Source organism: Musca autumnalis, unplaced genomic scaffold, assembly GCF_047663935.1.
Source record: "Musca autumnalis isolate F117 unplaced genomic scaffold, ASM4766393v1 scaffold_3, whole genome shotgun sequence".
Taxonomy (NCBI): domain Eukaryota; kingdom Metazoa; phylum Arthropoda; class Insecta; order Diptera; family Muscidae; genus Musca; species Musca autumnalis.
In genome coordinates, this window is record NW_027411866.1 from 244,963,371 (window position 1) to 245,107,549 (window position 144,179).

A 144,179-nucleotide genomic window follows, 5' to 3' on the forward strand; every position below is an offset into this window, starting at 1 on the left:
TCAATATACCTAGGACACACAAATGAGACATGCTCGGGATCCTCTAAATCTTCTGCTCAGTTCGGACAGAAGGGCGAGTTATCGAATCCAAAGCGGAATAGATACGACCTAAAACATACGTGTCCATTTAAGAATTGGATTAAATAGAAATTTAAATAGCCGTGTTGTCTGTTACACCAAGTTTCTGTCCACCTTCCTTGCCACTCTACCATGGTTTGCTTGTGTTCAAAGACAGTTGGCCGAGGCACCCCAATTCGTTCATGCGAGTTTCTGGATGATGTTGTTTCTAGATTTGATTTTTTGGGTTGTTTTATTAAGGTGTTGTTTAAACGAAAGGGTTCTGTCAAGGGTTATTCCCAGGTATTTGGGATTGAAGTTGTGGGAGAGAACAGACCCATTGAGGCGAACTGTAAGTTTTTTCCCTGCATCAATACGCGTGAGGTGGAAGCAACATACTTCGGTTTTCGATAGACTGGCCTTTAGTCTCCATCTTCGGCAATAGAATGAGATTATTGATAAATCATCCTCTAAAGCCTTTTCCAAAATATGAAACTTAGAGTTTTGTACTGCGAACGCCATATCGTCCGCGTAGATTATCTTGCGGGAAACAGGAAGGTCGTGGGTGTACAGATTGAAGAGTGTTGAGTTTTCTCGTTCTTATATGATTGTTGTTTAGATAAACAGTGAAGGGGCGATCACTGAGGAAAGCTGATATAATGTTACAAATTCTACTGCACGGTATGATCTTATTTAGTTTCAGCAGGAGTCCTTTTTTTCATACTGTGTCATAGGCAGCCGACAGATCGACGAATGAGACCGCTGTTTTTTGCATTTGGTCGAAACCATTTTCTATGGAATTCGTGAGTGCTAGTACTTGGTCGTTGCAGTTCCTACCTTTTCTAAATCCAGCTTGATCAGGTGGGATAAACTTCTCTATTTCTTCATCAATACGGCTCAATTAAAGCCTTTCAAATAACTTTAGGCACACTGAGATGAGGGCAATCAGACGGTAGCTCGAAGCTTCAGCTGGGGTTTTGCCTGGTTTGAGAAGGGCAATGACTTTTGACTTCTTAAAGAGACCCGGGATACGGCCTGAGTGAAGGATATCGGTGTAGAATCTGGCAAGCCATTTCCTAGTACGGGGACCACTATGTTTTATGAACTCTGGGTAGATCCACCCTTGTGGCTATTCCATTTTTCATCTTTGACAGTGCTTGGTCAATTTCTGATACGGAGAAAGGGTGGGAGAAGGAGTCATTTGGGGTGGTGTGACTACGTAGGTCTTTTAATTCCGAGTTAATCTTTCGCGTGAACGGTTTGTCAGCCTCTGGCTTGGATAAATTGACTATATGGGCAGCAATGATGTTTGGATCCATCTTAGGATGAAGTTGCCACGCTTTACGACTGGAGTGTTTGAAGCTCATGTTGGACATGGATTTTTCCCACTCAGATTTTCTCCCATCGTCCAGACTTTTTATGAGTTCATCTGTTACCTCTGGGTTTTGGTTTGTACGGAATTCTTCGAGAAGTCTTTCACTGTCGTCATTCCAGCATGGGATATAGTCTTTACGGAAGCCTCTTGGGATGCACTTTTTGGCTGTGGCAATAACAAGTCCAGAGAACCTTTCGAAATTTTTGGACTTAGGGGGTATAAATCTAACGTCACCGTCGAGTTTAGCGGTGAAATTGGGCCAGTCAGTTTAGGGGTAGATCTTATAATCGGAACGGTTATGCCAATGAATACAATTGCCGGACGGTGTTGGCTTTGAGAAAAGTGAGGCAGTATGCGTCTTGAGGCTGTGAGGGGGTTGTCGTTGGAACCAGAAACAAAGCATAGATCGGGGTTGTAATCACGGTGCCATCTGGCAGAGCGAAAGCTGCCGGGGTCCTTGGCATCAAACCAGGGGTGCCAAGTTGGTGGTTTTCCCGCTACTTGTGGTGATTTTTGACGTACAAAAACCACTGTTTAAGCAGGAATATCAACTGTTTTAAGGTAAAAATCGCTACAGACCTATGGTGCGTATGTGGCTGTAGCGATTTTTACCTCGGAACAGTTGGCATCCCTGCATCAAACAGTAGGTGGAAACCATGATTTTCCGACCATTGGTAGAGCCGCTCGCCGTTTTCTTCTTCGTTGGCATATCTCCAGAGGCTGTGGTGGCTGTCAGGAGACTGTTGGAGGTTTATAGATGTTTACGATGTGCAGGCCTAGCATTAGAGTTCTGATTATCTGAACTTAAGATCACCTCAGCAGAACATATATCATTGTGTACATACGTAGCGATGGCGTATTTGCTGTGATTAATAGCTGCTAGAAGTTTATAGCCAGATATATTGCCTCTGTTGTGTAATGTTTGGTGTGAACCTGTACGAGTTTCCTGGATGAGGACGACGTCAACTTTTTCATCCGTCAATAATCTGGACAGATAGTCAGACTTCGATTTGTCATACACGAATCTTTTTTTTTTTGATATTGCCATTTTAATTTATTTATGGCTTGGTCAGGATTATTTCAGTTTTTGTTGAAGTCAACATAAATTCTTTGGCCTCCTGTCAACATAAATTCTTTGGCTGTAGTGCATTAAGCGTTACCCAGGATGCACCCCGAGGAGGCGAACTACGGTTGCATCCCTATTATATAGTTGCTTATTTGGAGTACAAGGTACTCCACATTTTTGCGGCTTGTTATAAGGACGACTTCCATTTTATGTTCTGCTAATTGCAATCCCCCTGAGTTAAGCCAAGATTTGACGCTTCTGACACTGTTTTCGTCTCTTCTATATCGTCCGCAAAACCGATATTATTTGATATTTCTGGCAGGTTTAATCTTAGAACCCCATCATACATAATGTTTTACTATTGCTGTCCCAGAACAGACCCCTGTGGAACTCCTCCAGCGATTTTATGTTCGTTGACTCCTTCGTCTGTTTTATATATTAATATTCTTTGTCGAAAGTAGTCTTTAATTATAGGTACTAGGTAAGGTGAGATGTTGAGGTGAATGAGGGTGTTCACGATGTTTTCCCAGTTTGCTTTAGCTTTGTTCCTTTACGTTAAAGTTTTACCAGTTTTATCATTTTTAACTCGGAAAGCGTTCCTTAACACCAAAAAGTAGCAAAGCTTGAAGTAAAATTTAAGAGAGAGCATGCCAAAATAGCTTTCTCTTTCACTATTTTCTGTTCAACAAATTTCGTGGTGCAAAAAGTGGAAAATCTGCCATACTGCTGATTTGACATTTAGTGCAATAGAAAAAAAGAAAGCAAGGCACACTGTCAAAGCAAAATATAAGGAAATAAAATAATATAAATATAAAAAATAAAAATGTAAACCAGTGAAATAAAAAAACAGTGGAATTTATTTTTTTGTTGTTATTTTTTAAGCCGACATGTGTGTTTTTTTGACATTGCTGCCAGATGTACTATTTTTCCGTTCCTTTACTTTTGTGCAACAAAACTCGTTTCGTGAGAACAAGTTTCACAGTTCTCTCTTTTGCTAATTTTACTATTAAACAAGTAAAGGAACAAAGCTTGTATTAAAAGCATTTTATGATCACATAGTATTCTTTTGTACCCTTCTTCCAATTTGTGCGGCTCTTGCAATGTCAACGACCGTTTTTTGTAGCTTCCTCCATTGACGTATTCTTCCTGAAGCCGAATTGCCTTTCTGATAAGAAGAGATGGTCTGTTTGACGATTTTTTGGGTTTTCTACGGTCGTAAAGTTGTAAACGTCGGAAACTTCACATACCTGTATGAAACGTATAAAAAGTCGTTTACATCATAAACATAAAAATGTCTATATTCTCTATATAATTTCTAATTTAACATTTATACATTTATTACCTCTACTATATGGGTTATTTGGTGTTATATTTGCACATTTGAATTATATTTTACACTTTTTATACCCTCAGCATTTATGCTAACGAGGGTATACAATTTCATACGGGAAAAATGTGCCTCATTGAAATAATGGTTTTAGACCCCAAGTATGTTTAGACGAAATCCGTTTCAGACAATTTGTACTTGATCGGTCACTCTGCCTGTCTGGCTGAAGCGTACGATAACTCTTGAACGGATAAACCGATTCGATGTCCATAATATTTAGTTTAAGTTCGAAGATGGGTTATATCGGTCCACTTCTTCCGGTACCTCCCCCACAAAAGTTTGAAAATGTTCGGAAAATTTGTGCGCACGATAACTCTTGATGGGAGTAACCGATTTGGGCCATACATTGCACATCGTAAAATTTCTAACAGACTTTGATGGGATTCTAATATGGACTCAATCGGTCCACGCCTTCAGGTACCTCCCATACAAAATTTCGCAAAAGTTAAGTTTAGGGCCTTCTCTCGAATCGCTTTGATTTTTGGTGTAACAGCTTGTATTCACTGTTCCCTATACGACGGTACATGTTTCAGCAGGGGCAAGTCTATATTTCCTGAGAAAATCGGTCCAATCCTTCTGGTACCTCCCTCAGAAAAGTTCTAAGCTTTTCGCTAAAATGGTGTAAACGGTAACTCTCGAAGCCAGTAACCGATTTGGGCCATACCTTGGACATCGTAATATTTCTACGAGACATAGATTAGGTTCGAATATGGACTATATATGTCAACTCCTTCGGGTATCTCCCACACAAAATTTCCGAAAAGTGCAGTTTAAGAGCTGCTCTCGAATCCCTTTGATTTATGTTGTAGCAGTTTGTATTCGTTGTCCCCATTACGACGGAACAAGTTTTCTTAGGGGCTATTCTATAGTACCTGAGGAAATGACCCGAAAGCTGTAAAAACCCCTAAGACATCAGTAGCTGGAGCGCACGGTAAGTTTCGAACGGATCAGCCGATTCGGTCCAAAGTTTGTCCAAACTTGGTTTACCTTAAAAATGTGGCACGGTGTAATTATACCAATTCGATGACACGTTTCTCGAGTAACGGAAACTTGTTTACAATGTGGATATTCGATCGATCCCAAAACTATACTGTACCTCATAATAGCTAGCAATAATGAAACAATAATAGAAAAAGGCTTTAATAATACAAAAATCAATTCAAAACAAAAGAAAAGTGATGCGTGGTAAAAAGAACCTCAAACTAGCAATTTGTGCAGCCGAAAATGAGGAACCGTTTTCGTTGGTTGGAAATGAATAATGACGTTCGGTTTGATTGACTGCTGGTGAGACACTCCTAGTTTTTTCCAACAGCTCATCAAAGTTACTCCATTTCTGCAATCTGAATTATGCGCTAGTTTTTGTTTTACCCTCAGCATTTGGGCTAGCGAGGGTATATACACTTTGATATGATCAAAAATGTGCCTTATCGAAATAATTGTTTTGACGAATGACTTATGGCACAACCTTATATCATTCATTAGAGTTATAAACAACTATTGCCTTTAAATCAACGATTAACACGAAGAGAACATTTGTATGGTGAATAGTACGACAACGCAAAGGCAAGTGCTCATCTTGTTAATAATCGATGCTTTAAATGTCTCCTTGCGGTTTCTTATAAATTCATCCTGTGTATATGCTACGGCCTTTTTTATATTTTGTCATTTGGCCCTTGCTCCTTTATTTTCATAGAACAAAAAATGAGCCCCTGGCGACATTGGCCGAAATTACTACTTAAACATCTAAGACATCAACCATGTTCTAAAAAGTGTTTGGGAATTTGATACGTTTGAAATGTCTACAATTCAAACCTCCACTTTTTTTACCAAGCAACATATTTAATAATCTGAAAATTATGTTGCTAGCAACATTCCCTCTAAAATGTAACATTCCAGTTCCAGTGTGTTCATGATATACGGTGACTGTCACTGAAAATGATGCAACCTGAAAAAAAAATTGGCCTGTTCCCGTACTTTATAAAGTGGTAAAAGTCGTAAAAGTTGTAAAAGTCGTAAACGATTTTCATATAAATTTTGTGTACGGGAACGCAAAATGTGTAAAAGTGGTAAAAATTGTAAAAACTTTTTAGTTCTGGAACAGAGCTAATGTAAACGTTGATAACTTGGAAACAAGTTGAGATTTTTTAACAATTCAAAAAAACAATTTTCTAGACTGAAAAATTGTCTTTAAGATGGCATACAAAAATATTCCGTTTACAGTACCGTTATATAAAAATGTTGCCCCAAACAAAAAATGGGCATTTTTAAATTGAGCATTGAAAATGATGCACCACAATAATCGATTAATAATTTCCAAGTTTTTTGATTTTTATGCCAATTTAGTAATCAGAATTTTGGAATAATTGGTTCTCTGTCGTTTTTACCAGTTTTGCCATTGATACCGACAGAAAAAATGATGTTCCTGACGTAATTTTGGCATGATTGTAATTAATTTCCCCTTGTAGGCAATTTTGCTAGAAATTTGTAGTTTTTGAAGTTTTTTTTCCAAAAATGAATATTAAGATTCATTATGGGTTATGTCTAGAGTGCGTACAAACAATTTATTGATATTTGGAAAGTCCTGTATCAGCCAGGCTTGCCCAATATTAGACTAACCTTTAACGGCATTGACCTGATAGTGGAAAAAATCTGGGCATGAACAAAAGTTTTCTCACTTTTCTTTGAAAACAGCTTTTAGAAACATTCTTAATAATGTGGTTATCTTGTTTGCATTTATAACAACAACAATTTTAACGCCCATTGTTGCCATTCAAGCTAAACAATACTACTCCCTTCGACGAGTGTCATAGTATAACTCCAATTCTTTTTGCAGCGGGTTTTTCAAATTATGTCGTTATTTTGCAGGCATTGGTATAAAATTCATAGTTCGGATGAAAATCAGCATATCTTGTGTAAAATCGATATTTTACTTGTGGAAGAAGGCGTGTGCTGGCTTCTGAGTTTAAATAAATAAACTGTTGCCATCTAAACGCTTCGTCAGAAGTATTATTGTTTGGCTTGTATGGCAACAATGGGCGTTGAAATGTTTATTTTAATAAAATCAAACATGGTCAAGACATTAGGTCTGTACGATAACCCAAAAGTTTGTACAAATTTGCACAAACTTTTACAAAATGTTGTTCGATAACAAAGTTGTAAAGTAAAAGAGTGCAAATTTGGAGGGTTTTTGAAGACTTTTGTTACTGAGAACTTACAAGTTTTTAGTAAGAATTTGCAAGTTTTATCAGCTGATTTAAATTCGAATGTTTTGTGGCGGACTTTGCATTTATTGGCAAAAAATAAACAACATTTGGTTATTAAAATAATGTAACGGATAGGTGGTGAACAAAGCGGTGGCACTCTAGGCTTTTTGCTGCGGCTTGAGCTCGCCGGTTATGGGGGGATTCTTTCCGCTTCCTTCCTGTTACATTGAAATTTTCAGTGCCTGGTGGTAAATACATTTTTTGTTTAATTTTCACACATATAAAAAGACGTTACAGAATTGATGTTGTGATTCAGATTTGAATTAAAAAAAAACGGACAGACAGTACCAAATCAAAAGGAGCATATATTTTTTTGGATATCATGTTGATGTTGTGAAAAGGAACCTGACGTTTTTGGTTCTGAGCTACCCACCCTCTACATGATCCTTGATGATCATCCTGCGAGATTCTAAAGCTCTATGTAAATGTAATTTTGTAGAATCTCCCTTAAAATGTCAATTGCTTCTTCTTTTACAGCGCTACTTACTCACCCATTCATTTTAATATACCAAAAACATAGTGTTCGACGTTCAATCAATATCGTATACAATTATATTAGCATTCATTTTTGCTTAAAATATATAAGGGTAAATAAACTTACATTTAATAAATGTTTTTATCTTAATTTATATGAATATAATACAAAACAATAATAAAATATATTTATCATAAGTAAATAATAAATAAATACAAAAATTATCCTTTTATTATTTGAAATATTTCATAGGCAACATGCGGTTAATGGAAAATATTTCAGTACTTTAAAGTCCTCTTGAAAAGCTTAAATATGAATGAATTGGAATAATTGTTGTCTGTTTATTTATTATTTCCTTTTTACATTTAGTTGGTTTAATTTTTTTATTTATATATTTTTTTAGCTGTATAGTTTTTTTAGTTAATTGTACTTAGACAATTTGGCACTAGCCACTTATTGTAGACTTTTACTTTTAAAATTCATTAGCATATAATGCCTTAAAATATGTGATACATTTTGGTACAGTTTAATTCTTCATTTTACAATTTATATATTCAACGTGCTTTAAATAAGTTCTAATTAGTTTCTGAATTTGAGATATGTCTTTCTGAGAAACGATCTTTACATAACACGTGATTGTATTACGTAAAAAGAGGTTTTCAAAGTTTTTTTAATGGTCTCAATTGACTTAGTAAAGAGTAAAGTGTGCAGACTGTTATACAGGTTATGTTGACTTGTATGCCTTAAAATAGGCTTAGCTATTTTTTTGACAAGAGAAATTTTGCATGAAATTAATTTTGAGTTTTGATCAAAGCGCGGGAAAGAGAAAGTTGCTTCGATTTTTAGACATGTACTGATTTTACGGATCAATCGTATGTCGCCAATTGTGGATTTTTTAAAAGGATTCGTATAATAGTTGTACAGTATTTTTCTGATTTGTTCATCGTTCATGTACTCACTGCTTGTTTAAAACCTTGTCCGTCAATGTTTAAGATTAAACCATTATGAGGGTTAATTACTTCTCGGGATATTGATCACATTTGAGTCCTGGTATAAGCCCAATTTCCAGGTGTAGCCACAATATCCTATTTAAACAATATTGTTAAAAACTATAGCTTCACATTCGCATAATAAATATGCAATTATGGACAGATATGTCATATCACACACATATTGCTAAAACTCTTACCCGAGATTATCTATTGAGTTACTAATAATTTGTTGAGTTGGATATCCATCCTTTGATGTGAACAATAATTTCAATAATTTCAATTTTCCTGATGAATAAAATTCCGTCGGGCAGTCTAAATTATTTAAATTTAATTTCGGAATAATTCGGAAATTTTTTTTGGTATTACCGTAATTTTAAATTATTTGTCACAATTTCGTTTATAACCTCGTCACAATTTCGTGTATAACCTCGCTTCTTGCTTACTTGATACTTTGCAGACTTATAATTAAGGTTATCAAAATGTGCAGAAATGGCAAGATTTTGAAGGTGACATTGAGGAACTTCATGAAGGGTTCTAAAAAATGAAGTCTAATTTTGTCCCAAAAATCTTTGCAACTCTGTGATCATATGATAGTATTTTTTTAGACTAGCAGAGTTTCCAATAGATGGCGCTATATGTCATAAGCGAGTTTTTTAATCAGATAAATCTAATGTTTTGATCAAATGGGGCCGTCACAAAGCCAAATTTTATCTTCAAAAGCCATGTCGAAATAAAATTTGGGAATCACGAAGTCGGCCTCGCTCATTATGCCTATAGTGACACGCTTTTGAATTAGGTAGGTTCTTTGTTCGATATATGGTGATATTAGTCTACCGTGAATGAAAAAGTGTCAAATCTTACAAAGAAGAAGATTATCATTATTTGTTTTGTTTTCTTTTTTCTAAACGTGCAAGCGCGAAGAAATTAGAATCTAAAATTTGTTAAAAAAAAATAGAGGATACTCATTATCCTAATATTAATATTTAGAATTCAGGTAAATATAGATTCATTAGCTCTCACTAAAGAAATATTAACATGTTTCTTTCCTCTTCCAGAGATCGTGTGGTAAAAATGGAAATAGACGAATTTTGCATGCAAATGTGCAAATGTAAACAAGTGGGATGGGGGTCATTGACCTTCTGAAAGTGAAAGTGTTAGAGAAATGCTCTTATTTACAAAACAAAATCCTTGTAACCTGACAAAATATAATGGTTTAAGAAAGGCACATACATTATTATAGTTCCTAGTGGTCATGATTATCAATTAAAATATCATTTTGAGCATTTTAGAAATATAAAATAGTGGAACGTTTAAGAAAAACGAAAAGAAAGTTGCAAGAAAATTTTAAACAAATGAAGTTAAATATGTTATATATGATGTTGTTGTGAAGATTTTTAATTTTGCCGAAAGAAGATCAAAATATTTAAACGGAGTTAATGAATGTCGGTGTAAATAGAAATCTTATTCAGAACAAAATGTGAACTTGTGGTCTGTTCCTTTACTTTAAAAAATGGTAACAGTGGCAAAAAATGGTAAAAGTGGTGAACTGGTCTCATATAAATTGTATGCTTGTTAAAGTAAAGGAACGCTTTGCAGGTTAAAAATGGTAAGAAATGGTAACCTCAGGCAGGTAAAGGAACAAAGCTTTGATAAACATACAAGTGACATCATCACATCAAATTTTATACAAAGATGTAAACAATCCGTATAAAATATCATTAATATTTTGTGTAAATGAATACATCATGATAGATAGTTGCAGTTGCTGAATAAGCAGATATTTAAGTGATGATTTTGGGTGAGTATTTTTGTATAGTGAGATATATTTGTAAACATTAAAATAAGACATTTCTTAGTGTTCATTGTGGTTCTGAAGCATACGCATAAACAAAGTGTAATATGTGGTGTTGTTAATCTTCTTCAATACGTGTTATTAGATGTTGAAGGATTTGAGAGTTGTTTGTCATGCTTTGAAGTACTGATCAATGATTTTATAATCCGCATACAAAAAGTGAAATTGAAATGTTGGTTTAAGAAATAATTTGTGGATTTTTTCAATCACATAGGGACACATGGTATATAGATATTAGAAAGTGTTCATTATGGCATAGAGTGTGGTACCATATCATAATATCACAAAGTGTTGACCGTTTACACAGTTTTCCTTGATATGTTAATGGATAAACTCGATATAACTTATTGATTCATATTGTTAGACTAATTGCGATGGAAAGAATACAATTAAAACTTGAGGTGCTGAGCGTGTATGACACCAATAAATTTACCTATTAGGTTCTCAACCTCATACATATTTTTACCAATGGCCTTCCTGATGCGACATTTTAGCCAAGGTTTACACAATTTGGAATTTATACCTTTTTGAAAATTACTTTGTATAAAATTCTTTCTATACACTTCTTGGCCTTCTCTAAATTGTATTTCTTTGGCTCTTTTATTATACGTTTTTGCATTTTTCACATATGCATCATGTAGTTTTTCGGAAATCCTTGCTTGTATAAGCTGCATTTTTGTAGCTTTTGGTAGAATGTGGATGTCTCCTTCAGAGATAGCACCTAGCTTCTTAAGGATCTGATAGGCTTGAGCATGAGTGATCATGTTATAACCAAAGAGTGCATAATAGGGAGTTAAACCAGTAGCAGCGTGAACGGTAGATCGAAGTGAACATTCGATTTGGGATAAATTTTCATCCCATCTATTTTGATCTTTTTGTAGAAATGATCTAATGCTACTCAATATCGATTGATTCACTCGTTCACTGGCATTGGATTGTGGAGAGTGTATTGCTGTCCGCATATGTCGGATTCCATACAGGTCCATGAGTTCTTTGAAAACCTCACTGGTAAACTGCTTACCATTATCTGAGTGTAGAATCTCTGGGACTCCAAACTTATGAAATACTTCAGATGTGAGAAATTTTATGACAGCTTTTGAACTTGCTTTACACATTGCCTTCAATAGGACAAATTTCGTTCTATGGTCCAAAACGATGAAGATGTGGGTATTTCCACTTCGAGTCCTTGGGTATGGACCTAGGAAGTCCACATAGATTTTCTGGAAAGGGCGATGTGTAACTACCTCCTCACCCATAGTTGGTCGCAAAATTTGTTTAGGATGTTTGTTCTCTTTGCAGTTTTGACATGCTTTGATGAAATTTCTGACATCTGATGACAATGTGGGCCAATAGAAGAACTCTTTGATGTTAAATATTGTTTTTGCAATACCTCCATGACATGTATTGTTTTCATGTGAGGTTTTAATAATTGATTCCGTCAATTTTTCTGGCAACCAAATTTTCCAGCAATCGTCATCGTCGTCTATATCGCCTCTATTGAATGTGGTACGCTTATAAACAATTCCATCGACGATCTTTAAGTCGGGAAGCCTTTCTTTATTTTGACTGACGGTTTCCTTGAGGGTTAAATAAGACGGATCTTTAAAAGCTTCGCTGTCAAAATCGATTATAGACAATTCGTCAATGTTACTATCTTCCATATCTAATCTTGAGAGCATGTCTGGAACTATATTTTTGGAACCTTTTCTATGTTCGATATTGAATACGAATCCTTGCAACTTTAAACTCCATCGAGCTAATCTGCCATTCAAGTCTTGTTGTTTCATCAACCATTTTAAACTCGAATGGTCGGTAATGACTGTGAAGTCCATTAGCTCGATGTATTGCCTAAACTTTTCGATGGCTAGGACGACCGCAAGGCATTCTTTTTCGGTTGTGGAGTAGTTCTTTTGAGCAGGATTAAGTTTTTTTGAAAAATATTCGATAGGATGCTCATTTCCTTCGAGATCTTTTTGAAAAAGAACCGCTCCCACGCCTAGGTTTGATGCATCGCATTGAACATAGAAGGGTTTTTCAAAATCTGGACTGCATAATACAGGGCTGGATACTAATTTTTGCTTGAGGACCTCAAAGGCTTCTGTGGCTTCGGGTGTAAAATTGAATTTTGGTGCCTTTTTAAGTGTGTCGGTTATTGGTGATGTCAAGGTGGAATAATCAGGTATGAAGCGTCTATACCAGCCTACTGTTCCGAGAAATTTACGGACATCTTTTGCTGTTTTAGGTGGTTTTATCTTCGTTATTGCTTCAACCTTGCTAGGATCTGTCTTCAATTTTCCATCTCCAACTATATAGCCGAGGTACTTGAGTTCCTTATAGCAGAATTTTGATTTCTGCATGTTGATAGTCAAACCAGCTGCAGTTAAACGTTTTCCAACAATTCTTAAGGCCTCAATATGTGATGGAAAGTCTGAAGACACCACAAGTAAATCGTCAAGGTAGACAAAAACTCTATCCTTGAGATCAGATGGTATTACCTTATCCATTAATCTACACATACGTTGTGCAGCATTACACAGTCCGAAGGGCATGACCTTGAACTGGTAATGAGGTCTCCCTTGGACTGTGAAAGCTGTTTTTGGCCTGCTGGATTCCTCTAGGGGAATTTGCCAAAACGCATCTTTTAAATCAATGGCAGATATAAAATATGTCTCCCCAAGTCTGCTTAAAAGACCGTCAATGTTGGGTAATGGATAGGCGTCTTTCGTAGTTACCTTGTTCAGCTCTCTGGCATCTAGACATAGTCTATTTTTCCCTGGTTTTATAACCAATGTCACCCTGTTATTCCAGGCTGCTTCTGTTGTTGGCTCGATGACGTCAAGGGCTAACATTCGGTCAATTTCGGCATAGGTAAGCTTTTGTATTGCTGGAGATACAGGAAAGTATCGCATCTTTCGTGGCTCAGCATTACCTGTGTTTATGACATGGGTTTCCAAAGTCGTCTTTCCAAGTCCATATTTGCTAAAGCATTTAAATTCTAATTTGGCATTTTCAAGGATTATTTGTTGTTCGTAAGTCAGGTTATGGATGTTGGGATCATTATCAGGGGCTGCAGAAACTTCTTCGATGGACATTTTATTGAAGGATATGGATATGCCGAACTGGGTCCAAAAATCATATCCAAGGATCAACTCCTGTGACAGTGTTGGTACTAAATAAAATGTCATTTCTTTGGATTGATTGTTACAGCTGACTATGGTTCTGATCTTTCCAACAATATTTTGGCCTTTGCCATCTGCTGTTTTAATGATTGAATGGAAATTGTAGATGTCGCAGTTCATCTTCTCGACATTCTCAAAACAGTTTCTTCCCAAACAGGATACAGAGGCTCCACTGTCCATTAGTCCTTTCAAAGGAATATCATTTAAAGTCACATCTAGGTATGGTCGTATGTCATTTCCAGTGTTTAGGCTTGAAATGGAGATTGAAGTCCTTTCTTTCTTCCGATTTTTATATCTACATCTAGCTTTCCTTATCTTTACTGAAGGTCCTTCAAAATCCTTAAAGATTTCAGCTCTGATCTTCTCATAATTGGCAAGCCTGGTTTCATATGGTACTAAAACTTTGTTTTTAGGTACACATTTCTCTGAATTATAATCAGTTTCTTTATAAATTTGTTTTATTTGTGTGTAGTTTTGATTATTTGTATCTTCGTCAAGAAGCTTTTTATGGTCAACATTGGGTATGGGGACATGCAACTTATTGCTACTGTCGGTAGTATTTATTGGGGCTGATTGGGGTCCGAACATGATGGCCCCGTCCTCATCACGCTCCTGGGATTGTTTCCCGTACACCTCGGACATTTTGGAGTTATGGTGTTCTCCAAACCACATCGATAGCAAAATATTGCTCTTTCGTTGGATTCACACTCTATAAATGTATGTCCTGGTCGCTTACAGTTCCAACAAATCAATTGTTTTGATGGTTGGACATTCATTCTAAGGGCTTCAAGCTGATATTCTGGAGCTATTTGTTGTTGTGTTGGCTCTGGATATAAATCTGTTTGGTACTCCAATTCGTTAAGTCGGCGGGGTTGAAGTTGTTGTTGCTGTTGTCTATGCATACTTCGTTTAGACAAATTTCTTTCAGCACGTCTGCATTCCTCTAGAAGATGGTCCATATTGAATACGTGCATTGGGAAAATCAATTGGTACAATCCATCCTTCAGATTATCCTTTGCCATTTTGACCAACTCATTTTCAGGGATGGGACTTCTCATTTGGTAATTTAAATTCTTGATTTCATAAATGAAAGTATCGGCAGTTTCATTATAAGCTTGTCTCCTTTCCATGATACGCCTCTGGATTTCATAATCGCTTTCAAATCGCTGAAATTTCCTCTTCAAATTGTATTTGAGGTATTCCCACTCACAGGTTGGATTTTGCCTACGGAAGTTCCAAAACCATTCGTATGCAGATCCTGCTAAAAGATGATGGAATCCTTTTAATAATACAGGCCAGGGACAGTTTGTGTCCTCCCTAATGGTCTCTACCCTGAAGATAAAATCTTCGACAGATGTCGATTTGTTTCCTCCATCAAACTGAATACCCCATTTTTCCAAATCGAACGTAATGGGTGGTCTTGGCATGTAGTTTAATGTTGATGCAGATGCAAAGTTTTGTTGTGGCATGGAATGTTGTGGACAATGTGGTCTGGCGGATTGATAATTGTGGTCATATCTGGGTATATTTATGTTATTTGGTGGAAATTGATATGGTTGTTGGCCTCTAGCATATGTTGGTTGCTGGGATCCAACGAATTGTTGTTGTTGACCATATTGTTGTTGTAACAATTGTTGTTGGGATGCAAACTGTGGTTGTTGCAACAATCTTTGTTGTTGTAGCAAACGTTGCTGTTGCAACAATCGTTGTTGCTGTTGTAAAAGACGCTGTTGTTGTGGAAATAGTTGTTGTTGTTGCACATTTCTTCCCGAATGTGAAGGATAACTTTCTTGGAAGTTTGGTTGTTGTTGTCTTTGTTGGTTGCTTAGTGATTGGGTCTCTGATAATACTTCTCTGACTATCCCAGGTATTGTTCTCTCTAGACTTTCATGAACCTCCCTCATAGCTCTAGCCTGTGCAGCTCCTACAGATGCGTTGACGTATTCCCTAAGAGACAGTCCGCTATTGTTTACTACGGGGTTAGAATTCCTAACTCTAGCTGTTCCCTGTTGTTGTTCCCTATTGGTTTGAAAATCTTTCCTAATACCTATCGCTGTGATGCTACTATATTCTGGAGAAGGTATACTTTCATCTAATTCAGGGGATGAATGATTTTGTGAACCTAATGTAACATCCGCGTTGGACATAATAGGTTCTGAGGCAGAAGTTGTAGTAGTCATTGTTGTTGTTGTAGTCATCGTAGAAGTTGTTGCCGTGTCTATAGTTGTAGTTGTATTTGTTGTTGACATATTTGTGTTGGAGGTTGTTGTAGCAGAAGGTGTAGAATTAGAAGTCGAAGCCATGGAATCGTCTCTACTAGACATCGATCTTAATTTCATTTTATTTAAATATTCCATTTATGTAAAATTATATTAAGAGAAAAAGAAACAAGGCAGAAAGGAACTTAGAAGATCCGTTGAAATTGAAAATTGTTTGAAAATGTGTTATATATGAAAATTCCTAAATTTGGATATCGACTTTGTAGATATAAATGTATCAAATAATTTTTTTATATAGCAATATTAATTTTTTCAATTTTCTCTTTCTTTTCTTTTCAGATTCAATTGAGGATGAGTTTCGTAGCACTGTGTTGGAAGCAAAGGAGAAAAAACACACAACATCTAATAGCTTTTCTACCAACATAAAGTTTTGTAATTCAACTAAATTTAATTAGTTAAGAAAAAATAAATATTGGAAGCTATTTTCTGTATTAATTATTTTATATTTTTTTTTTATAAAAATATATAAAATTATTGTATCCAAAAAAAAAAAAAAAATAATAAATGATTGGTTGTGATGTTATTATTGACTTTTTCTTTGGCTCTATTTTGAAAGGGATACTCGGACTTGACAAAACACAAACAAATAGTGAACATTATGAGACTGTTCTTGCTAACGGACGGTAGAGCAGCATATGATCTCAGACTCATAGTTCTGTAGATCACGACTTACTCTAACCACCAGTAACAATTACAGTTCCATACTGCTCTCCAATGTTTTTAAAACCTATCATGAGTTGTAGCAACTCAGATATAGCACTACAGAATAGCTTTCTGGGACTTACATAAACAATCAAGGGATTTAAAACAAAGGTAATCGGCATTTAAAATGCTCGAACGATGGGCGCCAAATGTAACGGATTGGTGGTGAACAAAGCGGTGGCACTCTAGGCTTTTTGCTGCGGCTTGAGCTCGCCGGTTATGGGGGGATTCTTTCCGCTTCCTTCCTGTTACATTGAAATTTTCAGTGCCTGGTGGTAAATACATTTTTTGTTTAATTTTCACACATATAAAAAGACGTTACAGAATTGATGTTGTGATTCAGATTTGAATTAAAAAAAAACGGACAGACAGTACCAAATCAAAAGGAGCATATATTTTTTTGGATATCATGTTGATGTTGTGAAAAGGAACCTGACGTTTTTGGTTCTGAGCTACCCACCCTCTACATGATCCTTGATGATCATCCTGCGAGATTCTAAAGCTCTATGTAAATGTAATTTTGTAGAATCTCCCTTAAAATGTCAATTGCTTCTTCTTTTACAGCGCTACTTACTCACCCATTCATTTTAATATACCAAAAACATAGTGTTCGACGTTCAATCAATATCGTATACAATTATATTAGCATTCATTTTTGCTTAAAATATATAAGGGTAAATAAACTTACATTTAATAAATGTTTTTATCTTAATTTATATGAATATAATACAAAACAATAATAAAATATATTTATCATAAGTAAATAATAAATAAATACAAAAATTATCCTTTTATTATTTGAAATATTTCATAGGCAACATGCGGTTAATGGAAAATATTTCAGTACTTTAAAGTCCTCTTGAAAAGCTTAAATATGAATGAATTGGAATAATTGTTGTCTGTTTATTTATTATTTCCTTTTTACATTTAGTTGGTTTAATTTTTTTATTTATATATTTTTTTAGCTGTATAGTTTTTTTAGTTAATTGTACTTAGACAATTTGGCACTAGCCACTTATTGTAGACTTTTACTTTTAAAATTCATTAGCATATAATGCCTTAAAATATGTGATACATTTTGGTACAGTTTAATTCTTCATTTTACAATTTATATATTCAACGTGCTTTAAATAAGTTCTAATTAGTTTCTGAATTTGAGATATGTCTTTCTGAGAAACGATCTTTACATAACACGTGATTGTATTACGTAAAAAGAGGTTTTCAAAGTTTTTTTAATGGTCTCAATTGACTTAGTAAAGAGTAAAGTGTGCAGACTGTTATACAGGTTATGTTGACTTGTATGCCTTAAAATAGGCTTAGCTATTTTTTTGACAAGAGAAATTTTGCATGAAATTAATTTTGAGTTTTGATCAAAGCGCGGGAAAGAGAAAGTTGCTTCGATTTTTAGACATGTACTGATTTTACGGATCAATCGTATGTCGCCAATTGTGGATTTTTTAAAAGGATTCGTATAATAGTTGTACAGTATTTTTCTGATTTGTTCATCGTTCATGTACTCACTGCTTGTTTAAAACCTTGTCCGTCAATGTTTAAGATTAAACCATTATGAGGGTTAATTACTTCTCGGGATATTGATCACATTTGAGTCCTGGTATAAGCCCAATTTCCAGGTGTAGCCACAATATCCTATTTAAACAATATTGTTAAAAACTATAGCTTCACATTCGCATAATAAATATGCAATTATGGACAGATATGTCATATCACACACATATTGCTAAAACTCTTACCCGAGATTATCTATTGAGTTACTAATAATTTGTTGAGTTGGATATCCATCCTTTGATGTGAACAATAATTTCAATAATTTCAATTTTCCTGATGAATAAAATTCCGTCGGGCAGTCTAAATTATTTAAATTTAATTTCGGAATAATTCGGAAATTTTTTTTGGTATTACCGTAATTTTAAATTATTTGTCACAATTTCGTTTATAACCTCGTCACAATTTCGTGTATAACCTCGCTTCTTGCTTACTTGATACTTTGCAGACTTATAATTAAGGTTATCAAAATGTGCAGAAATGGCAAGATTTTGAAGGTGACATTGAGGAACTTCATGAAGGGTTCTAAAAAATGAAGTCTAATTTTGTCCCAAAAATCTTTGCAACTCTGTGATCATATGATAGTATTTTTTTAGACTAGCAGAGTTTCCAATAGATGGCGCTATATGTCATAAGCGAGTTTTTTAATCAGATAAATCTAATGTTTTGATCAAATGGGGCCGTCACAATAACTACAATATAAAAAAGAGAAGAGATAACTAAATAAATTATGGAAAACGACTTATTTTGTAAAATAACTTATTTTGTAGTTCGTGATGATTGTTTTATTTCTAAGGTATCAAATCCCAGCAAAAAGCGGTGCATCCATGTAGTAGGGGGACGGACATCCCTTAATTTATGATATGGAAAGAGAATTATTTTTGTAGCAATGGATAATCAATAATATTCGTAAACAACCTTCGATTGTTAAATTAAATCATATCCGCCAAACTTCTTGTTTGTCAAATCAGCTGACTTCTTGCAAGTTTTTGCAAATTGTTGTTCGATAACATTCTGCAAATTTTTAGCTTCGAGGGAGTAAAATTAGTGGAGAGAAGTTACTGAGAACTTGCTGAGTACTTGCAAGTACTTTTTACTTGCGAAGTTATCGTACAGACCTATTGTTAACAATATTTCTAAAAACTATTTTCAAATAGAAGGCAACAAAAATTTTGTTCTATGTCCTGATTTTTTCCTCTATCAGGGCAATGCCTTTAAAGGCTAGTCTAATATGGGCAAGCCAGGCTGATAAAGTACTTTCCAAATGTCATTAAATTGTTTGTACATACTCTGAACATAACCCTTAATGATTTTTCATTGTCATTTTTTGAACCACAACAATTTACAATGGATGATGTTGTCAATGCCATCAGAAACGCTAAATCATTCAAAGCATTGGGCCCTGATGAAATCTCCATGGTAATGCTGAAGCTGCTGGATGAGCCGGGATTGGAGAATCTCACTAAAGTTCTCAACTTGTAGCTAGCCACCCTCGTTGTTCCCGAAGTCTGGAAAATGGGCAGGGTGGTCCCACTACGGAAGCCAGGCAAGGATGCCAGCAAAAGTGAATCGTACAGGCCGTACAAGGCCTCAAGGGTATTCGCCCGTAGCAAAGACCCTTGAGGCCTTAGTCCTCCCCAGTATCAGAAATAGCTATCAAGTTGCAGACCATCAGCATGAATTCCGTAAGCAGCACAGCACGACAACTGCGCTGTACGCCATTACCATTCATATTTGTCAAGGACTCAACCAGAGACGGCCGTGCGATAGAACAGTGATGGTGGCGCTTGACTTATCAAAAACCTTTGATACAGCCAGCCACTCCACGCTGTTTGAGGACATTGAGGAGACAACCCTCCGGCAAAGCTTGAAACGTTGGATAGTCAAATCGAAAAGTTCTACCGGTAGGAAAAGTGATGTCAACTTTTATTTGAACTTTTCGTTCATGATTTTGTGTTGTAATTTTACCGATTTTTGTCGGTAACTCTAAAAATGTGTTAGAGAATCGCACTACAGAAATAAACTAATTGGTCTGTCTGTTCCAGTACTGCAAGAATCTACTAGTTTTTACTATTTTTTTCGATAATATAAATGGAAAATGTTATCGTAGTAAAAAATAGTAGCTTCTTGCAGGTTCTGGAACAGCAATAGCTCTGTTACTTTACGTTCAAGAATCTTCAAGTTTTACCACTTTTTACTCGAAAAGCGTTCCTTTACTTCAGACACAATACAATTCATATTGGAGCAGTTTTTAATTGACATTTTTTTGAAAAAGAAGTGAGATGATAATTCAAATGTGCTGTAAACAAAAGAATATGTACAAAACAAAATATGTGAACGGAAAACAAAAAGAAATCAGAGATTTTCATTCATAATTTTACAACTGTTTTCGCAGTTGTCTGGACGCCTACGTCACACAGGCAAGTTGTGGGATTCTGACAATCAATACATGAAGTCAACTGTCTTGTCATTTGTAAACGCAGGGTTAGGAGAGAGCGGAGGTGAAGGTGCTCCCTTTCGCCCTTCTTACCCATAAGCTCAAAACATTTTCATGAAAATTTTCATAGTCTGACACAAGACTAAACTTGCCTAATGTAAATTGGGACTCAGTGGCTGAAAATTTTTACAGAATTGAGTCGCCACCCCATTATTTACTATATGATGAGCCGCCGTCACTGAGAAACTGTTCGTTGTCTGTTCGGAACAGTTAAAAAAGGGATACGTAGTCGTAATAAAATTCGTTTTCGACTTTTAGACTTGTCAAATCAAATAGTCGACTTGGTTGTCCCTTGATTTTAGTTTTTTTTCGCAAAAATACAAATTCTGCTGGGCTGCTGAAAACAAATAAAAAATCCATAGAAAGAAAATATTTTGGAAAAATACAACAACACTAATTATGTAATTACAACAATAAAAATAAATAACATATTGGCAAAAAGAGGCATGAACTTCATGAAGGAATTCAGCCAAAGGAAAAAGAATTGAACAATACGCAGTTTGAGAGAACGAAGACAGCTATTCGCAAATAAACTTGGAGCAGAGGTGTGAAGGGGTCATCTGACAAGAAATATTAATTTGAGGTGTACTGGAAGCTACCACATTCCATTGTGGTTCCAACAAAACAAAGGAAAATGACTGATGAATTGCCGGCACCTGCACCTGCAACAACAACAAGTAACACACCCACAACAACGACAGGATCAACATCAACGGAAGGTGCTGCAAGTTTAGCCCCCCAACAACCTACCACGGGAATCTTAAGCAGTGGTGGTCTTAGCATTCTGTGTCCCGGTGTGGATTTTTCAGAGATTTCCTTTAAAGAGGTTTGCCCATGTCTCATTATGATGCCCTTATCATAATTTGTTATATAATTTAGTAGATACTCATGACCTTTCCTCTTTTACAGAAAGTTGGCCATGGTTCATACGGTGTTGTTTACAAAGCATGTTGGCGTGATCGTTTTGTTGCCGTCAAAGAATTTGGCCCTAAGGCCGAGCAGAAAGCCATCGAAACAGAAGTCAAGCAGTTGTCACGAGTTCAACATACCAACATCATAGCCCTGTATGGAATAGCATTGAATCAAATGTCCACATATCTAATAATGGAATATGCAGAAGGTGGTTCGTTGTATGATTTTTTGCATGGCAAAGTGAAACCATACTATTCGAAAGCACATGCCATGAGCTGGGCGCGCCAATGTGCGGAGGTAAGTGAGGAGGGTGAAACCGCTGCGTAGCGTATGAACATCACAGATAAGAGGCAAGAAAAAGATTGTTGTGTTTTCGGTTTTTAAAGGGTTTTACGGTTTTTGTTTTGGTTTAGTGGAGGGCGGAAAGGAGGGAACTTATCAGAAGGCTATGGTAACGAAAGAATAATGTTGTATAGTTATTTGTTTATTATATTTATTGATAGCTATTTCAGTTATTAGTTGTGTTATCAGTTGTTTTTGTATCTTCCCATGGTAGTTGTCTTGTATAGTTCTTAATTTAATGCCATTCATACGGTATTTAATCCGATTCAGCGATTCTCTGAACTGATAATGATGTCTCAAATTTTTCAATAATATTTATTGAATATGTATCAGCACAAAGAATAGCAGTATCATCAGCAAATATAGAGATTGTGCAGCAACTAAATGTTGGAATATCAGAAGTAAAGATGTTGTATAATATTGGAGATAAACATGATCCTTGAGGGCATCCGACGTTAATACTCATTTCGTTTGATGAAGTTGATCCAATAAAAACTTTAAAGGATCTTCCTTTCAAAAAGCTTGAATCATTTTGATGAGAGATAATGGAAAATTTAGTTTGCTCAATTTATAAATAAGGCCATCATGCCAAACGGAATCAAATGCAGCTTTAATATCCAACAGGACCATTCCGGTAGATTTTCCGGAATTAAAATTTTTCGTTACCATATTTTTAATTTTGTAAACTGGGTGTGCTGTATTAAGTTCTTTTCTAAACCCAAATTGTTGGGGAGGGAGAACATTATATACTTCAATGAAATGCAATATTTTATCCTTAATGATTGTTTCCAAAACTTTACTTAAGGATGATGACAAACTTATTGGCCTTTAAGACGCTGGATGGTCAGGTGGTTTGTTAGGCTTTAGCAATGGAATGGTTTTGGAACATTTCCAAGCAAGAGGAAAGTATGAAAACTTGAGACATGAGTTTATAATGAATTTAAGGTATTGTTTCCCCTTCTCAGGTAAGTTTTTTTAAACATTGATTGTTTATATTATCAATGCCAGGAGATTTTTTTGGTTTTAAATTGTTTTAATATGACCTCCACTTGCATCAAATTCACAAGGAACTCATTTTCAATGCTGGTATTCTGTTGATTAATTTCAAAAATTGTTGAGTTGACGTCAGATATTGTTGGAGCGTCACTAAGGTTATTGGTCAGGTTATGGTTATTGTGAAAATGTTTTGTAATTATATCGCATTTGTCCTCTTGGGAGTAATAACAGCTGTTGTTATAGGACAACGTTGGAATATTTTTTATTTTCCTCCTTAACATTTTGGAGACTTTCCATAGGGGTTTTGAAGATGGATGTAATTCTGAAAGCATTTTATTCCAGGACTTGTTTCTAAAAGTTATTAATTCTTGCTTAATTTTTTTATTTAAACGGTTCATAGCAACTCTATCGCCAATATCTGAGAATCTTTTAAAGTTTCTTTTGTATACGTTTCTATGTTGAATTAAAACTTGAATAAAGTTTGGTATCATCTTATTGTGTATACATTTTTCAAGTTTGGGTACACTGTAATTAATTGCAGTTTTTATGGTGTTGTGATTTATATTTCCACATAAAACATAATCATCAGAAGTGGATAGAAGCTCGTTTATGAAGCGTTTATAACGAGACCAGTTTGCCTTATTATAGTCGAGGTATATATCGGCCGTAGTTCTTATATTCAAATTAACTTCACACATGACTGGTAAGTGATCAGAACTTAGATCATTTATGCTATTGATAGAAACCACATTTTGAGAGATGTTTGTAAGAAAGATATCCAAATTTGATGGGCGCCTTCTTGAATCAGCTGGTATGTATGAATTTTCTGGTGAGAAGACTACCTGAAGGTTGTTGTGTTGAAGTTTGTCATATAACAAATTTCCCCAAGCATTGCTTCTATAACATCCCCAATAACCATGTACAGTTGAAGTCTCCTCCAAGTATAAACTTATAAGAATTTATCGTCAATGTGCGTATATCCGACAATAAACGATTTCTTAAAACAGCGTTAGAGATTCCACCAGGAAAATAGCAGGAATATATGTATGTGTAAACATTCATCATCAGAGTATATTTTAATCCCAACGTTCTCTATGATAGTTGTATTTAGAGGTGGTAATATTTGATGCTCCACCACCCCTGATGTCAATCCGATCATTTCTATAAACGTGATATTTTCTATTTATACCCTACACCACACAGTGTAAGGGGTATTATGTCTTTGTGCATTTGTATGTAACATACAAAAGGAAAGGAACAGTTCCTTTTGGGGATATACATATAATCACTTTCTGAGACGATTTATGCGTGTCCGTCCGTCTGTCTGTCTGTCCATGTATTTTTGTTCGCAACACACAGGTCAAATTTTTTGTCCGATTCAGCTGAAAATTGGGGACTACAACTTTTTTAGTCATAGGAAGAACGCTATTGCTTTTGGTGAAAATCGGTTCAGATTTGGATATAGCTCCCATATATATTTTCGCCCGATTTCACGTATTTGCTGCACCAAACACGCTATATACGTCCAATTTTGATAAAATTTGGAATGTGTGAATGAATTCAGTCAGAAATAAATGAGCTAAATTATATCGAAATCGGTTCAGATTTGGATATTGCTCCCACATATATTTTCGCCCGATTTCACGTATTTGCTGCACCAAACACGCTATATACGTCCGATTTTGGTGAAATTTGGAATGTTTGACTGAATTCGGTCTAGAAATAAGTGTGCCAAATTATATCGAAATCGGTCCAGATTTAGATATAGCTCCCATATAATTTTGGTCGATTTCTCGTTTTTGCTGCACCAAACACGCTATATACGTCCAATTTTGATAAAATTTGGAATGTGTGACTGAATTTTGTCTACAAATAAGTATGCAAAATTATATTGCAATCGGTCCGGATTTGGATATAGCTCCCATATATATTTTCGGCCGATTTCACGTATTTTATCTACCAAACACGCTATATATTTCCGATTTCGATGAAATTTGGAATGTGTGACTCAATTCAGTCTAGAAATAAATGAACCAAATTATATCGAAATCGGTTCAGATTTGGATATAGCTCCCATATATATGTTTGCCCGATTTCACGTATTTGCTGCACCAAATACGCTATATTTTCCGATTTCGATGAAATTTGGAATGTGTGACCGAATTCAGTCTAGAAATAAATGTGCCAAATTATATAGAAATCGGTTCAGATTTGGATATAGCTCCCATATATATTTTCGGCCGATTTCACGTATTTTCTGTACCAAACACGCTATATATTTCCGATTTCGATGAAATTTGGAATGTGTGACTGAATTCAGTCTAGAAATAAATGTGCCAAATTATATCGAAATCGGTTCAGATTTGGATATAGCACCCATATATATTTTCGGCCGATTTTGTGTATTTTCTGCTCCAAACACGATATATAAGTCCGATTTCAATGATATTTGGAATGTGTGACTGAATTCGGTCTGGAAATAATTGTGCCAAATTAAACCAAAATCGGTTAAGATCTGGATATAGCTCCGATTTATATTTTACATATTCACAGTGGTGTAGGGTATCATATATGTAGTCGGCCCCGCCCGACTTTGATCCTTTCCTTACTGGTTTTTGTTTGACAAGAGTTGGTTTTGCCAAACTCAGACTTGGCTGGAAACACCTTTAACCTTGTTTTTAAAGTGTAATTGCTATTTAACCAAGTTTAATTTAATAGGCAAATATCAACATTGTGTTTTTCCATAAATCGCAGAAATTCTTCAATTTTATTCCGAATGCCTCTTGCATTCCAAGTTATTATATTTAAATTTTGGGAGTTCATGAGAGAAAGTCCCAATTTACATTAGGCGAGTTTACTTGCGGCAATTGTCAGTTTGTTGGTGAGAGAGGGTGTTGAGAGGCAAAGGGTTACCATATCCCTCACCTCTCTCTCCATCAAACTGACAATTGCCGCAAGTAAACTCGCCTAATGTAAAATGGGACAAACTTGAAAGCTAAGTTTGTGATAACCTCAAATTGGTCAGTTTTGAACTTGCATTTTTTTCAAATTAGAAATCAGTTCGAAAGTAATAGTTTTCATCTCTTCGAGAGAAAATAAATCATTATTATTGGGCTGGCTATTATTTTGAGGAACATTCCATCCAGAAAAATTTACAATATTTTGAAATTAACATTTCTTTCGAATTGAGAAGACGGTTTTTTAACGCTGCGGGTTTCATATAGCTTCTTAAGTTCGATAAATTCTAATCACCAACTTAACATCCAAGCACTTAGTCCCATATCAATGAGATATTTTTTGACAATTTTAGGATCCATTTTTCCATTTGGGTTTAAATGTCGTTTAGGGGCACCTCTCGGATCGGGCTGAAATTTTTACAGTAGATAGCCCTTGGCATCCTGAGTACAAATTTCAGCCCGATCCCAGAGGTGCGCATAAACAACATAAAGGTGTTACAAGTACGAAATTTCCGAAATGTCAAGACCAATATCTCGGGAAGTATGGACTTCCCCCGGAAACTATATATCATTGTGTTCAGCGTCCCAAGGGCTAAATATGGTAAAAATTTCAGTCCGAACTGAGAGGTGCCCATAAACAACATAAAGGTGTTACAAGTACGAAATTTCCGAAATGTCAAGACCCATATCTCGGGAAGTATGGACTTCCCCCCGGAAAATTATATATATTTGGAATCACGGTCTCAAGGGCTACCTATAGCAAAAATTTTGGATCGATCCGAGAGGTGTCCCTAAACGACACTTGTTCCTCCATTTGTAATAAAATAGCTTTGTATGGCCTTTCTTGTTTAGGAAGATATGTTAAGAACTCCATGCTAAATTGCTCACTTAATGCATTGCACATCATTCCATATCTTCTTTCTTTGTTAAGAAAATTTTTAATCCTATGGATATTTTTCTTACTGAGTAAGAAGAAATATTTAGGATTCTGCACATTTCATTCACTTGTTCCACTTTGCATTTTAATATGGTAATTGGTGGAATTTTATCTTTAATCGTTTTATCGATAACTGTATCATCATTTATGTTATCGTCATCATTTGGATCCACCACTTGGAGAGGGAGAAAATAATTTTGATCTCTCTGAGCAGAATCATTTTTTAGTCATGTTGTAATGCCTTGACGAGGCAACAACTTCATCGTCGGACGGCAGGGATGGAAAATTCAGTACAATAGTACTTTTTTCAGTATCATTTCACTATAAAAAGTACCGAAGTACCCCCTGCGGCCAATTCAGTACCATTTCCATACTCTAGTCTAGAAAAATTTTATTTGGAACTAAAAATGCAAAATTAAAGATTAAAATTACTAGAAATTTTATAAATCTTGATATATGGGAATATACCAAAATATTAACCTATGTTGATCATTTTCTTCGCGGAGCTCTTCCACCCTTTGAGAATCCGAAATATAAAGTTATAGTCACTACGGTAGACTAATCATTTAAAAGATTCACATCGAGCGGTATTGAAGTACATTCCAATATGAGAATCTGCAATACCTCTTTTATGGGGGCTATATTAGTGCTGAAAAACTATTGACAGTCTAACTATCGTTTTGATTACTGACGAAAACAATGTTTACATTGGCCACCAAAACATTTTTTGGACTATCTGTCACGACAACGATAGTCGGACTATCGATAGTTTGCCAGCTCCAGGCTATTTAAAACGAAAACAAAGTATCTAATTTCAGTATTTCGATGGGATACTGAGCCTTAATCTTTTAAAATACCATTCTATTAGGGCTATATCAGAACGTTTACCCGCACTGACACATTTCTGGGGGAGAGTTTTGTGGCCCCAACGAACAACAATTTTGGTATGATAATGTGGTCAAACCTTCAAAATACCGAAAATCGAGAGGTACTGTTGTATGGGAGCTATATCAAAACGTGAACCGATAGAGCCCATTTGCAATACCAAACTTCCTAGGAGAAATTAAAGCTTCTGTACCAAATAAAAAGCTCCATATTAAATATTGAGAGCTGTATATAGAATTCAACAGACGGACGGACCTAGTTATACTTTATAGGGTCTCCCACGAATATTTCGATGTGTTACAAACAGAATGACAAAGTTAACTATACCCTCCAGTATGGTATAAAAAAATATACCATTTTGGAACATTCTTCAGATTTCATAGATTTAAGCCTTTGTTGTTGTTTTTTACTGAATAATTTTTTTTTTCCTTAAAAAATAATAAAAAGTACCTTTTCATTGAAAAAAGTACCACTTTAGTACTTTTTGAAATTTTCATTTTTCCATCCCTGTCGGACGGTCTCTTAATTTTTCTTGATTTTTGTATTTGCTTCTACTCTTCTCAATTGTAAGAAGAACAAGCAGGAATAGCTGTAATTATTGATTTTGTTTGTTAACGGATTTAGTAAGAAGAAAAAAACACCGGCTGCACAATTCAATGTAACCTATACGACGGTAATTATTTTAAAATCCACGCTTCAGGAACAAAAAAAAAAACATTCTTAAAAAATTAAGCCTTTAGAAAAAAATTCCTAAAAGATTCGCCCTTCAGGAAAAAGATTCTCAAAAAATGCATGGTGCAAATTGAGGTTATGTGAACACTACTTGTTGGATTAGAAAAAAAGTCCTTTCTTAATGGCGTCCTGCCTCAGGTTTTGGTAAGGCTTATATTTTCCGCCATGGTAGAGGTTTGGTTATGCACAACTTCAGTCATTGGAACAAATGTGACGTCAAGTTTGTTTTAAGAAAACACTTCCAGTCCACACAGCCTGACTGGACTAATGGTCAACATTTTCTCTAGAAGGGATAACAGTTTGTTCTTTGTTCAGTCATACTACCAATGGCTTCTTGTTACAGGTCTGGTAGCAAAAAGTCGTCCCCTCCCCAAACTACAGTCCCGTAGACTGAATAGCGTCGGTTTATTATTGTTCGCTCTAACTATTCTTGATGGTTGCTTTAATATTCTGGGCGCTAAATGCTACATACATCGAGGGGACAAGGGACACTTCTTTCCCTCTTTAGAAACAATTATTTTTTTATATATATTTCCTTGCTAATAACGTTTTTCTCCTTTTCCAGGGCGTCGCCTACTTACATGCCATGAAGCCAAAGCCATTGATACATCGTGATTTGAAGCCTCTCAATCTGCTGCTCACCAATAAAGGACGACATTTAAAAATTTGCGACTTTGGAACGGTGGCTGATAAATCTACGCTAATGACAAACAATAAAGGTTCTGCAGCATGGATGGCTCCAGAGGTTTTTGAAGGTTCTAAATATACCGAAAAATGTGATATTTTTAGTTGGGGTATTGTCCTGTGGGAGGTACTCTCACGACAAAAACCCTTTAAAGATGTAGATAATACCTATTCAATTATGTGGAAAATACACAAGGGTGAAAGACCACCCATTGTGACAGAGTGGCCTCAACCCATCCAAGAACTAATGACATCATGTTGGGAAACACGACCAGATTTAAGGCCATCCATGCAAAAAGTTGTGGAAGTAATGCATGAATTGGTGCAGGCGTTTCCTGGTGCTGATGAGCCACTGGAATATGAATTTGTTAATCAACAGGTAAACTACAATTTTACCCACAAATCTTATGATCATAGAAAATTACATGTTTTTTTCTTCTTCCAGATTATTAGTCCCAATGTCAATGGAACAACCGATGATAGCCTTGCTTTAGATTTTAGCGATTATAGTTCAACTAGTTTTGGTACATCAAATACCCAAGTGACACGCCAAACCACCGACGATACTGGTGGTAGTAGTAGTAGCAATCGTTCCTCTTCTGTTACACCCACTAATCCATTTTTACCTCCAGCTCATATTAATTCTATGCGTTGGGATGTAATACAAGAAGAGGAGGGTTCAGAAATTTCCACAAATCGCACTGATGAGGATGGTGATCAAGCCGATAAACCGCATCAAGAAACTTTCAATTTATCGACATCAGAAGAATCAAAGGCTCGTTATGAAACCATACGCAGCAATATGTTGGAAAATGCAAGCGTACCAATGGCCCCCTTAGGTATTGATGTTGATCCGGTAAGCCAGCTTGATGAATATTACATATGTATGATAATGATTATAAGTGTTTTTTCGTTTCCTTTATAGAATGCTTGGGAACTACAAAATAATGACAATCTTGCAAGTAATTTCGGTAAGTGCAAGGAATTCTATAATTTTTTTTTTTATGCAATGGAGTTCTGATTACGATCAGTTGAAGCGGATTATTTCCAAGTGCTTATGGAAACAAAATGCATAAGGAAAATTGCAACTCATCAATTTTGTAAGCAAACATAAGAAGATTGGAAAAAGTTATTAATATAAATGGGCCACTGAAGGAAGAAAACGCAGATATACGATTGGGCGTACATACTAATATCTCTCATTAAGGATAATAATGATAATATGTGATAATAAGTTTACATCTGCCCTATTATTATGCAAATCTATATTAATATGACGGATATTCGCCGATAAGGAAACGGAAAAAATGTAGGAGTTTCTTCTGAGTAGGTGGAGTATATATCGTTACAAAAGGAAACAAGTATACAAGACTCAGTCAATCTGTCCGGATTTGTCGACAGCTAAATAATGTCAAACTATAAATCGCAAAATTTCAATACAATCCGAAAGTGGCCTGATATTAATATTACAATACGCTTTGCCGACAGATATATAACCTCAGCCAATGTGAAGTGAAAGTATTAACTACGGACAGATCGAATGTATTTAAGTTCTCTTCAGAATTTTGTGACCCTTTTTGGACATTTGAACTTGCCGGCAAAAATGTGGATTAGGAATTAACTGCACCAAGACCCAAATGTTGAACTTTTGTGGGGGAGGTACCCTTAGGGAGGACCGATATGGGCCATTTTAGAAGTTAAACTAAATTCTGACAAAATATTAGGAGACCCCAAAATTTGGACCAAATTGGTTGCCCCCATTCAAGTGATATCGTCCTAGCATTTTAGTGACATTTTTAAATATTGGGGAGAAATACCAGAAGTTGTGGACCGATATTGCCCCATAATACTAAGTTTGGATATAATATGATGACGACCAAATGTTGGTCCAAATCGGTTGAACAGTTCGAGAGTTATCCAGGGCAATCATGAATAATTCCCTCGGAATTTTCCGCACGGAAAATATTTTTGAAAAGTGAAATTCTTTCAAAAACCAATGTTTTAAAACTTTGAAAATTGCTAGAATCACTTAATTATGGAATATTCTGGCCGAATCCATAAAAATATTCACTTTTTGGACACAAACTTGGAAATTAAAAATTGCGAAATTGGGGAAAGGGAACAAATTCCGCACGGAATTTTTATTCATGATTGCCCTGTTTGTGCTCTCCGACCGCCACATATGGTGACATAGAGGTTATTTACACCTTTCGGGCTGTTTTCCCAAGAAATATGGATATGGAGGTAGCGAATGCAAAACGCTTCAACAAAAATCAAAGTGATTCGAGAGCAGGCCTTAAAGTGAACTTATCCGAAATTTTGTGTTAGTGGTACCGGAAGGAGTAGACAAATAAAGTCCATATTCGAACCTGATCTATATCTGGTAGATATATAAGGATGTGCAAAGTATCGATTACATCGGTCACTCCCTTCAAGAGTTATCGTGCGCACAATTTTTCCGACCATTTTTGAACTTTTGTGTGGGAGGTACCTGAAGAAGTGAACCGATATGGCTTATCTTCGAACATAAATTATGTTTGGACAAAATATTACGAAGACCAAATTTTGGACCGAATCGGCAGATCCGTTCGAGAGTTATCTTGCGCTCAAGCCACTATAGACTGTGTCATAGAGGCTTTTTGTATCCTTCAGGCTATTTTCTCAGGAAGTAAGGACTTGCCCCTGATGAAACTTGTACTGTCGTATGGAGGGCAGTGAATACAAGTTGCTGCAACAAACATCGAAGCGATACGAGAGCAGGTCCTAATCTAAACTTATCCGAAATTTTGTGTGGGAGGTACCCGAAGGAGTAAACCGATTGAGTCCATATTAGAACCTCATCTAAGTCTGGTAGAAATTTCACGATGTGCAAAGTATGGGTCAAATCGGTTACTTCCTTCAGGAGTTATCGTGCACACAAATTTTCCGAACATTTTCGAACTTTTGTGGGGGAGGTACCGGAAGGAGTGGACCGATATAGCCCATCTTCGAACTTAAACTAAGTTTGGACAAAATATTACGATAGCCAAATTTTGGATCGAATCGGTTGATCCGTTCGAGAGTTATCGTGCGCTCCAGCCAGACAGACAGACGGACAAACGGACATTGCTCAATCGACTCCAAATTGTCTAAAACACATTTCGTCCAAACATACTTGGGGTCTAAAACCATTATTTCGATGAGGCACATTTTGCCCGTATGAAAGTGTATATACCCTCGTTAGCATAAATGCTGAGGGTATAAAAAAAGAAAACAGTTATTGGAATTTGAACTACTCCACATTTTGATAAAAACCGGTTCAGTTTGGAATATAGACCCCATATCTATCTTTCACCGATTTTGCTATTTAGCATGGGATGTTTTCTTAAGGCCTAGGTACATAAGCTGCCTTGCCTGCTGGCCTTGCTTACTTCTGAAAAAAGAATAAAAAAGAAAAAGGCAACCCAGTTCGAAATTTGCTCGGGCTCCTTTATTATTTTATTTTTATTATGTCAGAAATGAAGCAAGAAAGCAAGGCAAGGCAAGCAGGCGAGGCTGCTTATGTAGCCAGGCCTTTAGGCTCTCTTCCAGTTTTACCGATTTATGAAAAATTGGGTTAGATTTGGATATAGCTCTTATATATATTTTGGCCCGATTTTATCTATTTAATGCATAAAACACGCAATGCATGTATGTGAAATATTGATTAAATTCCGAAAATGTTACGTAATTATTCGCAGTCAAATCGAATGAGGATTATTTTCGTAGAGCACTTCGACCTTCTAACTCGCTTCCTTCAATGTCCTTTTCATTCTTTATTTTAAGAGCCGCTATAAAAATACCACAAGATGACGTTTTTCAGCTTCGAAATGTTCTGCAAAAATGTCGCTCAGAAAATGTTAGGTATGGCTCTTATTGACAACTAATCGATTTTGTCGTCTCAAAAATAAACTAAAGCAACATTGAACAATGATATAACGCTAATTCCTGACGGCTTACTACAGGGTCTCTAGCAAAAACTTCATCACGCCACAACGCGGAAGTTCGACTCACGGCGGATCTGTCCTTTAGGATTCTTAATATACTCACCAGGGCCTTTCTTCCCCAAGAGGAATTTTCCGTGCCCCAGACTTTCACCTCTATTTTGTTGCACAGTGTTATCAGCAAATTTTTTCGGAAATAGTTGTTTTAAAGGTCGTCTAATTTTCATATTATTATAGCTTTAGATTACCTAGTAAATATTTTTCATATTTAAAGAGCTATATATTGCTCACTATTCTCTCCAATGGCAAATTAATCCATCCTAAGAATATATTTTCAAAAGAGCCGATCTTCTACTTTACTTCTTCAATTTTTTGATTCCTGGTTTTGTGATATCAACTTCGACTTGGTCTTTACATAGGTCTTTACATACCCTAGAATGGCTGGTATTCACATATCTTCATGACGTCGTTGGCATGACCTAGACAAACGCATGCGTTGTGGCTAGATACGTTAGATACGTTTTACCATATTGATATATGTCGGCTGGTATAACTCGTTGTTCATACGATTCCGGTATTAACCGTCAACACAGATTGGTCCATAAATCTTTCCAACTGTTTTTCTCTCAAACACACCAAATTCTGCCTCATTATACCCTCAGACTTTAGGCAAGAAAGACTTTCTAAACTTTTATTTGATCAAATTATGCCTCATCGAAGCAATGGTTTTAGACCACAAGTATGCTTGGACGAAATCCGTTTTGAAAATTTGGAGTTGATTTAGCTATGTCCGTCCGTCTGGCTGGAGCACACGATAACTCTTGAATGGAACAATAGGTTCGGCCAAAGACAGTCGTATTATTTTGTCCAAACTTAGTTTAAGTTCGAGGATGGCCCATATCGTTCCACTCCCTCTGATAACTCCCACCACAAAAGTTCAAATTGTTTCGTTATAATGGTGCGCACGAATGTAGCAACCGAGTAAAATTTCTACGAAAGATAGATGAGGTTTCAATGTGGACTCCATCCGTCCACTGATAAAATCGAATTTCGTCCAAACTTACTTGGGCTCTAAAACCGTTATTTCGATTATAGAGAAGTATTCGTTACATGGAAGTACATTGTATCAATCTGTCGATTGGTCAAAAATAATAAATGGCTAGTCTGTATAATATACATACATATATGCAGTGGAAAGAAAATACAACGTTTAAATGCTGAGGTTTACTGTTCAGGTTTCATTGATTTTTTTTTTTGCCTTATTAAGGCGAAGGTCATTTTTAGAGTGATATTTGAATTAATTCTCTTTCGAGTTGAGCTATTTAGACCTAATAGGTACATTGAAAAATTAGGAATCCACCGAAGTCCCACACATTCAACCACTATGCTACGTTTCACGGGTGGTTAGACCGATCATCAGGCATATTGAATGGTGTTTTTGTTTTTAGTGGGTGGACGAAGGCTAAGCATTTATATCACAAATCATTCGAAATTTATATATTCGAATTATTTATTTATTTTAATGTTAGTCATTTAATTCCAAACCTTTCCTATAGTCCGACTTGGCTGGTAACTCTATTTTTCAATGCTTTATTACAAATACTAAGGCAGCTTTTTTCCACCTTTATTTTATTTGTTCTTCTGTATCAGAAGATTTTGATCATCAATATTTGTCATCGGAATCTTTGACAAGTTGATGGTGGCTTAGAACGCTAAGACGCCTGCAACCGTGTCACTTGGTTGTTGGGGTCCCAGGTTCGAATCCCAGCCTGGCTCATGCTGAAATCATTTTTTTTTTGTTTTGCCTTATTAAGGCGAAGGTCATTTTTAGAGTGATATTTGAATTAATTCTCTTTCGAGTTGAGCTATTTAGACCTAATAAGTACATTGAAAAATTAGGAATCCACCGAAGTCTCACACATTCAACCACTATGCTACGTTTCACGGGTGGTTAGACCGATCATCAAGTATGTTTTGCGTCGCTTACTTACTGATCGGTATAGTAAGAGTTAAAAAGTGAGAAGTTTCGCGATATTGTCGATAAATATATTAAGTCATTGTGAAATAAACTAATGGGGTCTTAATACAAGACACCTTTACAACTTAATATATCCTTCATTTTACCCACCAATTCTGCAACATTTACTTTACCTTTGAGACTCTAAACCTAAAATCAAATCATTTGTTAATGCTGACATATGTACATATTTCCTAGGTCATATTATTTGTAATATATTACAGATTTGTCTGGGCGTTTTATACACCGACATATGGTACATTAACTCTAGCATGATATTGGCTAAAACAAAGCCAAGAAATATCTTGACGAGGTTGCCAAATGTTTATTGTTGTTAAGCCAACAACAAATTATGTCATATTTAATTTGAATTAATTTGTTTGCATTGTGTTAAAAACAAAATTTTGAACATACATATCTACATATGCACCTAAATTTAGAATGCATTAATAAATGACTGCATAAAAATATTTTCATAGAATAGCCATACTGTCTGCCTTTAGAAACAAAGAATTTGAACTTTTGCATTTACGTTTTTTTTTTCTATTTGATCAAAATCACACTCTAATTATGACCAATCTTTCGAGTGAATATTATATTCGAGAAGGACTTGATGATGTTCAGAGATGTACCAAAATGGTCCACTACTTCGAAGAAGTTTTCTCACTCACACTAAGTATTGGTTAGATCAACAGGCATATCAAGCAGGTTTAAATAGTATTCACACGGATGCAGTTGCTAAGGCCATAAGCAAATATAGTGTGAATAAAGTCCTCGAAATACATGCCCCATCTATAGCAGCTGAGGAGCGTCAGCTGCCACGACAAACTAGAGTAGTTTTGGCTTCCAGTCGCATAAATTCTTATTGGGCGGAAATCGACCGCGCCGTGCAAAACATCTGCACAGTATGCGGCATGGGCCCGCACGACACAATACAACTTTTCAATTGCCCCGCCAAACCTACTCATCTAACTCCAGTGGATCTGTGGTTACATCCCATCGAAGTAGCCAATTTCCTTGAACTGGAGATAGACCCAGAGACAGATTAAACGGAAGAACGAACATACAAACATAATAGTAAACACACTAAGCTTGGTTACCAATCTTGAAATAAATTAAATTAAAGTATTGTCTTACCTGCCTACTCAAGTACACATACCACTGTTCCAAACATCATTTTGTTTTGGTATTCTAATTGATGTTTTATTTATTACACAATTAACTTACATAGTCGTTGTTGCCGTTCTTCATCCATCCATCCCATCCATAAGTTACAATACAAATCATAAACATGTCGTCGGCACACAGAGCGTATGAGTAACGAGCGCCTGGTATTGCATTGAAAATTATGAGAATGACTTGCATTCGTATATCATTTTTGTTAGAGGAGGAATGCTTTACGGCTCAACTTGGCTATCCCACCCCATTATTTACATAAATACGTACATAGGTGTGTAAATGAAGAATTGATATGATAACGAGGTGTTAATAAACTAGACGCCTATTTTTATTTTGAATAATTTAGTTTACAAATTAGTATTCAGTAATGTGAACAATAAAGAAAATAAATATGAAATTCAAAATAAAAGGTGCAATGAGTATTAAATGAATCCTTAAAGTATGTAACATAGGTTTGTCAGTAATAGCTACTCGTTGTGGTTCAGAATTGGTTTTAATGGCAAGAATTCTGCAACTTTTGGACGGATAGATATATTTTAATAATTTGTTTCTTTGTTCAAGTTTAACGGACCAGTGTCCAATTTTCCGAATCGAAAAAATTATCAATTTACGTTAAAAAGGGTGGAATATTGTTTATAGTATCCCACTCCGTGTAGTTATGAAAAAATATATAGGTTTCTTGGGTATAAAAGCAAGTCAAAGTGACCATATTTGGACTTTTTTGTTGTCTCAATATTTAAGTTGTTTATAAAACTATGATCATGTCCAAAATAAATAACGGATTCTAAATATTTTTTTGTAATTTTAATGAAGATATGTGAAACGTATTTATTAAGACGTTCAGTGTCGCCAATGAAGTGTGTGTTCTTTAATAATTGATGTCCGTAGTTGTTGTTTTTTTTTCAAGGCAAATTTTAACAGTAAATGATGAAAATAGTTGCGTTTAAGATCGAGTTGGGCTGTGTAACATCATTTCATAACAAGGGAAGACTTTTTTACCAATCTCCATCGAAACATCCTGCACATATTTGCACTTTTCGTTTTTATGTGACATTTTGTCTTGCAGATATTTTCGTTGATTCAGAATGTCAGAATATAGTATAGGGTAATTTCCTGGCGTTTAGGAAAAATTTAGAGTTTTGATGTATTCTAGGACCTATAGTAATATTTTATGGCGAACATTTTTTTAATTAAAATATTCCTCGCATTCTTGTCACTAAAGTTGCCAAAGACACCGTATACTTAGGGGTCGATTAACCATTGCCACTAAACTTTGAGTTGCGTTGTCAATTGTCAGCACAACTGAGATGAAATGTTGTATTATTATTGATGTCAACCCAACTGGGTTGTCAATAAACGTGTTATCGATCAGTGTTTTTTTTTTTTTCAAACTTGCGAACTCTATATTAACCCCCAGTTTTTGTAAAAATATTTATTCTTCTCACACGAATTGTCAAATTTTGTAGATCGATTTACTCGCTTTAGCGCAAATGTAGAGCGCTGATTTTTAAATGAGGAATCCTTAACGATATATGGAACGGGTATACGAAAAATTATATGTGTATGTCATATGGGGGCTGAGCTATGAATGTCTAAATTATTACGAATATAGACGAACGAACAAAAATAAGTTACAAAAACTGGGGGTAAATCCAAAAGGCACTATTCGCAAAAAAACTTTTACAGGACATGACATCTATTAGAAGAAATTTGAGGGACAAGTCGAATTCTATTGGAATTACCATCTGCACTGTAAGTTGGAGCTCCGTAGATGAAAGTTCCAATTCACATAGGCTGAGGGTATATCTCTGTTTTGTTGTTATTTTGAACATGTTATTGATACACAAAATTATTTATTCATGCAAATAATCAACAATTGTAAAGAAAATGATTTTCCTTTCAATTTTACTTCTTGTTTCTTCGATAATATTCACTGCAACTGAAAATAACTGGTTGTTGTCTTTGACGCCGTTCTTCCAAAATGTTCGGAAAATTTGTGCGCGTGATAACTCATGAAGGGAATAACCGACTTGGTCCATACTTTGCACATATTGAAATTTCTACCAGACTTAGATGAGGTTCCAATATGGACTCAATCGGTCCACTCCTTAGGGTACCTCCCACACAAAATTTCGGAAAAGTTCAGTTTAGGACCTGATCTCGAATCGCTTTGATTTTTGTTGTAGCAACTTGTATTCACTGCCCCCCATACGACGGTACAAGTTTTATCAGGGGCAAGTCCATACTTCCTGAGAAAATAGCTTGAAAGGTGCAAAAAAACCCTGTGACTCGGTGTGTAGTGATTGGAGTGTAAGATAACTCTCGAACGGATCTGCCGATTCGGTACAAAATGTGGCCTTCGTAATATTATGTGCAAACTTATTTTAAGCTCGAAGATAAGCCATATCGGTCCACTCACTCAGGTACCTCCCCCACAAATGTTCAAAAATGTTCGGAAAAATTGTGCGCACGATAACTCTTGGCGGGAGTGATCGATTTTGTCCATACTTTACACATCCTAATATATCTACCAGATATATTTCAGGTTCGAATATGGACTATTTTTGTCCACTCCTTCGGGTACCTCCCACACAAAATTTCGGATAAATTCACTATAAGACCTGCTCTCGAATCACTTTGATTTTTGTTGAAACAACCTGCATTTGCTGCCTTAATTACGACAGTAAAAGTTTTTTTCAGGGGCAAGTCCATACTTCTTGAGAAAACCGCAGGAAAGTTGTAAAAAAAACCCCTATGGCACCATTTTTCTGAAGGTTTTCCTAGTGGCCCTAGGAAGTATTTCAATCCACACAGGCTGAGGGTATATATCTGTCGGCAAAGCCGACTCAATATCTGTAATGAGGACTAATGCAACTCGCTATTCAGTAACTAGCATGGACAGATTCACATCCGATGTATTACATTTGGTCTGAGACCCCAGCTTTTGTCAGCCTCTCTTCGTATGTTCGTAAGTGTTTCGAGGATCATATCTTCCGTAGAAGGGTTTAGTTGCACACCATCTAATATTGGCGGCACGATGTCAGCAATATTTCTTTTCTGGCTGACCATATCAAAGGCTTTAGTCAGTTCAAATGCTGCCATTATTGATATATGACATGGCCTGTTCTGCTTAAGACCTCTGCTAATATATATTGAAATGGCATGCAGTGGAATTTCCTACTATGCTGCTTTCGGAACCCATGTTGTTGATCCGCCACTGTCGAGAAGGTAGTAAAAATGAAATCAGCTTATACAATTCACCATCCTTCCATAGTTTCGGTAGCGGGACTACCCTGTCCATTTTTATACCCTCAGCATTTATTCTAACGAGGGTATATACACTTTCCAGGGTTTCGGAGTCGATCCATTGTTGATTTTACTCCGACTCTAGACTCCGAGGATAATTTCCAATATCACTCAAAATTAATAAAATATACAAAAGTTTTAATTTTTTCCTATATTTTTGTTAGAATATAATACTCATCCACATTGTTCGAAATCCGTTTCAGACAATTTGGAGTCGATTTAGCAATGCCCGTCTGTCTGGCTGGAGCGCACGATCACTCTCGAACGGATTAACCGATTTGGTCCACAATTTGGATTTGGTAATATTTTGTCCAAACTTTGTTCGAAAATGGGCCTCGGGTACCTCCCCCAAAATTTTATTTTTTTCGCAAAAATTATGCGCACAATTTAGTCCATGCTTTGGACATCGTTATATTTCTACCAAACATAGATCAAGTTTGAATATGGACTTAATCGGTCCACTCCTTCGGGTACCTTTCACACAAAATTTCGGAAAAGAGTTGTTTAAAACCTCCTCTCGAATTGGACGTTTTTTCAGGGGAAATCCATACTTCCGGAGAAAATGACCCAAAAGCTGTAAAAGCCCACTAAGGCACCATGTGTAGTGGATGCAGCGCACGATAACTCTCTAACGGATAAATTATTTCGATGCAAAATTTGGCAGTCGTAATATTTTAACTCTCGAAGGCAGTAACCGATTTGGTCCATACTGTGCATATCGTGATATTTCTATGAGACATATATCAGGTTATAATATGGCCTTTAGATGTCAACTCCTTCGGGTACCTCCAACACAAAATTTCGGAAAAGTGCAGTTTAGGACATCCTCTCAAGGCCCCTATTACGATGATACAAGTTTTTTGAGTGGCAAGTCCACATTTAGTGAGAAAATGACTCGAAAGCTGCAAAAACCTCTTCGGCTGGTGCGCACGACAACTCTCTACTCGAATACTACGTTGTTCCACATTTTGCATATCGTAATATTTCTTCGAATATTAGATACAATTAAAAGGTGGTGCTTATAGGTCCACTTTTTTCAGTACCTTCCCTACAAAAGTTCGAAAATATACGCTGCTATCTCATGAACGGAGCAACCGATTTGCTCCAAACTTTGGATCTCGAAATACTGATCGGTCCACTCCTTGCGGTACCACCCACAAAAAAGTTCAAAATTGTTGTTTAAGTGTTCGAGGATCCTTTGCAAATTTCTACCGAACGTACTCCTAGTATCCTGTTTACGACGATAACACGTTTTTTGTGGGCAAGTCCATGTTTCCTGATATAATGGTCCAAAGGTCTTAATTGTATGTTGACCAAGGCTGACTTTCGAAGCGTCAGTTGCTTTGTACTCCTAATGTCGCTGTTTACAATGATAATATGTTTTTCGTGTGCAAGTCCATGTTTCCTGATATAATGGTCCAAAAGTCTAAATTGTATGGTTACCAAGGCTTACTTCCGAAACGTCATTTGCTTTGAATTCGTCCATGAAACTAGGGGTTCTTACATCAAGGTCCATACTAAAGTAATTTTATGAAATCGCAGTAGTGGGGAACTCGATCCAAGAACCCCTAGTTTCATGCACGAATACAAAGCAACTGATGTTTCGGATGTCAGCCTAACTGAAATAACTGGTGGGAGCGATTATCTATCGAGACGAATGTCTCCCAAAATAAGAACCACTTTCATCCCTTAAGGTACCTCCCCTGCAAAACTTTTGAGCTTTAATCCGAATCCATATTTTTGTCGGTAAGTTCATACGCTCAATATTCTTAAAACACCTTAAATACATAAGTTTTTTGTAAATAAGTGTATCAATTCACACAGGCTGAGGGTATATCTCTGTCGGCAAAACCAATTGATACTTTTTTACTTGTCAGCTATTTGGGTGGCTAATGACAAATTAAAAACTTTGCTCTCATATTCTACTCCTGGTTCATGCAACTGTTTTATCATCGTTAGATCTAAGCGACCTTGATGATAGCATCTGCATCTGCTAAGAGATCGTAAACGAAACAAAGCACTTCTCTTCGCCGAGTCACTGTCGGCGTGCTTAATAAATTCTCGACTAATTATACCTACACACGGCTACGAATCTATCACAACCAAGCCTTTAATCTCAACACAAGTCCGAGAATCGTTTTTCCTAGAGTTCCATAACCCCCCTAACTGTTGTCCTCAATATACTACTACCGGTTCCAATGTTCCAGCACTTAGATGATCTAGCCTCTTTCCCGCTTGTTTTCAAAACGCTTATTCCCTAAATTCATCGTCTCTGCTGGGATATTATGACTTATTTCAGTATTCGATCAGCAGTAATATTGTCTGAAGCGTTGGTTGGTGAATTCTCCGAATTCTTGCCAATCGGTTTTCCCATGGATAAGGAAGATCTAGGTGATGTATTGAAGCAGATGCGCATGCCACTATACGCAATATATAAATAATTAAAAAATAAAGATCTCGACTGTCGTTCAAACTACTACTTCGGATAACTGAAACAAACATTATTATATTGATTTCTTTCAGCAATTTCTTTCGACTGTAAAATTAACCCCTATTTCCAAAACTTATGGACATGTTTAGGGCCAAGTTATAGGTCTTCAGGAACACTCCACGTCCACATCTTCAATTATTTTCACCTAATTTCTGGCTACCTTACTTTTGATTATTTATTATTTTGATTATTTGGAGATGAAAATCTGGCGCAGAAATAATTCCTCTTGGGGATGAAAGCCCTTGGTGAGTATATTAAGAATCCTGAAGGACAGATCCGCCGTGGGTCGAACTTCCGAGTTCGGGCGTGATGTAGTTTCTGCTGAAGAGCCTGTAAGGCATCTGAAACTAGTGTTTGTTAACTGTTGTTTTAGCTTATTTATGAGTTGACATGTCTTCAGTCAAATCAAATGAGGATTTTTTCGGTAGAGCATTTCGACCTTCTAGCTCGCTTCCTTCGATGTCTCAAAATGAATTTTCCACCCCCAGACTTTGAGCTCCATTTTGTTGCAGTGTTATTTGCTATCAAAATTGAGTTTTTAAAAGTAATATTAAATTCTGAATCGCTGTCCTCCGGTTTCGATCAGCACAGATATTTGAGGACCATTTGTATATAAATTGTAGTGGTGCTAATTGTGATATGCAATGGATCACCACACGTGTTAACATTTCGAATCTAATCAGACATGACAAATTATTTTCTATGAATAATTGTTTTTCTCACCATTTATTATATTTGAAAATCAAAACAATAAGCTTCACAATAATTGATTTGAATCGTTAATTTTATGCAAATGCAGTACATTGTTGGCACGACGACTATGACAATAACAACATTCAATTACAACAGTTCAAGCGTTGTAATAAACCGAATATATTAGCAATTATGGCAATAGCTCGTGCACGCATACAAAATTAAATTGGAAATTATAACTACATACTTAGATGAGCGGTGCCTTAGATTTATTTGCAGGCAGCATTCTTTGTAAATGACAATTTTACAAAAACAAACAAAAGGCGGCAAAATGCCTAAAAGTTCGACTCATTTTGCGATCTGCAGGAGATAGAAATGAATCACATTCATCAATGATACAGTTTTTGTTTTGATTCAAAACATCGATACGCCACGATATCATCACAAATATCCATTAATTATCAAGACGTTTTTGGTTCGGTTTGAAGCAGTGGGCGTTGTGTGGTAGTTTCAAATAGTAAGTTTTTAGTTTTTTATAATTTTTTAATATTGAATTTCAAAATTTTGCGCAATATAATAATTATGAATAATTTTAGGAAATCAACGTGTGGATTATAAGCATGATAAATTCTGATTATTAGATTAAGATATGGGTGCGACCTTGGTGCTATAGTATGTACACTAGGGATATAACTTTTTGCACTTTTTTGCAAATATCAAAAATACCACCACATAGCCGTGTAGAGCATGAAAAACTATTATGAAAAAAGGTGTAATTTTTTCTCTATCGCGAAAAAAGGTTCCGCACCAAATGCATTGAAGTTCAGTAATGCATTTTTTAATTTTAGCTGTTATGACAACATATTTGCTTTTAATTAAATTTTTTATTTTTTTGTAATCTAATTTAAAATCATTGCCAAAGCGTTCTGGACCAATTTGTTCTCAAATCGCGCCATTTCGGAGCATTTTAGGAATTTTTGACACTATTGCAATTTTTGTTTTTTCTTTATAAACTCGTGAATTTTATGTTTATATTTATTGTACCTATCGGACAAGAGAATATGGTGTCATTTGCAACAAATTCGCGAAAGTTACAGACAGTTTTTAATGCCTTTGCCTGTGAGAATTGTATTTTTTCTATGAATATTTATTCAAACAAAGCAAATTTAAAATTATAAGTAGAAAAAATATCAAAAGGGTTTTAGTAATTACAGTCGGCGCGGACACTTTTTTCATCGAATCGATCTTAGAAACGCGTTTTCATTATTAGGACAAAATTCCCCACGTGGTACTGGTGTTGTATTTTTGTAAAAAACATATACGATTCTCACAGGCAAAGTCAACAAAAACAGCCTGTAACTTTCGCGACTTCGTTGCAAATGACCCCATATTCTTTTGTCCGGTAAGTACAAAAAATATAAACATAAAATTCACGAGTTTATAAAGAAAAAGCAAAAACTGAAATAGTATCAAAAGTTCCTAATATGCTCCGAAATGGTGCGATTTGAGAACAAATTGGTCCAGAACGCTTTGGTAATGATTTTAAATTAGATTACAAAAAAATAAAAAATTTTATTAAAAGCGAATATGTTGTTATAACAGCTAAAATTAAAAAATGCATTACTGAACTTCAATGCATTTGGTGCGGAAACTTTTTTCGCGATAGAGAAAAATTGACGCCGTATTTCATAATAGTTTTCCATGCTCTACACGGCTATGTGGTGGTATTTTTTTGGTTATAGCCCTAATGTACACCCGCCTTGCACGCTGAATGCCCCAGCCAGGCAACATCAAGTTTTCAACGGTGGCAAAATACCCCTCAGTATTGGTGACATTTCCTGAGTATTTCAGCCATGTAAAACTTCTCTACAAGTGGTTTCTTAAAACACACCGTTCGGACTCGGCGATAAACAGTAGGGGTGTACTCAAATTGTGGAACAATTAATATCTTTATGGGGACTTCTGAGAAATCGGACACTTTTTCAAAAAGTTGTTTTTTGATTTGCTTTATTTTTTGCTGTGCTGATGCTGCTCCTCAACAAAACAAGATATTTCTCTGCTCATGCTCAGGGTCATACAGCCAAATATAAAGTTTCCCACATACCACCTAGTTATCCTAATGCATAGAATATTTTGAGCTACCCTGGACCATAGTTGTCCAAAATGTATCAGAGAGAATTTATGGGAGAATAATTTCCCACGTCTGACATGAGTAAATAGACAGTAAATATGGTTTTTACGAAAAGTATATGGGCTTACTGACATCCGTGCCTTGGACCAAAGCTAATGTACCATGTCCCCTCCCTTCCCATATAATAGTTTATAAATTATTATTACTAATACAACTGTTAGTTTATGACGCATTTAGCTTTAGCTGCTGCTGCATTTACCCCCATTTCCAATGGGATGAATCATTTGCTTTGATTCCAAATGAAAAACAAATAAACAGAAATCAAGAAAAAAATTACAATCAAAATAAAAGTGCGTAATTTTCCCGAGTGAAAATAAACCAAACATTGTTGTTCGCACAACGACAACAACCACAACAAGAATTCAACAATTTGGTCAACATTTGTTGACACCAATGACTTGTTTGTTACATATCAACGCCAAACATTTAGTGTGTGGGTTGCACCAACGTCTTCAAGTCTCGCAATTCTTGGGCGATTTTGTCTGCAACAACTGTTCTAGCAGCAGCTGGTTGGCAGTTGGCTAGCATTGTTTGGGATGCGTCATTTTCATAGTAAATGCCTAAAGTCTGCTATAGATTTTTCTGCTAGCCATTTGTTCGTTGTTCCATGCACCCCTCCCCCCTCTCTCTCTCCCTGTTTCTCCACCCTTTACAACTGCAATTGTCATTTCAATACATATTTGCCGGTTTTGTTGTATTTCTGAGACATTTAGTTGGGGATTCGTCGTGCAATTGTTTCCGCTGTCACATTTAAATGTTTGCCATCAGTTGCGGATAATCACTGCATGAATTCGCGCGCTTTGTTACACAAACATTGTAATTGTTACGCTTTTCTTTCGCCGGCGATTTAATGTGAAATCGATAAAATTTATAAATGCATTTCTAAGAATTCACGTGAATTTCAAAATATATGGAAAAAGAAAGTTTACACGCGCCAACGTTTAACAAACATCGTCGACTCAATATTATTTTTCCGAATAATCTACAAATAAAAATAGATTTCACCATAACAATCTACAAAATAATTAATGCCAAAATCTAAGAAGAAGTAAAATTAAAGAGAAAATATCAAAATTGTATTTTATGATCCCTAGAAACGATTATATAAATTATTAAAATATTATTATTTTTTGGCGAATTTCCAACAATAAATTTCATCGTGGCTGCTCCGGAGTTTAGATTTTCATTAAATTGGAACACAATGGGTAAATACACTTTTATGTATTACTTTTGTTACTAATCCTGATGTTATTATTCTAGACACCTGTCTACCTCTTAAGGTCGAGGACCTTGTGGTCTTCCTTCGTATTAATTATATATTGTAGACAAAGGGAAGGTAACACGGAATCTTAAAGATATTGAAGAGTGATTCTAGGCAAGGAAGAAGGTTTTCAGTTATTGGACCGTGGGTTCGCCCATGATTCGCAGTCTTCTGTAGTGGAATTCTGTATCTCGTTTTTCGAGTTACCAACAAAAATCTGTAAAATAAAATATTTATCAATTATTTGAATATTTGAATTTTGACCGCGATTTATTTGAAAATCCCTCCGGCGATTGTTTTTGTTTTTTGATTTTTCTCATCTATGAACATTGTAGTTTCACCTTTCATTTGAAATTAATTAAGGCGCGCCGTGTGCCTACAATGTACCGCACTTTCGAGCACCACCTTAACAAGGTTTGAAAAGAGCGCAGTTTAAGGACTCGTCAGCGATCGGTTTTAAATTTTTGGCAATATGTTGCGTTGTTGTTCTTGTTGTAACAGTGTTTTATTATTATGTTTGTATGTTCGTTCTCCTGTTCAATCTGGCTCTGGGTCTATCTCCAGTTCCAGGAAGTTGGCTACTTCGATGGGATGTAACAACAGATCCACTGGAGTCAGATGAGTAGGCTTGGCGGGGCAGTTGAATAGGTGCTTAGTATCGTGCGGGCCCATGCCGCATACTGAGCAGATGTCTTGCACGGTGCAATCGATTCCCGCCCAATATTAATTTAGGCGACTGCAATATCCCGAGCGTAATTGAGCCAAAACTACTCGGTGGCCAGCAGATGGTGATTGGGATGGCTTTCACGGTAACACCCGAGCAAGTGCTGCAATGAAAGCATCTCATTGTGTTGGAACAATCTTTGCCTCCTCATGTAGATGGTCCACTGAAGATTTGAGGAGGCACCCTGTTGCTGTTCTCAGGGCGGCATTCTGGCAAGTTTTAATCTTTTTCCAATTCGTTTCACATAATCCCGGGGACCAGACTGGAGCCGCATAGCTTACCACAGACCGACGTATCGCGTTATATGTGGTCAACAAGGTTTCTTTATCTGCACCCCAAGTGCTGCCGGCTAGGGACTTGCGGACCTTCTTCCTACTTTTCAGCTTGTCGCAGATAGCTGTGGCGTGTGCGCACAACGTGAATGTAGTGTCGAATGTAACCCCTAAAATTTTAGGGCAGTTTGTGGTCGGAATTCTGCTACCGTCGACCACGACATTCAACTCACGTCCAAACTGCGCTGTCCATGTGGTGAACAGAGTGGCTGTATATTTTGTGGCACAAATCTGCATATTCCTCGAATGGAAAAAGGTGGTAAGATCGGTTAAATACTTGTTCAGTCTCTCACAGATTTCATCAGGATAGGTACCCGACGCCAGGATCGTGCAATCATCCGCATACGTTACGATCTCAATGCCGTCTGGAGGGGGCGAAATACAGGAGAGGTAGAGGTTAAACAGTTCCGGAGATATCACCCCACCTTGGGGGACTCCCTGTTTCACTCTACGGGGTTTGGACTTCTTATTCCTGAATTCCACGTACGACTGGCGTCCACACATATAGTTGACTATCCAACGTTTCAAGCTTGGCCGGAGGGTTGTCTGCTCAATGTCCTCAAACAGCGTGGAGTGCCTGACTGTATCAAAGGCTTTTGACAAGTCAAGCGCCACCATCACTGTTCTATCGCACGGTCGTCTCTGGTTGAGTCCTTGACAGATATATGTGGTAATGGCGTGCAGCGCTGTTGTCGTGCTGTGCTGCTTACGGAATCCATGCTGATGATTGGCAAATTGATAGCTATTTCTGATACTGGGGAGGAGTAAGGTCTCAAGTGTCTTTGCCACGGGCGACAAAAGCGAAATCGGCCTGTACGATTCACTTTTGCTGGCATCATTGCCTGGCTTCCGTAGTGGGACCACCCTGCCCATTTTCCAGACTTCGGGAACAACGAGGGTGGCTAGCGACAAGTTGAGAACATTAGTGAGATACTCCAATCCCGGCTCATCCAGCTGCTTCAGCATTACCATGGAGATTTCATCAGGGTCCAACGCTTTGAATGATTTAGCGTTTCTGATGGCATTGGCAACATCATCCATTGTAAATTGTGGTGGTTCATCCTCGGCAGGAAGAGATCTGATGCGACGTAATACTCTTCTCTTCGCCATGTCACTCTCGGGGTGCTCGACAAACTGTCGATTGAAATTACTTGCGCACCTCTTCGGGTCAGTCAACGTAACGTCGCCAAACGTGACTGATGTCCTATCTTCCTTTCTTCCAGGGTTCGAGAGTGACTTAACCGTTGCCCACAATTCACCTATACCACTGGCTCCAATGTTGCAGCTCTTCAGATGATTTAACCATTTGTTCCGCTTATGCTCGCCGACCAGCCTGTTAACTTCCAGTGTCAGCTCCCTGACTCTGGGGTCATTGGGGTTGGCACGACGAAGCTCATCACGCTCATTTGCTAATCCCGTTGCTTCTGCTGGAAAGTTTGATTTTACTTCGGGTATTCGACCAGCAGGGATATGGCGAGCGGCTGCAGCAGTGATGATGTCTCGGAACGTCCTTTCCGCTACCCGAACTTCAGAAGGATTGGACAATTCTCTTAAGCAGTGATTGGTGAACTCTCTGAAACTCGGCCAATCAGCTTTCATATGATTGACGAATGTGCGGCGTTCAGAGGTGATGAAGTCGGGTGGTCTGCCAATGGAGGCAATTATGGGGAGATGATCTGATCCAAGGGAAATGACGGGTAACGGGCCAGGTAACGTCATTTGTCAGACCAGGTGACACGATGGTTATGTCTGGCGAACTGTGACACTCTCCTCTAATTCTGGTAGGGGCGTCCTCATTGACCGTGCAAAACGTAGAGCTGTCAATCTGCTCAGCCAGCGCTGTACCTCTCTGGTCGTTTCCGAGGGCCGCCACATCTCATGATGCGCATTAAAGTCCCCCAGGACCAGACGATTATGACCTTCCAAGAGCGGGCTAATGTCAGGCATATAATCTGAGATACAGCCATTTCTCGGCGGGATGTATATGCTCAGCAACTCTATCTCGGCAGTTCCACACCTGAGCCACTGAGCCGCTGGTCGGAACGATGATTTTGTGTTGTTCCGGGTCAATCCGGTACGAAAGAACCCACTGACGTATTGTGTTTGCTTCTTTTCATTAAGACCGAGGCTGAGGGTATATTTCTGTCGTGCATATGACTTGCACTTTCTTACTTTTTCGAAGACTACTTCTATCGGCTTTGGCCGGTGGGACGTTCTTATGTGTGTTCGACAGTCCTGATTTGAAGGACTGTGGTATTAAGTTCGTCATCGATCGGATAAACTGTCATCGGTCCCAGCAGAAGCACTACGCAGACTGAGACTCGGTGCCACCGCTGCTCCACCACGCAGAGTGAATCAGAGAGTTTTCCCTTCGTTCTACGGAACTGTCTGAGTGTTAACCTCTACGTTCCTGCAATCCCATGTCCTGTAGCCATGTAACACCAATCAACATCGTTCCTTCGTATCCATTATTCCCTTAACTGATTGTAGTTCAATGCCATTAATCAATCAAAATTTTCTTTTTGAAATTTTATTTGTCATTTTTATGGTTCGTGGGAAATATAACCACCTTGAGTATCCATCACCTGTTGCTCTTAGTCATAATATTTATTCTAAAAATATTTAAACTTATTTTAGTCATTTTTGAGACAATTAAATCTTCGTATATCTTTCAACAAAAAATGACCAACAACAGCAGACTGTGAAAACAATAATTTATAAAAAAAATAAACGAATTTCCAAATCAGATTGTTGAAAACAAATATTTAAAACATCTTCTCAAAATGTCATTCAACATTCAAAATATTCGCAAAAAATATAAATACATACATACATACATATGTACAAATAAGAATTGAAATATGGACTTCTGTCTATGACATGATTTTTGATGACACATCCATGATAGTCACAGTGGTGGATATATTTTTTTAGTAAAATAAATGATCATGATTGCTTGCGATCTTCACAATTTAAAGAGAGAGGTTCAACGTTACAAGAGCGATCACTTATATCAAAAAGCCTATCTTCGCAGTACATACCCATCTAACGCAGCTAAAGAAATTCGCAAAGTGATTCAAAATTCGATTTTCGATTTCTAGTTTATATAAGTATTCTATAGATTGTATATTGTATTCTATAGATTTTTGGTTTTGGATTTTTAAAACATATTTTTTTTTAAAATAGTGTATTTTTAAATAAAATTTTTTCAGAAATCGTGGATTTAAAAAATTTCAGAAATCGTTGATTTTTAATAAATATTTTTTTCAGAAATCGTGGATTTAAAAAAATCTTCAGAAATCGTGGATTTAAAAAAATCTTCAGAAATTGTCGATTTTTTATAAATATTTTTTTCAGAAATCGTCGATTTTTAATAAATATTTTTTTCAGAAATCGTGGATTTTTAAATAAATATTTTTTTTAGAAATTGTGGATTTTTAAATAAATATTTTTTTTAGAAATAGTGCATTTTTAAATAAATATTTTTTTTTAGAAATAGTGCATTTTTAAAAAAATATATTTTTTTTAGAAATCGTGGATTTTTAAATAAATATTTTTTTAAAATTCGTGGATTTTTAAATAAATATTTTTTTTAGAATTCGTGGATTTTTAAATAAATATTTTTCTTTAGAATTCGTGGATTTTTAAATAAATATTTTTTTTAGAATTCGTGCATTTTTAAATAAATATTTTTTTTAGAATTCGTGCATTTTTAAATAAATATCGTGGATTTTTAAATAATTATTTTTTTGAGAAATCGTGGATTTTTAAATAAATATTTTTTTGAGAAATCGTGGATTTTTAAAAAATATTTTTTTTGAGAAATCGTGGATTTTTAAAAAATATTTTTTTTTAGAAATCGTTGATTTTTAAATAAATATTTTTTTTAGAAATCGTGGATTTTTTAAAAAAAAATATTTTTTTAGAATTCGTGGATTTTTTAAAAAAAAATATTTTTTTAGAATTCGTGGATTTTTAAAAAAAGATATTTTTTTAGAATTCGTGGATTTAAAAAAATATTTTTTTAGAATTCGTGGATTTAAAAAAAAATATTTTTTTAGAATTCGTGGATTTAAAAAAATATTTTTTTAGAATTCGTGGATTTAAAAAAAAAATATTTTTTTAGAATTCGTGGATTTAAAAAAAAATATTTTTTTAGAAATCGTGGATTTTTTAAAATATTTTTTTTTTTCAGAAATAGACAATTTGCTGAAAATCTTTTCCTCAAAAATGGACAAATTGCTGAAAATATTTTCTTCAAAAATGCACAATTTGCTAAAAATATTTTCTTCAGAAATGGACAATTTGCTTAAAACTTTTTTAGATATATTGGATTTTTAAAATATTTTTCAGAAATCTTGGATTTTTTAAACAAATATTTTATCAGAAATCTTGGATTTTAAACAAATATTTTATCAGAAATCTTGGATTTTTTAAACAAATATTTTATCAGAAGTATTGGATTTTTTGAAAACATTTTTTCGATTTCTAGTTTATATATGTATTCTATAGATTGTATATTGAATTCAAATAATTAGGTTTTTTGGTTTTGGATTTTTAAAAAATATTTTTTTTTAAATCGTGTATATTTAAATAACATTTTTTCAGAAATCGTGGATTTAAAAAAATTTCAGAAATCGTTGATTTTTAATAAATATTTTTTCAGAAATCGTGGATTTAAAAAAATCTTCAGAAATCGTGGATTTAAAAAAATCTTCAGAAATTGTCGATTTTTAATAAATATTTTTTCAGAAATCGTGGATTTTTAAATAAATATTTTTTTTTAGAAATTGTGGATTTTTAAATAAATATTTTTTTTAGAAATAGTGGATTTTTAAATAAATATTTTTTTTAGAAATAGTGGATTTTTAAATAAATATTTTTTTTAGAAATAGTGCATTTTTAAAAAAAAATATATTTTTTTTTAGAAATCGTGGATTTTTAAATAAATATTTTTTTTAGAATTCGTTGATTTTTAAATAAATATTTTTTTTTTTAGAATTCGTGCATTTTTAAATAAATATTTTTTTTAGAAATCGTGGATTTTTAAATAATTATTTTTTTGAGAAATCGTGGATTTTTAAATAAATATTTTTTTTTTTGAGAAATCGTGGATTTTTAAATAAATATTTTTTTGAGAAATCGTGGATTTTTAAATAAATATTTTTTTCAGAAATCGTGGATTTTTAAAAAATATTTTTTTTGAGAAATCGTTGATTTTTAAATAAATATTTTTTTTAGAAATCGTGGATTTTTTTAAAAAAAATATGTTTGTAGAATTCGTGGATTTTTTTAAAAAAAATATTTTTGTAGAATTCGTGGATTTAAAAAAAAAAAATATTTTTTTAGAATTCGTGGATTTAAAAAAAATATTTTTTTTAGAATTCGTGGATTTAAAAAAAAAATATTTTTTTTAGAATTCGTGGATTTAAAAAAAAATATTTTTTTAGAAATCGTGGATTTTTTAAAATATTTTTTTTTTCAGAAATAGACAATTTGCTGAAAATATTTTCCTCAAAAATGGACAAATTGCTGAAAATATTTTCTTCAAAAATGCACAATTTGCTAAAAATATTTTCTTCAGAAATGGACAATTTGCTTAAAACTTTTTTAGATATATTGGATTTTTAAAATATTTTTCAGAAATCTTGGATTTTTTAAACAAATATTTTATCAGAAATCTTGGATTTTTTAAACAAATATTTTATCAGAAGTATTGGATTTTTTGAAAACATTTTTTTAGAAATCGTCGATCTTTGAGAAAATATTTTTTCAGAAATCTTGCATTATGTTTTTTTAATACTGGTAGATTTAACAAATATTTTTTCAGAAATCGTAGATTAAAAACAACCCCGAAATCGTTGATTTTTGATAAATATTTTTTCAGAAATCGTGGATTTTTAAATATTTAAAATTTAACATACACGATTTCTGAAGGAAAGGTTTAATATTGACGAATCTGATTTTTTAAATCCATTATTTCTTAATTTTTTATATGTTTAAATCCACTTGTAAAATTCTGAAATATATATGTTTTATTTAATCCACTGAAAAAAACAAATTTTCTTCTACAGTTCTGAAAAATATTACATCAAAATCCTAAAAAAATATTTTTAAAAAAATCCACGATTTTTGGAAAAAAAATTATCTTCTAAAATTCTGAAAAAAAAGTATTTTTCAATCCACAATTTATGAAAAAGAAAAACTGATAAATTAAAGTTGCCTTTATAATATATTAAAACAATAACTATGGGATTAAGTCTGAATTTTTTTGAAAAGCAAAATATAAGTCGTCATCCCAAATAAAAAGTGAAAACAATTGTTTAATTAACTTTTCTGAAAAAATACACGAGTTTTGAAACATATATTTACAAACTAGAATTGAAAAACAACAATTTCTGAAAAGAAATATTTCGTCTAAAACTGTGATTTTTTAAACCACGATGTCTAAAAAATCTTCTAAATCCTGAAAAAATATTTCTTCTAAAATTCTAGAAAAAAAATTCTGAAACAAAATTTAACGATTATTTCTGAAAATATATGACAAAATACTTTTTAGAATCCACTATTTCTGAACAAATAAAAATCCAGGATTTCTGAAATAAAAAATAGTCGATTCTTAAAAAGTATATTTTTTAATCGTAAATTTAAAACAAAGGTTTTTTAAATGGTGGATTTTTAAAAAAAAAAAAAAAATTCAATTACATTTTTCATAATATTATAAAAAAGTTTATTTTTTCAAAATCGTGGATTTTTTTATATAAAATCATGTATCTAAAAAAAATATTTTTATAAAATCATCCCAGCAAAAATTTGGTAAGCACATGTCATTAATTCACGCATTACCGAGTAATGAGTGATCATTACACTCTGCATTATCAGACAGTACATATATAATGGTTTAAACATAACTAATTACTTCCTTTCTTACTACTTACTTACTGAGTAATGAGTACGGTGGCACAGAGCTAGTGTGTCCGACTACAAATCCTAGAGTTGTGCGTTCAAAGCTCACCGTCGGCATGAGCGTTCTTTGTGCACAAACCTGCGAAGAAATGTTGATGTACATGTACGTGTTAAAACAACCCTAACTGTTCATACGAGTGGCCTAGTGTGTAGTGCGTTTGGCTACAAATCGAAAGTTCGCGCGTTCAAAACCAGCAGGGAGCGAAAAAAAGAAAAACAAAAAATGAGGAGTGTTGAATTTGAATATAATTTCACTTCAATTGTTCTCAAAATAGAATATATGCTTTTTAGCTTTTTACTTCCGGTATGTGGTTAAATATGTGGTTAAAAACTTATTTAAGGAAGTACTTCCTTCCTATGACATCCCCATGGAAAAATAATTACTTTTACGGTCAATTTGTAAGTAGTTACTACTGCCAAAATTCACTGAATAAAGTCATTACTTGGTAAAGAGTTTTTTTGTTAGTTAACTAACAAACTCAGTATCCGATGTGATCTAAACATTAAACATCGTAAACACCTTTGGGTACCTCCCTCTCGAAATTTCCAAAATGTCTCTTAAGATCAGTTTAAAGGCTGTTTGGGAAAAATTAATGTCTTTGTAATCAGAAACAAAAGGACTTAAACTGCGCTTAATAGAAAAGTTTGAACTTTTGTGAGAAATGTATGCGAAGGTGTTTTCTGAAAATGAGCTTAAGATGTGCCATGTTTGAACCAATGTTAGTCACTCATTTCAATTAGTTTACCGAAGCTACTCCTTGTGGTTCTACTAACAGAGATATAATGAGTTTCGAGGGGCATTCCAGGCTTTCAGACCAGTAGCTCTAAAAAATCCTACGGTGACCAACTTAAATGGATGGGTGGCCACGTTAATTGAAATGAGTGACTAACATTGGTTCAAACATGGCACATCTTAAGCTCATATTCAGAAAACACCTTCGCATACATTTCTCACAAAAGTTCAAACTTTTCTATTAAGCGCAGTTTAAGTCCTTTTGTTTCTGATTACAAAGACATTAATTTTTCATGGGCAAGTGGTGGTGCACATGTAAGCGTTTAAACAACCCTCAATGTTCGTAGGCGTGGCATAGAAGTTCGCATGATCAAATCCAGCAGAGAGCGAAATAAAATATGAAGTGTGTTGAAATAAGCAATTGCACCTTCAACTTTCCTAAAAATATACATTTTTTAGCTCGTTTTTTAACTTCTGCTACGACTACCAAAAAGTACTACAACAAGTAAAAAAGTATCAGTCGGCTTTGCCGACAGAGATATACCCTCAGCCTGTGCAAATTGAAACACTTTTTTCACAAAAAACGTATGTATTTAGGGGGTCGTATGAACCGACAAAAATGTTGATTAGGATTAAAGTTCAAAAATTTTGCTGAAAAGGTACTTAAAGGAATGGACCGACATAGACCATGGGGGTGCCATTGGGGGTTTTTACACCCTTCGGGCTGTTTTCTCAAGAAGTATGGACTTGCTTCTGAAACAACTTTTACCATCGTAATTGAGGCAGCGAATGTAAGTAGCTTCAACAAAAATCAAAATTTTGTGTGGGAGGTACGGGATGGAGTGGACAAATATAGTCCATATTCGAACCTGATCTATATCTGGTAGATATTATGAGAATGTGTAAAGTATGGACCAAAATGGGTCACTCCCATCAAGAGTTACCGTTACCTGAAGGAGTGGGCCGATAAGGCTTATCTACGAACTTAAAGTAAGTTTGGAAACAATATTACGAAGGCCAAATTTTGGCCGGAATCGGCATTTCCGTTCGAGATTTATCTTGCGCTTCCACCCATAAACATGGTGTCATGGGGTTTGTTTTTCAACTTTCAGGCTATTTTTTCAGGAAGTATGGACTTGCCCCTGAGGAAACTTGTACCTTCGTATAGTGGACATTGAATACAAGATGTTACAACAAACAAAATTTTGGACCGAATCGGCATATCCGTTCGAGAGTTATCTTGCACTCTAACCACTACACACGGTGTCATAGGGTTTTTTGTAACTTTCAGGCTATTTTCTCAGGAAGTATGGACTTGCCCCTAATGAAACTTACATCGTCGTATAGAGGACAGTGAATACAACTTGCGTAAACAAAAATCAGAGCGATTCAAGACCAGGTCCTAAACTGAACTTTTCCGAAATTTTGTGTGGGAGGTACCCGAAGGAGTGAACCGATTGAGTCCATATTTGGTAGAAATTACACGATGTGCAAAGTATGGACCAAATCGGTTATTCCCTTCAAGAGTTATCGTGCGCACAAGTTTTGCGACAATTTTTGAACATTTGTGGGGGAGGCAACGGAAGGAGTGGACCGATATAACCCATCTTCGAACTTAAACCAAATCTGGACAAAATATTTCGATACCCAAAATTGTCTGAAACGGATATCGTACAAACATACTTGGGGTCTAAAACCATTATTTCATTGAGGCACATTTTTGGTCGTATCAAAGTGTAAATACCCTCTTTAGCCTAAAGGCTGTTGGTATAAAAAGGGTATATACACTTTCATACGGGCAAAATGTGCCTCATCGAAATAATGGTTTTAGACCCCACGTACATAATATGTTTGGATGAAATGTGTTTTAGACAATTTGGAGTCGATTGAGCAATGTCCGTCCGTCTGTCTGTCTGGCTAATGCCCACGATAACTATCGAACGGATGAACCGATTCGGTTCAAATTTTGGCTTTGGTAATATTTTGTCCAAACTTTGTTTAAGTTCGAAGATGAGCTATATCGGTCCACTCCTTCCGGTACCTTCCCCACAAAAGTTCCAAAATGTACGGAACATTTGTGCGCACGATAACTCTTGAAAGGAGTAATCGATTTGATCCATACTTTGCACATCGTGAAATTTCTACCAGACTTAGATGAGGTTCCAATATGGACTCAATCGGCCCACTCCTTTGGGTACCTCCCACCCAAAATTTTGGATAAGTTCAATTTAGGACCTGCTCTCGAATCGCTTTGATTTTTGTTGCAATAACTTGTATTTACTTCCCCCCATACGACGGTATAAGTTTCATCATACTTCCTGAGAAAATAGCCTGAAAGGTTCAAAAACCCCTATGACACCGTGTGTAGTGGTTGGAGCGCAAGATAACTCTCGAACGGATCTGCCGATTCGATCCAAAATTTGGCCTTGATAATATTTTGTCCAAACTTAATTTAAGTTCGAAGATGGGTTATATCGGTTCACTCCTTCAGGTACCTCCCTCACAAAAATGTTCGGAAAAATTGGGCGCACGATAACTCTTGAAGGGAGAAGGACCGATTTTGTCCATACTTTACGTATGCTAATATATCTACCAGATATAGATCAGGTTTGAATATGGACTATAATTGCCCATTCCTTCGGGTACCACCCACACAAATTTTGGGAAAAGTTCACTTTAAGACCTGCTCTTGACTAACTTTGATTTCTGTTGAAGCAACTTGCAATCGCGCCGCAAAACTTTTGAACTTTAATCTTAATCCTCATTTTTGTCGGCAAGATCAAATGTCCAAAAAGTGCCACAAAATTCTGAAAAGACCCTAAATACATCTGTCCGTAGATGAAAGTTCCAATTCACTTATGCTGAGGGTATATATCTGTCGGCAAAGCCGACTGATGCTATTTTACTTGTTTGCTGTTTAATTCGGGACATTTCGTCAGTTACCTTACACCGGAAAGATCAACACATTTGCTCTTTAAGATAACTTCTCCGATCTTGTTGAAATTTTAATAGTGGGAAGTCGTTGTGATAATGACAACTATATAATGGGGGTTATTCTGAATGAAGTTTCTCCGTGAGTTTTGTCTTTCCGCCGTTTCAACTTAAGTGAGAAAGTGAAAAAAAAAACACACGGGGAATTTTCGTTCAGAACAAGCCCTAATATTTTCCTTCATGGGGGGAAGCCAATACTTCCTAAGATATGATCTCCCAAATATGTAAATATTTAGGGTCACTCCCTAATTAATCAGTTTCTCACTTGTGCATCCCACTAAAATTACCTTAATAGCTGTTTAAGAAATATAATTCGTTTGTGTTACAGAAAGGTTGTAGCAGCACGAAAGAACCCGCCGCCGTGAGATTGATACAGAAAGGTAAATTTTGTTGCTGTCCAGCAAAATACCCTTTACAAAAATCCATACTACTAGCCCATTATTTTAAGAAGTGTTTATTTTTGGCCACTAAAATAAGTAGATGTTTAAAGACATAACTACTTATTTTAGTGGTCAAAAAATAACGAAAGATTAGTAAGGGGTTTTGTAAAGAGTATTTTGCTGGGTGTTTAAATATGTTAAATACAAAATTTAAACTTTTAAAGGTTTCACTTTTCCACCCCCTTTAAAGATCATTCATTGACCACGCTCTATTGGTTATTTGAACAATCCAAATGAATCATCGCTCCTCAACTGCTATATATCATTGTCTCTCTGTCTGTATTATCGAAAAAAAAAACATAACATAAGCATAAACCACCACAACATTTGGTGGTTTTCATTTCATGCTAACGATGAGAAATGATGCCGGCTGCCTGCCTATCCACGATCATCTACGCAGAAGAAACAAATTTTCTCGACGAAATGGCGACAACACGCAAGAACTACAAAATAGGTCTGTCTGGTTACTTTCCCAGCAAGAATTGTCCAGCAATAACTTTCTCGGAGAGTAAGGAGTTTTTATTCTCTTTTGCAAGACAAATATAAAAAGTAAACAAACACCTATCCAGCAAAAACCAGCAAGCAATCAGCTGACTTGCCGCAACAGAACAATTTGTCCGCCAGTCAAGGAACCAAAGGAAGCAAACATGTTGAATTTTATTTAAAATTAAAGGAAAATAAACCAAAAATATTTTTTTCCACTTTGCAAGTTTGTTCTCCGAAAAAAGCAATAAAATTAGACTTGCTATTTCCACAATAAAATTCTTTTTAATTTTCCCCAAACATAAATCACCGAATAAATAAAAAACTGCTGATTGATTGTTTCAGGAAGAAGTAGTGTTGCAAGTACTTGCTAGAAGAAATTTGTCCAATAAGAATTTGCAAACTCTCAGTAACAGAACTGTCAAAATGTCTCTCTCGATTCGCTCCCTTTTGCTGGCTTTTTGTGTTAACAGACGACTTCCAGCAGCAATTGGTACAAATTGTTACAAGTTTTGAGTAACGAGACAGACCTAATATCATTGTTTCCTTGTTGCTGCTGTATGTGCGTGAATGTCTGACGCATAAAATTCACAGAATATTTAATTTGAAACGACAAACACCCAACTCAATTCGCATCTATCAAAATATGAAAAGTGATGAGCAACAAAAAAAACATTAATTGGATGAAAATTTCAATGGCTATCGAATTTGTGTGCGGCCTTTTTTTATTTATATAGTCTATGAATCGCGTCTAATGCGTTCGATAATGGGTGATTACGCATTTGTTTCAATTTCGAATTTTTAGATTTTTGTCAAGTGGTGTGTCGGTTTTTGTTTATTGTATGTATTATAGAAATGCTGCCGATTAATTCAAATCTATAATGATTTCGAAATTTTCATTGATTGATTTTCATAAAGTGATGACTCAATTATTTATTCCCCTCAATGCTTTCACGTTGTTATCAATTTCTTTTTCTAATGCATTCGGCATATATTTTAATGCAACTAAAAATTAATTAGACCATAAATATTAAAATATTTCAAAAATGCAGCCTCTATTTTGTCCCAATTGTGGGTTTCTAATACTCATTTAGTTTAGTAATTATGACACATCATCATTCCTTGGTGGCACAAAAGCATGAAACCTGCACCGGTAGCATCAGCCAATAAAGCTGCATACAAAATGCAATTGTCTGAGGTGTAAAAATGAAAACACCAAAAAACAACCAACCAACAACTGACCATATGGTCCGATCCGACTATATCGTCCCGTTACCCTATCAATGACTTGATACATTAATGATGTTTTCTTTTTTTTTAGAATTTTTGCAAACGATTTACCCCACAAAACAGCAAAACACATCTGTTGAATATGATTTGTGAACACAAAATGTGCAATATAAAATAAAAATGCAACAATTTTCATTTAATTTTATGATATGAGCACAAGACACGATTATTGTTTTTTTTTTCTTTGCGATTTCAAGGAATTGTTAGAAAAAAACAACATTGCAAAAGAAAACAAATTCACCAGAATGACATTAGAACGATTTCATCATTGCCTCAAAATAAAATCGTCAAAGAAAAAGTGTTATTTTTTTATTTTAAACAAATTAAATATACAAATTTATTGTTATATTTTTATATGGAAATATTTAACAAAAAATATTATTTTATTGTTAATATCGCATCTAAAAAAAAATGTTAATGTTAAAATGTTATCTCTTTTTGTTGGAAAAGTTAAAGGTTAGAACCAGTGTTATTATTCCAGATTTTCGAATATGTAATTTCAAACAATGTTGTAGTAAAATTTATTGAAAAAACATACTTTGTCGATACCATTATCTATTCAATATTCCTTGGTTAGAACTGAGTTTACCACCCGTCTGAAAGTCTCTCGAACATTTAGTTTGTCATCCAACATAGAAATGACAAACAGTAGCTAAATATGGAGAACAATTATCAAGGTGTGTCCACTATACAACGTAAACTTCACCCTCACAATCTCTTCAGGTTTGTGACACTTTGTGTCAAATATTTACTACATTTCAGATCATTTGTCTTATGTCACCCCCTTTGTTAAACAATTAAATTTAGATTAATTGTTCTATTTTCTTTAGTGTTTTTTGATTGCTGACTCAAATTACCATATTTTTTTTTTAAATAAACAAATAACAAAAAAGCCTTGCATTTCTCGTGTGGACCAGTGATGACTAAATAGCGTTTTCAGTAACTTTCTCACTTGTAATCACTGTGTGTGTCTCTAGACACGGAGGAAGGTTAAAATTCAAAGCTTGTATTACATCATAAAGTATGTAGTTTACAAATAATAAATTATTCAAAATTGTGAGTGCAACCTACAGTGCTACTCAACCCATTTGCAACTGCACCACCTATGACATATTTAATATATTTTAGGGACATTTAGAGTTGAATGTATTTCAACATTTGATTTGTTACACTGTGCGAATCGGAAACATTTTCCATATTCGGACACTACTGAGTGCAATGGTTTGAGACATATAATTTTTTTCTCACGCCGATCTTCATATATTTTTGTGGGCATTTTAAGAACCTAATAATCTTGTCTTTATGCGGAACAGAAATTAAAAAATCTGTTTTAAAAAAAAATTATGAACAAAGTCAAAATTTCGATTTTATACCCTAGACAGACGGCAGCGTTAATTAGCATTAACAGCCTTAATTCAAATTAATTCGTACAGTATCCACATTCTTTATGCACGAAATCAACAACAACAAAACAGTTGTTTACCAGCAATCAGCTGCGTAAATGCAGATATTGTCGTCTGTCAGGGTAAAATTAAATGCAGATCTTAATGCCGTCTGTCTAAGATATTAACAAAAAATGACCTTTTTTGTCCAAAACTCGAGCAAAACATTAAAAAAATCTGTCTCGCTTAAAGACATGCTTTTTATGTATTTAACAAGCTCACCAAAATATGTGAAGATCGAATCATTCTTTTTCAAGCTATCGATGGCACCGACATCACAAGTTCCATATTTCAAAATAAGTCAATAAAAATTTTGAGTGGACAAATATCCACCACTGTAAAAACAAAGCCGATATGTCTAATGAGCCGCTACCAACGGCAAAACCGGTCATATAATGGAGGTTGTGTGGGTTCGAATCTTCGGCTTTTCTTCTTCACTTGCAAAAAATCATCGGAAAGTAGCCGATTTTTTCCACCGATTTTTTATACTTTTCCACAATTCAAAATTCAAGAATACGAACAACCACAAAAATGTACCTAAGATCTCGGTAAATAACTTTCTAGAACATATGAACTTTCTAGGAACGTTGTCCAAAATTAAAAATTCATGTAAATAATTTTGTTATGGATTACTTCTTACCAAACACTTTAAGAATAGCATACAAAAAAGAGAAAATTTAACAGGGTGGTTTTCGAGGTGAATTCAGTGCAAAAGTTAGGTGAAAATAATATTAGTACCAAATTAAATGAACTCTATATTGACCAAACTTAATTCGAATATTGACCAAGTAAAAAAGTATTAGGATCTCTTCAGCATTTCGTGGCCCTTTTTGGACATTTGAACTTGCCGACGAAAATGTGGATTAGTCCATTATGGAAGTGGATCCTATTTTGGGAGTCATATCTTTTCTATAGATATCGCGTTCACTAGTCATTTCAGTGGGTTATTGTATAACTTTTGGACTAGAGTCAGCTCTTTTAGCTGATCGCTCTTTTTAGTTCGGCTCTTGTCAACGAACTAGGTCGCTCTTTTTAGTTCGGCTCTTGTCAGTTCGCTCTTTTAGTTCAGTAGTTCAATCGTTCGTCGAAAAGCTCTGCCAGTCAGCTGTCTTTTTGTTCTATCGTTCACCGACTCTGACTCGTTCGCTTGCAAGTTCGTTCATTTGTATACACATGTTTACATATGTGTACCGAAAAGGAACAAAGCAAATTTGGAATTGTTAAAACTCTAAATTTGTAATTATTTAAGTCTAAATAAAAATGACAATTTTAATTTACAAAAATTACGATGAATAAAGTTGTCTGTGCATATGTGAGCTTATATAAAGCTGAGCCACCGTTGCCGGAAAAATTTGAAAAATTTACCACAGGTAGTATTTGTTGTGCTGATTTTAACGATACATTGTTTTGTTGTGGGAAATGTGCAGTTCTCGAAATATGGTCATCTGAAGTTCCGAAAATTCCCTTGTTAAAGGCTGGTTAGTTTGAGAAAAATTTCCAATTTAAAATATATTTTGTTCCCGTGCCCTAGATTGGTTCCTGTCTTAAAGACACGGCCGAAGGCTGCCTATTTAGAAAACTCATTATAATTCTGAAGGAAATGTTGGTAGCGGTTGCTCAACTTAAAAAGTTCCCATATGTGTGTAAAATACAAAATGTAAACAAAACTATTACCTTTACAAAGTCATTGGTTAACTTACTCTGATGACGGCGTCACATTACTATATGTGAACGACGTGCTGAATCGTTCGTTCTTTTATCGTTCCTTCGTTGATCGTTCTTTTACCTTTCGATCAATGCTCAATGCTCAGTGAACTACTGAACTATAATGAACTATATCGACAGATCTAGTTCATACGTTCTTTTCAATGATCGTTCAATTGAACTAGTTCGTTCATGAACTATACAACTCTATTTTGGACCAATATGACAGGAAGCATGGACTTGTCCACGAAGGTCCTAAAGCGAAATTTTCCGAAATTTTGTGTGGGAGGTACCCTAAGGAGTGGACTGATTGAGTTCATTTTGGAACCTCATCTAAGTCTGGTAGACATTTCACAATGTGCTAAGTATGGACCAAACCGGTTAATCCCTTCAAGAGTTATCGTAGGCACAAATTTTCCGACCATTTTCGCACTTTTGTGGAAGGAGTGGACCGACATAAGCAATCTTCGAACTTAAACTAAGTTTGAACAAAATTTTACGAAATCTAAATTTTGGACCAAATCGGTTAATCCGTTCGAAAGTTATCGTGCGCTCCAGCCAGACAGACGGACGGACATTGTTGAATCCACTCCAAATTGTCTGAAACTGATTTCGTCCAATCATACTTGGGGTCTAGAACCATTATTTCGATGATGCACATTTTCCGATTTTTCCCACATTTTCTGATTTTTTTTAGAAAATTTCTAATATTTTCCTAGAAATTGAACCGATTTTCTAAAAGTTTTTTTTTTTTTTAAGAATCTCTGCAAATTTTTGTTATAACATTCGTATATACAATTTTTTAAATTTTAGTAGTAATAGCTTCAACATACTGGTGTACATTGTTCTTCTATTAATCACAAAATTATAATTATGGGGGAAATCTTTAGAATGTTTAAAAAGCGTATTAAAAAAGTAGTCTCTGATGGGGTTTGTTCTGTATTGTGCCAATGTCAAAGGCGTTAGTGCCCAAAATTTTTTTTCCGATTTTTCCAGAAAATCTAAATTATTCTAAAAATTTTCCAGAATTGCTTTCCGAATTCTGGCCGTTTTTCTTCACAAAGTCTAATATTTCCACCGAATTTTCCAGAGTTTTTTTTCAAATTCGGACCGATTTCTGTCAGAAAATCTAAATTTTTCTCCGAATTCGTTCAAAAACTCTAATATTTTTTGAGAATTTTCTTAGAAGATTCTTTCCGAATTCGGTGAACACGCCCAAACAACTTTCGTACCGAATTAAGTACGTATTCGGCATCAGAATCGAAAATTTGTTCAAAGATTTTGTCAGAATTCAAAACTAATTTGGAAAAACATGGTAGCTATACATTTTATCGGACTCGAATACAAACACTAGGTCCCATATCATTGAGCTAATGTAAATCGGATTGCCCTCATTGATATGTGAGAAGTCTGTCTTGTCTCTTTCGTTGAGTGTAAAGTGTCTCCTCTTTGTGCATTTCTATGTTCTACTGTCACCCTACAACGAAGAGTCTCTGGTCGAATTCGCAGGATTATATTAAAAAATATTTTTTTTTGTGTAGTGTTATATTACTAAATGATATTAACCACACGCACAGAATAAATATGATTGATCCAACAATATTTGATAAGCAACATATCGGACCTGTTCGACAAAGGGGTAGTAACTCGAGAATTTTATTTTTCAGTAGAGAAAAAAACAAGTAAGAACGGCGTTAAGGCCGAACTTGTTATACCCTCCACCACAAGTTGTATTGAAGTAAAATGGAATAATTAGTTTCATTTCGTGTATGAAGAAGACTTAATACTAAATTTCGAATTTTAGTCAGAAATGGGGCAATATGAAAGCGTGGACCTGTACAGACATATTTCTGGCGAACAGTTTTATATCACATTGAAGACTAAATACCAAATGTCAGCCATTTTGGTGGAATATTGAAGACACAACCTTCAAAATACGACAAATCGGGAGTTATTTTCCATGGGGGCTATGTAAAGGCGTGGATCTATACCGACAAATTTAAAGGGGAAGTTTGAGTACCCCCAACGAAGTCTGAGGCCACAACGTTCAAAATACCGAAAATCGGGAGGTACCGTTCTATGGGGGCTATATGAAGGCATGGACCGATACCGACAAAGTTCTGGGGGAAAGTTTTATACCACCAACGTAGACTAAGTACCAAATTTCAGCCATTTCGGTGTGATAATGTAGCTAAAACCTTATAAATACCGAAAATCGGGAGGTACCGTTCTATGGGGGCTATATGAAGGTGCGGACCGATACCGACAAAATTCTGGGGGAAAGTTTTGTACACCTAAAGAAGACTGCGTACCAAATTTCAGCCATTTTGGTAGGATAATGAAGCTAAAACCTCAAAAATACCGAAAATCGGGAGGTACCGTTCTATGGGGGCTATGTGAAGCTGTGGACCGATACCGACAAAATTCTGGGGGAAAGTTTTATACCCCTAAAGAAGACTACGTACCAAATTTCAGCAATTTTGGTAGGATAATGAAGCTAAAACCTCAAAAATACCGAAAATCGGGAGGTACCGTTCTATGGGGGCTATGTGAAGGTGTGGACCGATACCGACAAAATTCTGGAGGAAAGTTTTATACCCCTAATAAAGACTATCTACCAAATTTCAGCCATTTTGGTAGGATAATGAAGCTAAAACCTTAAAAATACCGAAAACCGTTCTATGGGGGCTATATGAAGGCATGGACTGATACCGACAAAGTTCTGGGGGAAAGTTTTATACCACCAACGTAGACTAAGTACCAAATTTCAGCCATTTCGGTGTGATAATGTAGCTAAAACCTTATAAATACCGAAAATCGGGAGGTACCGTTCTATGGGGGCTATATGAAGGTGCGGACCGATACCGACAAAATTCTGGGGGAAAATTTTGTACACCTAAAGAAGACTGCGTACCAAATTTCAGCCATTTTGGTAGGATAATGAAGCTAAAACCTCAAAAATACCGAAAATCGGGAGGTACCGTTCTATGGGGGCTATGTGAAGGTGTGGACCGATACCGACAAAATTCTGGGGGAAAGTTTTATACCCCTAAAGAAGACTACGTACCAAATTTCAGCAATTTTGGTAGGATAATGAAGCTAAAACCTCAAAAATACCGAAAATCGGGAGGTACCGTTCTATGGGGGCTATATGAAGGTGTGGACCGATACCGACAAAATTCTGGGGGAAATTTTTATACCCCTAAAGAAGACTACGTACCAAATTTCAGCCATTTTGGTAGGATAATGAAGCTAAAACCTTAAAAATACCGAAAATCGATACCGACAAAATTCTGGGGGGAAGTTTTATACCCCTAAAGAAGACTACGTACCAAATTTCAGCCATTTTGGTAGGATAATGAAGCTAAAATCTTAAAAATACCGAAAATCGGGAGGTACCGTTCTATGGGGGCTATATCAAAACGTGGACCGATATATCCCATTTTCAATACCAACCATCCTGCAAGTAATAAAACCGTCTGTACCAAATTTTGACTCTCTATCTTTAAAATTGCGAGCTGTATCTTGATTTCAACAGACAGACGGACGGACGGACGGACAGACGGACATGGTCAAATCGACATAGAATTTTATGCTAATCAATAATATATATACTTTATAGGATCTCCGACGATTATTTCGATGTGTTACAAACGGAATGACAAATTTAATTATACCCTCCATATGGTGGAGGGTATAAAAATCATCGGAAAGTAGCCGATTCGTATACTTTTTCCACCGATTTTTTTATACTTTTCCACACAAAAAATGTACCTAAGATCCCGGTAAATAACTTTCTAGGACATATGAACTTTCCAGGAACGCACAGTGGTCACTGCCATTGTCCAAAATTAAAAAAAATATAAAGTCTACTTTAGTCATATCTTTTCGATAGATATCGCGCCAACTAGTAGTTTCAATGGGTTATTGGGTATACATTTCCAAAGGATCTTCGAACAGACCCTAAACTTTACAAAAGTTTGGACAAAATGTAACGAAGTTACTCTATTTAAACAACAAAGCTGTGTGCTTAATAGAGAAGAGAAGCTGTGTGCTTAGTAATACGAGTAATAAACTAAAAAAAGTATTGTATTATCGTTATCTAAAATTTTCATTTCAAAATTTTGAGTTACCACCCTTTTGTTGTTGAACAGGTATTATAAATATATTGTTAGATTCCGTATGTAGTATTGTATCTCCAACAATCGTGTTTGTCAACTCCAACAACTGTGTGTTGTGAAATTCAACAATAGTTTTTGTCAACTGGACAATATTATCCTCTTTTCTTCTACAATTTAAAAAATTTACATTTGGAGGTTTTTTTTGTATGACAGGACGATTTTATCTTTGTGTATGTTTTTCATTCATTCTTCTTTGGGTTTTAATTGGGTGAGTTTTATGCGTCGCACAGTGGTTCAGAATCGTTTTTTCCTGGTCAAAATTCTGTATCGAACGCATAGAGATATCTTCACAATCCTTTTTTTGTTAGATAGATAAGACAATCAGCTTTCCGGTGAATTGTAAGCGGTCAAATTCGGCGTGGTAGTTGCAGAGGAATTCAAGGTCAAAGTTGAACTTTTGAATTTTTTACTAGGTTTCATCAAAATATCAGTGTTTTTGTGTTTTTTATGTCTTCTTATATATTAAAGATGGCTAAACGCCAATAAAAAACTATAAAAATGCAAAAAAAAAAAATAAAAAAAAAAAATTACAAAAAAAAATTAAATTTTCAAAAAAAAAAAATTACGAAAAATTAAAATTTTTTCAAAAATTAAAAAAATACACCTTGGGTTTTCATAAAACTTATATAACTCATATAAAAATTCATATACTCCTAAAAATTTAATTTGTGTAAAAAACTCTAATTCATATGGGAAATGGTATGGAAAAACACACATTTTTATCTATGTAATTTCAATAAATTTAAAAAAGTGTTAAACGGACGGAACGGGACGGGAACAAAAGTATATATAGGCTGAAAGAGGAGACTCTTGGGCATCTTTCTGTGAAAACAGAACATTGTTCCGTGTTGTTCGACAAAAGTTGTAGTCCACTAAATTTGGAATTTCATAAAATTTAGTACCTGAGGAGAAATTAAATAGCTCATGTTGTGTACACGCTACGGTAATTTGTTTAAACTATTTTTAAAAACCACAATCTAACGTACCTAACAAAAGAACAATGAACGCAATATATGTTATAGTTTCCGAGAAATTGCTATTTCTTTCTCCAGAAATTTGCAAAAATTACGTATTTCTCAAACATGGGAAAAATGTTCGTCTTTAGGGGCATCCCACGCCCGTATCTTCCAATATTTTGACCTAATTTTTTGGTTTCCTTAGTTTCAATATGTTTACTATCGAATCCCATATAGAAATAAAATAACTGTGACAAAACAAAATTTTGATTTTTGGCCAGGAAAATCGTTTCTTGAACCATTGTGCGTCGTAGCTACTTTTTTCTTAAATTTGTTTGTTGAGTTTTACTTGTTCAATCTGAAAAGTTTATTCGGGAGGAAATTATACTTTGTGGCCGTAATTTGTATTTTCATTCCTTTTTTGTTATGGTTTTTAATTGGTTGCAGTGGGCGAGTGTAATGGAGTAGTTACTGTTTCTCCATTAACTTTGCGGTCTTTTTAGTTAAACCAGCAAAACCAGACCATGTGTTGTGTTTATCAAAATTCCTAATATTTTACGTGACATTTATATCATTTTTCTAAAACTGTTGATGAGAATTATATGTAACCAATATAAAATTATTTTGTGCATTTCTTTTGATATGTTTAAAAGTACCATTTGTATTGTAAGCGATTTTTACAATATTTCCCAATTTCGGTAGCTGAGTTTTAGACTGGCAATTGAATTATTGATTGGACGAAATAAATAAAAATTGTATCAGAAATAAATTTATTTTTTATTATCTTATGTTTCCTAAACTTAACAAACTTCTCTCGTATAGGCTTTAAAAGGTTTGACCCAAATTATAACAACAAATACAATTTTATATATGAAAAACTAATAAGCGGGCACACATACTTTCAAAGTATATTTATTATAAATAGACGATTTATTTATTATAGATAGACGATTTTTTAAGTTTATTCTTTTTAGTGTTCATTTCATTTTTTTGGTTCAGAGTGTTTCATGGTTTTATTTTCAGACATATTGCGGATTTTGAAAATGACACACGTGTCAATTCACTTTTACTTTTCATTTTCCTTCATGTGTATGTTTGTTTATTTATTTGTTGATTTTTTAATGTCAAATAAATTTAATCTTTTGTATTTTGGGGGATATTCTATAGTGGTCGGTCGTCTGATGATCAAAACATTTTGTATTTAAGAAAATTATCCAAATGTTTGAAATTTTGAATATAAGAAGAAATCTAGACAATGTCTTTACGAACGTGTGCAAATGTTTATTTGTTTTTTTTTTTTCTTGGTTTTGTGGGAAATGATGTGATTATTATAAACGATTTATAGTTTATGAATAATGGTTATTAGGATGTCTATAAGAGATTCTTAGAAAAACGGGATAAAAAGGGGATTTGAAGATAAAATACAGATAAGGGTTGGGAAAAACAATTATTATGAGGAATCAAAGGAATTGTCTTTAAAAGAAATTCTCTCCAAATTTACAATTTTAGAATAATTCTTTCTGTCATGTAGAGTAATTGTCAATGATGAATTAAATATGTGATTAAAGGCGCTGAATGTCATTCTTGCTTAAGTCATTTCTGGTTTAAAAAATTTAGGACATAGGGCAACTTATTCCAAATTTAAGTTCACAGTTCTTTATTCTTTTAACAAAAGCACGAATGTCAGCCGGTTTATATATTGGTTTTTATGAAATGTTTCCAATTCGCCCCAATATGAAGCATCCTTATACCTTAACTCTTGATCAAAAATATTCTGCTACTACAATTATGATTCACAACAATTAATCATATTTATTTTTTATACAAAAATATTCAGAGCACCAAAAATGAAATTAAAAATGTAATGCGTTCGCGTTCCGTGGGGCGCAAAAACAAAATAAAAACACATTTTTTCTTGGCGGGCATTTATTTTTAATTTTTATTATTTTGTAAACAGAAAAATAACTCAACAGTATAGCCGAGACAAGAGGAAAATAAAAATAATTATTAATTTTTTCTTTTACATCTACCACTGCCACCACCATCAGCACCTTGGTGTGAATGGATATAAAACATGCCAACACCGTCAAACACAATTTGGTGCTAAATATAAATGAAACGCAAGGAATACGCAACAATAAATGCGGATTATAACATTTTATTATTAACAATTGTTTATTAGAATGAATAATAAATACATTATGAATTATGCACTACAGTCTAACATGTTTATGATGGACAAATATGTTAGAAACGATCACTGCACACTGAAAAGAGATATTGTTGGAACAATGACATTCTGAGAATAAAATATTTAAAAAATGTGAAAATATGTATTGTTGTTTCAAGCATATATTTTGTGTCAGCCAACCATATTGAGACAAAATATATTTTTGAAACAATAATATATATTTTAAAATTGTTTAAACAGAATATGGTTTCTCGAACTATGTGCGCATATATATTGTGGCTTCAAACATATATTTGGTGCCAGCCAACCATAAAGACACAAAGTATATTGTTAGAATAACAATACATATTTTTTGATTTTTTAAAATACCTCATCATGTTCTCAGAATATAATTCCTCCTACAGCATCTCTTATCTGCGTTCTCAAATCATATATTGTCACTTTCTCTTTCCTCCTTCATAATCTTATATCCTAGATGAAACCTCAAAACAACCAAAAAGAAACCTAGAAAACGAAAATAATTATTACAATCATAAAATTTTAACCACATCATTTATCAATATGCAATTATAATTGTAATTTATGGCAACTCAACACTTTTTGAAATCATAAATTATCGATTAATTGTAAAATAGAAAAATATTTATTATGCGGCTGAGAAAAACTTGCAGATAAATAGATAGACCATAAGCAGCACACCAGCACACACACCTCATTCTCAAAATACAAAATATGAATTGTATTTTAGAATTTATCAAAATGTCTTATTTTGGCAAATTATTTGGGGTGCGAATGTATTGGGCCTCACCAGACTCATTCGCGTGATTCACGGTAATAATATTTTATGGGCCGTATGAAAAATATGATGGTACTGTTGCTGCCGCTGCAGATGCTGTAGAACAAAAACAAATATTCTAATAATAATATTGAAACTCTTTAAAAATGTGCCAGACATAAACAAATTCCGTTGCAAATATTAACAACAATAAATATTAATAATAAATACAATTTCTTTCGTTTTTTTTCTCACTCATCGTTAAAATACTTTTTGGCGTCGTTTCGGCATATTTGGTTATACGATATGCACTGTATATTTGCCAGCAAATAGCGCAAAAAATATATATCGGTTTGACTCAAATCTGTCAAAACAGTCTTTAATGATGCAATTAATATTAATTTTTTGGTTTTTGAGAAAAATTTAACAGTAGAATATTGTTGAAGGAAATATTCTTTCAGTATTTCAACAAGTCATGAGTATTTATCTAAACAGAGGCTATAGTCGGAAGAGGACCGGCCATGTAATAGCACTACCCCTATGCCTAAGCTTTTCACGTATCAAAATTGCTTTTAAGGAGGTAGCAAAGTTATTTGCCACTCTGGCAGCAAAGGGTGTAAAATAACGCTTGAAGAGAAATTCGTAAGGTATAGAAAATATTACATGACGAAATATTTTAAAAATATTAAGTACTTTGCTCAGTTTTTACTACAAATGTTTACTAAATTTTTTTTACTATAGCTGTGTTCCTTTACTTAGCTGTGGTTACCATTTGTTACCACTTTTAACCTGCAAAGCGTTCCTTAACCCCAAAAAGTGGTAAAACTGACAGCAATTTTTAAGAGAGTGAGCGAGGAGAGAGAGCACATATGCCTTTCTCTTCTACCACAGGCTACCAGACAAATTTCTGCAGGTAAAAAATTGTAGAACTGATTTTTCGACATTTGTTAGACGATTATTTCACAATGAAGAAAAAAATGAACGAAAAACAGAAGAAAAAGTCGAACGCTGACATAACAAAATTAAAAACTATGAAATAAAAGATGAACATTGGTTTGTTATGTTTCTTTTTGACATTGCTACCACCTACCTTTACTTTTCTGGTAAAAATGTTCATGATAGAGCAATTTTGAGCAATTTTGACACTTTTCTCTTTTACCATTAAAAAAGTAAAGGAACAAAGCTTATTTTTTCAGTAATTAGGAGTTCTAAATGTATCACCCCCATTAATTTCGTCAAGAATGAAAAAATCATGCAATAAATGCTTAAATCTAACTGAACCGAGATAATTACATTGACACTTTAAAAGCTAAAGAAACCTAATTGTTGTTGAACACTAACAACAGAGATACTGGAGCATCGACAGAAAATCAGATCTCGGATCAATTTTGTGGTATGATCATCACTGTATTGTACAAGATCTAATAGGTTCTTCTCAAAGAAGACCTCAACGTCATCTTACAGACAACCACAAGAACACAGGACCTACGATAAGGTCTCCTCATAGAATAACTCAAGATCTTCACATAGAATACCACAATGTCTTCTCATAGATGACCACCTAGTTTTCTTATAGAGGACCACAAGGTCTTCTTATAAAAGATAGAAGACGGCGTGGTCTTCTCATAGACGATCACAAGGTCTTCTTATAGAAGACCACAAGATTTTCTCTTAGAAGACCATGAATTACTGATAAAAGAGCAAGGTCATCTTATAGAAGACCACAAGGTATTTATAAAAAAAACACAAGGTCTTCTCATAGAAGACCACAAGTTCTTCTCATAGAAGACTGCATGTTCTTCTCATAGAAGACCACGAGGTCATCTAATAGAAGCCCTTAAGGTCTTCATAGAAGAATTAGGTGTCATCTCATAGAAGACCACAGGGTCTTATAATAGGCGGACACATGGTTTTATAGACGACCACAAGGTTCATAGAAGACCACAAGAGCTTCTCTTAGAAGACCACAACGTCTTCTCATAAAAGACTACATGGACTTCTCATAGAAGACCACAAAGTCTTCACATAGAAGACCACAAAGTCTTCTGATAGAAGACCACAAAGTCTTCACATAGAAGACCACAAAGTCTTCTCATAGAAGACCACAAAGTCTTCTCATAGAAGACCACAAAGTCTTCTGATAGAAGACCACAAGGTCTTCTCATAGAACACGACAAGGTCTTCTTACAGAAGACCACAAGGACTTCTTATAGAAGACCACAAGGTCTTCTTATAGAAGACCACAAGGCCTTCTTATAGAAGACCACAAGGTCTTCTTATAGAAGACCACAAGAAGACCACTCTTCGTTGCAGTGAAGATGTTAGTTGAAGGCATTTCAAAATAATTAGCAACAACAACATAATGTCTTTTTTGGTTATGCAGTTCATAACTAGAAGAGTTATTTTATGTTTTTGTTGTAGAGAATAGAAGAAGGAAAGAATTAACAATAACAACAATAGAGAGGTCTGTTACGTATGATCACCGTAACGATGAGAGTAAGTGTTTGTTGTTGTTAATTCTTATTGAAATGAATTTGACAAACAAGAAATGTAAGAAATTGAGAGGTCATTAAACATATGCAGTGGCCTTGGAAATAAATATGTATATGGGTCACTCCATTACATTTTAACATTTTTTATGAAAATATTAATACTACGGTTTAATGTCATCGAACATTAAACAAGGTCTTCTCATAGAAGAGCACAAGTTCTTTTCATAGAAGGCCACGAGGTCATCTAATAGAAGCCCTTAAGGTCTTCATAGAAGAATTATGTGTCATCTCATAGAGGACCACAGGGTCTTATTATAGGCGGACACATGGTTTTATAGACGACCACAAGGTTCATAGAAGACCACAAGAGCTTCTCTTAGAAGACCACAACGTCTTCTCATAAAAGACTACAAGGACTTCTCATAGAAGACCACAAAGTCTTCTCATAGAAGAACGCAAGGTCTTCTTATAGAAGACCACATGGTCTTCTTATAGAAGACCACAAGGTCTTCGTATAGAAGACCACAAGGTCTTCTTATAGAAGACCACAAAGTCTTCACATAGAAGACCACAAAGTCTTCTCATAGAAGACCACAAAGTCTTCTCATAGAAGACCACAAAGTCTTCTGATAGAAGACCACAAGGTCTTCTCATAGAACACGACAAGGTCTTCATATAGAAGACCACAAAGTCTTCTTATAGAAGACCACAAAGTCTTCTTATAGAAGACCACAAAGTCTTCTTATAGAAGACCACAAAGTCTTCTTATAGAAGACCACAAGTTCTTCTTATAGAAGACCACAAGTTCTTCTTATAGCAGACCACAAGGTCTTCTTATAGAAGACCACAAGGTCTTCTTATAGAAGACCACAAGGTCTTCTTATAGAAGACCACAAGTTCTTCTTATAGAAGACCACAAGTTCTTCTTATAGCAGACCACAAGGTCTTCTTATAGAAGACCACAAATGTATGCTTCTTATAGAAGACCACAAGGTCTTCTTATAGAAGACCACAAGGTCTTCGTATAGAAGACCACAAGGTCTTCGTATAGAAGACCACAAGGTCTTCGTATAGAAGACCACAAGGTCTTTTTATAGAAGACCACAAGGTCTTTTTATAGAAGACCACAAGGTCTTCTTATAAAAGCCCACAAGGTCTTCTTATAGAAGCCCACAAGGTCTTTGTATAGAAGACCACAAGGTCTTCTTATAGATGACCACAAGGTCTTCATATAGATGACCACAGGTCTTCATATAGATGACCACAAGGTCTTCATATAGAAAACCACAAAGTCTTCTTATAGAAGACCACAAGGTCTCCTTATAGAAGACAACAAGGTCTTCTTATAGAAGACCACAAGGTCTTCTTAGAGAAGACCACATGGTCTTCTTATAGAAGATCACAAGGTCTTCTTGTAGAAGACCACAAGGTCTTCGTATAGAAGACCACAAGGTCTTCTTATAGAAACCCACAAGGTCTTCGTATAGAAGACCACAAGGTCTTCTTATAGAAGCCCACAAGGTCTTCTTATAGAAGCCCACAAGGTCTTCTTATAGAAGCCCACAAGGTCTTCTTATAGAAGCCCACAAGGTCTTCTTATAGAAGCCCACAAGGTCTTCTTATAGAAGCCCACAAGGTCTTCATATAGATGACCACAAGGTCTTCATATAGAAGACCACAAAGTCTTCTTATAGAAGACCACAAGGTCTTCTTATAGAAGACCACAAGGTCTTCTTATAGAAGACAACAAGTTCTTCTTATAGAAGACCACAAGGTCTTCTTATAGAACACCACAAGGTCTTCTTATAGAAAACCACAAGGTCTTCTTAGAGAAGACCACATGGTATTCTTATAGAAGATCACGAGGTCTTCTTATAGAAGACCACAAAATCTTCTTATAGAAGACCACAAGGTCTTCTTATAGATGACCACAAGGGCTTCTTATAGATGACCACAAGGTCTTCTTATAGATGACCACAAGGTCTTCTTATAGAAGACCACAAGGTCTTCTTATAGAAGACCACAAGGTCTTCTTATAGAAAACCACAAGGTCTTCTTAGAGAAGACCACATGGTATTCTTATAGAAGATCACGAGGTCTTCTTATAGAAGACCACAAAATCTTCTTATAGAAGACCACAAGGTCTTCGTATAGAAGACCACAAGGTCTTCGTATAGAAGACCACAAGGTCTTCGTATAGAAGACCACAAGGTCTTCGTATAGAAGACCACAAGGTCTTCTTATAGAAGACCACAAGGTCTTCGTATAGAAGACCACAAGGTCTTCTTATAGAAGACCACAAGGACTTCTCATAGAAGAACACAAGGTCCTCTCATAGAAGACCGCAAATGTATGCTCACTTGCTCTCATAGCCTGTGATATCTCTAACATATACACACATTTATAAATGGTGGTGGTTTATTGAAAGGGCTGCGACTTCTTGTTCCTGAATTCCACGTACGATTGGCGTCCATACATATACATAAGTGATTATCCAACGTTTCAAACTTGGCCGACGGGTAGACAGCTCGATGTTTTCAAACAGTGTGGACAGTGCTTGACAGTATCGAAGGCTTTTGATAAATCGAGCGCCGCCAGAACCGTTCTATCACAAGGCTTGTTCTCGCGTGTGGTGCTACTTACGGAACCAGTCAGACCGCAATATCGTGACCCTGTTCATTTTGCAGACTTCGGGCACCATATAGTTGGCTAGGGCCAGGTTGAGAAATTTGGTGATGTACTCAACTCCCGACTTATCCAGCTGTATCAGCATACCTTCAGATTTTATCGCTGTGGATGATTTAGCGTTCCTAACTGCATTTGCAACATCTCCCACTGTAAATTGTGGTGGTTCCTTTTTAGAAGGAAGAGATCGAATGAGACCTAGTACTCTTCTTGCCCTGTCACAAATTATCTATTAAAATAACGCATCTCTTCTGATCATCCAGCGTAACAACAACGACAACAAGATATATGCCTGACACACTGAGATCATTAGTGGTTGCCAAAATGAGAACACTTTTTGGCACAGGAAATGATCGGTTTTTATTTGTTTTTTTTTTTCGGTGGGGTTAAAAATGTATACCGCCGAACATTATGTCGAGGCCTGAAATATTTTAGATTTTTCATTTTGTTCGTTTGACTTTGTAGGCCTTTAAAAAACACACACAATCGTATATACACCTCTACAGGGCAATTGATTGACAAATGACTGCTTGACTATATTACCTACTAGCTGGTAGTAGCCTTGGATATATTGGGGATACCCCTTGTTTGGCAAAGATTTATGTGCAGATGATGATGATGATGCTGGTCATGGCTGTGAAATGTGCTCACAATATAAGACGGACGACCTCAGGTTGAGCTTTGTCATCACTTTCCGTGTCATTGAAGGAAATTTTATTTCCATGCCGCAATTATTAATCATTATTGTTCGCAGGTCTCTTGAGATGCTTTAACTTTTCCGAAATGCCTGCTTAGCTTTCTGTTAAATTTTCAATTGGTGAATAAGCAATCAGCCAAGCATATCGACGCCTCCAAACAATAGTATGCTAAGTCGACTTAGCATGTTTTCAAGTTCTTTACATTTTTACATTTTACGTCCTTTAACTTAAATTCTGTCAAATTTTGGTAATGATCGGTCAATCCGAACAGAAGTTATAAACAAATGTTTACTCAGAATAGTAGTGAAGGTCAAAGAAAACTGTAAACTTTGAAAGCTTCTCCTGCAAAACTCACTTTTCAGACTTAGCATACTATTATTTGGAGGTGTCGATATGATCGACCGATCAAGTGAGTGAACATGTCTAATGAGAAGTAAACAAAACGCGTCAATAGCCATTAGGTGTGTACGATAACTTTCCCAGCAATAATTACTCAGTCAGTTCCAGCAACCTCTCTCAGTGAATTTTACTCTCTCAAGCAAGAAAAATTGCAGAAAGTTATCGAACAGCATTTCGCAAAAACTTGCAAGAAAATCAGCTGTTTCCGAAAATGTATGAAATTTTTTTTTGTTTATTTTGATATTTTAAACCAAACGGAACAAAAACATAAATTTTAAAATTGCAGTTTACTTATTTAATGCTTTAATCCTATCCACAACGCTTTAGAATCTAAAAAAATGTCCAATCGTGAAATTTTCTTGGTCAAAAATGTTAACATTTCGAATTGTTTACAATGAACAGGTGATTAAAAGTCAGCTGATCAGACTTGCAAATTTTTGCGGGACAAATTTTCCCAGCAAAAATTTGCAAGTTCTCAGTCACAAAACTCTCCAAAAATCTCTCCAAACTCGCTCTCTTTTGCTGGATAATTTTGTTATCGAACAGCATTCAGTAAAAATTTGTACGAATTTGTACAAATTATTGGGTTATCGTACACACCTATTGTGACGTCTGTGTGTGCTTTAGGTTGTGGCCACAATAAAATTCTTAAAAATATAATCATCTAAAATTGATTCAATACATTGGCGTAGATGGGAGTTGTAAGGAGAATGCTAAAGTAAACATGCGGAATTAGAGGATATCCCACAGTCTTGAACATCTGCTTACATATTTATACGTCACAGGTCAATACTCGTTATTAGCGAGGTTTTATAGACCTTCAGGGACGTAGCCAGAAATACATCCCAACATCATTTCGGGAGGTCAATGGACAAAATTTTATATTTGGTTTCAAAAAAAAATTTACAAAAAAGTATACAAATTACCATTTGCGGTGGCGCCCCTGACTACGTCGATGCATTAAAAAACTTCAAAAAAAAAATCAAAACCTACCCTGAATGTTTGGTGGAGCAGCTTATGCACGTAAAACTATTCTCAACACATTATGGTGCTTTCTTATTTGGTATTCTTTTTGGCTTTGAATTTCACAATATGAAATCTCATAAATGAAATTTACAACTAGGGTTGGCTTTCAAGCGACAAGTGTGGCGCTAATAAAACAATAACAACTTTAAGCTGAATAAACGCGGCGATTTTTTCTCCCGAATTGTATAAGTCACCAATAAAACAATACCGTGGGAACAAAATTCTTTAGTGCTTTCTTGCTACGGATCCACAGCGATTTCAAGGAATTTGTTGCATCATTGACTCACTCACAGCACATTTGCCGGGATATTCTACTAAACACAAAACCTATATTTAAACAGCAAATGGAAATACCAGCCATTACACACAAACTCCTCACCCACACACAGAAATTCCAAAAACCTGCCTTAAGTTTGTTTAATCAGGAATTTTTGGTGGTTTTGTACTTTTTTTTATCAAAATTTTTGCGATAAAAATATACTTTTTTTAATTTTTATCCACATTGGTATAATTTGAATTATTATTTCATGACCTGCTAATCTTTTGAAGCCGACTTTTGTTTAAAATATTAAGAAAATTGAGAACAATCCGAATCTTAAAATATTTTATTTTTTAAGCTTCTTCTAAAGGTGGTGTAGGTTATGATCTAATACAGCGTTGTTAGCGAAAAGAGTAACGGTGCCTAAATCATCCACACAACACATGAGAGAAGTGTAGTTCTCTTACCAATCATGAATAGAGTGATGTCAACATACATTTTCGAATAAGTGGTGGCGTACTGAGTTCGATTTTACTACATATCGAATTTCGGAAAATTTATTAAAGCTCTAAACTTCGATTTTCATCATCTTACCCTTATATACTTTTTCAACCCAATATTTGTTGGCAATGGATTATCTCGGCCTTTATTTTGAATTATATATTAAAAAAAACAACAGTCGATTTGCGCAAATTTTTATCATGGTTTTATTCTGGTGAACCACGTAGAAATTCTAAAATACGAGCCCTAACCACTATTAATTCGTACACTAGGTATTTTACTACTTAACATGAAACTTAATTTACATCAAATGTCACTGAAAATGATGCAAACTGAAATAAAAAATGTAAACGTTGATAACTTGGAAACGACTTGATATTTTTTAACAATTCAAAAAACAATTTTGTAGGCTGAAAAGTTATCTTTAAGATGGCATACAAAAATAAAATTTTAAGAATTTGACAAGCAACTCAAAATATAATGTTAAAGGCTCACTCGGTTTTAAAACACGATAAAATTGTTACGATTAGTGAAAATGAGAAGATAGTATCTTTCGATGTGGTATCACTGTTCCCGAGCATACCAGTAAACCTAGGAATCCGAATAATAGAAGGAAGATGGAATGAAATAAAAGAATAGGGCTTATTTTTAGTATTCTTACTTTTTGCATCAAGGACAACCGCTATTTCACATAAGACGATAAAGTTTGTAAACAGAAGAAAGGACTCCCAATGGGTTCACCAGCTTCTCCGATTGTAGCTGATAAAGTGATGGAGAAACTACTTGACACCTGTATGGAACAACTGACGACAAACCTGTGATATAACCAAATATGTTGACGATCTTTTTGTGATTCTTAAAACAAGATGCTATGTCTGATACCTTGACGAAATTCAACAGCTACAATAACAACATTAAGTTCACTATGGATGAAGAATATAACTGATCCATACCGTATTTAGACACCATTGGAAGTTGACTGGTATCAAAAACCGACGGCCTCGGGGAGAATTTTGAACTTCTATTCCAATCATCCAAAACAGATGATTATGAACACGGCAAAGAATATGGTAAACAGAATCGTGAATATAAGCGAAGAAAATTTCCACAATAAGAACAAAAATAGAATTAGAGAAATTTTGACCAAAAATAACTTTCCAACGTATATTACACTGTGAACACAATTTTTGGGACAGAGATAATTCATTTTGGGGATGAAAGACCTTGGTGAGTATATTAAGAATCCCGAAGGACAGATCCCCGCCGTGAGTCGAACTTCCGAGTTATGGCGTGATGAAGTTTCTGATGAAGACCCTGTAAGGCATCTGAAATTAGCGTTATATCTTTGTTAACTGTTGTTTTAGCTTATTTATGAGATGGCATGTCTTCAGTCAAATCGAATGAGGATTATTTTCGTAGAGCACTTCGACCTTCTAACTTGCTTCCTTCAATGTCTTTTTCGTCCTTTATTTTAAGAGCCGCTATAAAAGTACCACAAGATGACGTTTTTTAGCTTCAAAATGTTCTGCAAAAATGTCGCTCAGAAAATTTCGAACACTAAAAACAAAATAAAGAATTTGGATAAGCATAATGTTATTTATTAAATATAATGTGATGGTAACACTGGCGAACAATGTGGGAAAATATATGTTGGAACCACGAAAAATAAATTGAAAACTAGACTATCGGCTCACAAATCCGATATTAAATTGGGAAACAATAATGCAATTCAAAAAACAGCTCTTGCAGACCACTGCAAGGGAAATAACCATATGCCAAACTTCGATAAAGTGCAAACACTACAAACGGAAAATAGGAGACTTACTTTGGAGATGCTGTGATACTAATATGAAATAAATATTTTGTAAATTTTCCCTGAAGATGCAATTTAGAGTAATTGCGAAATATTAGAAAAATTAAAATAAAAACATGACCTCAAGCTCAAAAAATATTTGCTTCATTTGAAACCAATAAAAAGGTATAAACAACAATAAATAAATAAATTTTACCATCCAGAGTACGTACAAATAATTTAATGATATATGGAAAGTTTTGTATTAGCCAGACATGTCCTATATTATACTAGTCTTTAACGGTGAAACCGTGATTGGGGTAAAAATCAGGGCATAGAACAAAATTGTTTGCACTTTTCTTTGAAAATAGTTTTCAGAAATACCCTTTGCTGCCATTCAAGCCCAAACAGTAATGCTTCTTACGAAGCGTTTTGATAGCGATAGTTTATTTATTTAAACTCAGGTGTGTGTTGGCATCTTCCAGAAGTAAAATATCTATTTTACGCCAGATATCATGATTTTCATCTGAACTATACCACACAATGCCCGCAAAAATGCCCAAAAAAATAACTTGAAAAACCCGCACAAAAAAAGAATTGGAGTGATTTTATGAAACTCGTCAAATTGAGTAGTATTGTTTGGCTTGAATGGCAACAATGGGTGTTGAATTTTTTATTTTTATAAAAGCAAACATGATCACGACATTGCTAACAATGTTTCTAAAAACTATTTTCAAAGAAAAATGCGAAAACTTTTGTTCTATGCCCTGAATTTTTCATTTATCAGGGCAATGCCGTTAAAGGCTAGTGAAATATGGGGCAAGCCTGGCTGATACAGGACTTTCCAAATATCATTAAATTGTTTGTACGTACTCTAGATATAACCATTCATGATTTTTCATAGTCATTTTTTGGAAAATAACTTCAAAAACTAGAAATTTCAAAGGGACATTAATTACAATCATGCCAAAATTACGTCAGGAACATAATTTTTTCTATCTGAATCAACGACAAAACTACTGAAAACAATAGGGAACCAATAACTCCACCATTCTGATTACTAAAATGGCATAAAAAGCAAAAGATTTGGAAGTTATTAATCGATTATTGTGGTGCATCATTATATAACCATCAGATAAGATCACAAGGAGTGATCTCCATTCTAACACGTTATGTAACTATCAGATAAGATCACAATGAGACAAAGTGTTCCTCCGGCAGTCAAAATCAATCCTCAACTGTGTTTTCCTGTACAATCGACACCACGATGTTATAGCCTGAAATATAAGCGTTTTAAAGAAAAATTCTTTGTGATTTGAATGTTGCATAGAAACTTTAAACGAGTATTTCTCGAAATGACATTTTGAAATCGATTTCAACAACAAAAACCCAAGACCAGGCTCAGTTCCCACGCCGATTCATATTCGCTCAATGATAATGTGACCTATCTTTAATTGCCGAGTCCGAACGGCGTGTCTTACGACATCACGTGTAGAGAAGTTTTTTTATGGTCGAAATACACAGTAAATGTATGTCATCATTACACAAAGGGAATTTGGCGTCGCCGAAAATTTTGATGTTCTTTTCTTACCATTGCACCACGATGGCACCCAACGTTTCGATAAATCCCTCATTAAGGCTAATATCGCCCGCCTAATCTATATACGTGGATTTCTGAGTGAAATCGGACTTTTCTCAAAATCTGATTTTTGATTTCCATTTTTTTTGCTGCGGTGATGCTGCTCATCAGCAAAATATTTCAGTATATTTTCAGTTTTTTTGACTAAAAGTTCCAAAGATGTTGCGCCTTGAAAAATTCGAATTCTGTAAAAACTATATGCAATGAAATACTCATAACTTTTTTAATATTGCAATTTTCGCGATTTAATATCAATTTCTAAGAAAGATTCGATTTCGATTTTCTTGAAAATGTTTGTATTAAACTGCGATCAATTACAAAAATGTGGTTGTGAGATTCGAATGATTACTACTAGATTTTTTCTATATACCACACGGTGCTCTTGAATCAAATTTAAATGGAAGCTGCTTACACCTGGGCAGTTTTTGCGGATTCTGAAAATACTATGTTCATAGATGAGAAAAATCAAAAAACAAAAAAATCGCCGGATCGCTTTTTATATAAATCGCGATTTAAGTTGACATTTTTGGGGGTTGTTTAGGTTTTTGCGATTTTACTTGGAAACCGCAATTCCTATCAAAATGGGAATAAAGAAAATGTTTTAGCTATCAAAATTCTCTACAAGATTGACCTTAATGATATTTTCGTAAGGCCGATAGCCCTAGTTTCTAGTGCTTTTTTATTATAATTTTTAATTGTAATAAATATTTTTAAAATAAAAATAAAATAAAGATATTTTCGTAGGATTTACATTTTTGAGATATAGAAGTTGAAATTGGGACAATTCAAATTCAATTCAATTCTGTATCGTCTCCTTATAAATCAATATCAAGACTGCAATTTCCAAACTTAAACTTATATATCTAAAAAATTGTACAACCTATGAAAAATTACATAAGCCAGTCTTGTTGAGAATTTTCACAGGTATAAGATTTTCTCAGGTCCCATGCCGAAAAGACTTGCCGTATTCAAGCAAAATCGCGAAACCCTAACAAAAAACCTTAAAAATGTAAACTGAGCTTCTTTATCTCAAAAATGGTACAGCCTGAGAACAAATAATAAACGTCAATCCTGTAGAGAATTTTCACAGCTACAACATTTTCTTTAGCTCCATTTCGATTGGACTTGCGGTTACCAAGCAAAATCGTGAAAACCTAGAAAACACCTAAAAATATGAATTTTGACCGCGATTTATTTAAAAATCCCTACAGCGATTTTTTCTTCCCAGGTGTATGCACCTTCCATTTAAATTTAATTCAAGAGCACCGTGACCAGTGTGAAACATTTATTTTACCAAAAAAATACAAAATTACATTTTTTAAATTTAATTTAATTTAATTTTTTGTTGTTTTATTTAGAAATTTATCTTAAGGGGTTATGACCACTTACAAATTTTACAAAATCGAAAAATTTTGTATTGGTTTATTTTAAAATAAAGGCAAAAATTTCTAGTCGATCGGAAAAAAAATTAGCTGAGATATGAGCGTTTGAAAGAGAAAATTCATTGTGATTTGTATGTAAATCAAAGTGCCCACTGTAGCTCGAAAACGGATGATCCGATCTTCATATGTTTTTGTGGGATTATTATACACATAAAAAGCTTGTACTTAACCGAGAGACTTTTTTTAAAAAAGGTTTTCGACGGATTTATGGCGAAAAAACTATCAATTTTTTTAGTTAAAATCGAAATTTAGACTTTGACAGTTCACTTTTTATACCCTCAGCATTTATGCTAACGAGGGTATATACACTTTCATACGGGCAAAATGTGCCTCATCGAAATAATGGTTTTAGACCCCAAGTATGTTTGGACGAAATGTGTTTCAGACAATTTGGAGTCGATTGAGCAATGTCCGTCCGTCTGTCTGTCTGGCTGGCTGGAGCGCACGATAACTCTCGAACGGATGAACCGATTCGGTTCAAATTTTGGCTTTCGTAATATTTTGCCCGAACTTAGTTTAAGTTCGAAGATGAGCTATATCGGTCCACTCCTTCCGGTACCTCCCCCACAAAAGTTCGAAAATGTTCGGAAAATTTGTGCGCACGATAACTCTTGAAGGGAGTAACCGATTTGGTCCATACTTTGCCCATCGTGGAGCGTGTACCAGGCTTAGATCAGGTTTTAATATGGACTCAATCGGTCCACTCCGTCGGGTACCTCCCACACAAAAATTTGGAAAAGTTCAGTTTAGGACCATCTCTCGAATCGCTTTGATTTTTGTTTTAGCAACTTGTATTCACTGCCCTCCATACGACGGTATAAGTTTCATCAGGGGCAAGTCCATACTTCCTGAAAAAATAGCCTGAAAGTTGCAAAAAACCCCTATGACACCGTGTGAGGTGGTTGGAGCGCAAGATAACTCTAGAACGGATCTGCCGATTCGGTCCAAAATTTGGCCTTAGTAATATTTTGTCCAAACATAGTTTAAGTTCGAAGATAAGCCATATCGGTCCACTCCTTCAGGTACCTCCCCCACAAAAGTTCAAAAATGTTCGGAAAATTTGTTCGTACGGTAACTCTTGAAGGGAGTGGCCGAATTGGACCATACTTTACACATCCTAATATATCTACCAGATATAGATCAGGTTCAAATATGGACTATATTTGTGCACTCCATCCGGTACCTCCCACACAAAATTTCGGATACATGTTCACTTTAAGACCTGCTTTGGAATCACTTTGATTTTTGTTGAAGCCACTTGCATTCGCTGCCTCAATTGCGATGGTAAAAATTGTTTCAGGGGCAAGTCCATACTTCTTGAGCAAACATCCCTGAAGTTGTAAAAAACCCCTATGTTACCATATGTAGTGGCTGGAGATCCATTCTTTTTAGTATCTCCTCCGCAAAACTTTTGATCTCTAATCCTAATCAACATTTTTGTCAGTTCATGCGTTTTTTTGGAAAAAATTGTTTCAATATACACAGGCTGAGCGTATATATATCTCTGTCGGCAAAGCCGACTGATGCTTTTTTACTTGTTTTAAATGGATGTTTTTTAATTCCGTTTCGCTTACATACAAGATGATTAGGTTCTTAATGATCCCACAAAAACATATGCTCATAAACTGCTTTAGTAAAGACAGTGTTTAAAAAAACCATGAAAAATGACATTTTTCGTGCTCAACTAGTGACCATAACTCCTTAATGCTCCATACTATCCCAAAAATACCATAAGCTTAAAAACCTCTACATTAGCAACATTGTTTGTTCTTCATTAACATATCCCAGAGAATAATCTCTTACAAATTTACACTTTGCGCTTTTTGAGCTTACAAAAATGTTTACTTGAAATTTCAAAGCATAAAGAACAGAAAATGTTAATTCTTTTCGTTCGCTGAGAACATAGAGAGCGGTGGCGGCACATTCTCAATATCCAACAATTGATGTTGATTGGATTGGGTGATGCTGCTTCGAAGAACTTTTGAATTGGATAGAAAATCAGTTGAAGCTCACATATTGACGCGATCGACTGACTGACTCTGTTATATTCGTTCGTTCGTAACGTACATGAAAAAAAAAGAATTGTTGAACAATACGCAATGTTTAAATAATCGCAACAATAATAAACAAATTACCCATAAAGACAATAAATACAAAACCATAAAAAATAACAAATATTTGTTTATAATATAACAATTAAATAAATGAATAACAACAAAGTCCAATGAGAAACAAAATGAAACAAAAATTTTAAAAAAGAGGGAAATTGAAATAAATTTTTTTGTTTTAAAGATTTAGATTTCAAACAAAAAAGAAAACTAAAAGTGAAATAAGTTTTTAAATATAATTTTAAATTTTAAATCTATTTTTAAAATAGTACTCATGACCCATTAGTGTTCCGGCGACAATAAAAGAAAACTGTGCCGCTGCTTGTAAAAATTAATTAAAACCATGTGTATTGCTGCTGTCACAATTGGAATTGTTATTTGAATCAAGTGACCACTAGTGATCACCTCTCCCTCAAAGATCCACCCACCAATCGCCCATTTGTGGCTAATAAATGTTAACAAAGTGTGTTCTTCTGCTATTCTAATGTTGAAAATATTTTCAAATGATTTTCGGAAATGTGTGATTCTTCGACAACGGCAGTGATTGCGCCATTGAAGCAAACGGATTTACACAGCTGCTGGTTTATTTATAGTAAGGAAGGATTACGCTTACAATTTTTAATTGTTTTGTTTACACGCTGAAGTTAATTTATGATGATCCCAATTTTATTTCGCAATTTCCTTACAATATTATTTTATTATTATTTTTTTTTCAATGATTTCCCAGTGACTCATAATCAATTGCAATTGAAATGAAAAAAGACTAGGTCAAATAAAATTTTAACATTACAGGGAAATTAAATGGAAACAAATTTGTGTTAATTATACCCTGCACTATTATGCGGGTCGGGTATTATACGTTTGTCACATATAGAGAAAAAAGGGTCGTAGACCCAACTTTATATACCAAAATTAATGTCTTGACGAGCTGAGCCGATCCCCGCTACAGGTTGCAATTTTGATCGGTCAAGAAATAGATATGAAAGTCCCATAGATGAGAGGGCTATTGATTTTATTGATGATCAGATAATATTCAGGAAATGTTGAAATGGACAAACAACTTCTGTGGGGAAACTGTCAACGTTTTATTCGCATGCGAATATCTCAGCGTCCATTAGGGATATTTAAAAAAAAATCTGACAAAATATGACACTGTCAAAATTACTAAAAAAAAATAGAGAAAAAGATGTTTATCTATCTCAATTTTTTAATTTGTGAAATTGTATTCTAAAGGAATGTAATCATTAAAATGTATTAACTTCCCAATTTTTATACCCTCAGCCTTTAGGCTAGAAAGGGTATACACTTTCATACGGGCAAAATGTGCCTCATCGAAATAATGGTTTTAGACCCCAAGTATGTTTGGACGAAATGTGTTTCAGACAATTTGGAGTTGATTTAGCAATGTCCGTCCGTCTGTCTGTCTGGCTGGTGCGCACGATAACTCTCGAACGGATGAACCGATTCGGTTCGTAATATTCGGTTTCGTAATATTTTGTCCAAACTTAGTTTAAGTTCGAAGATGAGCTATATCGGTCCTCTCCTTCCGGTACCTCCCCCACAAAAGTTCCAAAATGTTCGGATAATTTGTGGGCACGATGACTCGGTTCAAAATTTGGCCTTCGTAATATTTTATCAAACCATAGTTTAAATTCGAAGATGGGCTATATTGGTCCACTCCTTCAAGTACCTCCCCCACAAAACTTCAAAATTGTTCGGAAAAAATTTGCGCACTATAACTCTTGAATGGAGCGACCGATGTAATCCATACATTGCACATCCTAAAATATCTACCAGATATTCGAATATGAACTATATTTGTCTACTCCTTCTGGTACCTCTCACACAACATTTTGGATAAGTTCACTTTAAGACCTGCTCACGAATCACTTTAATTTTTGTTGAAGCGATTGCATTCGCTACGTCCATTACGACGGTAAAAGTTTTTTCAGGGGCAAGTCTATATTTCTGGGAAAACAGCCCGAAAGGTTTAAAAACCCCTATGCCACCATATGTGGCGGTAGGAGAGCACGATAACTCTCGAACTGTTTAACCGATTTGGCCCAACATTTGGTCTTCGTCACATTATATCCAAACTTATTTTCATGGGCAATATCGGTCCACAACTTCTACTTCTTCCCAATATTTAAAAAATTTCACTAAAATGCTAGGACGATATCACTTAAATGGGGCAACCAATTTGGTCCAAACTTTGGATCTCCTAATATTTTATCAAAATTTAGTTTAACTTCTAAAATGGCCCATATCGGTCCTCCCTAAGGGTACCTGCCCTACAAAAGTTCAACATTTGTATCTTAGTGCAGTTAATTCCTAATCCACATTTTTGTCGGCAAGTTCAAATGTCCAAATAGGGCCACAAAATTTTGAAGAGACCTTAAATACATTCGATCTCTCCGGAGACATTGGCTGAGGGTATATATCTGTCGGCAAAGCCGACTGACACTTTTTTACTTGTCTAAAAAGGAAGGTAAATATAAATGAAATATGACTCTGCATTCGCTGTTTTTGTATAAGACTTTTATTTATGGACCAATCGAATACGGGCAAAATATCGAAATCTTTTTTCCAAAAAAATATTTATTTATGGGGTCTCAGAATTTTGTGGGCTCATTTTAAGGAGCATAGAATTTGCTGAAAAGTATACAAAGTTTTTTTGGGGCTTCCCAAATTAATTGTAGACCTCTACCAATAAATGTTAATAGGAATACTTCCTGTCCACGGAGAACTCGGAATACCAAAATATTGCCACGAAAAATTCCGAAGGAGCAAGAGAGACTTCTCTGACATTAATGAGTGCACGCCGATTCATATTAAATGAGGGGACCAAATATGGGTGATCTGATAGGGGACCAACTTTTATCTCCGAGTCCGAACAGTTTGTATAAGACACATTACAGAGTGTTGCCTACATCACGCTGCGGAGTATTTTTGCCACGGTTGACAAATTGATGTTGTCTGGCCTGTGATTCGAACCTTGACATTCAAATGCCAGGCGTGTGAGCTTACCATAGCAATGTGGCACTAAAGGTTGTATAAGTGTTTCTGTGTTCTCAGATAATTCGAATTGCATCCGATCTCCATAAGGGGGTTGCAGATGTTTCCATAGAGAACCAATATACAGCTGAATCGGTGAGAAACCTGGTTTAAGCCTTTAAAATAGGTGGCATTGGCAGATACCATTATACGGGGGATATTCCAAAATATTGGCCAATTTCAGCAATTTCAGAACTTGTAACCTCCAACTACAAGTAATTGGAATGGACATGTGGGGGATTTGGTCTTAACATACACGCAGAACAAAAATATGATTGATCCAACAATATTCGAAGAGCAAAATATGTATTGTAAAGATATTGTTAGTTTCCGCATTTAGTATTGTGAGTCCAACAATAGTTTTTGTTAATTACAACAATTGTTTTTGTCATATCCAACAATAGCTTTTGTCTGCTGGACAATATTATTCTCTTTTCTTCGACAATGTTATTCTCTTCTCTCAGTATTTGATGCCGTGGTGAAAAAAAACAATTTTGGTGAGTTTTGTTTACCTTTGTGCTTTTTTTGTATGTACTCGCTTTTTTCTTTTTCCTTCTTCTTTGCGTTTTGATGGTTGAGTTATACCGGCACAATCTGAGAAGTGTTTTTGGGAGATAACTTGCCTGGTCGTAATTTTTCTTTCCTCTCATATTTGTTATGGATTTTTATTCTTTATGTTGGGGTGGGTGCTTGGGTTCATTCAATTTGTTGTCTTTTGAGTTAGAGCTGGCAAAACCTGACCATGTGTAGTGTTTGTCAATGCTCATATTATTATATGTGGCATTTATACCAAAGTTATGTGGAAAGTGTATACGAGAATTATATACGATCAAATCAAAAATTTCAATAACAGGTTTTCTGGGCTGACAATAGTTTTTGTAAAAATTCTAGATTATGATAGTTCCTACCATAGGTATTGTCAATGATTTTTACAATAGGTCTGTCTGGTTACCCTAAAATTTGTAACAACTTGTACCAAGTGTTGCTGGAAGTCGTCAGTTAACACAAAAAACCAGCAAAAGAGAGCGATTCGAGAGAGACATTTTGACAGTTCTTTCACTGAGAGTTTGCAAATTCTTGCTGGGCAAATTTCTTCTAGCAAGCACTATCAATTCTTCTTCTTCCTGAAAACAGTCAATCATCTGCTTTTAGTTTTTTGTTGATTTATGTTTGTGAAAATTAAAAACAATTTTATTGTGGAAATAACATAGTCTAATTGTATTGTTTTATGGAGAACAAATTTGTAAAGTGGAAAAATACTTTTTTTGTTTCATTTTCTTTTTTATTTTTAATAAAATACAACGTGTTTGCTGCCTTTATTGGCGGACAAATTGTTCTGTTTTGGCAAGCCAGCTCTGTTTACTTTTTACAATTTTCTAGCAAAATAGAATAAAAACCCTTACTCTCTGAAAAAGTTCTTGCTGGGAAAGTAACCAGGCAGACTTAATATTGAGGAATTTCGCAACTTGTTTTTGTCTTGTATGTTTGGAACAAACTACGGTATTTTTGGATTTGCAATTGGAATGCTTGAACAAAACAAATGAACTGTTGGAACAAAAATAGATATTGGTGTCCCAACAAAAGTGAAAAATATTTTTTCTCTGCGTGTATATGACATGTAAAACCATTATTTCGGTATAACCAACTTTCGGCCGTATTAGCCATAAGGGTGTGGACTGCTTCATATTCAATTCAATGTTACAGAGTAAAGAATACATATTCAGGATTAAAAGATTTGTGTTGCGAAAACAGTCCATATTGAGCTTGCTTCTTTTCTTTTTGTCACAAGTTGAGGGTGTATCTCCACTAATAAATAATAAATTCGTTGTTTTAAAATATTAAAACAACAACAATGGGATTAAGCAAGACTATTAAAAATTTAGTAATAATAACGTCCCACAAGGGACGAGGGAGAACTTTTCTCATATCAATGAGTGCACACCAATTTTTATTGACTCAATGATATGGGACCTACTTTGTATTGCCGAATCCGAACGGCCTGTCTTTAGACACTAGGTGTGGAGGAGTTTTTGACAGCTCAAATACTCAGGAAATGTCGCCAACATGACACTGAGGTGTATTTTGCCACCGTTGAAAATTTTGATATTGACTAGCCGGGGAATCGAACCCACGACCTTCAGCGTGCAAGGCGGGTGTGCATACCATTGCACCACGGTGGCACCCAAAACCAAAACGGTAATACCTATGTCTGACCTGGGAATCGAACTACGGACCTTTAGCGTGCAAGACTGGTGTGCATTAGCGTTATGACTTCTTTACAACCTTATATCCCTGTATCATAGCGTGATGAGTTTCTACATAAGATTACATAAAATATTAATTATAAGGTGATACGGCGAAAAAAACCTCAGGCACAAAATGATTTTAAAATTTGAATTTATCAGATATATAATTGAAAATATATGATTGAAAATAAACTGTAAACCAAACTATCATAATATTTGTTTCACACTAATTTTCTCTAATTCTGAGAATCATTAAAATGTCTTAAACGCTTTTTTCAAAAAATGTTTCAAAGTGGCTAATCCACAGCCGATATATCTGATGAGCTGCTACCAACAGCGAAACAAGTTGCAAAATGGTGAATGTGTGTGTGTTCGAATCGTCGCCTTTCCTTTTTCACTTGCAAAAAATTATAGGTCATTAAGCTCGATTTTAACGATAAATTAATTAAAAACAAGTAAAAAAAGTATCAGTCGGCTTTGCCGACAGAGATATACCCTCAGCCTGTGTGAATTGAAATACTTTTTTTCCAAAAAGGGGGGTTTTCAAAATTGTGGGCGTATAAACCGACAAAAGTATGGATAGGATTAAAGCTCAAAAATTTGCGGGGATAACATTAGATAGGGTTTTTTTATCACACTAGTTTACGATAAACATAATATCGCTGTAAACAGGACCACTAGGAAAACCTTTGGTAAAAATGTCCAAAGGATCCTCGAACAGACCCGTAACCATACAAAAATGTTGAACATTTGTGTTGGTGGTACCACAAGGATTGGAAGATAAGGCCCAAATTTGAACATAAACTAAGTTTCGACAATACATATTTAGAGATCCAAAGTTTGGACCAAATCGGTTGCAACGTCTAGCAGAAATCGAGCGTAACATTTTAGCGAATATTTCCGAACTTTTGTGGGGGAGGTACCGGAAGGAGTGGACCTATAAGCACCACCTTCGAATTTCATCTAATATTCGAAGTAATATTATTATATCCAAAGTTGGGACGAACGCAGTATTCGGCTTCAGCTCTCCAGCCACTCCATATGGTGCCATGGGGGGTTTTAACAACTTTCGGGATGTTTCTCAAGAAGTATGGACTTGCCTCTGAAAAAACTTTTACTGTCGTAATTGAGGCAGCGGATACAAGTTGCTTCAAAAAATCAAAGTGATTCGAGAACAGGTCTTAAAGTGAACTTATCCAAAATTTTGTGTTGGAGGTACACGAAGGAGTGGACAAATATTGTCCATATTCGAACCTGATCTATATCTGGAAGATATACTAGGATGTGTAAAGTATGGACCAAATCGGTCACTCCCATCAAGAGTTATCGTGCGCGCAATTTTTCCGAATATTTTTAGGCTTTTGTGGGGGAGGTACCTGAAGGAGTTGACCGATATGGCTTATCTTCGAACCTAAACTAAGTTTGAACAAAATATTACGAAGGAACATTTTCGACCGAATCGTCGTTTGGGGGGCAGTGAGTACAAGTTGCTACAACAAAAATCAAATCAATTCGAGAACAGGTCCTAAAATGAACTTTTCCGAAATGTTGTGTGGGAGGTACCCGAAGGAGTGGACCGATTGAATCCATATTGGAAGTCTGGAAAAAAATTCATGATGTGCAAAGCATGGACCATATCGGTTACTTCCTTTAAGAGTTATCGTGCGCACAATTTTCCCGAACTTTTTTGGGGGAGGTACCGGAAGGAATGGGCCGATATAACCCATCTTCGAACTTAAACTAAGCCCGTATGAAAGTATATACACCCTCGTTAGCATAAATGCTGAGGGTATAATTAAACGCTTTTCCTCATTTTGAGGTCGTAAATCTACGAAGAGTCGTTTTAAGCCTCCAAAATATTTATTTCTGGATCTGTAGATTGTACCAAGTGGAAACATGTTCTGCATGACTTTCTTTATTTTCAATTAACTCCATGGGGAGCATAGGGCATTTCCAAATTGTTCCAATCTATTCTATCATTCGCGATCCGTCATTCCAGCTAGTACCGTTGCTCACTACTTCTTTCATCAGATTTCTTTTCAAATGGTTTTCCTTCTTTTTATGATTATGGGAATCGGTTTTGTATCACATTTTTTATATAGATCTTCATTACTTATAACATTTGGCCACCAGATTTTTAAAATATATCGTATGCATATATTTGTGAAGCTTTGCAATTTGTTCCCAGAAAAATTAATTGAAAGTACTGCTATGTAGACCAGTTCTTTCACGGCATGCTTTGATGCAGTTCTAACGGAGTACCCACATTTTATGCGCATTGGGGTGCGATTCAACGAATGACATTCATTTCTCACAATTTAAGTGCACCCGGATGCAGTTCAAAAGGAATCGTGAAAAAGGCACATTTTATTAGCAGTTGCTAGAAGCCCCTACAAATACATATGTATGTAAGTCAGTTTGTATATTCCTAGCGGCATCAATTTTTCCAAAAACAGAACAGCGTGTTAACATTTAAAATAATTTGCGAACATTTTTGCGGTAATTTATGAGCAGAAAATTTTTTAATGGAGTGCTGTTAGAGGACGTTTCGAAATTTTAACTGATGGGATGACAATATATATAAATTCGAACCAAGAACAGCTTGGATTAAGTGGAGAGCGGAGGAAACAAACACAGTTGCTATATATACAAACATATGTATGTACACTTCCGAATACCGCCCTGAGAACATCAACAGGGTGCCTCCTAATGACTACAGAACAACGTCACAATCACATGCTTTAGATGCAGTACCTGCTCGGTAAGAGCCATCCCAATCACCATATGGTGGTGATCAGACAGATCAAGGAGAATTTTCATAATCTGGACATTCATACCCAGCAAAATTTGAAGGAAGGGGTTCCATGATATGACGTGATTTCATGGCATCTTTTGCATTGGTTCAAACGAAGTCGTGAAAGATCCGATTATTTCATTAGCATTTGAACCAATGCAAAGGAAGTCGTGAAAGATCCGATCTTTTCATTAGCATTTGAACCAATGCAAAGGAAGTCGTGAAATATCCGATCTTTTCATCAGAATTTGAACCCATTCCATCGATCCAATAGAGATTAATTTTATGTTTTTATTTATACCCATTTTTCTAAATATATAAGATTAATTATTTACAATAGGCTTGATGTTGTCGGAGACTCGAAATCACAACCAACGTTGTTAAAGCTCTCGTCGTAATTATAATGTCACTGCAAAGGGTTGGTGGAAATGACATGCCAAAGCATTGGTGAAAATGACATGTCAAAGCATTGGTGTAAATGACATGCTTTGGATCCAAAAATGAATAGCATCTTTTGGGGTCCACGCTCATATAAAATTAATCGATGAAGATGCTAAAAAGATGACATGCCAGATCACTTGCACCCATGATTGAATGACATCTTTGGCATCTAACATTTTGCTGGGTATGACCGCAGTTGCAGATCTTAGCTGAAGAGTCTCAGCTGCCACGACAAACCAGAGTAGTTTTGGCTAAACTACGCTGGTGAAAATGCAGCCGTATAAACTCCTATTGTGCAAGGATCGACGGGACTGTGCAAAACATCTGCCCTGCATGCGGCACAGGCCCGCACATTACATCGAAGCAGGCACGTTCCTGGACCCAGAGCCAGATTAAGCAGAAGAAAGAAAATACAATCATATAATACAAAACACTGTTACAATTTCATAATTTGTATTAATGTAATAAAGTTCGTCATATTTTTCTTTTACACAAATAATAAATTCTTTTTATTTATTCTGGTATATTTTGGAATGGCTTGCATTTTTATTGCATCTTTGAACTGCACAAAAACACATTCCGAAGAGTGCCTTTAAACCCCATCCCAAGCACTGCGTCAAAACACATGCTTTGGATGCAAATAGGACTGCATCCTACTCTACCCTAAAGGGTTAGTTAAAATACGATTCCAAAGGCATAGTTAAAATACAATGCCGAATGGTTAGTTAAAATGCAGTGCTAATTGAGTGCATCTTTCAGTAGTCAAGCTCTTGTAGAAATCATGAGTGAAAATGCATAATTTGATGCACTTTCAAATCAATTGTACATATGATTTAACTGCATCTATGGAGGAAAACTTTTTGCTGGATTGTTAGTCATGATTCGCAACTATGCAATAGTACTGGCATTACGTTTGATTTGAATATATTGATTTTAGACTTCGTTAGTATAACTTTTGAGTTCCAGATGTTACGCAATTGGAAGAATGCACTGTTTGCTTTACCAATTCTAAATTCAATGTCAGTCTGTCTGAAATATGAGTCGAATTTGTCATTTAAACATTTCCTTTTGTAAAGTATGTAGTCGACAAATTCTTTGGATCGAATAAAATTATAGTATTCATCATACCTAATATTTATAGGATTTTATAACTAGATTGCAACACATACTTTATTCTACTACATCCTCACACTAATCAATTTATTCTAATAATTCCTCTATCTTTCTCTCTTTATTTACAGCAAAAAGTGATGGTAAAGAACGTATAATGGTTACCGAAGCGAAACCGATTATAAAATCTGTCGATCAAATCAATACAAATTTACCAATTGATACAACCGACACGGATCTAGATGAAGACGATGAAAATGGTCAACCATTAGAGGTGCTGCTCGATCCTGAACTACAACCTGAACAACCGATACCAGATAATGCCGAATCACAGGAAATATTTAAAGAACATCGGCGACTGGCAATGGAATATCTAAAAGTCAATACAAAATTATACTATGCCCAAGATATTAAAGAGAAGATCCTAATGCAAATGGATCCAGCCGAAAGACAAGAGAAACAAGAACTGTTAAAGAAAATCAAAGAGAAGGTAAGGAAGGAGGGAAATGGAATTACAGTCGAATTTCTCTATAACGTAAAGAGATCATTTTGTGTGAGAATTTCCACTTGTGTCCTAAAAACAATTTCGTTATAGAGAAGTATTCGTTACAAGGAATTTTTGTATTGTTATTTCTGCAGCATACTTTCAGGCTAAATATAAAATTTAAAAGAAAAAAATGTCCACCTGTTTTATATATTCCATTTTGGAAAATATTTCGATAGAATTGCTAACTACCAAAAATAGCATTTTTTACAACAAGTTTTAGAAGTTTCCAGCATACATTTTTATGGGATTTGTGGTGTAGATATCATAAACAGTGGGTCTAATTATTCCACTGGCAGATCTAAACCACACAGTCTACACGAATAAACTCCCCAATCCTCAGCATTTATGCTAACGAGGGAATATACGCTTTCATATGGGCAAAATGTGCCTCATCGAAATAATGGTTTTAGACCCCAAATATGTTTGGACGAAATGTGTTTCAGACAATTTGGAGTCGATTTAATAATATCCTTCCGTCTGTCTGGCTGGTGCGCCCGATAACTCTCGAACGGATCAACCAAAATTTTGCTTTCGTAATATTTTGCCCAAACTTAGTTCGAAGATTGGCCATATCGGTCCACTTCTTCAGGTACCTCCCCCACAAATGCGGAATAAAAGTATAGCATTGTATTAGATACCGCGAATACCAACTGCAGTAAAAACCTGTTGTTGTTGTTGTGGTAACAGTGTTTATTATTATGTTTGTATCTCCAGTTCCAGGAAAATGGCTGCTTCGATGGGATGTAGCCACAGAACCACTGGAGTTAGATGAGTAGGTTTGGCGGGGCAGTTGAAAAGGTGTTTCGTGTCGTGCGTGCCTATGCCGCATACTGGGCAGATGTCTTGCAGAGCGCGATCGATTTCCGTCCAATAAGAATTTAGGCGACTGCAATATCCCGAGCGTAGTTAAGCCAAAACTACTCCGGTTTGTCTTGGCAGCTGACGCTCCTCAGCTGCGATAGGTGGTGGGTATACTCCGAGGACTTTATTCACACTATATTTGCTTATAACCTTAGGAACTGCATCCGTGTGAATGCTATTTAAACCTGCTTGATATGCTTGTTGGTCTAGGGGTTCTCTCCTGTGTCGTTGGACCTCACCCTCTAGAGCGTGGATATCATTCCTGATGTGCCTGAATGTGTCGGGCCTACCCACTAGATGCTGATTGGGATGACTCTCACGGCAATACCCAAGCAAGTACCACAACGAAAGCATCTCATTGTGTTGCTATACTGGAAGAATCTTTGCCTCCTCATGTAGATGGTCCACTGAAGATTTGAGGAGGCACCCTGTTGCTGTTTTCAGGGCGGCATTCCGCCAAATTTGAATCTTATCCCACTGCGTGTCACATAAATTCGGGGACCAAACTGGAGCTGCATAGTTTACCACAGACCGAACTATCGCATTATATGTGGTCAACAAGCATTCTTTATCTGCACCCCAAGTGCTGACGGCTAGGGACTTGAGGACCTTGTTCCTACTTTTCAACTTGTCGCAGATAGCTGTGGCGTGTGCGCACGACGTGAATGTAGTGTCGAATGTGACCCCTACAATTTTAGGGCAGTTTGTGGTCGGAATTCTGCTACCGTCGACCACGACATTCAACTCACGTCCAAACTGCGATGTCCATGTGCTGAACAGAGTGGCTGCAGATTTTATGGTGGAAATCTGCATATTCCTCGAGTGGAAAAAGGTGGTAAGATCGTTTAAATAGGCATTCAGTCTCTCACAGATGTCATCAGGGAAGGTACCTGACGCCAGGATCGTGCAATCATCCGCATACGGTACGATCTCGATGCCGTCTGGAGGGGACGAAATACAGGAGAGATAGAGGTTAAACAGTTCCGGAGATATCACCCCACCTTGAGGAACTCCCTGTTTCACCTTACGCGGTTTTGACTTCTTGTTCCTAAATTCCTCGTACGACACATATAGTTGACTATCCAACGTTTCAGGCTTGGCCGGAGGGTTGTCTGCTCAATGTCCTCAAACAGCGTGGAGTGCCTGACTGTATCAAAGGCTTTTGACAAGTCAAGCGTCACCATCACTGTTCTATCACACGGCGGTCTATGGTTCAGTCCTGGACAAATATAGGTGGAAATGGCGTGCAACTCTGTTGTTGTGCTGTGCTGTTTACGGAATCCATGCTGATGTTCGGCAACTTGATAGCTATTCTTGATACTGGGGAGGACTAAGGCCTCAAGGGTCTTTGCTACGGGCGAAAAAAAACGGAATCGGGCTGTACGATTCACTTTTGCTGGCATCCTAGCCGGGCTTCCGTAGTGGGACCAGCCTGCCCATTTTCCGTCGGGAACAATGAGGGTGGATAGCGACAAGTTGAGAACTTTAGTGAGATACTCCACTCCCGGCTCATCCAGCTGCTTCAGCATTACCCTTGAGATTCCATCAGAGCCCAACGCTTTGGATGATTTAGCGCCCCTGCCCATTGTCCAGACTTCGGGAACAATGAGGGTGGCTAGCGACAAGTTGATAACTGTAGTGAGATACTCCACTCCCGGCTCATCCAGCTGCTTCAGCATTACCCTTGAGATTCCATCAGAGCTTTGGATGATTTAACGTTCCTGATGGCATTCGAAACATCATCCATTGTCAACTGTGGTCGTTCATCCTCGTCGGGAAGAGATCTGATGTGACGTAATACTCTTCTCTTCGCCCTGTCACTCTCGGGGTGGTCGACAAACTGTCGATTGAAAAAACTTGCGCACCTCTGCGGGTCAGCCAACGTAACGTCGCCAAACGTGACTGAGGTCCTATCTTCCTTCCATGGTTCGAGAGTGACTTAACCGTTGCCTACAATTCACTTATACCGGTTGCAATGTTGCAACTCTTCAGATGATTTAACCACTTGTTCCGCTTACCAGCCGGTTAACTTCCAGTGTCAGCTTCCTGACTCTGGGATTGTTTGAAACGGATTTGTTTTAACAAACATATGTAGGGTCTAACGCCATAAGAGTATAAAAATAAGCAGGAGGAATTGTATTTGAGCCCATCCGGGCACATTTTTGGGAAAGAAATAGAAAACATCTATGTACACGGTGCTCTTGAATCAAATTTAAATGGAAGGTGCTTACACCTGGGAAGTTCTTGCGGATTCTGAAACTACAATGTTCATAGATGAGAAAAACCAAAAAACAAAAAAAAAACGCCGCAGCACTTTTTAAATAAATCGCGATTCAAGTTGACATTTATAGGGGTTGTTTAGGTTTTCACGATTTTGCTTAGAAACCGTAAGTCCTATCAAAATGGGAATAAAGAACATGTTGTAGATATCAAAATTCTCAACAAGATTGACCTTAATGATATTTTCGTAGGTTTTACAACTTTTGAGATAAAGAAGTTTAAATTGGGACAATGCACTGACTGTATCGCCCCCTTATAAATCAATGTCATGAATGGTGCGCTTTAACCATCTTTTACTGAAAACCGCTTACACAGGGGAAGTTTTTGTGAATTCTGAAACAACACTGTTCATAGATGAGAAAAATCCAAAAACAAGAAAAAAATCGCTGTAGTGATTTTTAAATAAATCGCGGTCAAAATTCAAATTTTTAGGTGTTTTTTGGGTTTTCACGATTTTGCTTGGAAACCGCAAGTCCAATCGAAATGGAGCTAAAGAAAATGTTGTAGCTGAGAAAATTCTCTATAGGATTGACTTTTATGATTTGTTCTCTGGCTGTACCATTTTTGAGATAAAGAAGCTTAGTTTACATTTTTAGATTTTTTGGTAGGGTTTCGCGATTTTGCTTGAATACGCCAAGTCTTATCGGCATGGGACCTGAGAAAATCTTATAGCTGTGAAAATACTCTACAAGATTGGCTTATGTAATTTTTCCTAGGTTGTACCATATTTTTATATATATAAGTTTATGTTGGGAAATTGCAGTCATGACATTGTTTTATAAGGAGACGATACAGAATTGAATTGAATTTGAATTGTCCCAATTTCAAATTCTATATCTCAAAAGTTGTAAAACCTACGAAAATATCGTTAAGGTCAATCTTGTAGAGAATTTTGATAGCTACAACATTTTCTTTATTCCCATTTTGATAGGAATTGCGGTTTCCAAGCAAAATCGCAAAAACCTAAACAACCCCTAAAAATGTCAACATGAATCGCGATTTATTTTAAAAGCTGATTTTTCTCATCGCAAAAACTTTCCAGGTGTAAGCACCTTCCATTTAAATTTGATTCAAGAGCACCATCCACCACTATTTTGACTGAAAATTCACACTTTTTTTATATCGAAAACTATTAAGAAATATTTTTTAAATTGCCTCATTAAATTGTTTATTTTTTCCCTTTCTCCCTTCAGCAAGAACTATTGGAATTATACAATAACATCAAACATCAATGGGACACAATGCGTTCGTCTTCCCAACCACCTGATGATGCAGCCGGTGGTTCAGATACAAATGCCAACAATGGTGGTGGTGATTTGGTAACCGATGATAGTTGGGTTGTCATACAACGCAATCAAAATTCATAGTATTCGGCCAAAGAGGAGAATAAGGCGGAGGAGTACCAGCACGAGGAATCAATGGAAGATGAATTTATGGAAAGCATAATATCAGTAAACGATTTATGTCAAGATGAATGATTATGAAGATATTTGGTCAGTCCTTATTCTTCCGTCATTTCTTCACCACATGGTGAAGAACGTCATGATTCTTCCACACTGTCTTCTGCAAGTGTATGTATAATTTTAAGTATGTGATCTCAGGTTATAAGAATGTTAAGTTAATTTTCATTTTAGTTCATAAGTTTATATGTAAATACATAGAATGTAAGTATACTTTGCATATATGCAAAGAGGAAGATATTTAATATACATATGTATGTGTGTAAAGTACTCTTTGTTTATGGCCTGTTTCTCCAAGACGATTCGAACACAAATTTGTTCGAATTACTACTAAACTCCTGTTGTTGGAAATTTTTGTTTGATTAAAAACTAAAATGAATCAAATATTTGTTTCAGAAGTTTGGTAATAATTTAAACTAATTTGTATTCGAATCGTCTTAGTGAAACAGACCATTTTTTTGTTGTAAACGTTACCGTGCATTGGGCGAGAAAATGAAGGTTAATGGGTTTCATGATGCAATTCAAAAGTTGGAACAGTTAACCAGCAAATTTCCTCTACATTGTTAAATGAAATTGTGAATTTGTCGTATAAAAGCGTAAGCAAACGTTTTGGAATAACTCTCTAAAAAAAAAACATTTCTTCTTAAGCTGTTCAAGCATCGTTTTGTAATTTTTTTTTCGTAGTTTACATTTTTATTATAAAACATTCTTATAAATAATACATTTTTTGTTTTTAATTTATATTTTAAAATGGGCATCTTAAAAACTGGCTAAACAATTATTCGTAAAATAAGGACGTTTAAGAAGAGGGACGAAGTCTAATGGCCTGTTTCTCTTAGACGATGTATTTTTTTGTATTTTGTATTTTTTTTTTTTTTTCGCTAAACAATTATTCGTAAAATAAGGACGTTTAAGAGGGACGAAGTCTAATGGCCTGTTTCTCTTAGACGATTCGAATACGAGTTCGTTCGAACAACTACCAAACTCCTGTTGTTGTAGGAAATTTTTATTTGATTGGAGACAAAAATGAATCAATTATTTTTCAAAAAAACAGATGTTTGGTAGTAGTTCGAACGAATTTGTTTTCGAATCGTCTAAGAAAAACAGGCCATTAGACTTCGTCCCTCTTAAACGTCCTTATTTTACGAATAATGGTTTAGCGAAAAAAAAAAATACAAAACGATGCTTGAACAGCTTAAGACATAGTCATGACATACATACATATGTTCCCACAACATCCCCGAAGGGACAAGGGAGACTTCTCTCATGACATAGTCAGCAGAATTATAGCCTTTTCTTTTAATTAAGAAATGTTGTATATTATTCTTGACACCCATCTCAGTTTTATGGTCTGTTATACTAAGACGATTCGAAAACAAATCCAAACTTCAGTTTTTTTGAAAAATAATTGATTCATTTTTGTCTTCAATCAAATAAAAATTTCCTACAATAACAGGAGTTTGGTAGTAGTTCGATGTAAAAAAACAAGTGGTGGAATGATCCCTTTTCATTTGTGTAATGTGATTCAATTCTTACATTTAAAACTTTTATAGAAATATAATTATAAAACTTTATTATTATTGGTATTGTTCGGCTACAGGCTTTTTGAAAATAAAAATCGGGTGTTGATTTTTATATATTTTCTTTATTTTCCAATATTTCAATATTTCGATTGGAGTCTCCAATCATCGAAATATTGGAAAATAAAGAAAATATATAAAAATCAACACCCGATTTTTATTTTCAAAAAGCCTGTAGCCGAACAATACCAATACCAAATTTTCAAGTAAGGCGAACGATTTTCAATTCAAAATAATTATAAAACTATTTTAGTATCAGTTATTAAATATTAGTTATTAAATAAAAAGGGAAACAATTAAGTAATAAGCGTATAAAAAATTAACTGAAATTGCAATTGAGTCATTCACAAAAAAAGAAACGAAAAAAAAAAACAGATTTAAAAATATCAAATAATAATATTTAAAACATCTCCCTTAACCCAAAATAATGATTTGTAATATAGCGGGACATATAAAAAATCATTATTTTGGGTTAAGAGAGAGGTTTTAAATATTATTATTTGATATTTTTAAATCTGTTTAAAACTTAAATAATGATAAATTTTTCGTAGTCCACTTACGTTCCGTTGAACATGATCGGAATCAGAGAAACAGGCAGCAGAGTTTTCATCACAAAAGCGCAAACTTAATCCCACCGATCGAACAACACCCACGGCCAAGCGGAAACTAATGATGAGATTTGTAGTGTAAACCAATTCATTTCCTTATGAATATTAAATAGTTGTTAATCGAGTAGTATAAGAGCAAAAGCTAATGGGTGGTTAACCACCCATTAGCTTTTGCACTTAAACTAAAAACCTCTTACTGGATTTAATAATAATAAAGAATTGAATTGGTTTATACTACAAATCTCATCATTAGATTCCGCTTGGCCGTGGGTGTTGTTCGATCGGTGGGATTAATTTTGCGCTTTTTTGATGAAAACTCTGCTGCCTGTGAAGTGAGATTTGTGGGGGATGGTGTTATTCTCAAAGATGGCACGGATGTGGCATTCTTCAGTGAAATTGGTGTCCTCATAGTATTTTTTTTTTTTTTGTGGCCGATGGCCTGGGTTTTTTAGCGGCGTAGTTGCGTGCCGATAGCAACTGCTCCTTATCCTTACGTTTCGTTTCCCACTGCTTAGCCATATAATCAATAATGTTCCCGTTCCTGATATTCGCTCACCAAATCACTTTTTTGCTGTTCAATGTTAGGCAGCTTAGTGGCAATTGTTTTCCTTACTGCATTATTGTCTTTCTGATCCTGATTTTGAAAACAGTGTCACATATGTAGGAATCGCTAGAACAAAGTGTGAGCATATACCCGATATTTCAAAAGTGAACCAAAGATTTTCTTTCCTAATAAAGCTCTAGGGTTGCGTGATCTTAGAAATACTGCACATTTTCTTGCCCCAAATGCACACGTAATTAATTACAACAATAAAATCTAATTATTTCCGCACTGCTATCCCAATTTCCATCATTATAATACATATAAGTTAATAAATTCAAGTTTCAACATTATTTTGACAGCTATAACCCCTCGTATGTTATGCCTAGTTAATGAATAATTTTGCAGATGATGGAAATTGGGTGTAAATATGTATGTGTTTATTGTTTAGTCAATTTTATGTTTATTTGTTTTTGACTTGTTTTAAATACAAAAAAAAAATATTTAATATAAAAAACCATTATTAAGATATTCGAGTAAACAATTATTATAAATATGTAAATATACAAAAATATTGATTATATTTTACCCCAAACATTGTAAATAAAAGACTTGAAACAAAGAATGTATATTATATAAGAAAAACAATTTTTGAGTAGACATAATTCAATTAAATTATATTTTACTTACTTTTATCATACATGTATTTATTAACTATGTTTTACTTATTTTTTCTACATTTGTAATAATTTTATATGATTTACCTTAATGTTTTTTATCTTTTTCGTTGAATTTTGATTTAATTGTAAACTTTTAATTTTTTGTATTTTTCTTGTTTAATATCCACGATATTATATTTAGTATATTTTTGGATAACGTAATGTTATATTCTGTTGATATGAGCTATTTCTGCTCGAACTTTCGAGTAGTTGTTTAGTCGGAAGACAGATGTTGTTTTGGTCATGCCTATTTAACTGCTAATTTCATTAATTGCAAGTTGTCAGTTAGTGGAATTTAGATGTGTTATTAGTCATGGCCTATTTTTATTGCTATCGTGGATATTAATCTAGATACATATATCCCTATTTTGGATTAAAATAAAATTGTATGCTATATTTTGTTTAATTGTTTATTGTAGATTGTAATTTCTTATAATTAAATAAAATAAAACAAAAACAAAACATTTAAACCAAATAAAAATATATATATTTTGTTAAAATTATTTCCCATAGTTTATTTTTGTTTCAATTTTATTTAAAAATGTAAGTTTGGTAAGTGTGGATTATAACTCTAATCTTGATTTCTTTGGTGGGGGGTGGTGGTGGTGGTTATAAAGTTAAAGCATATCTTAGGGCGCAAAAAACAAGTGTGCATAAACCAGCGTCAGGCACCATACTTTTCTGTTGCATACTTTACGGGGCGTCATTGTAACGTCGATCTTGAAGAGAATTTTCATAGCTACAACATTTTCTTTAGTCCCATTTTGATGCGACTTGCGGTTTCTAAGCAAAATCGTGAAAACCTAAACAACCCCTAAAAATGTCAACTTAAATGAACGGCATCCCTACTTCTGCTCAGAATTGTACCTGTATGCTCTCATTTGCTCTCTCTTTCTGAATTCTGTTACTAAACATGCATTGTAATTTTCTTTTCAATAAACACTTGTTAACTGAGCATCCACCAGTACTGCTGTCCTTGGTAAGCGTTCGTTCCTGTTTCACTGAATTCAATAAAGAACCATTACTGTTTTTATTTCCAAATTCTAATACATCGCATTTTCTTTCCTTTTTTCCATTTCCATATTTCCTTGTGGATGAATCTTGAGGAAAATATTTTCGAGGCTTACAGCAGAAACCCAACCGCCCTTAATTTTAGTGAGAACACCCACAATTGGCGTTTTCAACCTGCAAGAATCTAACATGTTTTACACCGATAAAAAAGTTTCCTTTATGTTATCGAACAAAAGAAAAAAAAGTAGTACAAATTAGTAGATTTTTGCAGTTCTGGAACAGAAATACGGGAAAAAGTCATGGTGGATTCTATTAACGCAGCACAGCAAGTAAAAACAAATCAATTTCAAACGAATTTTTGGCAATAATTATTAAAATATATTGGAAAATAACCATAATATATACAATCTTTACAACTTTTATTCATTTTCGTAATATAAACTTCGGGTTTTTTTTAAATCAGACGACAACGATCACACAAACGTACATACATACGAGTATATGCCAAATTATTGCAATGCTATTCCATTTTTGGAAATGCCTTTTCTTGAATAGGATCGTTATTTTTGAACGTAGAAGCTTGAAACTTTGCAAGGGCATGTGTTTTAGTTTTAGACTCAATCAAAAACATAATTTATTTTATTTTTTATTTTTTTTTTTTGAGATTTGAGATTATACGCAAAAATTATATTTGTCTACTAATTAAAAAAATGCTTACACCAATTCGCAATTCGAAGAAAATGTGCTTATTAGAACAACACCACACATCGTTGACTCCATTCACTTAAAAAATCCATAAATCAATGCACGGTTGTTGTGAGTTGTACTTTTGCTAATCTAATTCAAAAACTGCGAATTCAATGCAAATAGGCATTTTGTATTACAAACAAAAAATTGGTGTAACTAATTTCGAAATTTCAGCTCCCATGTTTTGCTGTTCCCACGTCGTTGAGAAAATGGAAAACATGGGAATGGGAAATTTCGCTCCCATGGGAATGTTCAGAATAGGGCTGATTAATTCATAAAGAGCCGATTATTCATATTTTTCAAAAATTGAAAATGAAAAATATTTTTTTTTTTTTTTGAAAATGTTAAATATTTTTGTATATTATTTTTTTATTATTGTAAGCTGAATCCCATTTTTTGTCTTTAAACTTTAAAAACAACAGCTTTTTAAAGTTGGATGCAGTTAAAATTTGTTTTAATTTCGGGAAAGGCAGAGAAGTCTAGTTTCGTCCAACGCTACTTGGACTCACCAGTTCAATTAGTTATTTATATAAATTATATAGTACAAAAAATTATATTCTATATAATATACAAAATTTAAGAAAATGTCAAAAAATAGTCAATAACCAGTAAGAGTATCAGAATTTTTCTATTTAACGTTTTGAAAAAATATGTAAATTGCGCAGTATATTCCTAAATGTACATAAAAGAAAAATGATTTTGAAATAAGTAAAATATCCGTTCGATACTGTGGTAAAAATTTCGATTTTTATTGTCATATAAAACAAATTATTTTGCAAACGTGTGTACATAAGAAACTCCTTAAACTCCCTATTAGAAAACAACAAAATCTTTAGGAGTTTTAAAAACAAATTCTTTAAATCCATTATAAAACAAATTAAGGAACAAAAAGAACACAATAAATAAAACCAATCCCACGGCAGCGGGTTCTTTGGTACCGGATTGACCCGAAACCATTTTGTTTCGGCCAGCGGCTACTAACTCAGCATCACACCTATGCTTCTACGTATGTATGTTTCATGCTACTACAACAACAACGTAAATAAAACATGTTTGCTATTTTGCTGATTTATTTCTGTACATTTGTAGGTATGTATCATAATGTGTAAGAATATATTTCAGGTAAATAAAAATAAATGCATTGCTGGTTCATCGTCTGTAGACTACTATATTATTGTTTTTCTAAATTATAAAAATAGACACAAATTTATAATAAACATAGATATAAATAACGAAACATTTTACATATTTAACATATTTTTAACAAAAATATTTTTGTAAAATTGTTCTAATTTCACTAGTTTGCGTTCTTTGCGTCTTAAAAGCTATGATTTTTGATAGGTACTTAGTGTGGTGTTCTATCACAATAAAGATGATGTGAAAATTTGTTTCAAAATTTGCGGTAATGTAGAGACATCCATGCAGACATAACTGTGGCCGGCTGGCATTTGGGAATTAATGCTGAAATGAAAGAGGAAAAGAAGCATAATTGAATTGAGATTCGAAAACAATAATAATACTTATTCTCGATATTTTATCCACAATAAGGGGGTAATTTATCTAGATACTTTTATCCACAAACGTGGATAATTTTATTAGCACATTTTTATTCACAAAAGTGGATAATTTTATTCACGGCTGTAGATCCACAATTGTGGAAAATGTTATCCACAAATGTGGAATTTTTATGCACATATGTGGATAATGTGATCCACAAAATATGGATAATTTTATTCACATACGAGGCATTTTATCCACAAACGTGCAGACTTTTATCCACAAATAGTTATATTTTATCCACAACTTGGGGCAAATTTATCCACAAACGTGGGCTATTTTTTACAATTTTTATCAACAAACGTGGATAATATTATCCAAATTTTATCCACAAACGTAAAAAATGTAATGCAAAATTTATTTACAAAAGTTTATAATTTTATCCACAGACGTGGATAATTTTACCCATAAACGTGGATAATGTTATCCAAATTTTATCCACAAACGTGGATAATTTTATCCAAATTTTATCCACAAATGAGGATAATTTTATCCAAATTTTTCCCATAAACGTGGATAATTTTGAGGAAATTTCATGAACAAACACTGTCATTTTATCCACAAACGTAGTAATTTTATTAACATTTTATCCACAAACGTGGATAATTGTATCCACATAATTTTATCCACGAACGTGGATAATTTTGCCTACAAATGTGGATAATTTTATCCAAATTTTATGCCCAAACGTGGAAAATTTTATCCACATTTTATTCCCAAACGTGGATCATATTACCCAAAATTTCAACCGCAAAAGGCAGATAATTTTATCCACAAACGTGGAAAATTTTATTCAAATTTATTTCACAAACGTGGATAATTTTATCAAAATATGTCTAAATTTTTATCAAAATTTTATTCATAATCGTGGATAATTTTATCCCAATTTTATTCACAATCGTGCATAAATTTATCCAAATTTAATCCAAAAACTTGGACTATTTTTGCCACAAGCGTAGATAATTTTATCCGCAAATGTGGATAATTTTATACACAAACATGGATAATTTTATCCAAATTTCATTCACAAACGTGGATAATTTTATCCATAAGCATGAATAATTTTATCCCAATTTTATTCACAAACGTGGATAATTGTAGCCACTAACGTGGAAAATTTAACCCAATTTTATCCACAAACGTGGATAATTTTATCCCAATTTTATCCACAAACGTGGATAATTTTGTCCCAATTTTATCCACAAACGTGGATAATTTTGTCCCAATTTTTTCCACACACGTGGATAATTTTATCCACAAACCTCGATAATTTTATCCACAAACCTGGATAATTTTATCTACAAACGTGAATAATTTTATCCCAATTTTATCCACAAACGTGGATAATTTTGCCTACGAACGTGGATAATTTTGTGTAAATTTTATGCCCAAACGTGGAAATTTTTATCCACATTTTATTCCCAAACGTGGATAATTGTACCCAATGTTATCCACAAACGTGAATAAATGTTATCAAAATTGTATCCAAAAATGTGGACAATTTTATCCACAAACGAGGATAACTTTATCCAAATTTTATCCACAAACGTGGATTATTTTGTCCCAATTTTATCCACAAACGTGGATAATTTTATCAAAATATGTCTAAATTTTTATCAAAATTTTATTCATAATCGTGGATAATTTTATCCCAATTTTATTCACAATCGTGCATAAATTTATCCAAATTTAATCCAAAAACTTGGACTATTTTTGCCACAAGCGTAGATAATTTTATCCGCAAATGTGGATAATTTTATACACAAACATGGATAATTTTATCCAAATTTCATTCACAAACGCGGATAATTTTATCCATAAGCATGAATAATTTTATCCCAATTTTATTCACAAACGTGGATAATTGTAGCCACTAACGTGGAAAATTTAACCCAATTTTATCCACATACGTGGATAATTTTATCCCAATTTTATCCACAAACGTGGATAATTTTGTCCCAATTTTATCCACAAACGTGGATAATTTTGTCCCAATTTTTTCCACAAACGTGGATAATTTTATCCACAAACCTCGATAATTTTATCCACAAACCTGGATAATTTTATCTACAAACGTGAATAATTTGAGTTTTGGTTTTCTTGGTCCAATATGATCGTTTGTGTTATTTTTTAAGCTCTGTAGACCTAAGTATTTTTCAAATAAAATTGCTTTTTATTTCATTTGTCCCGACGTTTCGTCAATATTTGTTGACATCTTCAGGGGGATACGTAATAAATAAAGTTAATTTTACATGAAGGTTTTTGTCAAGAAGCACATTCAAAATACAACACAACTTAAAATTAGTATCACATAACGATTGTATTATATTGCAACTCGGTAACTAATGCTAATGTTATTGGTATCTTCTTTAACGTTCATTGTCTTTTCTGAATAATGTGAAGTGAATAATTTTATCCCAATTTTATCCACAAACGTGGATAATTTTGCCTACGAACGTGGATAATTTTGTGTAAATTTTATGCCCAAACGTGGAAATTTTTACCCACATTTTATTCCCAAACGTGGATAATTGTACCCAATGTTATCCACAAACGTGAATAAATGTTATCAAAATTGTATCCAAAAATGTGGACAATTTTATCCACAAACGAGGATAACTTTATCCAAATTTTATCCACAAACGTGGATTATTTTGTCCCAATTTTATCCACAAACGTGGATAATTTTATCAAAATATGTCTAAATTTTTATCAAAATTTTATTCATAATCGTGGATAATTTTATCCCAATTTTATTCACAATCGTGCATAAATTTATCCAAATGTAATCCAAAAACTTGGACTATTTTTCCCACAAGCGTAGATAATTTTATCCGCAAATGTGGATAATTTTATACACAAACATGGACAATTTTATCCAAATTTCATTCACAAACGCGGATAATTTTATCCATAAGCATGAATAATTTTATTCAAATTTTATTCACAAACGTGGATAATTGTAGCCACTAACGTGGAAAATTTAACCCAATTTTATCTACAAACGTGGATAATTTTATCCCAATTTTATCCACAAACGTGGATAATTTTGTCCCAATTTTATCCACAAACGTGGATAATTTTGTCCCAATTTTATCCACAAACGTGGATAATTTTATCCACAAACCTCGATAATTTTATCCACAAACCTGGATAATTTTATCTACAAACGTGAATAATTTTATCCCAATTTTATCCACAAACGTGGATAATTTTGCCTACGAACGTGGATCATTTTGTGTAAATTTTATGCCCAAACGTGGAAATTTTTATCCACATTTTATTCCCAAACGTGGATAATTGTACCCAATGTTATCCACAAACGTGAATAAATGTTATCAAAATTGTATCCAAAAATGTGGACAATTTTATCCACAATCGAGGATAACTTTATCCAAATTTTATCCACAAACGTGGATTATTTTGTCCCAATTTTATCCACAAACGTGGATAATTTTATCAAAATCTGTCTAAATTTTTATCAAAATTTTATTCATAATCGTGGATAATTTTATCCCAATTTTATTCACAATCGTGCATAAATTTATCCAAATTTAATCCAAAAACTTGGACTATTTTTGCCACAAGCGTAGATAATTTTATCCGCAAATGTGGATAATTTTATACACAAACATGGATAATTTTATCCAAATTTCATTCACAAACGCGGATAATTTTATCCATAAGCATGAATAATTTTATTCAAATTTTATTCACAAACGTGGATAATTGTAGCCACTAACGTGGAAAATTTAACCCAATTTTATCTACAAACGTGGATAATTTTATCCCAATTTTATCCACAAACGTGGATAATTTTGTCCCAATTTTATCCACAAACGTGGATAATTTTGTCCCAATTTTATCCACAAACGTGGATAATTTTGTCCCAATTTTATCCACAAACGTGGATAATTTTATCCACAAACCTCGATAATTTTATCCACAAACCTGGATAATTTTATCCACAAACCTCGATAATTTTATCCACAAACCTGGATAATTTTATCTACAAACGTGAATATTTTATCCCAATTTTATCCACAAACGTGGATAATTTTGCCTACGAACGTGGATAATTTTGTGTAAATTTTATGCCCAAACGTGGAAATTTTTATCCACATTTTATTCCCAAACGTGGATAATTGTACCCAATGTTATCCACAAACGTGAATAAATGTTATCAAAATTGTATCCAAAAATGTGGACAATTTTATCCACAAACGAGGATAACTTTATCCAAATTTTATCCACAAACGTGGATTATTTTGTCCCAATTTTATCCACAAACGTGGATAATTTTATCGCAATTTTATCCACAAAACTGGATAACTTTATCCCAATTTTATCCACAAAAGTGGATAATTTTATCCCAACTTTATCCACAAACTTGAATAATTTTATCCCAATCTTATCCACAAACGTGAATAATTTTATCCACAAACGTAGATACTTTTTCCTACGAACGTGGATAATTTTGGGGCAAATTTATCCACAAACGTGGGCTATTTCTTTACAATTTTTGTCCACAAACGTGGATAATATTATCCAAATTTTATCCACAAACGTAAAAAATCTAATGCAAAATTTATCCACAAACGTGGGTAATTTTATCCACAAATATGGAAAATTTTACCACAAATATGGATAATTTTATCCCAATTTTATCCACAAACGTTGATAATTTTATCCAAATTCTATCCATAAACATTTTATTCCCAAACGTGGATAATTTCATCCATAAACGTGGATAATTTTATCCAATGTGTGGATAATTTTATCCAAATTTTATCCACAAACGTGGATAATTTTATCCCAATTTTATCCACAAACGTGGATAATTTCGTCCAAATTTTATCCACAAACGTGGATAATTTTATCCAAATTTTATCCACAAACGTTGATAATTTTATCCACACACGTGGATAATTTTATCCGAATTTTGCCCACAAACGTCAATAAATGTTATCAAACTTGTATCTAAAAATGTAGATAAGTTATCTACAATTGTAAATAGTTCATCCACAATAATTAAATAATATTATTCAAAATTTCACCCGCAAATGGTGGATAATTTTATCCATTATCCACAAACCTGTTATCCTCTGTGGATAGCCTATCCACATAATTAAATGAGACAATTTATTATATATAATTTATTATACTTACATATCAGCCTCCTCAGCTAAACTGCCAATAAAGATGACATGTCCCTTAACCTTGGGTTCCCCGTTCATAAGAGCCTTGGCGAAATCCTTGGGTTGAATGCCATAACGCGACAAATTAGCATCACTCAACACAATAACAATCGAGTTGTCATAATCCTCTTCGGACAAAGTATTCACAGCCTCCTTAGCAGCCTTCACAGTACTATCACCTGACCAGCAGAATTGTGAATGGGCATGCATCATACGTATAGTTTCAAAACGTTCCTTGTCCGTACGTGGTGGATTATTCTTCACGACAAATGGTATCTCATAACCTTCACCACTGTGGCCCACAATATCATAGACCACCTTCTTCTCGAAGCCTTCCAAAGCCTCCATAACCATTACAACAGCCTCTAATTCTCGATCCAAACGCCCATCATAACCATTGAAACGATACATGGAACCTGATACATCTACCACCAGCTTCAAACGATTTGGTTTCTCTTGGACATGATCAGCCCACGGGTTGGCTTCAGCACGACGTCGGTAGATATTCTTTTCCCCGGTGATACCTTCGATGAGTCGCGTATCATCCAATTCACCATGGGTTTGATATTTTTGCCACTGCCTCTCCTTACTCTTGGTTTGCATGGCATCCAAAATGGCCTTGAGTTGTTGCACCTGCTTCCTAATGGGATCACTAAATTGCGCATACAATTGATGATCATGGGCTGACATACGTATCTCTTTCAATTTTTCTTCAAAGAATTTGCGATTCATTTCACGGGCAGCCTTTTTTACCTCTTCGGGTATGTCGTCCTTTTCCTCATCGGACAGCTGATGTACCTTGTGGCCAGAATCTAAACGAAAGGGACCACCTTTGCCGCCCAGACCAGCTGTGTCACGGCCACCACTACCACCGGCCCAGGTATTACCACCTACATGGGGATCATTTTTGGGATCAACTTTACCATACTTGGGCCCAGAAACCCCTAAGCCACTTTTGCGATTCACCGTCAACTGCATTTCCTTTTTCTTTCTAAGGGCAAACAACTCATTGCGGGCATAGGCCTCAATGGGTAAACCATGTTTGGCTAACACTTGGGTAACCTGATCCAAAGCTTCAGGTTGGTATTTATCGAAATCCAAGACATTACCCACCAGTTCGGACATATTTTCATCGGGATACTTTTCCAAGTGTTTCACTATATTCACAACCTCACGAGTGGAATAGGGATAGTTGAGGAGACCCTCATCAGCCATTTGACGCAGTTCTCCAAAGGCATTAACCAAGGTGGCTAGGGTTTTCTTGGGCACTGATGGGCCATATTGAGCCAGTAGAAAGATTTCCGAATCTGGTGTGGGGTTGTCAACGGCATGGCAACTGAACACATCACCCAATGAAGCGAAGAAATCATTACCTAAGAAGGGAAAGCCTGGACGATTTGCCAAGACAATACAACGGAAATTGGGATGGGTTTCAATGATTTCTTGAGTAGGATTCTCCTCTAAAGCAGCTTCCTTATCACCAGGAGCAACAATTTTACGGCCATCGGATAACATCATTTCACCACTTTCAACAAGGGTTCGCAAAATACAGGTGACATTTACGGGGGCCTTGTCGGCCTCATCAATTACCAAAATGTGGCCCGATTTCACAGCCTTTACCAAAGGACTGTCTTCATAGACCACTTGGCCATCACGCAAAGTTGATTGAACAGTTAAACTGTGAACCGTAGTATCACGATGCAGTTGCAGATATTCACGAGGTTTGTTCATCAATTGCAGAAGTTTGTCAATTAACTTATTCTTGCCGACACCTTGATTTCCCACCAACAGCAAATGATCGCCAATCAAGAAATCTTGCAACAGACGTTCCAACAAAGCCACATGTTGGGGCATTTCATAGAACAAAGTACTGGGAACTTTGGATTCTTCGGAGGCTTGTTCCAATTTCATTTCAGTTTCACCAATTCTTAGGACGCCATTCTCCACTGTTATTTTGCGTTTGACACTTTGTTTGGAGGACTCGGGTTCAATGCCAACTTGTTTCATTGCATTCTCCAAGGCAGCTCTGGGTAGTGCAGGCATGAATTTCGTAAGGAAAGTGTTTTGAATAATTTCATGGACATCTGTGGGATAGGAAGACATGCGACGGGCAATTTTCAATAGCTGCCTTGTGGATAAAGTACCCGCCAAGTTTTGCAGAGTAGCATCTGAGGAATCTCTCAGTGTGTGGGACAAGTCGATGACTTTGTGGATGCTGTCATCAATATTGCCATACAATTTCTTCATAATTGTATATTCCTCAGATTGTTGTAGAGGACGTACTTCCAAGAACAAAAACAAGCTCATCATTTCGGGGGTCAACCAATTCTGTGAGGGGGAATTGGGATTTGGTGGCTCCGCAAAGGCAATAATTCTAAAACTATCGTGTATCTTGAGGATACCCTTTTCGGCCAATTGTAGTTTGGTGAAACCTTGTTGCAGCAGGGATTCGTAACGTTCCCCACCCAAGAGAGTGGTGCCATCACACAACTGCAATTCACGATCATGGATAAGACGTTGTAACACTGTCATGGTACTCTTGTGGACACGATTAATGCCATTCAGTAAAGCCACAGAACCCATTTTAGCAGCCCTCACCAAAGGAGAATCTCTCCACACTGTATCACCTTCCTGAGTGGTAATACGTTGCTGGATCAAATCTCTTGAAGTCATATCTTCATACAAAACCATAGGTTCCAAGGATTGTTGCAAACGATGCATCAGATGTTGAGCCAAAGTATTTTTACCCACACCCTTTGGTCCCAACAGGCAAATATCACTCACAGCAATGGCCTGAATCATCTGGGCCAAGATGTTACGTTGATGTTCTAGATCAACAAAATCTTTTTGTTTTTGCGTCAGAGTAACATGATTGCCACCAGGAACATTAACCTGCACACCGTCAATTTGGAATTCCACCATGTTGTGGGCATTCTCCAACGTTTTGTTTGTGATTTCACCCACCGCCCTGGTTGCCATTGGATCGATTTTGAAGGATTTAAGTAGGTTCTTAATGCGATCTTGTTGTTCCTTTTTCAGTGCCGAACGATAAGGATACAGACGATTGAGGGCATCATAGGTTGTGAGGTTTGGATTGGAGTTCTGTAAATGGAGAAGAAATTGGAGTTTAGAAACATGTAAGAAAATGTTGGATCACTTGTACTCACCATCATTTTAGCCACCAAATGAACATTGTCCAACGGAAAGTCGGGAAGGTTAGCTGCCGAATCTGCCGATTGTATAGCCAGACCAAAGGATAGTAAAGATTTCAAATTTTCCACAGGAACATTGGGAGCTTTGGATTGCAAATCTATTAACATTTCCTGAAATTGAAATGAAAGAAAGATTTATAAATCTGGACAAACTGCTCCGCCTTATGATACCACTGAAATATCTGGTGGAGAATGGGAAAAAATATCGACTTTCGGCATGTGCGTTGCACATGTATTCACGGATCAATCATTTGGCGGACTATGAATATGCTACCCATCTCAGAAATCATAATAAAAAGTCCGTTTCGAATTCCACTGGCAAGTCATGTATTTTCCGCCACTCCAGAAGGGTGTGCACAAATATCATGCAATTACCTTTTACTACAACCACGTTGTTGGGAATGACTTTTACTTTATATTTTTCCCTCAAAGTAAAACCTTGCAGAACTGTTAGTCATTTATGAAAATATTTAACTTACCTCAAATGAAAAATGTGAAACATTGCGAGACTGGAAACGCGATCTAAGTGGAGGATCCAAGGGAGTGCCCTTATACTTCTGTGTTGGACAACCCAAAGCAACAACACGAAAATCTTCTGAAACTCTCAACAGACCCCAGGAATCCAATTCCTCTTTGGAGTAAGTCTAAGGAAAAATAACTGCATTAATAAAAATTTCCGCCGCAAAATTCAGAATAAAACCCCACCTCCAGCAGCTTATCATAACGCTCGGGAGCCATTAAAAATTTGCCATTTTCCAAATGCATTTCACGATTTTCCAAAAGATTATTTAAAATTGGCAATACATTTCGTTCGGCATGTTCCACACCATCTAAAATCAAAACACGTCCATTAACAGCAGCACGCACAGCACACTAGCACAGAATATAAAATAATCAATTAAGATATTGAGAGCAAAGTTCATCTTGATAGTCACAACTAACACTACTACTAACCTGATCATAATAAATTGCAGCCTTATTTTTAATTTCTCGTCTTTGTTTCAAATCACTTTCCGTAGTGTCACGACTTAATGCAATGTATTCCAATTCACGTTGGGTTAACTCCAAAAATTGCATAGCCAGTTGTCTTCGCAGAGATCCAGGTTGGCCCAACAAAAACATGTCTTGTTTCAGTGTATCTTTTTGCAGCATCCAACGCAAGTGATGCAAGGCTGATTGGGTAAGTTCCATGGTGCCATCTTCGGCATATTGAACTGAAAATGTAATGAGAGATGTTTAATATATTAAATCATTAAATTATATAAATTATATTCCAAATACCCACTGTATTTTTGAGGCACCAACTCTGGATTCTTGGGTGTTTTAATGGGTTTGGTTACATCACCAATTGATATTGTAGCCCTATCATTTTCCTCGGCTTTTGTGGTATAGAATTTCTTGTAAAGCGGTACAAATGGTGCTTTCTTCGTTTGGGTTAATCCACTTTGCAGAAAACTTTTGGTTGTCCTATTCAATATTCTTGGTATTAACATGTTTTCTATTTTTTGTTAATTAATTTCGAAAATGTAAACCCTAAACCAAAGAAGAAAAAACGAAAACAAACCAACACCAAGAACGTGACAACTACTCTACTACTACTAGTAGAGCTGGCAAACAATCGATGGGGCTATCGACACTATTGCACTGTTCCAGAACCTGCAAGAAGCTACTATTTCTTACTACGATAACATTTTTTCCTTTATGTTATCGGAAAAAATAGTAAAAATTAGTAGATTCTTGCAGTACTGGAACAGACACTTGGTCTGTTCCAGAACTGCAAGAATCTACTAATTTTTACTACTTTTGTCGATAACATAAAGGAAAAAATGTTATCGTAGTAAAAAATAGTAGCTTGTTGCAGGTTCTGGAACAGAGCAACTATTTTATCAAAGGCACTTTTTTTCTACCGATATTATGGGTCGAAACTGCAGTTTGTACATTTAAATGTGTTCCATGTATTTTTGACTTTTTAAAAGCAGTGAGAGCGTGTTCCTGCAAAAATGCAAAGACAAAAAATAGCATTCACTTGTTTCGTTAAGCCAATATTTGAACCAGCCAATAATCAGAACTCAGACAGAATATCCATATATATAAATCTCCGAGATATTTGCCCGCATTTGAAATTGATGAGTTTTCAGCCACTGTGGGAAACATTTATGAGTATAATTTAAAACAGTTATGTATATCGATGGCTATCGATAGTTTAAATGCAGATATCGAAACTATCTAGTATATCGATAGTTTGAGTATATAGTTTGCCAGCTCTGATTACTACTGCGTTAAAAACAACAACAAAAACATATGAATGAAGAAAATTGATCAGCTTTGTTGTGGCGATGTAGTAAAACTCTGGCCAACACCACTTTAAATTCGCAAAAAAAAAAAAAAAAAAAAAAAAAAAAAATTGATCAGCTGTTGAACAGTTGTATTGAATTGGTGCAATGTCGATGAAAAACGGGAACCTTGTATGACGACGTCCAGCAGATGTAAAAAAAACTTGTAAACTTGTAAAATCAACTTGTAAATCAAATTTAAAATTTGTTTTAACATTTAGAACAGTGTTCACCAGCGAGCCCGTACTGAGAGCAACTGAGCATACATTACCGTGTGTTTTGGATTGAAAGTTACGATAATTTGCTCTCAGTAGCAGCTCGCTGGTGATCACTGATTTAGAACATTGATTTCTTCCTATAGAAAACACCATTCAGCCATACTGAATTGATGTTTTGCCCATAGAAAACATTCATTCATGGACTGATTTTTCTTATGGAAATCATTCAACCATTCTGAATTGATGTTTTGCCTATTGAAAACACCATTTAGCCAGTGTTGGAGCTTTTGCTTGTGTTAAGTGCGACCAATCACATGAACCTGGCAATTGCTCTTTGGAATGTACTAATGATGCAAAACCTTTTTGTGTTAAGCTGGGTACACATTGTCAGTTTTGAATGACAGCTTTGTTGGTGCTTGCTAGTGTGGTCGTTCATTTTTGTCATTCATCAGGCAACCACAAAATATTTTGTGGTTGCTGGACGGTTGGACAGTTATCGATAATTGCAAAAAATCGTCATTCAAAACTGACAATGTGTACTGTACTTTAACTCCAAAGAAAGCGGTCGCTATTCTAATCAGGGGTGCCAAGTTGGTGGTTTTCCCGCTACATGTGGTGATTTTTGACGTACAAAAACCACTGTTTAAGCAGGAATGTCATATATTTCAAGGTAGAAATCGCTACAAACCTATGGTGCGTATGTGGCTGTAGCGATTTTTGCCTCAGAACAGTTGGCATCCCTGATTCTAATTTTAGGGGATGTAAAGCTTATGCCAACTACTGTGCCATGCGCAACAAACAAAGTGCACGAGCAGAAATCTCGTAAGTGGCTACAAACACTACAAACATTAACTGCGTTCGCATTAGAGCTTTTTGCTGGGTTAACCGATCATCTCTTAAAACAATAGGTCTGTCTGGTTACCCTGTTAACACAAAAAGTAAGGAAAAGAGATTCGAGATTCGAGAGAGACATTTGTTTTTTTTTTTTTGTTTTTTTTTTTTTTGAGAACAAAGTTGCAGAGCGGAAAAGTTCTGACATTCTGCATCAACGAAAATATGTACATATATATCTGCAAGACAAAATATCACATAAAAACGAAAAGTGCAAATATGTGCAGGATGTTTCGATGGAAATTGTTAAAAAAAAACTCGTCCCTTTTTATGAAATGATAAGGTACACAGCCCAACTCGATCTTACAACTATTTTCATCATTTATTGTGAAAATGGATCTTGAAAAAAATCAACAAGTACGGACATCAATTATAAAAGAACGCACACTTCATTGGTGATACTGAACATCTGAAATACGTTTCACCTTATTTAAAAAACCGTTGTTTATTTTGGATATTTACATGGTTTTGTAAACAACTTAAATATTGAGACAAAACAAAATTCCAAATAAGATCACTTTGAACTGCTTTTATACCCGCTTATTAAACAAGAAACGTATATATTTTTCATAACTACACGCAGTGTCATCCTATACACAATAGGGGCGTCTTTTTACTTACTAATTGTTGCTGAAACATTTTTTTTCAGCAACTTTTCCTTTATACATCTGTCAAAATCTGCAACATTAGTAATAATTATTACAAATTATCACGTAAAAAGACACAGCTAATAATTGATCCTTTTTAGTGTAAATTGATACTGTGCAGTGCTATGTTATCAGAACAAGGAGGATATTCAGATTTCCGGTGTTCAGCTTAAGTGTTGTATCAAGTTGTATTTTAATCGGTATGTTCTGATGAGTGAGAAACCTTTCTGTAATCGATGAATCAATGGTTGCTCCTCGGGTGCTACCGTGGTGCAATGGTATGCACACTGGGGTTATGACTTTTTTACATTTTTTCTCAAAAATGATTTGCATATTAATGCCTGAAATAACATTCATTTTTTATTATAAAAAGGTTTCGCACAAATCACTTTGAGTTTTTTTTTTAAATTATTTCCCGTTGCACGAATGAATGGCCTTTTGCCTATTAATGACTAAAATAACTTTTATCCCATTTAAATATTAGGTGTGTACGATAACTTCGCAAGTAAAAAAGTACTTGCAAGCACTCAGCAAGTTCTCAGTAACGTCTCTCCACCAATTTTACTCTCTCGAAGCAAAACATTTGCAGATTGTTATCGAACAGCAATTTGCAAAAACTTGCAAGAAGTCAGCTGATTTGATAAACAAGAAATTGGCGGAAAAGATTAAATTTAACGGCTTATCTTTCCTTTACCCACTCACCTCAGAAAATTATGAAAAAATTAGCAGAGATAGTGCTTTTTATCCCGATTCCAACCATGTATTGCTTTTGCTGCAGAAATGTATACTTCCCGAGAAATGGGCCTCCAACGTTCCACAAAGTCCCTTGTATAAAATGTTGGCAAACCACTGCAGAAAATTATGAAAAAAATTACCACAGATAGTGCCATGTATTCCTTTTGTTGCGGAAATGTATACTTCCCGAGATATGGGCCTCCAAAGTTCCACAAAGACCCTAGTCTAAAATGTTGGCAAACCACCGCAGAAAATTATTAAAAAATTAACACAAATAGTGATGTTTATACTGATTTCAACGATGTATTATTTTGTTGAAGGGTATGTATACTTCCCGAGATATAGACCTCCAAAAATATCTAATTTAAAAGAAAATTTTGTTCCCATCCCCGAGATTTGCACATGTCCATAGGAGAATCCTTAAATCCCGGCCGAAGGCCGGCTATTTAGAGAAGAATAGGTTAGGGCCTTTGTGGATTTTTTTCAGGCCCATATCTCGGGAAGTATACATTTCCGCAACAAAAGCTATACATGGTTGGAATCGGGATAAAAATCACTATCTGCGGTAATTTTTTCATAATTTTCTGCGTTGGGTCGGTAAAGGAAAGGAGTTCCAATTTAACAACTGAAGGTGCCTACCATTTTTTTTTTATCTTCCATTTAAAATTCTTCTTCGATCCATAAAATCTTGTGCACACTTAACAGCTATATTATTTGATTTTGTGTCAATCTTATGTGACGAGGCCCTTAGTGTTGCTACAACTATAATTCCCTTTCCAATGCGCAAATATAAAGCATACTGGAACGCAGTGCGATGTTTGGCATACATATTTATTGATATCGTTGGGAATACCGGCCGTCTACATTGTGTTTCTCCTACTCCATGGATGCACTGCTTTTTGCTGAGATTTGATACCTTTAAAATAAAAAAAAAAATAATCACCAGAAACTACAAAATAAGTTATTTTACTTACATTACCGTTTTCACAAGATCTATTTAACAGGTCACGTAAGTAGCACAAATACAACTCTGTTTTTGCCAAAAATTCTTCAATATGTCAAAACGTTTGTTTACGTTTTCATACAATTTATTCACAATAACAAAAAGTTTGACAGATTGAAACCAATCATCTGGTCATTTTACGCCACCTTATTATTTCATCATGCCGTTTTCATAATTTATTTAATATTTTTCCCCCTTTTTTATATCTATTTATTTTAATAGGCAAACATTTGTTTATGTTTTTGCCAAGAAGTCCGCCACAAAACATTCGAATTTAAATCAGCTGATCAAACTTGCAAATTCTTACAAGAAAAATTTTCCTTGCAAAAACTTGTAAACAAAAGTCTCCAAAACTCTCCAATATTCTCTCACAATTGTCTCCAAATTCTCTCTCTTTTACTTTGCAAGTTTGTTATCGAACAGCATTTTGTAAAAGTTTGTGCAAATTTGCACAAACTTTTGGGTTATCGTACAGACCTATTAACAAACAACTTTTAATTTTTATGATATACAGTGAGCGTGCAAATAAAGTTTCCACACCTCAACATTTTTTTCATTGCATTACACCGTCACCGATACATGACAGTAACGGAGTGCGGATAAATGGCTTTTATGTGTTCCGGGATATGGGAACAATATCTTTCACCTTTATTGACACGATATTAAATACCCTAGTCTAGAGGAAGGGGGCTAATACCAAAGGTTTACGTAACATATGGGCAGGGATCTGACGCATTCGCCCAAATTTATGAATAACATGTCGCTATATTTGACTCCTATGTACATATATCGGATCACTCTTTGAAGTCCCTAGACTTCAAATCCATTGAGTACTTGCCGAAAAAAATCGACAGAAAGTTAAATAGAGGCCTATTTTTGGCCAAAATTACACGAAAGCGGTACCACGGGTCCAATGGGGGAAAATATCACCGGATTACACCAAAACATTCGTTTATTGTTTGGGGGCTCGAATGTAATAAAAAAATCCAAAAGCCAAAATTTCCCTTCATTTTGTTAAAGAAATAAAAAAATCTTGCTTTTGGCAAAAGTGTAAACTTTATTTTGACGCGTCAAATTTTGCGTTATTTTGGTAATCTTCATTTATTTTTTAATGAAACGTTGGAAGGGCCTAATATTTTCTGGATTTTAATTCACCACTAAATACTTAAAAAAGTTACATTTATATGTTATACATATAATATCTTTATGTGGGTGTAATAATGCAATCAAAAAAATGTTGAGAGGTGGAAACTTTATTTTGACGCTCACTGTATGGAAGTTATATAATATAAAATTATATATGTATGTATGTGTTATAATACGATGATAAAATAAGTGAAAAACAAACGGTTATATAATTTTTTTTGGTTATGTCGTGTGCCCTTATACATTGCTTTCAGTTTAAATGTCAATTCCATTGGTTATATGTCAAATAAATCCTCACAAAGAAGGTTAACCTGGCAAAAAAGCTCTAATGTCTACGGTGTTTAAGTAGCATAGAATATGTGCTATAACTTTCAAGTCGATCGGAACAAATTGACTGAGATATGAGTGTTGGAAGGGAAAAATTCATTGTGATTTGTATGTAGCATAGAAACTTAAAACGTGTTTTTTCTCGAAATGACATTTTGAACTTTGAGAGCTTATAAAGGACATCAAAAAATAGTCCTTCATCGATCGGTGTTATTTTTAAATTTTTTTTTGTCCGTTTTATACCAGAAAATTTCAGTTTTTTTTAAGCCAAAATTTTAAATTTTGAATTTTGGGTCCACCATTTCCGTAAAACCTAATGTTTTTATAAAATCGATCGATGAAGGTCTAGATATTTATGTTCTAAATAAGCATACAAAAATATATGAAGATCGGTTCATTAGTTTTCGAGCTAGAGTTGGCACCGCAAAACGCTTTAATAAAAACAGGGTTTTGTAGATGGTCAATTGCCACAAAACTACTTAATATTCTTCAACAAGAAAAATTCAGAAAGTATATTAAATGCGCTCTTTAAGATGAAAAAATCATCAACTAAAAAAACTTCATAGTTTTCTTGGAAAAAAATCATGAAAACTGGCTTTAATTGAGCTTTACAACAAATTGTCAAAAGTTCTGAAAAATAAAAGCTTTTTGTGCGGAACGTTTTTAACGAAACACTTAAGCGCTCGGCACATACGGTGCGTGGAGCGTCGCGCTACAACAACCACATGAAAAATGTGTAAGTGATGCCAAGTTTTTTGAAAAACAACAACATGGCTGGCGCATTAAAGTTAAACATAATTTAACTGTTTTGGGACAACGCGTGTCCCAACGTGTCACTAAACGCACCGTATGTGCCGAGGACTTTAAGCCCTCGGCACATACGATCCGTTTAGTGACACGTTGGGACACGCGTTGTCCCAAAACAGTTAAATTATGTTTAACTTTAATGCGTCAGCCATATTGTTGTTTTTCAAAAAACTTGGCTTCACTTACACTTTTTTCATGTGGTTGTTGTAACGCAACGCACAACGCACCGTATGTGCCGAGCGCTTTATAATTAAGATTTTATATAAGGTCTGTCTGATTACCCTAAAACTTGTAACAATTTGTACCAATTGTTGCTGGAAGTCGTCTGTTAACACCATGACACAATAATACATGTACCCGCATCAGCCCAGCTGATGTACTGCGAGCTGTCAAAAAAGTTGTTGTAATTGAAAACTCAAAATTAAAAAACAAAAATTTAAAAGAATAATAGTGAATTTTTGATGGATTTTTGTATTGATGCGTTTATTAATACCCGCCTAACAAAATTTTGTTGAAAAAATCGTGTGAATCGCTTTACTTTCGGAAAATATTTTTGACATTTCACAATGACTGTTGTAGTTGTTGGCTGATGCATCTACCTGATAATTGTGCCATGGTTAACACAAAAAGCCAGCAAAAGAAAGCGAATAGAGAGGACATGGTGGAATAAGCAGGTGTTACATCAAATCATGCAAAACGTCAGATTTGCTCACAATAACGCATTGTTGTGAATTGCTTGTTTACATTTTGTATGTGATTTTATTCACAATAATGCATTTTGACAACTGGTATGAAGATCAGCTGTTTTTGCCGTTGTACCTGTATTATTGTGCCATGCGAGGGAGACATTTTAGGTTTGTACGATAACTTCGCAAGTAAAAAGTACTTGCAAGTACTCAGCAAGTTCTCAGTAACTTCTCTCCACTTATTTTAATCTCTCGAAGGTAAAAATTTGCAAAATGTTATCGAACAACACATGTAGTGTAGGTAGTTCGATTCCGCGGGCTGGCAACATCAAAAATGTTCAATGGTGGCAAAATACCCCTCAGTAATTTGGCTACATTTCCTGAGTATTTCAGCCATGTGAAACTTCTCTACAAGTGGTGTCTTCAGACACGCTGTTCGAACTCGGCAATAAACAGTAGGTTCCATATCATTGAGCCAATATGAATTAGCGTGTGTGTACTCATTGATATGAGAGAAGTCTCCCATGTTCCTACTGGGATGTTAGTGGAACAATTATTAGGTCTGTACGATAACTTTGCAAGTGAAAAGTACTTCTAAGTACTCAGCAAGTTCTCAGTAACGTCTCTCCGCCAATTTTACTCTCTCGAAGCTAAAAATTTGCAGATTGTTATCGAACAGCAATTTGTAAAAACTTGCAAGAAGTCAGGTGATTTGAAGAAGAAGAAGATGTTGGCGGAAAAGATTAAATAAATAATAAAATAAAAAAGTAGTCACCACAAACTACAAAATAAGTTATTTTATTTACATTATCGTTTTCCATAATTTATTTAATAATTGTTCCCTTTTTTATTTATATTTATTTTAATAACCAAACGTTTGTTTATGTTTTTGCCAAGAAGTCCGCCACAAAACATTCGAATTTAAATCAACTGACCAAACTTGCAAGTTCTTACATGAAAAATGTTCCTTGCAAAAACTTGTTAACAAAACTCTCCAAAATTCTCTCACTATTGTCTCCAAATTCGCTCTCTTTTACTTTACAGTTTTACAGTTTTTACAAATTTGTACAAACTTTTGGGTTATCGTACAGACCTATTATTATTAACCCTGCGTTTACAAATGGCAGGACAGTTGACTTCATGTATTGATTGTCAAAATCCCACAACTTGCCTGTGTGACGTAGTCGTCCGGACAACTGCAACAACAGTTGTAAAATTTTAAATGAAAATCATCGATTTATTTTTGTTTTCCGTTCTCATATTTTGCTTTTGTTCATGTTCTTTTGTTTTCAACACATTTCAATTATTATCTCGCTTATTTTTACAAAAATGCCAAAATTTTGTCTTCCTTACTGTCTGTGAAAAAATGATGGACAGCTGAGAGACAAACGACAAATGTATGTATGTGTTACTAAATCAGAGTTGTATTTGAAGACAAACTGTCTGGTGTAAACGCCTAGTAAGGGTTGCTCCTCGGATCGATCTTACGTCTAAAAATGGCCAATTTGTTTTTTGGAACTGTTGGCAACATTCATGATTTGTTCAGTTCGGATACATTAACACAAAATGCTTTTAACAAACTTCGGATAGATTCAAGGCGATTATTTCCATGCGTTGGAACTAAAGTTTTGTATTTAATGTCACATTCTCTGATAACAAAACATTCAAACACGATTTTTTTGTTTGTGAACATGTCTGATTATGATTATGTTTGTAGGATCGTGAGAAAATATTTATGGATTATTCCAACAGAAAATAAAAAAAAAAAAAACAAAACTTAAAACCGTACTTATCACCTTTTTTCTTGGGAATTCATATCAAATTAGAATTATTGCAAAATGTATGAAGTACAGCATGTTCGGATACAATAAATACCGGCAAACAAACATAAGAACGTATTGTATGTACGTTTATATGACTTGCAGCATTTGAGCAGAAGCCTGTTGATAAGAATAAAAAAATTAAAAAATCCCACAAATAAACACATGTGTAATTTCAATACGAATATATGTATGTAGTTTAAAAAATAAAAATATAGCGCTTAGAAGTCAGTGTTACTATAAAGTATTGATAATGAATGTATGTATTTAATTCTGACCAGCCAAATGTGCAACGTGCCACTTTATGTCTGCTTTATTTTTGTTGGTGTTGTTGCTTAATTCAATTCCCACGACTGTTGAAAAGTTTTCATGTCTTATTGTGATAAAAAACGCAATGTTATTTTTTTGATAGGAATGGCTCAAGTCAGCGACCATTTTACAATAAGAACGCCCAACATATTCGGATTGTGCATGTATTACATACATACATACAAATTGTACATACTGTTCTTCTTAGCAGTGAAGGAGGCTACTTGTGTACTAAACTAATAACCCTTTTCTTAGATAAGTAAATCAGCCATCTATGGATTATTTTTTATTTTTTTTTTTTGGTTACAGAGGGTATCAAAAGAATAATAAAAACAATGTGGTAGAAGTTTTGTGGTCTCCTGATTAACTAACTCCTGGGTAACTTTCGAAATCAAAGGCTGTAATCTATTCAACATATTTTTAGAATTAATTCAATGTAGAGATTTTGGGTAATAGAGTAATACGCAACAGTCAGACATGTATGTACATTGGGGTTATGACTTTTTTAAAAGCTTAATAATTTTTTACCTTTAGATAAAATCTTAATTATAACGTGATTCGATAAAAAAAAAGCACACGCACAAAGTTATTTGAAAATTTTTCTATATTACCTTTTTTGACAAACTATAACGGAAAATATGCTTTGGAGCCACACATGTTAGAACAAAAAAAGGTAACAGCAACACCCAGCTGACTGAACTGGGCTGTAATGTTAGTGTCAAATTCCATACGAAATTTCATATATTTATTTTTATGTTCGATGTATATTTTTTGAAGAACAAATTTATTCATCAGAAAAAAACTATTTCCCATAATAACTTCTTTATATCATTGACATGTAACCTCCTCCAGCACAGTGGATCCACCCATTGGCCAAAAATAAAAAAATGAATGTCAAATTTTTGGTACAACATCTGGCAACTCTGACAGCTATGACATGGACCTTTTTAAAAATATATTACTTTTTGTTTCATTCGACCGCGATCTTCTTAAGAATAGCTTCAAAAGTCGGAACATTTGACTAATATTTTTTGTTGTAAGTACAACCTATATTTTAAATGCAAGTAAATGTATTCAAAATATCGCGAAACTAATACGTATAGCAAAATATTATAGTGGATTTTGAAGGAGGAGGTAATAGCTTAACTTTCATAAAAAAATAGTGTTTTAGCGTGTTGTGGTATTCTAGTTAGCTGCATATTTTCTTAGTGTATTTTGCAATGTCAATTCGATCATATACTTAAATTTGATCTAAGGTTTTAGTCATGATGCCCACCAGTGCCCACCTCGGGAATAATTTTCCAAAGTAGTTCATGGGTTTAAGATTATTCAATATTAAAATCAGCTGCCATCTAGTGCCAGACTATAAATGGTGGGCTGCTGACTAAAGCTGCCCTAGAATAGGGTTTCTATGGATATATTAGCGTATAACTCTGTTATCTGACCACGTACAATAACATAATTGGTATCAGTGGCAAGATGAAGAAATCGTCTTCAAAATTTGTCAAACATTGGCGGTACCTGTCTTCCAGGAAGAACGCTATAAGATCTATATTAAAAATTTTACCAATTTTCAGACAAAAATATTGATTTTTTTTTAATCCGCTAAATCGGTTGGATTTTGTGTTGTTTTGGAGATTGTTTTGTTTCCCCAAGCCTATTTTTGCATCATAAGATAACCGGGACCTTTGTTCATGTCATTTTGTATTAACAGCATAAAACAATTCTTACCGTATACCCCCTCCAGAGGGGAAAGGGGGAAGAATGTTACGCTCTCGGTTTCTTAAAACACTCTTCGCAGCAGCACAAAGCTGTAACCGACGCACTGGCTTGATATTTACACCCTAAATATTTTTGGCCACTTTCTCCATACAAGTGGATCCACTGTGTCCAGGTCCGAACGATGTGGCGCACACTAAAACACCGCTTATAGCGGCGGTGCAATATTTTTTAATATGCGTGATATTTTGTTAAACTTGAAAAGAATAAAGCCCTAATAAACGTGTGCTATTTTGATTTCAAAAACAAAAGTTTGAAGCAGCTTCTCTTTTTTAGATGAATTACCAACGACCCCATACATTTTTGCAAGAATTCTACTTTCTGCGAGAAATTATACATTTAGTGGAATGATATGGAAACATTCAATTTGAAAATCTAACTAGTTTTCATTCATGTTTTCCAATATGTAAAAAATATTCGTTTTTTAAATTCCAATAATTTATAGACATTTCCATATTTTGTTTACATTTATATTTGACACTAACATTACAAACAAACCAGATGATCGCGAGTGTACATATGTACCCAGCAAAATAAATTGGAAGTAGTGCAATGTAGACTAGTTCCTTCACGGCATGTTTTGATGCAGTTCAAACGGAGTCGTGAAAGAGGCACTCCATTCCTTACATTTTAACCGCATTCGGATGCGATCCAATGAATTACATCCTTTCCTCACATTTTAACAGCATCTGGATGCAGTTCAATCGGAGACGTGAAAAAGGCACTCCAATTCCTTACAGCATTTGGATGCGATCCAACGATTGGCATATTTAAATTGCATGCGGATGCAGTTCAAGGGAGTCGTGAAAAAGGCACTCCGTTCGGTACATTTTACAAGCAGTTGCTTAGTGATCCCTAGCAAGCAAGCCAATTTGTAGATTCCTACAACTACAAAATTTTTTCAAAGATAGAAAATGTGTGCATCAATTTCTAAAATTTTTATATAAAATAAAAAAATACAACCAAAAGTTGGGAACATTTTTACGGTAACTCACGAGCAGAAAATTTCCTAATGAAGTGCTGTTGGAGTACTTGTCGAAATCTCAACTGGTGATGGGAGAACAATACAAGAACCCCTTTAGCAGATGAAGCAAAAACATTTCATCTTGGATTAAATGGAGAGCGGATGAAACAAACTCAGTTGCGATTGAATTTAATGAAGAAATTTCATAATCTGTGTTAATGTAATAAAGTTCTTATTATTCTTGTTTTAGACAAACAATAAATTCGTTTTATTATGTTGGGATAGTTTGCAATGGCTTGCATTTTTATTGCATCTTTGAACTGCATAAAAACAGATTCCGAAGAGTGCCTTTAAATTCAATCCAAAGCACTGCATCAAAACGCGTGCTTTGGATGCAAATTGGACTGCATCCTATTCTGCCCTAAAGGGTTAGTTAAAATGCGATTCCAAAGGGATAGTTAAAATGCAGTGCTATGGAGTGCATCTTTCAGTAGTCACGTTCTTGTAAAAATCATGAGTGAAAATGAATAATTTGATGCACTTCCAGATCACTTGTGCATATGATTTAACTGCATTTTTGGAGGCAAACATTTTGCTGGGTATATTAGCGTTATGACTTTTTGACATTTTTTCTCAAAAATGATTTCCTGTAGCAGGGATGAATAAACTTTTGCCTAATAATCACTACGCTATCGTTTATTCCATTGAAATATAAAAAAGTTCACGCACATATCGATTTTAAAAATATAATTTTTTGAAAAAATGTATGAAATGAAAAATTTTTTTTTTTCAAAAATTTTTTTTGTTGCACTTATGAATAAATTTAAGCCTACTTATAACTATAATAATGTTTATTTCATTAAAATATTGAAAAATGTCATGCACAAACCACTTTGAAAAAATTTTATTTTTCTTGTTTTTTGTTAAAAAAATATATCTTTAAATAAAAGCGTTTACGACATTTTTACGATTCTCAGAATTGAAGAAAATTAGTGAAAAATAAATGTTATATCAGTTTAATTATCTCATGTGACTCTAAAGTTTATTTTCAATTGTATATCTGCTTACAGTGATTTCAAAAAATTGTACATAATTTTGATAAATTCAAATTTTAAAATCATTTTGTGCGTGAGGTTTTTTCACCGAATCACCTTATAATTATGATTTTATGTAATCTTATCGCAAAACTCATCACGCTATGATACAGGGATATGAGGTTGTCAAAAAATTAATAACCCAAATGTATATATCAAAACGTGGATCTGTACCGACTATTCTCACCGAGTATATTTTGTACCCCCCAACAAGGATTAAATACTAAATTTCAGCAATTTGGGTGTGATAATGAGGCTAAAACCTTCAAAATACCAAAAATAAGGCAGTAAGTAGCGTTCTATGGGGGCTATATCAAAGCATGGATCGAATGTTTTTCGGTAAGTTAGCGACGAATAAAAAGCAATCGTAAAGTACTACCGATAACAAGAGTGTTGTCATCTTTTATTTGAACTTTTCATTCATAATTTTGCGTTTTAATTTTACCGATTTTTGTCGGTAATGCTTGGTTTACATTTACGAAATCCACTCGATTTCAACTGTCAAATCCATAGGTTAAACGTCAAATGAAATCCAGATGAGATTTCATTTGACGTTTGAGCTATGGAATTGACAGTTGAAATCGAGTGGATTTCGTAAATGTAAACTTGGCATAACTCAAAAAACGAGTTAGAGAATCGCACTACTGGTTACTGACAAAAATTGGTCAAATTAAAATGATAATAAATTTGGTAATTTAAGAAATTTGTCGGTAAGTTAACAACCAACATAAAGTTTTCGCTAAGTCTTAAAGTTAGCAACAGTGTTGTCAACTTTCATTGATACTTTCCAATACTAATTTCACGTTTTAATTTTAGCGATTTTTGAGGGTAACCAAAAAATTAGTTACAGAAAAACCTTCAAAAATCCGAAAATTGGGAGGTTTCGTTTTTTGGGCTATATCAAATCGTGGACCCTTTTCGTACGGGGAGACATTCGGCCAGAAATTGAGCAGATCAAATACCGGCTACACAATCAAATTCCTTCTTTCCCAAAAATTATTTATTTAGAAGAATTTCGGAAAGATGTGGTTGCTTTTTCTGAAAAAAATGAAGTTGCATGAATCGCTGCCCGGACCACATTGTAGAACAATATAAGGTAACAGCAATACCCAGCTGATTGAACTGGCTGTAATGTTAGTGTCAAATTCCATACGACATTTTATATTTTTATTTCTATTTTCGATGTATATTAGGGACATATATTTTTTGAGGAAAAAATATATCATTCAGAAAATAACTATTTCCCGTAAAGATTTCTGCATATCATATGTGTGGTATTTTATATTTGAAAAAAAAATAAAGCCCTTATAAACATGGGCTTCTTCATTTCAAAAACAAAAGTTTGAAACAGCATCTCCTTTAGCAACGAATTTTTAACGACCCCAAACGTTTTTGCAATAATTATACTTTCTGTGAGAAATTATCCATTTAGTGGAATGATGATGGATACTTTCAAATTGAAAATGTAACCATTTTTTTTTTCAAAATATGGAATCAAATGGGAAAAATATTAGTTTTATAAATTCCAATAATTTGTAGACATTTCCTTGTTTAGTTTACATGTATCGGTGACGCTAACATTACAAACAAAAACAAATTTCTATGTGGTTGTTGTTGAGTTGTATTTGTTGTGGTATTTACTCTATCTTCTTTGTTCTACCATGTCCGGACCATGACATTAAGATTGTCCTAGGAGATTTTAATGCTAAAATTGGGAGGGAATATATATTTGGGATGGTCATCATGAATTAACACCCGACAATGAAATGAGGCTGATCTATTTTGCAGCGACAAAAAACATGGTAGTGAGCAGCACCAGGGGCTCAATTTTTCTTCTGCGATAATTTGAAATGAAAACATTTATAAAGGAATTAAATGTCAAAAGCAAAAAATCATAACGAACATATTTTCCATTTCAAATTTTCATAAAACAAGAATCCAGCCTCAGGTTACATCACCCATGACGGAAAATCCGGAAAATAGATCGATCATATTGTGATAGACGGACGAATTCTTCTAGTGTGTTAGATGTCCGATCGATTCGGGTAGCGAATCATGATTCGAATCATTACCTTGTGGCAGATAAGGTACGCACGCACTCGTCTCAATGTTGTGGCTAAAGTTGGATGTCGAGAAGCTGCAAACACAACAGATGAGGCACAGGCACATTCTACTGCAAAAATTATGAAGGGAATCTGGTAACAGATACAGATAGCACACTGAGGATCTGGAAGGAGCATTTCACGAAGTATATACCCCAGAACTAGTCGCAAAAGACGCGTCGCGACGGCATTGAATGCCTACCACCTAACCAAAGGGAGGTTATGACAGCAATCGGCTGAATAACAATAAAGCGAGACCTTTGGCAAAATGCTTGGCGATTGGAACCTCAGCTTACTATGTCCCGTCCCGTACACAAGATATAGACAAAGATGTTTGTGGCAATTACAGAGGCATACGTCTGTAAGATGAGGTCGATACATGTTCGTCGACTTTAAGGGCCAATTAAATCAATAGCTCTGTTCCTTTACGTTCAAGAATCTTCAAGTTTTACTACTTTTTACTCGAAAAGCGTTCCTTTACTTCAGACACAATACAATTCATATGGGAGCAGTTTTCAACTTTTACTACTTTTGCCGGTTTTACCATTTTCAGAAGTAAAGGAACAGACCAAATGGTATTTCAAGTCATGTCTGAGTATGGAATCCCTGCAAAACTAATACAACTATGCAGGGTGGCAGTGGCTGACACAAGATCAGTAGTTAAAATAGGAAAGAACCTCTCCAAGCATTTTAACATCCTACTGGAAATGGTCATAGAAGATGCGAATATGTTATATACGGTCAAAGATAAAAAATAGCACTATATACAATAAAGAAATATTGTTATGGCATACACAAATGACATATTCATAATATTCACATATGACATATTCATAAACGCGAGCCGTAACAGTCACCTTTGGAAAAATTTAAAAAGGAGTCTGCCAAAATGGTTCTGGCAGTAGTTTATAATGAAACGAAGTTCATGGTATCAACACTTGAAGCTGGGATAATTTCGAAAGCAGAAGATACAGAACTTGGCGTGTTTGAGAGAAAAGTTCTTCGAAAGATTTATGGACCAATATGCGTTAAATGTGAATTCTAGGTCTGATCAAAAAAATTAGTTTTGGGAAGAGAAAAAGTCAACAGGGCCATCAGTTCTGCAGTTTTCCTGATAGCAAGAAACACTGCCTGAAAGGCGTTGCAGCTATCGTTAAACTTCTCTGAGTGTTTAATTAGTGGATTCTTGCAGTACCTTCTTCATATTGGACCCCATCTGTGTATATTGCCAGAAATACCTTCATCCCACGTTTCCTTACTTGGAAAGATAACATGAAAAGAGTCTTGAAGAGGAAGAAGGTGGGCATATAATCGATTACGCAACATCTGTCATTTAATTCATACCATCAATTAATTTTAACATGTTCGTATGTGTGAATTTGAAATTGGATTAGGATGTCCAGAGGTTGGAGATCCTGAAAAAACGTTTAAGGCGGCCTGAGTAGTGATTATAATTGACCCGGTAATCAGTATTGACGCAGTCCCTTGTAAACTTGATACTTTGGACAGTAATGCTTTCTTCTCCAAGTGTTTGCAACCAAACAAGTCTACGGTAGGTTAGGATGGGTTTGTGATCTTAGTCCCCAGCTTTTCCCAATTGAGTTCTTGCAGGACTATAGTGCAATGATTCCTTCCTTTGTTCACTTCTAGATATTCTTTTTCTATGTCAAGCGATACAAGTTTCGTCTACTCCGCATTAATTCCAAGACCAGCTTGTCAGTTGTACCAAAGCACTTTGCAAAAGGTCAGAAAGGGTTGGTAAAAATTTGACACTTACCAGCACTACCACATAATCAGCATTGGTCACCACCTTAGTCTTCAGCCGGTAGAAACACACAATTATTTTTTTTTTTTATCACCAAAAGCCATAACAATACGTTTTACAAGGATAAAGGAGAATAGTGTTTTTTGCTGAGAGTAGTATTTATGGATTCAAGCTTCACATTTTTTAATGCCCCTCTAAGTCGAGAAAAGCCGTCAGGGTGAAGTTTGAATTCTCCATATTCCTCTCGACGTGCCTAACCACCTGATTTAGGGCGGTTTCAACTGATTTGCCCTTGCTATATGCGTGCTGAGATCTATTGATATGTTTGCGATTTAATTGTGTTATAATTTCCTGGTATAACCAATTCTTACCATTGTGTTGAAGATTTTAACCATTAGGATAGATACCACAACTTAAGAAATTACAATATCTTGCACATAGTAAAATTTATTCCAAACCAAGATGAAGGATATGTTCAAAAATGAAGGATATGTTTGTTCACTGGACATTTACATAGGTCCGCCACCCTTGTTATTGTTTTGTGTGTTTTGTGTCCACTTGAGGGTACCGTCAAAGTCGACAGACTAGTTCTATTCTACTTGTTGACTATTCTACACGTGCACCGTTTCTTAAACTCTCCTCATGATCAGACGACTATGTTATAACCTAGCCGTATAATCTGCAAGCATAAAAATATTCTTGTGGTTTATTTTGTAAACAGTCATTATCGATTTTTTATATAATGGCACAATTACAAATACACATACAAAATGCAAAATATTGATTTTTTGTTGCATTCCTAGTAGCCCGAGTGGCGCCTTTTTATAGTGAAACGCAAAATAGTATATTAAAGTTTCTCATCGACTAATAATTCTTATCTCAATTTTCTACATGGCGTTTATTTATCGTAACAAATAAAAAAATGAATCAGAATAACAAGGGAGAACAAATATTTATTGACGTACGAATTTAGATATGAGTAGCTAGCTATTAAATTTAAATGTCTGGACTAAAATCTAACTTTACATTCACGAAGTTCTAACTGCCAGACCATCTAGTGGTGCATGCTAAATCTTTGATTTCGTTTATAATAAGTCTGTGTTTAGACACACAAATTTCTCGGGAAAGTAAATTGAGTTTTTTGGGAGAGATTGGAGAGGAAAGAGCTACTCAATACCAAAAACTGAATTTACTTTCCCGAGAAATTTGTGTGTCTAAACACGTACTAACTAAATGTTGCTTCGATCACATATTTACATTCAGGTACCAAAAATAGAATTATGTGCCGTTTCCACGGTACGTCGTTCGTTCTCTATTCGTTGTTCGACCCATAACTACGAATAAATTACTTATTTCCCCACACAAAATTCTATGAACGAACGACGATTTTTCTACGTTGTTCGAGTAGAAATACTCTCTGAACGACGTATAAAAAAGTCCCATCCCTAACAAATGAGAGAATTTATCGAAAAAAATTAATTATGACATCTCTAAATTAAAAATTGAAAAATTTGTTGAAAACACAAAAATTTTTAGAAAAAAGAAGAAAGATGAATGAAAATTAATGAACTAAACATTTTCTATAGATGCAGAAGGAAGAAGGTTGTGTTTCCTTCTTAATTCCACACACATTTCTTGCCCATTAGTTCTAAATCGCGTAAAAAATCAAAAACAAAAAGGAAACAAATAACTGAAAGTCTGTATACAAACAACATTGTTTTGACATGTCTCTCTCTCTTCAATTTTGAAAATAGAAACATATGAAAATATATTGAAAATAAAAAATTATTCAGAATTTATGGAAAAAATGAATGAAAAGTGTGCAGTTAAATATAAAAAATACATTTGAAGGAAAGTCTATTGCTTTTCCTGTTCATTTAATGTATATATAATGTGTTTTCGGTTCAAATTTATGTGAAAACAAGGAAACAAAAATGAAAGAAATTTTGTTTATGTTTCTGTTAATTACGAATGGTGTCGTGGAAACGTGTTAATTCGTGTACGTCGTTCGACAGGCGAACAACGTAATTGAAACGCTCGTGTGAACATGACATTAGTCTGTTTACCAGTTTCTTTTAGCTTATTCTAGAATTTCTTTATATTTGGAAATATTTTGATGCTTAAGAAATTGTGGCTTTTGGTCTACAACGACAGTAGCCTAAATAAACATTACTCTAAATAAAAAATATAAAAACCGCATTAAAAAACAAATTTGACAATGGAACATTTTGTTCTACGAAAGTATGATTCTAAGGGGTAGTTTACACTATATGTAAATGTCATATGACATGAAATTTTTCATCGTTATATATTCGCTAATATGTGTAATATTGGGGATTTTCCTTACGCCATTTACTCTATGCGTCCACACCAGCAAAAATGTAAAAAAAAACTACGTCTCCACATTGCCTCCGTGGGTAAATATTGAATGTTTTTATTTCGTGTCATATGACATTGATAGATAGTGTAAACTACCTCAAAGTAACCATTGCCATTTGACACGGATACTAAATTTGTTAGGATTAAAACTATTTTTGGACGACTAACTGAGGACAAGGAATGATGGACACTAAAGAGCGGTTCTGATCGACTTAAACATTCCAAATTTTCGCTTGGTTTCTCTTTAATGACAAGAGCAATTTATTTGTGAACATTTTCGTCCGATCATTTTTCACAACTATCGACGTTGATTATCTATCACGCGGCAAGAGTGCATGGATGAAATTAAATCTTTGTACATATGTCAATAAAGGACTATCCTATAGCACTATGAAAAACTGGTTTAATGAATTCAATCGTTGCCGACACTCGCTAAAAACCTGGCCGCAAAAATGGATTTTTCTTGTAAGATCCAGCACAGTTTGAAATCGCTCTTGTCGATTTGTGCAAAGAAATTGTGACCAAAGATCGCGGTGCTTCAAACGACATTTATAAAATCATCACAGACGACCCCAGCAACACTTCGGATCCGTTAGTCATAATGTAATCCATTACAATGTAATGTAAACAAAAATAACTACTTACATATATTACTCTCTACTAAGTTATGAGTACAGTGGCACAGGGCGTGTGTGTTCGACTACAAATCCAAGGGGGCTCCGCGAAAAATGGCCCAGGAAATATGACCCCAAAAACCATTGTGAAGAATGGCCCCAAATTTGGGGTGAAACTGCATAACGAATTTTAACCCCAATATGGCGCAAACAATTTTACACCAAAATAATGTAATATTTCCCCCTACAATAAAATGAAAAATTGCCATAGATTTGGGGTGATTTTGCTTTGTGTACCCCAAAATAAATTTCACCCCAAAAAATCGTTAATTTTTATTAGTTATATAAAAACAACCATAGTATCTTTGCATGTTCTCTACAATAAGGACAAAGAAAATGTTCAGATTTCGCCAAAGTGGATGTACAAGCAGAACAACACTTCAAGTGTTTGCACGAAAGCATCACCACGTTGGCTAAATTGTCTCTATCCTTGTCGTTATTGGTTTAATTTTCTGCGGGAGCTTCTTCTTCTCCAGAAAGATCTTCCGCAATTGAGTTTTCTTCAAAAATGTTTTCTGCGGGAATTTGCTTCGCTACAATATTATTGTTTTTATGTACCATTCGTGAGAGAAAGGTGGCTACCGTGATTTTGCCTTCAGTCAATAATTTTGTTGTTTCCTCTATCAAGGCGACTCTTATCACACTATTTTTCTTTCGGTACTTTTTGAAAGAACCTCCACTTTCTGTAAGTATAGAGAAATTTCTACTCTTAAAATATTCCTCACGGCGTAAGGTTTTCACAAATTTAAAAAAGTTTCCATTTGATGGGATACATTTTTCCAATACGCCGTTATAGGCTTCGACGGCCGCGCGATTTTTAAAACAAACTCATCAATGCTTCTTCACATGTATTACAATTAAAAATCGATTTCAAACATATCGTAAAATACATTTTATTATATTTTATACCCTAGACAGACGGCAGCGTTAATTTGCATTAACTGCCTTAATTCAAATTAATTCGTGCATTATCCACATTCTTAATGCACAAAATCAAAGGAAATTTAAACTGAATTTAGCAATTTCAATATGGCAATGCTGTTGAAAATCAATTGTCTTTTGTCAAATTTCCATGTTTAAGAAAATAAAAAAGGAAAAAAATCAGCAATTTTCGCGTTTCTTCAAAATAAGTAGTGGTCTTTCGCGAGTAGAATAGCATTTAATCGTTTTTCACGCCTTCCAACAAATCTCTTTTTAAAATTTTTATTTTCACAAAAAATGTCATTACTAATGAACGGAAAGAAACAAAACGATTCCCGTACCAATCACACAAAGCCACAAACTTTTCAGCTTCTCTGAATCGTTTCATTCTCACAACCAAAACAAAAACACAAACTTTTCAACGTAAAAAGATGGAAACCGTACGATTGCTGAAATGTAACTTCGGCTATGCTTTGCCATGTTGTTTCATTCACCACCGAAACGACAAGTATTTTTAGGAAACGTTTGCCGTGGGTTATGGTCAATGACATACTCAAACACACACACACACATGTGATTGCTTAACAACCCTATAAGTTAGCATCAGCATACCACAGTGAATTTTATCAACCACCAAACGTTTTCGATTTATTCACATGTGTTAAGTACTATTCCGTTTTCTATCTGCTCTTGTGGAGTTGAGCACTTTTCGCTTTTCGTTTTGTTCGTACTCACGAATGTAAACAAAACGAAACTAAACAGCGAGCTCGGCCAACGAGGGTTATGTTTCGTTTTGTATTGTTCCTATGGAAAATACGAAACGAAACGATTGGAAATTTTATTTAAAGTATGTATTTTTACGTACTCGTATGGTGGGCCACCATACCAATTGTATTGGAAATTATATCTTCTTCAAATGTTTTTTAAAGTTTTGCAATATTTTTATAATATTAATAAATAATAATATTATAAACTCAAAAATATCGCGAATAAATTAAATTTATTTTTGCTTCATCGTGGTGAAAAGGTCAATGGTAGAAAGTGTATTTGTTTCGCATATTTTGGCGAACTTTTGTAAAGCTTTATGAAATGGTCTGCTGGGTACAAACAAACAATACAAATAGCTGTGTCATAAATAAATAGTCATTTTCCACAATACACCCAGTGTAAAATTGTTTGGGATTCAAATTAAACAAGTAAAAAAGTATCAGTCGGCTTTGCCGACAGAGATATACCCTCAGCATGGGCAAATTGAAACACTTTTTTCACAAAAAACTTATGTAGTTAGGGGGTTTCAAAATTTTGGTCGTATGAACCGACAAAAATGTTGATTAGGATAAAAGTTCAAAAATTTTGCGGAAAAAAGTACTTAAAGGAATAGACCGACATAGACCAATGGGGGTGCCATACGGGGTTTAAACCATTCGGGCTATTTTCTCAAGAGGTATGGACTTGCCCCTGAAACAACTTTTACCATCGTAATTGAGGCAGCGAATGTAAGTTACTTCAACAAAAATCAAAGTGATTCAATAGCAGGTCTTAAAGTGAACTTATCCAAAATTTTGTGTGGGAGGTACGGGATGGAGTGGACAAATATAGTCCATATTCGAACCTGATCTATATCTGGTAGATATTATGAAAATGTGTAAAGTATGGACAAAATCGGTCTCTCCCGTCAAGAGTTATCGTGCGCACAATTTTTCTGAATATTTTTGAACATTTGTGGAGTAGGTACCTGAAGGAGTGGACCGATATGGCTTGTCTACGAACTTAAACTAAGTTTGGAAACAATATTACGAAGGCCAAATTTTGGCCGGAATCGGCATATCCGTTCGAGAATTATCTTGCGCTTCCACCCATAAACATGGTGTCATAAGGTTTGTTTTTCAACTTTCAGGCTATTTTTTCAGGAAGTATGGACTTGCCCCTGAAGAAACTTGTACCTTCGCATAGGGGACAGTGAATACAAGATGTTACAACAAAAACCAAGGCGATTCGAGAGTAGGTCCTAATCTGAACTTTTCCGAAATTTTGTGTGGGAGGAAATTTCATAATGTGCAAAGTAATGACCAAATCGGTAACTCCCTTCAAGAGTTATCGTACGCACAAATTTTCCGAACATTTTCGAACATTTGTGGGGGAGGTACCGAAAGGAGTGGACCGATATAATCCATCTTTGAACTTGAACTAAGTTTGGACAAAATATTACGAAAGCCAAATTTTGGACCGAATCGGCAGATCCGTTCGAGAGTTATCTTGCGCTCCAACCACTACACACGGTGTCGTAGGGTTTTTTTTGTAACTTTCAAGCTATTTTCTCAGGAAGTATGGACTTGCTCCTAATGAAACTTACAGCGTCGTATAGAGGACAGCGAATACAACTTGCGTAAACAAAAATCAAAGCGATTCGAGACCAGGTCCTAAACTAAACTTTTCCGAAATTTTGTGTGGGAGGTACCCGAAGGAGTGGGCCGATTAAGTCCATATTGAAACCTCATCTAAGTTTGGTAGAAATTACACGATGTGCAAAGTATGCACCAAATCGGTTATTCCCTACAAGAGTTATCGTGCGCATAAGTTTTGCGACAATTTTTGAACATTTGTGGGGGAGGTACCTGAAGGAGTGGACCTATATGGCCCATCTTCGAACTTAAATCGAATCTGGACAAAATAATTCGATACCCAAAATTTGAACCGAATCGATTGATCCGTTCGAGAGTTATCGTGCGCACCAGCCAGACAGACAGACAGACGGACATTGCTAGATCTACTCAAAATTGTCTGAAACGGATATCGTACAAACATACTTGGGGTCTAAAACCATTATTTCGATGATGCACATTTTTGGTCGTATCAAAGTGTAAATACCCTCTTTAGCCTAAAGGCTGAGGGTATAAAAATTCATTGAAAACGGCCCTTTAGCAGGAAGCTGTGCTGACGGAGAAATACCCTCAGCCACTGACCAAGAAAAAAAAACAATAAAACCAAACACAATAATTATGCCGTATATAAAATATATAGATTTTTTATCACGAGTTTGCTTTAAAATCTGTAGGTCCCGTAACGTGGGCTTATACCAAATCATTGACATATACCAAAATTTTATGGCAACCAAACTTCCTCATAAACGACTCAGAATATTAAATTATGTTAAAATAAGTTTGAAAGAAATTTTTGAAAAAGTTTTAGAGTTATCTTGCACAATATCCGACAGGGTTTTGAAGCTTTTGGTCCATTACCTTAGGAAGTATTGACTTACTAGGCGTTTACACGCAGACAGTATGTCTGGTTACCCTAAAATTTGTAACAACTTGTACTAATTGTTGCTGGAAGTCGTCTGCTAACACAAAAAACCAACAAAAAAAGGAAAAATACTTTTTTGTTTAATTATACCCTCAGCCTTTAGGCTAAAGAGGGTATTTACACTTTGATACGGCCAAAAATGTGCCTCATCGAAATAATGGTTTTAGACCCCAAGTATGTTTGTACGATATCAGTTTCAGACAATTTTGAGTCGATCTAGCAATGTCCGTCCGTCTGTCTGGCTGGCTGGTGCGCACGATAACTCTCGAACGGATCAATCGATTCGGTTCAAATTTTGGGTATCGAAATATTTTGTCCAGATTTGATTTAAGTTCGAAGATGGGCCATATCGGTCCACTCCTTCAGGTACCTCCCCCACAAAAGTTCAAAAATGTTCGGAAAAATTGTCCGCACGATAACTCTTGAAGGGAGTAACCAAATTAGTCCATACTTTGCACATCGTGACATTTCTACCAGACATAGATGAGGTTCCAATATGGACCCTATTGGTTCACTCTTTCGGGTACCTCCCACACAAAATTTTGCTTAAGTGCAGTTTAAGGCCTGCTCTCGAATCGCTTTGATTTTTGTTGCAGCCCTTGTATTCACTACCCCCATTACGACGATATAATTCTTTTCAGGAGCAAGTCCATATATCCTCAGAAATCAGCACGAAAACTGCAAACAACCCATATAATACCATGTGTCGTAGTTGGAGTGCACGATAACTCACGAACGGATCAACATATTTGGTTAAAATTTTGGGTATTTCAATATTTTGTCCAAACTTAGTTTAAATTCGAAGATAGACCATATCGGTCCACTCCTTCTGGTACCTTCCCCACAAAGGTTCAACATTTTTCGCCAAGATTGTGGGCATGATAACTCTAGGAGGGAATAACCGAATTGAGCCAAACTTTGCTATTGGTAATATTACTTTCAGGCATAGATCGAGTTCTAATATAGACTATATTGGTCCACTCATTTGAGTACTCCCACACAAAATTTGGAAAAAGTATAGTTTAACAACTCCTCTCTGGTCTTATTGATTTGTGACGCAGCAGGTTGCACTTGCGGCCCCTGTTACGACGTTGTAATTTTTTTTCGTGGGAAAGTCCATACTTCCTGAGATAATGACCCAAAAAGGTCCAGAAAATCCTACCGGCACCACCTAAACTGGCTAATGTGTAAAATAACCCTTTAAGAGAGAAATCGATTTAGCTCAAACTTTGCAAATTGAAAAGTAAAATTGTAATATATTTAAATTCAGAAAATTAAGTACAACATATTTAATTATATAGTCTGTAAGGAAAATATCCATAGACTAATAACGAAAAAAAATATTTCCTACAGATTTGTATTAGGTCCGAATATGTACTACATCGGATCACTCCTATGGGTACACCCTACCCAAAGTTTGGAAAAATGCACTCGTCTTGGGTCATTCTGAATTTTGTTGCAACATGTAGTTTTTTGCGGCCCTTCCAATCCTGGAAAATTTTCCCAACAGCTAAAAACCCTACAGAAGTATTGTGTTATTTTTTTTTCTTCGGGTACGTGGCTGAGTGTATATCTCTGTCGGCTCAGCTGACTGATACTTTCTTACTTGTTTTCTTTTTTATTTTTAATAAAATACAACGTGTTTGCTTCCTTTGTTGGCGGACAAATTGTTCTGTTTTGGCAAGTCAGCTGATTGCTTGCTGGTTATTGCTGGGAAGGTGTCTGTTTACTTTTTACAATTTTCTAGCAAAAGAGAATAAAAACTCCTTACTCTCTGAGAAAGTTCTTGCTGGACAATTCTTGCCGGGAAAGTAACCAGACAGACTTAG

The 144,179-nt window shown here is 35.0% G+C and overlaps 2 protein-coding genes across 5 annotated transcripts; one reads left to right on the plus strand and one right to left on the minus strand.

Annotated features, from left to right (window-relative positions):
* Positions 1–20,943: 20,943 nt before the first annotated feature.
* On the plus strand, positions 20,944–105,225 carry Tak1 (TGF-beta activated kinase 1). Of its 2 annotated transcripts, XM_073977564.1 has the most exons (8): positions 20,944–21,513; positions 21,597–21,896; positions 29,014–29,511; positions 29,578–29,704; positions 29,765–29,988; positions 30,058–30,103; positions 96,258–96,616; positions 101,008–105,225. In XM_073977564.1, exons 1-8 carry the CDS (start codon positions 21,322–21,324, stop codon positions 101,179–101,181), a joined length of 1,920 nt encoding a protein of 639 aa, XP_073833665.1. In that variant the 5' UTR covers positions 20,944–21,321; the 3' UTR covers positions 101,182–105,225. The 2 variants fall into 2 exon arrangements, with proteins under 2 accessions (XP_073833665.1, XP_073833664.1); XM_073977563.1 differs by having other exon boundaries at positions 29,578–29,988.
* A 2,307-nt stretch (positions 105,226–107,532) lies between these two features.
* Positions 107,533–118,844, minus strand: c12.2 (von Willebrand factor A domain-containing protein c12.2). Of its 3 annotated transcripts, none has more exons than XM_073977561.1 (8): positions 118,747–118,844; positions 117,733–117,914; positions 117,402–117,661; positions 117,153–117,320; positions 116,927–117,091; positions 116,403–116,558; positions 113,207–116,337; positions 107,533–107,941 (listed from the first exon to the last, which is right to left on the minus strand). In XM_073977561.1, coding segments are annotated over exons 1-8 (4,164 nt in total). In that variant the 5' UTR covers positions 118,749–118,844; the 3' UTR covers positions 107,533–107,841. The 3 variants fall into 3 exon arrangements, with proteins under 3 accessions (XP_073833662.1, XP_073833663.1, XP_073833661.1); XM_073977562.1 differs by lacking the exon at positions 118,747–118,844 and adding an exon at positions 118,012–118,093; XM_073977560.1 differs by lacking the exon at positions 118,747–118,844 and having other exon boundaries at positions 117,733–118,088.
* Between the last annotated feature and the right edge of the window lie 25,335 nt (positions 118,845–144,179).

Coding starts and splice junctions, on each gene's coding strand:
- Tak1 (XM_073977563.1), top strand. CDS start 21,322: ATGACTGATGAATTGCCGGCACCTGCACCTGCAACAACAACAAGTAAC. Junction 21,514..21,596: donor CAGAGATTTCCTTTAAAGAG/GTTTGCCCATGT, acceptor CCTCTTTTACAG/AAAGTTGGCCATGGTTCATA. Junction 96,617..101,007: donor TAAAGAAAATCAAAGAGAAG/GTAAGGAAGGAG, acceptor TTCTCCCTTCAG/CAAGAACTATTGGAATTATA.
- c12.2 (XM_073977560.1), bottom strand. CDS start 117,940: ATGTTAATACCAAGAATATTGAATAGGACAACCAAAAGTTTTCTGCAA. Junction 117,092..117,152: donor GTTATGATAAGCTGCTGGAG/GTGGGGTTTTAT, acceptor ATTTTTCCTTAG/ACTTACTCCAAAGAGGAATT. Junction 116,338..116,402: donor ATTTGGTGGCTAAAATGATG/GTGAGTACAAGT, acceptor CTCCATTTACAG/AACTCCAATCCAAACCTCAC.